Source organism: Myxine glutinosa, chromosome 5 (genome assembly GCF_964187855.1).
Source record: "Myxine glutinosa chromosome 5, kmMyxGlut1.1, whole genome shotgun sequence".
Taxonomy (NCBI): domain Eukaryota; kingdom Metazoa; phylum Chordata; class Myxini; order Myxiniformes; family Myxinidae; genus Myxine; species Myxine glutinosa.
Window position 1 is genome coordinate 166,224,952 of NC_136265.1, and position 134,994 is coordinate 166,359,945.

General features: G+C 46.0%; 2 protein-coding genes across 2 annotated transcripts in view; both read right to left on the minus strand.

Moving 5' to 3' along the window:
- Positions 1 to 20,650: 20,650 nt before the first annotated feature.
- LOC137426775 (forkhead box protein K2) lies at positions 20,651 to 81,689 on the minus strand. The gene is made up of 8 exons (XM_068115646.2): positions 81,263 to 81,689; positions 56,363 to 56,593; positions 35,202 to 35,355; positions 33,406 to 33,552; positions 31,232 to 31,425; positions 30,774 to 30,952; positions 26,136 to 26,753; positions 20,651 to 25,186 (listed from the first exon to the last, which is right to left on the minus strand). Exons 1-8 carry the CDS (start codon positions 81,628 to 81,630, stop codon positions 24,972 to 24,974), a joined length of 2,106 nt encoding a protein of 701 aa, XP_067971747.1. The 5' UTR covers positions 81,631 to 81,689; the 3' UTR covers positions 20,651 to 24,971.
- A 36,446-nt stretch (positions 81,690 to 118,135) lies between these two features.
- Positions 118,136 to 134,994, minus strand: part of GET3 (guided entry of tail-anchored proteins factor 3, ATPase) — a 54,999-nt gene continuing 38,140 nt past the window's right edge. Inside the window, exons 2-5 of the mRNA XM_078777427.1 lie at positions 131,369 to 131,571; positions 130,834 to 130,941; positions 119,114 to 119,323; positions 118,136 to 118,877 (exon numbers count right to left, since the gene is read on the minus strand). Of these exons, the coding sequence (XP_078633553.1) occupies positions 118,731 to 118,877; positions 119,114 to 119,323; positions 130,834 to 130,941; positions 131,369 to 131,571 (668 nt within the window). The 3' untranslated portion in view covers positions 118,136 to 118,730. The remainder of the gene's footprint in view (positions 118,878 to 119,113; positions 119,324 to 130,833; positions 130,942 to 131,368; positions 131,572 to 134,994) is intronic.

Consider the following 134,994-nt stretch of genomic DNA (forward strand, 5'->3'; position numbering starts at 1 on the left):
ACACACACACACACATACACACACATCCCCACATTTTACAACAACCCCACATTCACATTATTATATTTTTTCTCCATCCATTTATCACGAGATGATGCTCAAAAAATTTCATCCTGATCGGATGAAGTTTTGCACTTGTCGAATTATGACGTCATAATTGAGGCAAATATGACATCATAGTTCACAAGGCTTATTCTCCATGCATGGTTCTTTACAATGAGATGTCTCATCTTTTCGACACAGAGCTTTTGGAGATATGGAGATGTAAAAATTTTCGGTTTTCCCAAGAGGGCGGCCGTACCACGTGACCTGTGACATCATAATTATCCTCAAAAGATTCTTCATGCCCAGGCACAGCTATGGTGAAAATTTCATGTCAATCCGTGCAAAGACTGCAGAGAAAGCGATTTTTAAAAGAAAATAAACCTGAAAATCGCAGAGCCAGAATTATTTATTTGGTCTGAGAAGCCTTTGCACGGTTTCTTCTTCTTCAGCCCCTCACAACTCTGTGTGAATATGCGATCTTTTCAAAAAAACTCGGAATTTGGCCAAATCCGTTTATTCGTTTGTTAATTGGTGGTTGAATGACAAATCTGGAATTTGACAAAATCAGCCATTGACAAATCTGGAATTAGAATTTTATTTTAGGTTCAAATTACCCCGTGAGATCGTGTCAAACGATGCCTTCATGTCTGCACATGTGATAAATAAAATTAATAGTCCACACTCAAAGACTTCTTCTTCACGCAATAACAACTTCTAGCTTCCAGACCGTACATCCAATCATCTTGAAATTTTGCACACTGGTTACTCTTCATGACTTCTACTATAGTATGAAGTTTCACTTCGATCAATGAAGCGATTCAAGAGATATCCATTTTTATAAATATTTTCGTTGAATTAACGATATCTGCCAAACCACGTGACCTGTCGCAAATTCCAAAAGGGCATTTTAGTAGACTGACATGCTGAACAGATCTGTGATGTTTCCCCTCGATTGGATCACAAATGAGGGAGGAGCTAGGTTTTAAAGGTTTATGCTTAAAAACGTCACAACTCCGATACCATGTGATGCATGACGTCATGCTCGCTGACTTTTTCGTTCTTCATGGGTATGCGATTCTGCCTGCAAAGTTTGGCCTCGATCTGTTCAGGCGTTTTGGAGAAAATTGGATTTGTGTTTTTCACTCAAAACAATATGGCGGCCGAACCACTTGACCTGTGACGTCATAATTGCCATTAAAATATTCTACAGACCGAGTCCCTCCTATGGTGAAAATTTGCTCTCAATCGGTCCAATTATTGCAGAGAAAATGGTTTTTAAAGGAAATTACTCATTAAAATGGCAGTCGCACTGCCTGGTAAGAAAAATGTTGCGTTTCTTCTTCTTTCAACAATAAAGACTTCTAACTTCGAGACCGTTCAACCAATCATGTTGAAATTTTACACACATGTTCCGCTTGATGAGAGATACATTGCATTAAAAATTCAAGTCGATCAATGCAGTGGTTCAAGAGTTAGAAGCTTTTAAAGATTTTCCTTCAATTATTCATTGCGGCCAAACCATGTGACTTATCAAAACGTCTCAAGTATGATTGAAACGTCCCCCCATGGGGAACATTTGTGTAAAGTTTCCACTCGATAACTGCACAAATTATGGAGAAGAGAGCATTTTTAGTTTATGCTTAAAAACGTCATAACTCCAAAACTGTGATGCATGACATCATGATCGCTGAAGTTTTTGTTCATCATGGGAATGCAATTATGCCTGCCAAGTTTGGGCTCGATCTGTTCAGCCGTTGCAGAGAAAAAGGGGTTTTCGTGTTTTTCGCGAAAAACAATATTGCGGCCAAACCATGTGACGTATGACTTCGAATTTTTTTGCATTCTGAGTTTTTTTTAACGACGGATCTGGGGGAAAAAATATCATTTTCATGGGAGCAAAGATGTGTTTGACGAATTCTAACCTCTTAACGTTAGCATTTTAAATATACTACATAAACATGTTTTTTGTTCGCATTGCAGAGTACTTCAGAATGAGCCATTCCTCAAATTTTTCCATTGAGCTGTTTCGGAGATATACTGTAGAGGGGCAAAGTTGAAGGTGTTTTCCAAGATGGCGCCCATACCACGTGACCCATGACGTCATAATTAGCATTTTAAATTATACGAGCCTAGCCGATCATTTGATGAAAATTTCCTGTCAATCCGACCAGCGGTTGCTGAGAAACTTAATTTTAAAGTTTTCGGAGGTGCAAAATAGGGTGGAAGAATCATAAGAAAAACTTTGGGAATAATATAATAGGTTACTCTCCATTTCATGGAGAGTAAACCTAATAAATGGAGACAAACATTGGATGCGCAGGTAAGAACCTTCAACCATCAGGGGAGAATGCAGGGGGTGGACAAGATGGATACAGAAACCAAATTTTGGGAGGGGTGGTGGTTTAATGGATGTAGAAAAGATCATGGTTTTAGATGGGTGATGATGGTGAACAGCTGTGTTGAAGACCTGGAAGGAAGAATGCAATTGAAGAGAACATGGAAGTTGGTTCCACTGGCAGGAAAACAGTGGAACAATTAAGTTGAGGTGAACAGTGATACTGAATTTTGGGAATTTCACCAGAAGGTGGTTGCTGTGGATACCCTTGGCAGGGGTAGGGGGGGAGGGGCGGTGGGGTCAAAGCACGGAGAGGGCACAGGGAGCAAGACCAGAAATGAGGCAGAAGAAGACAGAGACCACTGACCTGTCGGATATGTCAAAGTGATAGGTGCATAGACTCGGCTTCATCAAAGGTGATTGCAATGATCTTGATGGCCTTGATTTCCACGGCATCAAGCTGAACAAGATGCGAGGCAAAGGAGCTGGTGCAAAGGTGAGAGCAGTATTCCATTAGGCTGTGGATGAAAGCTGTTTCGGTGGATAGGAGCTCAGGTGTGCCAAGGAAAGAAGGACATTGTATGAACTAGCGTGACTCGGCACGCTCCGCACGCCTCACCACACGTCGTTTCAGAGGGATAGGCATCTTTGACCATTTCGGTGTCTTTTGGTTCCTCTGGGTCTTTAAGGGTATGTTGGGTCTTTGGGGTGTTTTGGGTCTTCAGGGTCTTTTGGGTCTTCAAGGTGTTTTTGGTATTCAGGGTGTTTTGGGTCTTCAGAGCCATTTGGGTCTTCAGGGCCTTTTGGATCCTCTGGGCCTTTAAGGGTATGTTGGGTCTTTGGGGTGTTTTGGGTCTTCAGGGTCTTCAAGGTGTTTTGGGTCTTCTGAGTATTTAGGGTGTTTTGGGTCTTCAGGGCCATTTTGGTCTTCAGGGTCTTTTTGAGCCTCAGGGCCTTCAAGGGTATTTTGGGTCTTCAGGGATCTTGGTGGTCAGAAGGGTCTTGGGGGACTTAAAGGGAGGTCTGAGTAATCTCAGCAGTCCAAACGTAATTAAGAGGATGTTAATAATATTTGAAGAAGACGTTTTGGTCGCATAGAAACAAACAAACAAACAGACAAACATACAAACCCATTTTCGTTTGCTCTATTATAATAAGACGAGTATAAAGCCCGTCAAAAAAGAGGGGTTGGAACAGTTTTTGACGGTACAGCGGCGTGAGCATGCCGAAGTATGGGCCTAGTGTCAGGTGTGCTTTTATCATCTTTATTTATTACATATCTTGCAGACATAAATGAACATTCGTTTTACTCTGCGCACTTTGCACGTCACGTTCAGCGAATGTCACCTCCCTGTGCCATTTTCGTTTGCCATTCCATTCCAATGAACGAAACCATTTTCCTTTGCTCTATTATAATTAAATGAGTCTGCCTAGTCGGCCCCTAGCTTTGTAGGCAAACTCTTGAAATGTGGTTTACCCAAGAAAGATCATGGCCGAGAGTGAAACTCAAGAGTTTGAACGACTGAACTTTCCCAAAAGGATTGTTAACAAAGTACATGAGGCAGGGGTGGGGAGGGATGAGGGTCGCCAGACGGCCTTTTGGAGGGAGAGTGTGTGGAATTTCTCAGGATTAAAGCACCAATATTCCAAGTGTGTGAAACAGGTTAGTGATTTTGTAAAGGTCTGAAGAGAGGGAAGAGGCTGCAGCCTGCCTGTCTGAAGGATGGAGTCATCAGAAAAGTTAACTTTCGAAGTTAAGTAGCTTTTCACAATTGTGTTTTTGTCGAAACTGTATCTTTCTCTCGGTGTATGTACCTATTGGGGTGTCTTTAATAGTATTCTTGGCGTTGGTTTTTCATACCTGTGTACAGAATCGTCGGTCTTTCGTATCGCGTATTCTGAGGCCTAAGTGTAGAACTAGGCTACCGTGTTCGACCTTGGCTTGAGGCTTTGTTTTTGTCTCAGCGGTTCTCCGATCGCGCTGCAATTACTTTCCGGTCTCTGTTTTTCACGGTCTTTTCATCCCATACTTCCCTTGTTTTAAAATCTCAAAAAAAAAAAAAAAACCCCAAAAACATTTCCTTCTGATCTTATTCGTTTATTCGTTCTTATTTGTTCGTTCGTTCTTCGACCACGTTTGTGATCACGTGGTTAAAAAATGTCTCATCTGACCCCTGAAGACCTGTACTCTGTCATATTCTATAACACCTTTTTCTTCTTCTTCTATAAAAGGATGCTTTCGACTTGCTCACCAAATCTATTCATTCCAAAAAAAAATTCCATCTCTTATAGTGCATCTTTCATTCATTCCCTAAACTCTCCAGCACTCCATCCTCCCTCCAGCATCCTCAAACGTATTTTTGACTCGAATGTCTCAAGAAACTCATTTTGCAATAAATGTTCGTTTCCCATTAATCGTACACTTTTCAAAATCCCATCACCCCAAAATCCCATTTCCCATCACCCCTCCCCTCTAAATCTACCCCCTTGCCCCTCCCCTCCAAATCATCCCCATCACCCATCTCTTTCAAATCTTCCCCCTTGCCCCTCCCCTCCAAATCTTCCCAATCACCCATTCCTTTCAAATCTCCCCCCACACCACTCCCCTCCGAGACTCTCCCTCGCTCCTCCCCTCCTAGACTCCCCTCTCACCCCTCCTCCTCAAAGCGTCCTCCCCGCTTCTTCCCCCTTCCAACTTTCACCTTCATCTCCCTCAACCTTCTGCCTCGCTCTTCCCCCTCGTCAAATAACACCTCACTGCGCCTCTCCCAATCACCATCAAACCTTTTGTCTGCCCCATTCTTCCCTTTCTCCAAGCTATTCTGTAATCTCCGACACACCTTCAACAGCTCTCCCTACCTCTTCCTCCTCTTCCACATCTTACCCTACCGCTCCCCCCCCCTGTTCTGTATCCGATGCTCCCCCTTCCTCTTCCTTAACAGTATGGACCTCAAACATCCGGGGCCTTCGCTCAAACTTGTCTGATCTCTCCATACAGGTTGCTTCTGACAAACCAGACATGATCTGCTTAACAGAAACTTTCCTCCTTAATGATGTCTCTGATTCCTTGGTATCTCTCCCAGGTTACTCACTCCTCCGGTATGATAGACCTGAGCCTCGTCCTGGAGGTGGGGTTGCTATCTTTATAAAAAAAACTCTCTTCCTCACTCGCCCTGCACTGCCCTCTCTCCACCTCACCCCCAGGAATACCTTTGGCTACGGCTTCCCCTTCGCTCCCACCTTTTGTTCATATGTGTGTTGTACCGTCCACCAAACAGTGATGACTCCATCTACATCTCGCTGTCTGAGAATATGGACCAACTTCTATCTACCCATCCCAACTCTCTCTTCCTCATATGTGGTGATTTCAACTGTCACCATGCCAGCTGGCTGGGTGTGGGTACCTCTCTCACCAGCCATGGCTCTTCAGCAAAGGACTTCTGTGACTCACTGGGACTGACACAATCTGTCAATTTCCCGACCCGGATTTCAGTCAACGGAACATCTTCTCTTCTGGACTTGGTTATGACTAACTTCCCTGAAAATGTCTGCTGCTCTTCTTCTGCTCCAATCGGCTCTTCTGATCATGTGCTTGTTAAAGTGGACATCTCTCTGACCATTCTCAGAGAGCCTCCTCAGCGTCGACGAGTCTGGCATTTCACTCAGGCCAACTGGCATGGTCTTCAAGCAGCCATCAATCATCTGGACTGGTCTCCCATCTCTACTGCCTCTGACATAAATTCTTCCTGGGAATTCTTCCAAAGCAAACTGCTCTCTCTCATGCACAGATTTATCCAATCTCGTCTTCTGTTGTCATACCCTTCCTCCCGTCCATGGTACACGGAATCTTGTGGTGAGGCTATTGCCCAGAAACAACTTGCTTTCGTCTCCTGGAAAGCAAATCCAACGGAAGGAAATCTCATTTCCTTTCACAAAGCCCGAAACAAGTGTGTGTCCACCCTCAGGAGAGCCAGGAAACAATATCTCTCCGTTCTCAGGACCGAACTCTCTTATCTGTCTCCCTCTTCCAAATCCTGGTGGCGTCTGGTCAAATCTGTTTCTGGTGTTTGTTCCCCCTCCATCCCCTCCCTCACCTCAAATGGCCACACGGCTGACTCCGCACGTGAAAAAGCTGAATGCCTCAACTCTGTGTTTGCCTCTAAATCTTGTGTCCCAAACCCATCCCTCTCTGTACCCACCGTACCCAGCTGCTCCTGGACTCTGTGTCCTTTCCTCCTGACAAGGTGGAAAAGTTTCTGTCAACCCTCGACTCGGATTCTGCAACTGGACCTGACGGCATCAGCCCACGGGTCCTAAAATCCTGTTCTTCCGCTCTTTCACTCCCTCTCTCTGTTCTCTTCACCCTCTCTTTTGCTCAAGGTCATCTTCCATCTGCTTGGAAATCTGCCAACATCACCACTTTGCACAAAAAAGGTGCAAAAACAGATCCCAGCAACTACAGACCAATCAGCCTTCTCCCAATTATCAGCAAAGTCATGGAATCCATCATTGCTTCAGATATGAAATCTTTCCTCTTCTCCAATGGCTTGATCTCTGATCATCAATTTGGATTCAGACCTGGACACTCTACTCTGGACATGCTGCTTCTGCTTTCTCAACAATGGATGGAGGTCCTCAATGCCAAACAGGAAATTAGAGCAGTCTCCCTTGACATATCATGTGCCTTCGATACGGTCTGGCACCCCGCTCTGCTCACCAAACTCTCTTTTGGTATCCATGGAAATCTCCACGCATGGCTGGCGGACTTCCTCTCTAGTCGTAGTCAACGTGTGGCCCTGAATGGGTTTCTCTCATCTCCTCTTCCTGTTCAGGCTGGAGTTCCACAAGGCAGTGTTCTGGGCCCTGTGCTTTTTCTGGTCTTCATCAATGATCTCTCTGACTCTCTTGAAAATCCTCTGTATCTCTTTGCTGATGACTCTACTCTCTGTCACTCCATTCTTCATCCCTCAGATCGGCAGTCTGCAGCCTCCTCACTCTCTGCAGACCTGGACAAAATCACAGACTGGGCAAACAAGTGGAACATGTCTTTCAATCCTGACAAATCTCACACTCTTACGATGTCTCTCCGAAAAGACCGACTGGACAACCCTCCCATCCACTTTCTGAATAATCCTCTCCAAGAAGTTCTGTCACTCAAGCTTTTGGGTCTCACTATCTGCCATGATCTTTCCTGGGAAAACCACATTTCAAATCTGGCCTCCAAAGCCAGTCGCCGACTGGGCATCCTCCGTCGTGCGAAGTCCTTCCTTGGCACACCTGAGCTCCTCACCACATACAAGGGTTTCATCCGCAGCTCAATGGAATACTGCTCTCCCCTCTGAGCTGGTGCTCCAGCCTCACACCTAGCTCGTCTTCACACTGTTGAAACCAAAGCATTCAGAATCATTGGAATCTCCCGCGATGAAGCTAACTCCAAGGGCCTCTCACTCACTCCCCGCAGGCAGGTTGGTGGTCTTTCCCTCTTCTACCGACTCCTCTCTGGCCTTGCCCCCCCAGCTCTCTCTGGGCTCTGTCCCGCAAATATTTCTACAGGTCGCACAAGATCTGCCTGCAACCCTCTTATGGTCAAACTGCCAAAATCAAGACTCTCTGCTCACCTTCACTCCTCTTTTCTCCCACCTCTGGAACAAACTCCCTCACTCTCTTCAATCCCACTCCACCCTCCAGGTCTTTAAAACAGCTGTTCACCACCATCTCTTATCTTCCCCCATCCAAAACCTTGATCTTTTCTACCCCCGCTAATTTCACCCCAATTCCACTTTTTTGAAATACCAATTTCTGTCCTCGAAGTCCTTGTGTTTTATACTTCTCCCTCCCCCCCCCCCCCCGCCTCCCACGCCTCCTCCCCCCAAGCCCTCTCCCTTCCACACAACTCCCTGCTCTCAAATGTTGTGTTTGTGTGCTTCCCCTTCTCTCCCATCTTGTTTTCCGCTCCCTCTTTTTATATATTTTGTTTGTCTGGTTGATTTGTTTGTGAAGTAAATGTTAGCTCTTTCACGAGCCTCGATTCAGTATACAAAAAAAAAAAAAAAAAAAAGATAGAGAGGATTTTCCAGTCAGAGAGATTATTGATGAAGATTAGGAATAGGATGGGGCCGAGAGCACTGCATTGGGGCACTTCAGCCTTGACAGGTAGAGAAGAAAGAATTCCGTTGAAAGTCACGTTGGCCATGAGAGTAGAGGAAGTCAGCAATACACTGTCTCTCCGAAAAGACCGACGGGACAACCCTCCCATCTACTTTCTCAACCATCATCTCCAAGAAGTTCTGTCACTCAAGCTTTTGGGTCTCACTATCTGCCATGATCTTTCCTGGGAAAACCACATTTCAAATCTGGCCTCCAAAGCCATTCGCCGACTGGGCATCCTCCGTCGTGCGAAGTCCTTCCTTGGCACACCTGAGCTCCTCCCCACATACAAGGCTTTCATCCGCAGCTCAATGGAATACTGTTCTCCACTCTGGGCCGGTGCTCCTGCCTCACACCGAGCTCGGCTTCACGCTGTTGAAACAAAAGCTTTCAGAATCATTGGAATCTCCTGCGATGAAGCTAACCCCGAGGACCTTTCACTCACTCACCGCAGGCAGGTTGGTGGTCTTTCTGTCTTCTACCGACTCTTCTCCGGCCTTGATCCCCCAGCTCTCTCTGTGCTCTGTCCCCCAAATATTCCTAAAGGTCGCACAAGATCTGCAACCCTCTTATGGTTAAACTGCCAAAATCAAGACTCTCTGCTCACCTTCACTCCTCTTTTCTCCCACCTCTGGAACAAACTCCCTCACTCTCTTCAATCCCACTCCTCCCTCCAGGTCTTTAAAACGGCTATTCACCACCAGCATCTCAGCCCCCATCCAAAACATTGATCTTTTCTACCCCCAGAAAGACACCCCAAATCCACATCTTTCAATCCCAAACTTCATTCCTGAAATTCCTTGTAGTGTCAATTTGTTTTGTACCGTGTAACCCTTCCCTCCCCCCCCCCCCCCCCAGCCCTCTCCCTCCCACAGTTCTCCCGATGTCCCTGTTCTCCACTGTTGTGCTTGTGTGCTTCCCTCTTTCCCCATAGTGTCCCCCCCCCTCCCCTCCCTTTATTGTTTTACGTGTCTGTTTATGTTTTTTACGTGCTAATATGTGTTTGATGTGCTCTTAAACGAGCCTCGATCTTGTATACAAATAATAATAACAATACACGTGTGGAGTTGGCCGTGGATTCCATAGGCAGACTGTTTGGAGAGCAAGGCACGTATCAAGAGGAGAGCAAGGCAAGGAGAGCAAGGCAAGGCTGTATCTAAAGCACGAGATATGTCCAGAGACGGCCCTGATCTCATGTCGAACATTGAGGGTCTCCATCCATTGTTGAGTGAGTAGGAGCAGCTTGTTAAGGTGGAGTGACCTGGTCTGAAACCAAACTGGTGATCTGAGATTAGGTCATTGGAGAAAAGGAAAGATTTCATATCAAATGCGATGATGGATTCCATGACCTTGCTGATGATTATAAGTAAGCGAATAGGTCTGTAGTTAAGTAGATCAGTTTTTGCATCGTCCGTCGTGCAAAATCATTCCTTGGCACACCTGAACGCCTATCCACCTGCAGTACAAGGCCTTCATCCTCAGCTTGATGGAACTCTGGGCTATCGCCCCTGCCTCACACCTTGCTTAGGTTGATGCCGTGGAAACAAACGCGTGTAAGATCAATGGAATGCCCCGCGGTGAAGCTGATTCAATGGGCCTATCACTTTCACATCATCGACAGGTCGGTGGTCCCAGTCTTATACTGCCTCCTTTTTGGTCTTGCACCCTCTGCTCTTTCCTGGCTTTGTTCCACCTTCCCCCAGGTTTCTACAGGGCACACATAGTCCACCATCAACTCCCTTCTGATGAAATCACCTAAATCCACCATCACTGCTCACCTCCACTCATTCGTTCCTCTTTTTTTTTGTAATACCTGTGGAACCAACCGCCATGTTCTCTTCAATCTCATTATTTCGTCCAGGTCGACAAGACAGCTGCTCACCACAATCTCAGATCACCTCCACCCAAAACCATGATCTTGAAAGCCACACAAACCCTCCCCAAACCCTTATTTTTCCAAATTTCCTTCCTGAGTTTCCTTCTATAGCCATGTTGTCCACCCTTTGTGTCCTCCCCTAACCCTCATTCCTCCAAGTCTCCATTTGGACCCTAAGCCCTGCTGTTGGTGTTCCCCCCCCCCCCCCACCCCCTGCTCTCTTTCAATTGTTACATCTTGATTCGGCCTATGTTCTTGCTTCTCCACGACCATGACATCGTGTACAAAAAGAGGATAAGACAAAGGGGGACTGATGGACATGAAGAGACACTGTTGTGGGGGAGATAAAGAGACAGCGAGGAAAAGGAAGGTGGGGTAGGGAGGAGTGGTGGGGTCGCAGTGGTAAAGTAGCGTTGGGGTGGTGACCACGAGGTTTAGAAAAGCTTGGGTGTGGCTCAGGAAGAAAGTACCAGCAATCTTGAAGGACTATAGCGAAAAGCAAAAAATAACAGACAAAAGGACAAAGGTTCCACAGACTAGAGAAAAGTGGGATGAAGGAATGGAAGAGAGCATGGCTTGGAGATTTGATGAGAGTAACAAGGTGATTCTGGTGCAGTGTGTTACCTGTAGGGGCGAGGTAAGGGAAGAGGGCAGTTGCAAGACTTGGAAAAGGCCACCAGAGAAATAGAACCTCAACAATGACTTTGGTCTCATCCAATAACAGAACTTCATTTTCACAAACATTGCGCTTTTCTTTTTCAAGGTAAATAAAATATTTCAAAATTTAAATGAAACAAATCATTCTTCTCGACATCAAAAATGCTCCGATTTAAAAAGGAATAGTTCCTGGGAGATGATATAATCTCTGGATGAAACTTTGAGCTAAGAATTGGGACAATGTTTGTGTTGAAGTTTGAAAGGTTGCTCACTCTCCTGGATGAACAGGGAGGAAAAAAACCGGAAAGAGATGAGGCATTTGTTCATACAGCAAGTCTTTCAATCTGCAGACTTTTCTTTCATTCCCTTAGTCTACTAATCCAGATTCTTCTTTCATAATTCATTATCTTCAGACACTGACCAATCCACGGTGGTTATTGTCGATGTCTTTACAACCATTTATGCTTTTCAGTTTGTAAATACGGTTTGACCATTTCACATTCAGGAGGTTGTGGGTTACATTCTGGCCGTGGGTGCTGCATAAACGATCGAGATTCTAAGCTTCTGGAAACTGAGCCAGTCACTAGATGCCATCTTCTGGAAACTGAGCCAGTCACTAGATGTCACCTTCTGGAAACTGAGCCAGTCACTAGATGCCATCTTCTGGAAACTGAGCCAGTCACTAGATGCCACCTTCTGGAAACTGAGCAAGTCACTAGATGCCACCTTCTGGAAACTGAGCAAGTCACGAGATGCCACCTTCTGGAAACTGAGCAGGTCACTAGATGCCACCTTCTGAAAACTGAGCCAATCACTAGATGCCACCTTCTGGAAACTGAGCCAGTCACCAGATGCCATCTTCTGGAAACTGAGCCAGTTACTAGATGTCACCTTCTGGAAACTGAGCCAGTCACTAGATGCCACCTTCTGAAAGCTGAGCACGTCACGAGATGCCACCTTCTGAAAACTGAGCCAGTCACTAGATGCCACCTTCTGGAAACTGAGCCAGTCACGAGATGCCACCTTCTGAAAGCTGAGCCAGTCACTAGATGCCACCTTCTGAAAACTGAGCCAGTCAGTCACTAGATGCCACCTTCTGAAAACTGAGCCAGTCACTAGATGCCACCTTCTGGAAACTGAGGCAGTCACGAGATGCCACCTTCTGAAAACTGAGCCAGTCACTAGATGTCACCTTCTGGAAACTGAGCCAGTCACTAGATGCCATCTTCTGGAAACTGAGCCAGTCACTAGATGCCATCTTCTGGAAACTGAGCCAGTTACTAGATGTCACCTTCTGGAAACTGAGCCAGTCACTAGATGCCACCTTCTGAAAGCTGAGCCAGTCACTAGATGCCACCTTCTGGAAACTGAGCCAGTCACTAAATGCCACCTTCTGAAAGCTGAGCCAGTCACGAGATGCCACCTTCTGAAAGCTGAGCCAGTTACTAGATGTCACCTTCTGGAAACTGAGCCAGTCACCAGATGCCATCTTCTGGAAACTGAGCCAGTTACTAGATGTCACCTTCTGGAAACTGAGCCAGTCACTAGATGCCACCTTCTGAAAGCTGAGCTCGTCACGAGATGCCACCTTCTGAAAACTGAGCCAGTCACTAAATGCCACCTTCTGAAAGCTGAGCCAGTCACGAGATGCCACCTTCTGAAAGCTGAGCCAGTCACTAGATGCCACCTTCTGAAAACTGAGCCAGTCAGTCACTAGATGCCACCTTCTGAAAACTGAGCCAGTCACTAGATGCCACCTTCTGGAAACTGAGGCAGTCACGAGATGCCACCTTCTGAAAACTGAGCCAGTCACTAGATGTCACCTTCTGGAAACTGAGCCAGTCACTAGATGCCATCTTCTGGAAACTGAGCCAGTCACTAGATGCCATCTTCTGGAAACTGAGCCAGTTACTAGATGTCACCTTCTGGAAACTGAGCCAGTCACTAGATGCCACCTTCTGAAAGCTGAGCCAGTCACTAGATGCCACCTTCTGGAAACTGAGCCAGTCACTAAATGCCACCTTCTGAAAGCTGAGCCAGTCACGAGATGCCACCTTCTGAAAGCTGAGCCAGTCACTAGATGCCACCTTCTGAAAACTGAGCCAGTCAGTCACTAGATGCCACCTTCTGAAAACTGAGCCAGTCACTAGATGCCACCTTCTGGAAACTGAGGCAGACACTAGATGCCACCTTCTGAAAACTGAGGCAGTCACTGGATGCCACCTTCTGAAAACTGAACCAGTCACTAGATGCCACCTTCTGGAAACTGAGCCAGTCACTAGATGCCACCTTCTGAAAGCTGAGCCAGTCACTAGATGCCACCTTCTGAAAGCTGAGCCAGTCACTAAATGCCACCTTCTGAAAACTGAGCCAGTCACTAGATGCCACCTTCTGGAAACTGAGCCAGTCACTAGATGCCACCTTCTGAAAGCTGAGCAGGTCACTAGCTGCCACCTTCTGAAAGCTGAGCCAGTCACTAGATGCCACCTTCTGAAAACTGAGCCAGTCATGAGATGCGACCTTCTGAAAGCTGAGCAGGTCACTAGATGCCACCTTCTGAAAGCTGAGCCAGTCATGAGATGCGACCTTCTGAAAGCTGAGCAGGTCACTAGATGCCACCTTCTGAAAGCTGAGCCAGTCACTAGATGCCACCTTCTGAAAGCTGAGCCAGTCACTAGATGCCACCTTCTGAAAACTGAGCTAGTCACGAGATGCCACCTTCTGAAAACTGAGCCAGTCACTAGATGCCACCTTCTGGAAACTGAGCCAGTCATTAGATGCCACCTTCTGGAAACTGAGCGAGTCACTAGATGCCACCTTCTGGAAACGGAGCCAGTCACTAGATGCCACCTTCTGGAAACTGAGCCAGTCACGAGATGCCACCTTCTGGAAACTGAGCCAGTCACTCGATGCCACCTTCTGGAAACCGAGCCAGTCACTAGATGCCACCTTCTGAAAGCTGAGCCAGTCACTAGATGCCACCTTCTGAAAACTGAGCCAATCACTAGATACCACCTTCTGAAAGCTGAGCCAGTCACTAGATGCCACCTTCTGAAAGCTGAGCCAGTCATGAGATCCCACCTTCTGAAAGCTGAGCCAGTCACGAAATGCCACCTTCTGAAAGCTGAGCCAGTCACTCAATGCCACCTTCTGAAAGCTGAGCCAGTCACTAGATGCCACCTTCTGAAAGCTGCGCCAGTCACTAGATGCCACCTTCTGAAAACTGAGCCAATCACTAGATGCCACCTTCTGACAGCTGAACCAGTCACTAGATGCCACCTTCTGAAAGCTGAGCCAGTCACTCGATGCCACCTTCTGAAAACTGAGCCAGTCACGAGATGCCACCTTCTGCAAGCTGAGCCAGTCACTCGATGCCACCTTCTGGAAACTGAGCCAGTCACTAGATCCCACCTTCTGGAAACTGAGCCAGTCACTAGATGCCACCTTCTGGAAACTGAGCCAGTCACTAGATGCCAACTTCTGGAAACTGAGCCAGTCACTAGATGCCACCTTCTGAAAGCTGAGCCAGTCACTAGATGCCACCTTCTGAAAGCTGAGCCAGTCACTAGATGCCACCTTCTGAAAGCTGAGCCAGTCACTAGATGCCACCTTCTGAAAACTGAGCCAGTCACGAGATGCCACCTTCTGGAAACTGAGCCAGTCACTAGATGCCACCTTCTGAAAGCTGAGCCAGTCACTAGATGCCACCTTCTGAAAGCTGAGCCAGTCACTAGATGCCACCTTCTGAAAGCTGAGCCAGTCACTAGATGCCACCTGATGAAAACTGAGCCAGTCACTCAATGCCACCTTCTGAAAGCTGAGCCACTAGATGCCACCTTCTGAAAGCTGAGCCAGTCACTAGATGCCATCTTCTGAAAACTGAGCCAATCACTAGATGCCACCTTCTGAAAGCTGAGCCAGTCACTAGATGCCACCTTCTGAAAACTGAGCCAGTCACTAGATGCCACCTTCTGGAAACTGAGCCAGTCACTAGATGCCACCTTCTGGAAACTAAGCCAGTCACGAGATGCCGCCTTCTGAAAACTGAGGCAGTCACGAGATGCCACCTTCTGGAAACTGAGCCAGTCACTAGAACTAGATGCCACCTTCTGGAAACTGAGGCACTAGATGCCACCTTCTGGAAACAGCCAGTCACTAGATGCCACCTTCTGGAAACTGAGCCAGTCACTAGATGCCACCTTCTGGAAATCAAGCCTGTAACTAGATGCCACCTTCTGGAAACTGAGTCAGTCACTAGATCCCACCTTCTGGAAACTGAGCCAGTCACTAGATGCCACCTTCTGGAAACTGAGCCAGTCACTAGATGCCACCTTCTGGAAACAGAGCCAGTCACTAGATGCCACCTCCTGAAAGCTGAGCCAGTCACTAGATGCCACCTTCTGAAAGCTGAGCCAGTCACGAGATGCCACCTTCTGAAAACTGAGCCAGTCACGAGATGCCACCTTCTGAAAACTGAGCCAGTCACGAGATGCCACCTTCTGGAAACTGAGCCACTCACTAGATGCCACCTTCTGGAAACTGAGCCAGTCACTAGATGCCACCTTCTGGAAAGCTGAGCCAGTCACTAGATGCCACCTTCTGAAAATTGAGCCAGTCACTAGATGCCACCTTCTGAAAACTGAGCCAGTCACTCGATGCCACCTTCTGGAAACTGAGCCAGTCACTGGATCCCACCTTCTGAAAGCTGAGCCAGTCACTAGATGCCACCTTCTGAAAGCTGAGCCAGTCACTCAATGCCACCTTCTGAAAGCTGAGCCAGTCACTAGATGCCACCTTCTGAAAGCTGAGCCAGTCACTAGATGCCACCTTCTGAAAGCTGAGCCAGTCACTAGATGCCACCTTCTGAAAGCTGAGCCAGTCACTAGATGCCACCTTCTGAAAGCTGAGCCAGTCACTAGATGCCACCTTCTGAAAACTGAGCCAATCACTAGATGCCACCTTCTGAAAGCTGAGCCAGTCACTAGATGCCACCTTCTGAAAGCTGAGCCAGTCACTCAATGCCACCTTCTGAAAACTGAGCCAGTCACTAGATGCCACCTTCTGAAAGCTGAGCCAGTCACTCGATGCCACCTTCTGAAAACTGAGCCAGTCACTAGATCCCACCTTCTGGAAACTGAGCCAGTCACTAGATGCCACCTTCTGGAAACTGAGCCAGTCACTAGATGCCACCTTCTGGAAACAGCCAGTCACTAGATGCCACCTTCTGAAAGCTGAGCCAGTCACTAGATGCCAGCTTCTGAAAGCTGATCCAGTCACTAGATGCCACCTTCTGAAAAGTGAGCCAGTCACGAGATGCCACCTTCTGGAAACTGAGCCAGTCACTAGATGCCACCTTCTGGAAACTGAGCCAGTCACTAGATGCCACCTTCTGAAAGCTGAGCCAGTCACTATATGCCACCTTCTGAAAACTGAGCCAGTCACTAGATGCCACCTTCTGGAAACTGAGCCAGTCACTAGATCCCACCTTCTGAAAACTGAGCCAATCACGAGATGCCACCTTCTGAAAGCTGAGCCAGTCACTAGATGCCACCTTCTGAAAGCTGAGCCAGTCACTAGATGCCACCTTCTGAAAACTGAGCCAGTCACTAGATGCCACCTTCTGAAAACTGAGCCAATCACTAGATGCCACCTATTGGAAACTGAGCCAGTCACGAGATACCACCTTCTGGAAACTGAGCCAATCACGAGATGCCACCTTCTGAAAGCTGAGCCAGTCACTAGATGCCACCTTCTGAAAGCTGAGCCAGTCACTAGATGCCACCTTCTGAAAGCTGAGCCAGTCACTAGATGCCACCTTCTGAAAACTGAGCCAATCACTAGATGCCACCTATTGGAAACTGAGCCAGTCACGAGATACCACCTTCTGGAAACTGAGCCAGTCACTAGATGCCACCTTCTGGAAACTGAGCCAGTCACTAGATGCCACCTTCTGTAAACTGAGTCAGTCACGAGATGCCACCTTCTGGAAACTGAGCCAGTCACTAGATGCCACCTTCTGGAAACTGAGCCAGTCACTAGATGCCACCTTCTGGAAACTGAGCCAGTCACTAGATGCCACCTTCTGTAAACTGAGTCAGTCACGAGATGCCACCTTCTGGAAACTGAGCCAGTCACTAGATGCCACCTTCTGGAAACTGAGCCAGTCACTAGGTGCCACCTTCTGAAAACTGAGCCAATCGCTAGATGCCACCTTCTGAAAGCTGAGCCAGTCACTAGATGCCACCTTCTGGAAACTGAGCCAGTCACTAGATGCCACCTTCTGTAAACTGAGTCAGTCACGAGATGCCACCTTCTGGAAACTGAGCCAGTCACTAGATGCCACCTTCTGGAAACTGAGCCAGTCACTAGGTGCCACCTTCTGAAAACTGAGCCAATCGCTAGATGCCACCTTCTGAAAGCTGAGCCAGTCACTAGATGCCACCTTCTGAAAGCTGAGCCAGTCACTCGATGCCACCTTCTGAAAGCTGAGCCAGACACTAGATGCCACCTTCTGAAAGCTGAGCCAGTCACTCGATGCCACCTTCTGAAAGCTGAGCCAGTCACTCGATGCCACCTTCTGGAAACTGAGCCAGTAACTCGATGCCACCTTCTGGAAACTGAGCCAGTCACTAAATGCCATCTTCTGGAAACTGAGCCAGTCACAAGATGCCACCTTCTGAAAGCTGAGCCAGTCACTAGATGCCACCTTCTGAAAGCTGAGCCAGTCACTAGATGCCACCTTCTGAAAACTGAGCCAATCACTAGATGCCACCTACTGGAAACTGAGCCAGTCACTAGATGCCACCTTCTGGAAACTGAGCCAGTCACTAGATGCCACCTTCTGAAAACTGAGCCAGTCACTAGATGCCACCCTCTGGAAACTGAGCCAGTCACTCGATGCCACCTTCTGGAAACTGAGCCAGTCACTAGATGCCACCTTCTGGAAACTGAGCCAGTCACTAGATGCCACCTTCTGTAAACTGAGCCAGTCACTAGATGCCACCTTCTGTAAACTGAGCCAGTCACTAGATGCCACCTTCTGTAAACTGAGTCAGTCACGAGATGCCACCTTCTGGAAACTGAGCCAGTCACTAGATGCCGCCTTCTGGAAATTGAGTCAGTCACTAGATGCCACCTTCTGGAAACTGAGCCAGTCACTAGATGCCACCTTCTGGAAACTAAGCCAGTCACGAGATGCCGCCTTCTGAAAATTGAGGCAGTCACGAGATGCCACCTTCTGGAAACTGAGCCAGTCACTAGATGCCACCTTCTGGAAACTGAGCCAGTCACTAGATGCCACCTTCTGGAAACTGAGGCACTAGATGCCACCTTCTGGAAACTGAGCCAGTCACTAGATGCCACCTTCTGGAAACTGAGCCAGTCACTAGATGCCACCTTCTGGAAACTGAGCCAGTCACTAGATGCCACCTTCTGGAAACTAAGCCAGTCACGAGATGCCGCCTTCTGAAAACTGAGGCAGTCACGAGATGCCACCTTCTGGAAACTGAGCCAGTCACTAGATGCCACCTTCTGGAAACTGAGCCAGTCACTAGAACTAGATGCCACCTTCTGGAAACTGAGGCACTAGATGCCACCTTCTGGAAACAGCCAGTCACTAGATGCCACCTTCTGGAAACTGAGCCAGTCACTAGATGCCACCTTCTGGAAATCAAGCCTGTAACTAGATGCCACCTTCTGGAAACTGAGTCAGTCACTAGATGCCACCTTCTGGAAACTGAGTCAGTCACTAGATGCCACCTTCTGGAAACTGAGCCAGTTACTAGATGCCACCTTCTGGAAACCAAGCCTGTAACTAGATGCCACCGTCTGGAAACTGAGCCAGTCACTAGATAATTACAATGTCACTGTGGGATTGCCACAAAAATCCCAGCTGGCTCACTAATGACCTTTGGGGAAGGAGGGGTATGCTGCTTGCCCTACCTAGTCTCCACACATGCTGTGGCTGAGTTGTACTTGGTTCAGCGCAATTTTAGAAGGTGACTAAAGTACTACGCATGCAAACGGCAGCACCACCTACCCAAGGTCACCACAGCAACAATAAACACCATAATCTTTGATACGTTAGGTACAGTGCCTTCAGAATGTATTCACACGCCTTCACTTTTCACATTTTATTGTGTTACAGCCTGAATTTAAAATGAATTAAATAAAACAAATTTGTCACTGATCTACACATAATACCGCATAATGTCAAACTGGAATTGTTTTTTTCAGAAACTTTTACAAAATAATTAAAAATGAAAAGCTGAAATGTCTTGCATCAATATGTATTCAACCCCTTTGCTATGACACTCCAAATTGAGCTCAGGTGCATCCAATTTCCTTTGATCATCTTTGATATGTCTCCACAACTTGATTTGAGTCCACCTGTGGACAACTCAATTGATTGGACATGATTTCGAAAGAAACACACCTTACTCTATAAGACCCTACAGTTGACTGTGCATGTCAGAGCAGAAACTCCACCATAAAGTCTAAGAAACTGTCTGCAGAACTCCGAGATAAAATGTGAGGAGGCATTGATCTGGGGAAGGATATAAAACAATTTCTAGAGTGTCGAAAGTTCCCAAGAGCGCAGTGAGCTCCATCACTAGGAAATGGAAAGAATTTGGAACTACCCAGACTCTTCCGAGAGCTGGCCGTCCGACCAAACTGAGCAAACGGGCAAAAAGAACCTTGGAAAGGGAGGTGACCATGAACCCAATGACCACTCTGACAGAACTACAGATTTCCTCGGCTAAGATGGGAAAACGTGCTGGAAGGACAACAGTCTCTGCAGCTCTTCATAAATCTAAGCTTTATGGAAGAATGGCCAGAAGGAAGCCACACCTGAGAAAAAGGTACAAGACAGCATGCCTGGAGTTTGAAAAAAGGCACGTGAAAGACTCTGAGAGCATGAGGCAAAATATTCTGTGGTCTGATGAGATGAAAATTGAACTCTTTGGCCTGAATGCAAAGCGTTATGTCTGACGGAAACAAAGCACAGCTCGTCACCCATCTAACACCATCCCTATGGACCCCAATCATACAGCCAAAGCAACACTGGAATGGCTTCAGAACAAGAATGTGAAAATCCTTGAGTGGCCCAGCCAAAGCCCAGACTTGAATCCCATTGAGAATCTGTGGAAAGACCTGAAAATGTTGACCAACGCTCCTCATCCAATTGACAGAGCTTGAGCAAATTTGCATGGAAGAAATTCCCCACATCCAGTTGTGCAAAGCTGATGCAGGCATACCCAAGAAGACTCGGAGCTGTAATCGCTGCCATCGGCCCTTCTATGAAGTATTGATTCAGGGGGCTGAATACTTATGTAAATTACATATTTGTTTATATCATTTTTATTAGTTTGTACAAATTTCGAAGAAAACAATCCATTTTAGTATTATGGGGTATTATGTGTAGATCAGTGACAAAAAAAAAATAATCACAATTGAATCAATTTTAAATTTAGGCTCCAACAACAAAATGTGAAAAAAGTCAAGGGGTTTGAATACTTTCTGAAGGCACTGTATGCAAACTGAAGGCGCTGTATGTAGGTATGTGCAATATATACCCTTTGCTATGAGGGTTATGTCACTGAAATGAAATGGTTTATTTTCAGATACAGGGCTGTTAAAGTAACAAGTCAGTTTTGTTTCGATATTGCTTCATTTTAACAGACAAGTTTATGAAATGTAGAAACATACAAAATAAAATATCAAAGTTCAAAAAGATCATTTCATGTTTATATGCACCAAAAAGGGCTCCAAAATGCATCTTTTCAGTTAAATGAATACCCATGGATTGGTACGTAAATAACAGCGCATGTTTTGAGATAGTCTCCCAGAAGAAGGTGCACTGAGTTCTTAAAAGTCAGCTTTCTTCGAACACCACCCATAGCTTAGAGGTATGCACACTCTGAGGTGTTTAGCCTGGTTTGAATCCCGACCCAGCTATAAACTGTCATCCTGGTGTTTCGCACACAGGGTGAGGCATAGATGTGTGTGCCATCCCTTGGATGGATGTTAAGCTGGGTGTCCCATCTGCCAGCATTAGTTAGTGGATGTTAAAGATCCCACGGCATCCTACGTGAAGAGTAGGCGAGTTGTCGCCGACACAATGACCAAATTCCTGCTCTAACCTACAGGGGGCACTGCACAAGTGGCACAGCCACATTCCCCAGCAAACGATGCAAACCCACAGCCATGTGCTGCATACGGAAGAAGAAGAATGCTGGCCTCAACCCCCGTGCACAAGCCCTGAGCCTGCACACATTAACCACGAGCACAAAGGTATGCTGAAGAAACAAAGAAGTTTGTCTGTTCCAGAATCTGTCAGACTCAAGAGTATGGCTTTTTGAGTTGTGTTGTACAACTGTTCAGCATTCCATTCAGCAGTTCAATTTTCATATTACGTTCCGTTGTAATTAATCGCCGTACATGCTAAAAAGACCCGACACTGCAGCACAGCATCAACAGATAAAAGTTTACAAAAGAAAAACAACATGTCATCCCTTAAAATCCTCCCTGCTGTTTTTTTTTTGTAAAACCATATTTGACCATTTCATGGCCGAAGCAGAGGAGATACAAACTGGTAAATAAAGTGGTGGTTAATGTTCCCAAGCACTTGTATACATCGAGCTACTGCATTTGATGGGAATAAAAACAGCACTGTCGTCTAACAAAATGGATGATGGAACAAAGGAAAAAGCTAGATACGTACAAAGATAAATCAGCCATGTCAATTGTACTGAGGCAAGTGGACCATCATGCCTCACGTGCCTGTCACTTCTGAACGCAATCAACCTTCATTGGAAATGAAAAGCCTGGTGTTGGCTTAACAGTTAAGGTTGCCGGCCTAAGATCTTAGGGTTGAGTTTGAGCCCCTGTCGAGCCGTTGAAATAACTCCAGGTAGGTTGAGTGAGCCTGTTATCCTTCCGAGGTCGGCAAAATTAACATCAGCTTACTGGAAATGGTCCCTGCATCAGTGGCACAGCCACGCTTCCAGGAAATGATGCAACCAGCAGCCACAGGCTGCATACGAAGCAGCAACATTGGAAATGAAACTGCTCCATGACAAGCTTCGTCGGCCGTCACACAGCCTCGTACGCACTTCTTTGCTAGAGTGAACTCTCGAGAGATTTTGTCAGCGGTCCGATGAGAGCTTCCAAGTCCTGTGCCGGTCCAATTGCAAGATGGATGACAGCGTGCAGGTCTTTCTGTGGGTTCAATGAGGGGCGGCGCAATAATCGTCTGCCGATAAGACACGCACGCATGAGCAGAATCGCCTTTGCTTATCGTTTTGAAACTGCCTTGCCATTGTCGACCGGATAGATGCATCATCGTGAAAAACATCTCTCAAAAGGAGGGAAGAAAGAAGTCAAACCGCTTTGATGCATCACCGGCACCTTTGTGCCCTGCACAGGACTCCACAGAAGTGTCTAAGAAATCCCAACCCATTGCTTTTAAATTCACATTACACTAATAAGTCCTCAGTATGCATATATAGATACATTCCTTAAAACATCTAAAGTCTACCTCATATAATCTATTCACGTGACTGACTATATTAACACTTAATCCAGGGCAAGGTGAGTGTTCCATGAAGCGTGGAATGTTGGACGTGCATGTTTTGCAAAGATCCTAATGTCCTTTTACCAAAGCTTGCAACACATTGGCAGAAAGAAAATTTGCTTCGTGTCCCATCATGCGTTTTAACCGAAGAAATGCGGCAAAACGGCTGCATCGAAGTTTCGGATACTGAGCATTTTCTGCAACGAAAATTCAAATTCAACAATGTGTCAAACGTGTTAGGTTTAAAAGTGGATGTAGACGGTACGGATACATCTCATACATGCCATTTACTCAAAATGCAAGGACTGCTTGTCAAAAATTCAGCGCTTTGTGAACTGAGAAACTGTGAATACGACATCTTGGAATACCCTGGAGCCTCTCCCAAACGTATACTTCAGCAGATACTTCACACCCTTTGTTAACCCTGCTGATTGGATTGTAACAATCATGTCACAAGCAACAACCAAAAAAGAAAAAAAGAAAAATGTCTCCCATCGTCCATCCGGTCTGCCGGAAACAATGTTGTCCGGAAAACTGAGAATTTGTAAACAAGTGCCGACGGCGCAAACCGCTGCTAGACAAAACGAGTGTGGACACCCCTTCAGAAATACCTGCACAGCATCACGGAAAGAAATCTGCAAGTCTCTGCAGTGCGGATACAAAACAAAAACTACCAGTTCAACGACTGCGATTATAGGCCTGAACACAAGGCAAGCATATGCTTGAGCGATGGCTAGGTAATAAACCACACACGGCGATGCCCAATAATATTAAAACATGGTTTCAAATGTGTGCTAGGCTCAGCGGAAAGAAGGCAGAAGAACAAAAATAAAGTTTAAAATGAACCGATGGAAAAATAAAAACGAGGTAGCTGATCATGCTTGTGGCCAGCATGTGCATCCCCACGTCAACATTACCGTTAAACGTTAAGAAAATATTCATACGATTTGTTTCGACATTATGAAAAAAAATGAAATAAAATAAAAGTAAACCCACGCCTACTTTTATTTGGACAACCCGGAATAACTGGACTGCTGGTTCCCTGACTACGGCAAGGCTCAAAGGCCCGAGTTGAGAAATGGCCTCCGTATACCCCAATCGATAAGTTATTCTGTGAGACGCAAGGGCCGAGAAAGATTTGAATACATTTACTTCAAACTTGTCAAGTTCAATGAACAACGAATGTACAAACGTATTAACCATTTGCTAAATTTGCTCCAACGTGTACCGATTACGTCAACTTACGATGAATGAACGGTGTTTAGAAAATTTCAGAGATCAAAAGCATCCCGGAAATAACCTAACAAATGAATATGAATGATCGTTTTAAGGCCATTTTCCCCGCTAGAGCGGGGGTTAGCCTTGCGGGCCCCATGACAATCATGGTTCCCTGTTTGAGGCAATGTTTTTATGGCCGGATGCCCTTCCTGACGCCAACCCTTGGTCGCCTCTTACGATACGCAGGGATACGGTGTACCTATTCTAAATCGGGGTACACACCGTGATCATTCATATCAAATGCGATGCCACCACAAAGTCAGTCACCGGAAATAACCTAACATCACAAATAATTTGAAGGAACAACTCGAGGTTAGGTATGAGGGGTGGTGAGGTTGTAATTGAGTGCAAAAGACTTGTGATTATTCTCATCTTCAAATGCTAAACAGTTATAAAAAAACAAACAAAAAAAATGGTAAACGATACCAGAAAACGGAATTTTCTTAGTCTGCTCCATGGAGATGTCAGAGAGGGAGAGACAAAAGGACAAATCGGGGATGATGTGCAAAGGAAGTTTAAAAGTCCCTCGATGCATTATGAACGTTCCAAAAGAAAGGGTTCTTTAGGGATAAATAAGGTCGTACAAACAAAAACGAATAAATGCAAATGGTTTGGTCATGAAGATAAACGGTAAACTCAAATCGAAAGGAAAAGTGGTATCTACGGATGCCATGGAAATATTTTGAAGGATTCGGCAACAGGACGACTCAGCCATCAATGGTGCTGGTGTATGCTTATGACTTCTAAAACTGCGTCTCAGTGACATGGTAGGGGGTGTTGCTTCGGCATTCAACTGTTATCATTTCCAGTTATTGTTACGATGCAGCTTTTCTTGACATCAACAGTGAAGGATCAACTCCCACAGATCGAGAAAGACTTGGATGTAGAGGCAGCTTTCAAAGCAAAAGTAAAACATCAGAAGCACGAAATGGAAGGGGCTCACTTACCCTTGTACATGGAAAACACGGGTTTAATAATACGGAAAAACCTCGAGCCTTAAACATCCTCTGCCGCTTAACTAACGGACGATCGGTGTTGGCAACTGGTATCAAACCAGTCTATTCGGTGCCATTGTGCCTCTCGGCATGACTGACGCCCTGCCGCAACGTCGGGGCGGCCGTGCTACTGTCACTCCTCGTGCTGTCGACCATGCGTGTGCGTTTGAAGGGTGGCTCCCCTTGGCATGGATCACTCCACTTCCCCGCAGACCCTTCGCTCATGGGACGCTTAGAACTTAGCGCATGAGCGGCCAGCAGCTGCAGTGGGTTCGTTGCTGGAAAGGTGGGAAAAGTTTTGAGAATAAAAAAAACGAGGTAGGAGTGGGGGAGGGAGGGGTGGGTAGACAAAATAAATCATCATTCATTTGGATGCAATGTCAATAGGACTTCACATAATTTTATGAATCCGAACCTTGGGAGAATCAATAGAAAAAATTACGACCATCTACAGCAAAAAATCCGTTTGTAAACTTTAAGCGAATAAACCACAAGTCTTCCACTGTAGGGATTATTAAAAGGAAATATTTTGGCCAAGATTTTCTATGCTAATAGCATGGAAATGTAAACAAAGCTCCAAAGAAACCATATATTTTGATGGTACATTTACATATAACATGTGCAAGGTCAATCCAACAAGGGTGATGGCAACAATTATTTCTCAAACAGAAGACCTGATACAACCAGAACGGCACTCAGTAGAGAGTATACCTCCACCTGGTTGGCCATATCACTCAATGGTGAAGAATCACTTTTACAATTCTACTAGCCGGATCTGGCTCTGGTTCTTCAACAAAATTGAATCGATTCTTCCTTGTCACACACACAACCTGTCCACCAAGTTTCATCCAAATCCGTCCACAACTTTTTGAGATATCCTGCTATGTATCGTTTTTGGCCCCATCTCCCAATGGTGAAGAATCACTTAAAAACCTCTACTAGCCGGATCCGAATCCAGATTTTCACCAAAATCTAATCATTTCATCCTTGTGACATACGCTACATCTCTGCCAAATTTCGTCTGAATCGTCGACAACTTTTTGAGATATTTTGTTCACAAACAGACAGACAGGGGTGAAAACATAACCTCCATCCAACTTTGGTGGTGGAGGTAACAAGACAGAGGCCCTTATTCATGTGCATGGTCCCACACTTCACAATAAAGCAACTTTAAATTCAAATATCTCAAATTGGTCATCAACCATGTGCTAAACAAAGGCCACTCACCCAGGGTTGGAGCTGCTGATGATGCTGGTGTTGATGGGCGGCCCTCCGTTATTGAGCGCATAAGGTGAACCGTTTGCACAACCACACCAGGAGCTGTGGCCGTGGGCCCAGTACCAGAGATGACCACGGCACCACCATGCGACGACGAAGGGGGTGCGGATGCCGAAAAAACGACGGCACCCTGTGCTGGCCCACCAATGGACTTCCCCACATTTCCCGCAGTCGGAATTCCTGTGACCTGCGCTGCCCCTCCGCCAGGCGTCGCAAAGATTATGGCGCCAGGTGGAGCGGGAACCGTGATTGAACCCTGTGGTGTGACGGCTGGTAGAGAGACAGACGGCGGATGAAGCGATTGGTGGGTGGAGGCCGTGGGTAGGGCAATGGTGCTTGGTGGAGTGGCCGAGGAGATGGGGACAGAAAGCGCCACGGTAGAGCCTTGCGCGATGCCTGGAGCGGGCACGATCGAGACAGTTGAAGGCTGGCTAACCACAGAGCCGGAGACAGGTGTTAGGGTGTAGGTTGCTGGTGAAAGGGCAAAAGTGCCAGGTTTGCTCGAAATGAGAGCAGGAAGTTGATGTTGCAGACTTAGCAAGATGGGCTGAGCACTCACTGGAGAACCTGCCAGATATATAACAAGACTAAGCAAATCAAGAATGAGACATTGGTAAAGCCAAATCATACATTACTAAAAGTTAACATATACGTCTACCAACCTCTGAATGAAAACAGTTCATTACGCCTCGAAAACCCCCCCCCCCCCAAAAAATTGGAACCCAAGTTTTACCAACACTCAGCACATGAACACGTAAACTTTCTTTACAAAATCAAGACTCATGGAACAGCAAAATAGGAACTGGTAATGTGAACTGGCAAATGAGTATGTGGATGAACGAACAGGAAGGAGAGAGAGAGGGGAAGGTAGGAAAATTTGCAAGTAAGATGATTGGGTGAGGATGGATTAACGGGGGGTAATAAACATTATGGGTCAGGACGGGGAACGACAGATGGCGGCGCACTGCCAGGTTGAAACCTTGGATGAAATTTATTCATTAAGACACAAATAAATGTTTTATCATTAATCATTTCAACAAACACTACATCAAGTTGCTCTCCTTGTGTTGCGTCAGTCAGCAAGGAAAAAAACCACCTTTAGAGGCCATTTTTCCCCGCAAGCGGGGGTTGGCCTTTTTCAGCAAGGAAAAAAGCGGAATAATTTAAAGCAAGAAAAGTAAAGTATTCAATGTTCATAATCATGTGATTTTGAAATCGGGAAGGTCTGATGAGCTGTGAAGTGCGGGTCCGATTCCGACCCGACTCGAGGACTGCAATTTCGGTGTTGCGCAGAAGAGCGATTAATCAATGGGTGTGCAGTCCTTCGGTAAGGACGTTAAAGTCGGCTGTCAATAGCGTGTGGACTTTGAAGATTAAACAATACCTCTCCAAAAGAGTAACCAATTATGGGCCAGCACTGTGGCGGAATTCTAAATTGGAGCTTGGATGGCCAAAAATTAGGTTTTATCTTGCATTTCCCTCAAAAGTAACAGTGCAGTCACATCAAGTATGGCAGATCAACGATTTAATGGATAATGATTAAATTACCATCACAAACTGCAGTGAGTAAAACAGCACAAAAAAAAGGAATATCACAATTTTGTAATTTGACCCAACTAGGCACTTTCTGTATTGTAGCGCCTGCACCGTTGTTGCTGAAAATACTTACCAGTTTTTCGTGTTGTTTTTCCCACACAACACATGAAGAGTAAGCAAATATGAACTGTGGTGGTCCACCAAAGTTTCAAATCATACTATTAACTTGATCCAAATACATAAGGCCCTCCTCGCGAAACACTCCCGGTTAACACATTGTTGCTGATACGCAATAAATAAAGTGACGAGCGCCTTTCACTGTAGGCCACGGATTTTTGCTCATACACGTCGTTTCTGGCCACGTCTAAAGCGTATGTGCTGCTACGGTTATAACGATAATCATGCTTTAGATTTGCTATCACGATGACGATGATGGCAATTAATTATCGCGATAACTGCTGCGCATGCGCAGGAGGTAAGTCATACATTGAACCCGGACGTTGGCGGTGTATTGGCTGCGTTTAGCGGTTAGTATGTTTAGTTTCTCTTAAAAGATATACCCATTTAAGTGCAGCGCTATAAAATAAATCAGGTGATATAATATGTAATGCATATTCTCCAAGATGTAATTTAAATGGTATATCATTAAGCAACAAACATCAAAACAAACAATGACCAATCAAGGTGCAAAAAGTGCTTCCTGTGTCGAAATCGGCGATCCGTTTGACTGAGCTTTGTCTGTGCGCGAAGTTGAGCACTCAATGTAACATCATGTCAAAGATTGAGAAGGTGAGTGTCTTTGGTGTGCGAAGATTTGGCACCGAGGACAAGGACATGCAAGTCATCTCGTCCTTTCCTCTCACCTTCCTCGTGGGATCAAACGGGCGGAAAAGACGGCATTAAGGTGGCGGAGGTTATGTTTTCACCCTGTCTGTGTGCAGGATATCTCAAAAAGCTCCGGATGGATTCGGACGAAAGTTGGTGGACATGTTGGTTGTGTGACAAAGGCGAATTGATTTGATTTTGGTGAAGATCCAAATCCGGATCCGGATGAGAGTTTTAGTTTACAAAGTTATTCTTCACCATTGAGTGATGGGGACAAAAACGATATTTCAAAACAATGTGGACGAGTTATGACAAAACTAAGTGAATGAGTTCGGTATGTGCAAAGCACAAGGCGATTCGATTTTGGTGATAACTTCTCGGAAAAAGATGCAAGAACACTGTTTTGTTCTGTAAGCAAGAAAGATGCACGAACACTGTTTTGTTCTGTAAGCAAGAAAGATGCACGAACACTGTTTTGTTTTGAAAAAGATGCAAGAACACTGGGAAAGATGCAAGAACACTGTTTTGTTTTGAAAAAGATGCAAGAACACTGGGAAAGATGCAAGAACACTGTTTTGTGAACAGGATAACTGGTCTAGATCCAGATGAGGAATGGCCTAGCAGTGGACAATGAGATACAAAATGTAAACTGTTCAGCCTGGCAGGGGCATGCGTGCCCCACCGAGTGCCATTCTAGTTTATTTATTTGTTTTTCCCATTTTTGTCACAACATGGGATTGCTTGGCATTTATTATTTGCGAAGTTCCAGATCAAAGGCGTTGTTTTAAATGTTTGAAGAGAGTCATAGATCACTTTCTTCACAAATGTCCTAATTAGCAAGTCGCAGGCTCGGTGAGTTTCATTATCAAGCGGCTTTCTATCGCTTGCCAAGCCAGGCGTTCCGTATCAACCGCTTTGCAAACTGCTCTTCTAGTCGCTCGGCAAACGGAGCAAGCAATTCGCTTCAGGTAAAATGAGGTTTGATTTTAAACAAATTGCAACAGAATTACGAAATAAAGAGTACGAACACACGTAACAATGGCTATTCAGTATCTTTCTTATTACCTCCGCCACCAAAGGTGGATAGAGGTTATGTTTTCACCCCTGTCTGTATGTTTGTGAACAGGATATCTCAAAACTTGTGGATGGATTTCGATGAAATTTGGTGAACAGGTTGGGTAAATGACAAGGATGAAATTATTAGATTTTGGTGAAGATCCGGATGTGGATCTGAGAATTGTTCAACAGATTCTTCACCATTCAGAGATTGGGCAAAAATCGACATATAGAATATCCCACAAAGTTGTGGAGAGATCCAGACAAAACTTGGTGGCAGCTTCGTTATCTTATAAGGAGAAATTGGTCCGATGCTATAATATCTGCCCAAACAACCTCACATGGCACCCCTTCTCCCCCACCCCCCAGTTTAGATTTCTTGTATCAATTTGGTTTTTGTTATATCGGATCGAGAGTGTACTTCATTTATTTATTCCCCTGCACGTTTTCATGTGCATCTGTCTTTTGTCCCGGATTTGTCCGGTTTCATCAGGTGCCTTCTTATAATAAACTGTTATTCTGAAAGAACACGTTTGGTGTGGTGACCGACCACTGCAGATTTAGCACGTGAGAAACCGTGGCAAATCACTGGGGGACGTTAAAATTGGTAATGTTCTCTAAAAAGAGAACGGAATTAACAATCCTAACCACCTGCTCCAGCAGGGGTCAGTAAACACACACTATGCTGGGTATACAAGGGAAAGATGCAAGTCTTAATCAACAAATGAGGTTTAAAATATTTAATTTATTTGCATTTATAATGCTCTCGTCCTTGTGCCTGCCACACTTTTCTCATCCCCACTCCTCACCCCAGTGAAACAGAGTTGAGAGTCTAAAAGATTTATTTAATGTGGTGGTGGTGCAGCCTCAAAGCATCCTCCTGCCTCAAAGATCCTTATTAAGATTTATTGGTCTCGTATCGAAGTGGTCACATAATCACATAATTGTGGTCGTGGTGCGTTAGCATTGCACCTCATCCGGATAAAATGGATTAAGAAACAAATCAGCATATCGAAATAGCACCCCAATTCTCTATAATCACGGCATGTTTTTCTGGCGATGAAAATACGGAAACCTCCATATGGATCTTACAAAAATATGGATTCCCGTACACATACCCATGTAAGCAAAAGGAATTAATTAATAAAAATAGACGCCAGCCACACCCACCCGGTGCACTCTGGCTGTAGCGTGTGGCATCGAGGACAACGTGAGTGGCTCCACCAAGAGCAAGGCTTCCCAGAGGCTCGTGATCATGAGGTGTGGGCGAACCCTCACGGGAGAGGCAGTCGGGAGTTTCGGCACCACTCACCAGTGACGGATGGTGACTGGGAGAAGGTGGGGCACTCCTGCAAGATGGGTCACCACTCCACTTGGTAAAAGCTAATATAAATGTGCCCAACTGCTCATAAAAAAGCGAGGACATACCTAATGCTGTATTTAATAGTATTCATTCAATCTGTCAGCTCCAATCAAGTCAAAGATCCATAATGATTGTGGAGATTCCACGTGGCTAAATGCAATTGTTGAGAGGAAGACCAACTGATTTATTCACTCACAGCAGAAAATCTGACTTTAATAGTTCCTTCAGAGCTCCTCGGCACAAAAGAAAGTGAGGCAGTACCCACCTTGATGAGAGAGGTCCAAAGGGAGGGCGGAAGCACGGCACACCTCGCGCGCGGCGCTTGCGGTACGCCTGCTCTGTCAGCTTGCACTCCGAATCAGGGTCAATGCGCCAAAAGGACCCCTTTCCAGGATCTTCCTGTGCTCTTGGAACCTTCACAAAGTAGCGGTTAAGAGACAAGTTGTGCCGGATTGAATTCTGCAAGAAAAGACATGGTGGGAACGCAACATTGGGGATTCTGAGTGGTGCAAACCACAGTTGGTAAGCAGTGTAATGAAAATTGCAATAGAAGCAGGCTGGGGTCTGGAGATCAAAAGGTAAAGTAAATGAGAGAAGGGGATGAATGAAGTATATTGGTAACTACCATTTTCTTTATAAATTACTCGCTGAAGTACCGGGCATTGCTGGAGGGAGAGGGGGGGAGGCAGGAAGGGGAGTTGAGGGGAGAGGAAGGGGAAAGATATATGACATATACATCTTTGGGGGGGGGGGGGGGGTGGAGAGGGGAGGGGGTGGCTTTGACAGGCCACTCCGTTTTGGGGTAGGGGAGATAAGAAGGGCAAAAAAATTACCCGTGCAAAGAGTGCTTTAACCTCAGTGTTGCCCAGGTAAAAAAGGAAATTGTAATACCCTCTGCCACCAACACCAGGTGGCGCTACACGGTACACATTTACATAGAGAATTTACGTCCCTCTCTCGGTCCCCCACACCAAGCCTGGTGTTGGGCTAGCGGCTAGGGTGCCAGCTTAGGATCCTAGGATCCTGGGTTCGAATCCCGGTCGATCGCTGAATTAACGCCAGGGGGGTCGACTCAGCCTGTCATCTTTCCGAGGTTGGCTAATTGAGTACCAGTTCACTGGTAATTCCCTGTTTGTCGAAAAAGGCGACAAAAAGGGTTGGCGGCAGGAAGGGCATCCGTCCGGCCGTAAAACATTGCTTCAAAAAGGGGACCAACAAAAACAACAACAACCACGGTGCCCGAAAAAGGCCAACCCCCGCTTTGCGGGGGAAAATGGCCTCAAAAGGTGTTTTTTTTTTTTTTGCTCTCGGTCCCCCACACCCTCGCATGAGGCCGCAGCCACATAGCCTATGTTACCCCACACAAGGTTGTATTTGTATTTGTACCCCGAGTAAAGTATATAAGCGTTTATAGCTGGAATACCCGGCGTTGCTCAGGTGAAAAAGAAACAACATATTTGATGATGTTCAGGAAGAAGAGGAAGATTTATCACCAATTTCGACCGCTTCCGGAACCGTTTGATTCAACCAAAATCAAATTGAATTGTTTGATTTTAGCTCTTTTACACGAGCCTCGATCTTGAATACAAAAATTAAAATCAAATAAAAAATTATAAAAATAAAAAAGAATCTGAATTGCTTGATTTATTTGTGTTCAAATGTCTGGTAATTGTTTTGTATTTATTTATGTGTATGTGTACTTGTATATAACTGTCATTAATCAAAAAAGTTCAGGCACTATAGAGGGATTTTTAAAATCCCCCAAACACTTTTTTTTCCAAATATTCCGAAAAAAATAAAATAAAATAAAATTGTTTTTGTGTAAAACCCTCCGTGGCACTGACAAACCCCTGAAAATTTGACCAAGATCCATTCAGCCATCTCTGAGAAACATGGCGACACGCAGACAGACAGACAAACAAACAGCTATCTTGTAGTATAGATATGGCAACACAAATACAGGTAACCATTTACCTCCAATCAGATCAATTTGTACTGTGGGCAGGGACTTCTATCTCGTACTGCAGTGAGACTGGTGGCCTGATTGTCCTCCATCACCCTTCTACGGAGCTCGCGTCCTCCCGCCCTTAATGCAAAAGTCCCTCCAAGTCAGTCAGCAATTCGTTGTCATGCCAACCAGGTATCAGGTCCATACCCACCATCACTCCTTTAGCCTTTTCTCTCGTCTGTAGATATTGTCTGTCTCTTTGACAAACCATAGTCGATCTCCCACCCTCTATTTTTCTCTTCAATGAGCCTCAACCTTTATCATTAACCCCACTGCAGATGGTATTACACGAGTATATTTGGAACTTTACAATGTAATTAAGATCAAATCGGCTGTCACTGAATTCCCACTGTCAGAGATGAGTGCGGTCTGCACAAGAGCACTGGCAGTGAAAAGATTAAATCCATAACACAAACACCAAATGCACACACCTGCCAGCCCTTATCAGAGGCCCTGTAGTACGGATAATGCTTGCTTATGTAGTTGTAGATTCCACTGAGAGTAAGTTGCTTGCTGGGAGCTGAAGTTATGGCTTGCACAATTAGCTGAGCGTAAGAGAATGGAGGCTTTGCATCACCCTGCATTGGCGAGAGAGGAAGAAAAAAAAAATCAACAAAAAAAACAAGGATGTGAGTCACGAAACAAGAGTTTGTGAACAAAATGGAACAACGACATCAATGGCACCCATGGTATTACCACCAAATATGAAATACACAACATACCTTTGCCCCAACACAAATGTACCGAATCACCTTAATTCTCTCACATTTACAAATACAGTTCTTAGAAAGATTTTAAATCTTCACAAATGCATAATAAAACGCCATCATTGTGACTGGATGCAAAACCGAGCAGGTGAATCATACCTGCCCCACATCCGTATGGCAATCGAGCAATTTGCTTACATTCTTTACACTGCCAACTACATCCATGGAAAAATAACTTGCGTAATCCCATTCAAACTCCAGGCACAGGGAATTTGGCTAAGGTGAAGGCACACAAAGGCCTGGTCTTTTCAAGAGATAGTATCCACAACGTACAGACGAGACATCCCAAATCAACGGTGGTGTGCAGACAAATTATAGGAATAGTTACTAAATACATTAGCAGTCGTCCTTCATCCGAGCCAACTCGGAAACCCTCAATTATACGGGATTGATTGCTTCAGCCGTATGGGCAGTGCAGGACTCATTGGCAGGCAATTAGCGATGTGCACAGAATGTGCACGCTCGGGCCTCGATTCCCTCCATGAGTTCAGAATTAGATTTGCAGCATCACAACTCGCTTGAACCATGCACGAGTTGAATCCTAGCAAAGCAAAATTGTTCATCCAACACCGTGGTGGGAACGTTCTACCATGTTGGGATGCCACCTCCAACTTCAAGTTGCCCCTCACCGCCACCTTGCCACTCCCATAGGGCATTTCTAATCTATCTATAATTCCAGTAATCTCTGTACGTTTGTACGTTTGTACGTCTGTACGTCTGTACGTTTGTCTGTGACCGCTGTTTCTCGACAACTACCGGTCCGATATACTTGAAACTTGCCAGGTATATTGCTGGGGACCCGAGGATGTGCCTTTTCAAGGTTTGAAATTAATCGGACAAGTACTTACCGAGCTATGGCGATTTAGCCGTTCGCCGTTCGCTTTGCCGTTGCGAATGGACCAAACCATTCATGTAAATAGAGGGGGGGGGGGGTTCTGTGGTCGTTCGCTTTGGCTTTGCGAATGGACCAAACCATTCATGTAAATAGAGGGGGGGGGGGGTTCTGTGGTCGTTCGCTTTGGCTTTGCGAATGGACCAAACCATTCATGTAAATAGAGGGGGGGGGGGGGTTCTGTGGTCGTTGCGAATGGACCAAACCATTGTTTTTTTTTTGCAGTTTTTTTTTTTTTTGCAGTTTTTTTTTTTTTGCAAGGAACGGGCACCCACGTACGGGCACGTCCTAGCTTATATATAGTACGGGCATGCCCTAGTTAATGATAAATTGAAGCAGTTTTTGGGGTTAACAAATCCCATCGGAGGCTCTCAAAAAAATAATTGAATGGCTCTACTTACTACTTACCCTTCAAATAAAATATCCATACTCTACTTACTACTTACCCTTCAAATAAAATATCCATACTCTACTTACCCTTCTGCCACACCAATCAAGCCAATAAATACATGAAATGCTTTACTCGCTGGTTATCCCAAACAACGGTCGATTTTGCCACCACTTATACCTTCAAGAAGTCGTCTCCCGCTGGCTCCGCATCCTTTTCTTCAATGTGCTGTGCAAACTCCGCAGCCAACTGCAGATCTGCCAATGTGAGTCGTTGGGTCTTAAAGCTCGACAAACCAGCACCGCGGGGGCTCACCGGGCAGGAGTTAGCAGCGCTGCACAAAGCAGACGAGACACCCCCCTTGCACCTCACCACCACCATTGCATTTCCACAAAAGTTAATTATTCCCATTTGTATAAATGCTCCATCGACTCCGAGATCACATATGGACGATGGATGAAGATCCACCCTTCCTAATTGTGAGATTCTCTTTCCAACGTCCAGGAAATAATTCCAGGCACAATACTCCAGAAATTAGCATCAGAGAATAAAAATATCCATTTGGACAAAGGACAATAGACTGAAAAGTCACGTGCACCATTCAAATCATTTCATCAGAATCACCCATCAAGGCATGGCATGGCCTCTAAAGGTGCTTCAATAGCCTGGTGTTGGCTTAACGGTTCGGGTGCCGGCTTGGGATCCTGGGTTTGAATCCTGGTCGATCGCTGGATTAACGCCAGGGGGGCTGACTCAGCCTGTCATCCTTCCGAGGTCGGCAAATTGAGTATCAGTTCACTGTTTAGTACCTGTATGTCGCAAGAGTCGACTAACAGGGTTGGCGGCAGGAAGAGCATCCGGCCATAAAACATTGCTTCAAAAAAGGGGACCACGGTGCCCGAAAAAGGCCAACCCCTGCTCTGTGGGGAAAAATGGCCTATAAAGGTGGTTCATCCATCAAGGCACCGCTACAAGGTTGGATCACAAATAGCTTCGACCTATATAACTTACACCAGGGCTGGCAGGATGGTCTAGAGGTACGCACACTCGCCTTTAAGCTGTCTAGCCTGCTTTTGAATTCCGAACCAGCAATAAACTGTCATCCCGGTGTTTCACAGGCAGGATGATTCATCAATGTGTGTCGTCCCTCCGATGGACGTTAAATGGACGTCCCGTCTGCTGGCATTCGTTGGTGGACGTTAAAAACCCCACGTAGAGGAGGCGAGCTATCTCTGGCACCCTGGCCAAATTACAAATTCTTGCCTCAACTACCGCTGGGAAGGCAATGGCAAACCACCGATCATAACCCTCGTCAACAAACTGCTTCAGCAGCACTGTCACTCTGTAAGGAGTTATGGTACATCAGAGAGAGAGAGAGAGAGAGAGAGAGACAGAGATACTTCCACCATACAGCTACGATGATTATGTATGCAGATGGAGAGAAAGGGGGGGGGGGGGGGGGTCACAGGGTAGGAAAGTGCAGAAACAATCATTATTTAATTATATTGCAGCAGAAATATTCAAATAGTGCTGCATTCATATTCACAACTGAAAGGACAACAAACGAGCACAGCGGCCCAGCTAGGCAAGGCTCAGGTGGGATATTTCTACCACAGAGCATCCTTCATCAGGAAGGTGCTTGCACAATGCATTAAGTACTCTTGAAGGGTGGAAAGGGAGTGGGTAAGGTGGGGGAAATGTGGGAACCTCACCTTGCCTTCATGGACAGCTGGACTAATTGGTGTTGCTTTAACATTCGAGTACAGATCTTCAAAATTACAACAGGCTTGTTTTTCAAGCAAAACCAAAATACGTCTCACTACTGCCGACTGCTGGAAGTATTTTGACAGATATTCTCCTTTACACGTAAAAGTGATTTTTAAAAAACCCATAGCCAAGAAACTGTGGAACATACAAAACAAGCAATACAGCAATTGTGGGAAAAACAAATTATTGATTAAAAATCTCATAAAGCGTTTCTTTGCTTATGTCTCTAAAACGAAAGTAGAGACATACGAGGAAACGACAACGCTGCTCAAAAATGTAAGAACAAAGTTTGTCCATTTTCACGATTTTGAGACAATCTTAGTTTCAGTGCTTTGCAACCACTGCACTTTGAATGATGCTTCTCTTGGGAACTACGTTTCTCTGAGAGCTGTGACTTATATGGAGAGATAGAGGAGATACTGTAGATGTGATTTCATGTAAAAACTGAAATTCAACAAAAATGGATATACTGTGTTCTTCCATTTTTGGGCAGAACAGCACCCAGTAGAGTGCATACCTCCACCAGCCTGAGCAGTTTAAGTTTTGTGTCCCACCGATAGGCCGGATCTGCATCCTGACCTGAACCAAAATCTAATCGGCGTGTTCTTGGCAACTATCCAACTCATCCACCAAGTTTCGTCCGAATCCGTCCATAGTTTTTTGAGATATCCTGCTCACAAATAAACAGGAAAACAGGGGTGAAAACATAACCTCCGTCCTACTTCGATGGCGGAGGTAAATATCTAAGAGCGCACTCCCCCTCGTGGACTTTGAGAAAGTGGCTTAAAAAGAAATTAAGAATTAATGTCGGCAGAACACCCATTTAACGTCCATCGGAAGGACAACATGCACATTGATGAATCACCCTGCTTGTGAAAAACCAGGATGTTTATATGTCCCAACCCAGTTTATAGCTGGGTTGGGATTCAAACCCAGGCGAGACAGCTTAGAGGTGAGCGTGCGTAATCTTCTTCAGTTATGCGCTTTCCCTGCTCCTGGACCCAATCGATCCCTCACAAATTTTCAATCCTCTACAATCAAAACTCACCCCATCCATACAGCTTTATAACATTTTCACGAACCCCTCCCTCCTGCCAGAATTCCAATAAATACATCCGAAAGGTATCTTAATATTTTTACAATTGACAATCCGAATACACACAACATCCTCGACATGAATTCCCTCTAACCCTCCGTTAGTGTGGCGGGCCTTTGGACATGGTTAGTAACTTTGCCAGGTGTTTGAGATACCCCGCCGCACTAAGGGACGGTTAATGTCATTCCTTACTCTCGATACAATATTATATTATATCGAGAGTATATTTTATCGATACGATACAATATACTCTCGATACAACAATATTTTTAGAGCTGCACGACCCCTTTCCTTAAACAACTTCAGAGCATGGCCTCTAGTTGCACGATATAATCGCTGGAACAAAGTGCTGGGGATCGGTGGCTACTAAGCCTTTGAAGATCTTGTAGACTTCAATCATGTCACCTCGTTGTCACCTGTAGTGAAGGGAGAAAATGCCCAGTTGTCTGAGCCTTTCCTGATACGTGAGGTGACTGAGTTCTGGTAACAACTTTGTCGCTCTCCATTGCACCCTCTCTATCTTATCGGCATACTCTTTAAATCTTCACCATCTGTACATCATTATACATACATGTATCAAGTTTGACTTGTATCTCTTCAGCTGTTCTTAAGTTATTGCGCCAATGAAAACCTATCACGGACGGCGGATGGACAGCCGGACGGACCAACCTAAAACATAATGCCTCTGGCGACTTAGTAACTTTAAAAACGTAAATATAAAACGATTTTCCCATTGGCATAACGTTATAAATTGAAGAGGCGTTCCTGGATGGAAATATCCAGTCCTAACCTAACTCTAACCAAAAGACAGTTGCTGCAACACCTACACACAGCCAACATATAACACCCAATAGTACACTGCTGAAAACCGCTCAAGCATTTGTCCCTCGACGTGTACTTATCCAGTGACCTCTGCTTCATCTTGTCCTATTCTTCTTCATGCTATTACCCCTTAGTGCCACTATTGGTAGTGGGTTGATAATCATCACACCCAACAGATTCGACATTTGAGTAATCCATCTTTCCAATGTCATTCGTCGGAGAACTGACGTGAGATCCACTCCGTCCATGTCTGTCCTTCACCCTCAGGCCAATGCACTCACCTCTATAACTGATTAAACCACACCCTTCATGAATGCCATAATTATCTGTGTGGCTGACCCACCCCCGCCATCTACGTGCCATCTCTGGTGTATGTACGACACCATGGAGGCTGGCCACACCTGTGAGTAGAGAACACTGTGGATTCCTTCATCCATGCCTCAATCGGACATTGAAACTGGATGTACACGTTCCTCCCGTAAAACGGCACCGTGGGATCTTAAACATCCACCAATTAATGTCGGCAGAACACCCATTTAACGTCCATCGGAAGGACAACATGCACATTGATGAATCACCCTGCCTGTGAAAAACCAGGATGACAGTTTAGAGCTGGGTTGGGATTCAAACCCAGGCTAGACAGCTTAGAGGGTGAGTGTGCGTAACTCTAAGCCATTCTGTCAGCCACCAAGTGCTTCTGATAATTACGGGGGTTTTTTCCCCCATAAAGAAAGAACACGACAAATCTATTCAAAAACCACCTTAAGGAAAGTACTGTCGTGTGACTGCTCTCAGTTAACACCGGGAGAGTCACGGAAGGCCAAACGCAAGCTTTTACTCCAAAGGCGATGCCCAAATGCGGATTTTATATATGCGGGGGAAGAAAGGAGAAGAGGAAGCTGAAGCTTATCTGTCGCGATCGCCGGCAGTCCCAAAGCCTGCAAAGAAAATAACTCGCACGAACCGGATTTAAAATGTACAAAAATAAACAGGTTTATTTAATGGAATGCCGGTAACAAGAAAAACGCGACAGTAAAACTAAATTCCTAACCGGGATGTCCCCCACACCAGACTTAAAAACACAGACAAAGGGAAAGGTAAACTGGATAAAATAATAGCGTGATTATTTAGTGCACTTATCTCTGATCAGCTCGTGGGGTCTCATTAGGAATCGTCAAGGCCCCGTGTGCGCAGTCCGGACCCGGTGGTGTTCTTGGCGGGAAGAAGGCCGCAGTCCGCTCACTCGCACGCTGCCAGGCCTCACCGAGCGTCTTGCTCACCCCGGCCTCATCACGCTGTAGCGCTCGTCCACGCATCATCTCTGCCTGTCAACTGCAGCTCTCAATGTCCAGACGCCAGACGAACAGGAGAATGGTGCGACGATGCCGGCACACAACCGCTTTTGCTGGTAAAGCTGCCTGTGACGGGGAAGGCAGACAAAAAGGATCCAAAGAGCGAACAAAATGCCGGCCAGAGAGTTCTTTTATTGGCCGTCTCGTGACGTCATCGGCCCTCTCCACCAATGCCCGCAGTCCACCTGATGTCATCGGTGGTCCTTCCCAATCGGCGATCTGCTTCCTCCTCGGCCTTCCCTCCACCAATCAGCGGGTAGTTTCTTGCTCCTGCCTTCCTTTTGGTCAACTCCCGCCCAATAGTGAGTTGCTTCATGCTCAGCCCTGGCCAGTCACGGCTCCTCGGGGCGTGTCTTTGGCCTGCCTGTCTTCCGTGACAATGTAGCTGGTGCGTCCAAATGGCCGTGCTCAGAATTGGCTTCCGGGTGGTTTTTATTGTTATTTTTTCGAGTAATTCCAATGGCCACTTCCTGCGCTAGTGTCTATTGCGGTGCCATAAGGGACAAAGGATAAATCACATAGGGTAAGACATACAGGGATAATTTATCCTTATTCCCGATGCTAAATAGCCCCGCCCCCTCGTGACGGGGACAGATATAAAACTTCATCCGACATCCGGGCTAAACAAATACTTATTACATGGGGTGATTCTACCCGACATCCAGAGCATGTTAATTTATACATCCTACCTGTTCTAAAGTATCTCTACCCCACCAACATAACAGTACATACACAAAAGAGAAAGACTGAGGGGGGATGAAATAGGAAAAAAGAAGAGAAAAGCTAGGGTGTGGGAGTGGGCAATGGAGAACCAAAGGGAAAAGTGGTTGCGAGGAAATCGAGCAGTGTAGCAATCAATGGTAAGGGTATGAGAATGTGGGTATGAGAGGGTATGAGAATGCGGCAAAATGCGGTTCTTACTTGCATAATATCACAAGAGCGGGATTTATGTTTAACGGGGCCCAGGACATTAGAGTAGTAGCGGTCCCCCACCCCCGACCAACCTCAAAACGTAGTAGGAATAAATAAAAAAACAAAAAAGAGCTGAACTGCATTACTATGTATATATAGCTTATACTGATTTAGTTAGCCACCTAGCTGCATTAAAACCCGGCGACCATAACATAAATGCCCAATACTAATTTTAATTTCAGAGATATAGAGGTGTGAAGGTTTTCCAAGATGGTACCCGTACCACGTGACCTATGATGTCATAATTGCCACGAAAATTATACAGGCGGAGGCGTTCCCTATGGTGAAAATTTCGTGAAAATTGGACCAAGGATTGCAGAGAAAAAAAATTCATACTGATCGGATCAAGCGTTGTACTTGTCGAATTATGACGTCATAACAAAGGCACCGATAACATCATCATTAACATATGTTATTCCCCATGGGGAGTACGTGACAATGAGCCACGTTTCATTTTTTCCATTGAGCGGCCAACATGGCGTCCGTAACATGTGACCTATGACGTCATAATAATGAATTTTAAAATTATACAGGTGGAGGGGCTCCCATGGTAAAATTCCGTGTCAATCGACTAACATTTGCCGAGAAAATGAGTTTTTAAAAAGCAGACACGCACGTACATACATAAGCAACTGATCGTCTAACCCTGCTTTTCGCTTCGTGAGTGCAGGGTAAAACTAGAACGGCACTTCGGATCCTCCGAATCCGGATCTTCACCAAAATCTAATCATTTCGTCCTCGTCACATGCGCAACATCTCTGCCAAATTTTGTCCGAATCCGTCCACAGCTTTTTGAGATATTTTGTTCACAAACAAACAAACGGACAGCCAGGGGTGAAAACATACCTTTGGTGGCGGAGGTAACAAACAGTTTACAATGCGAAGCACTGGTAAATAGTCTCTCCCATCATGTTGCATTCCAGTATGTCTTCTCAACTGCTAATTGGACAGTGCGTTCTTCATAATCATCAAAATCATTATGAATGTTTTCAAGATATGACTTTAGAGATTCCTGTAATTTAACCATCATTCAGTGTTCGATGCCTTCTGCTTGGACTGCCTTAATAGTTGCATTAAATCTATCCAGGATTGTATTCAGTACAATTCTTTATAATAAGATTATCGAAAGCCAAGGATAAGCTACAAGTTTAGGCATACTGCATGAAACAATTCCACCTCGTTTGTGGTTGCGGCATTTTGACGTGATGATGCCGATCCTCCCATAAAAGGTCATGAGATTCGTGTGGTATGTCACTCATTGCTTGTCCCGTATTACTGTATGCGTTTTTAATGAAAGGTTGCATTAGTTACAGTGCATTCAGAAAGTATTCAGACCCCTTCACTTTTTTCACATTTTGTTATGTTGCATCCTTATGCTGAAATCGTTTAAATTCATTTTTTCCCTCATCAATCTACACTCACTACCCCACAATGACAAAGAGAAAACAGGATTTTAGAAAGTTTTGCAAATTTATTAAAAAGAAAAACCTGAAATATCACATTGACATAAGTATCCAGACCCTTAACTCAGTACTTAGTTGAAGCACCTTTGGCAGCGATTACAGCCTCGAGTCTTCTTGGGTATGACACGCACAAGCTTTGCACACCTGGATTTGGGAATTTTCTGCCATTCTTCTCTGCAGATCCTCTCAAGCTCTGTCAGGTTGGATGGGGACCGTTGGTGGACAGCCATTTTCAGGTCTCTGCAGAGATGTTCGATTGGGTTCAAGTCAGGGCTCTGGCTGGGCCACTCAAGGACCTTCACAGAGTTGTCCCTAAGCCACTCCTGCGTTGTCTTGACTGTGTGCTTAGGGTCATTGTCCTGTTGGAAGGTGAACCTTCGGCCCAGTCTGAGGTCCTGAGCGCTCTGTTTCAGGTTTTCATTAAGGATATCTCTGTACTTTGCTCCGTTCATTGTTCCCTCAACTCTGACCAGTCCCCTAGTCCCTGCTGCTGAAAAACACACCCACAGCATGATGCTGCCACCACCATGCTTCACCTTTGGGATGGTATTGGGCAGGTGATGAGCAGTGCCTGGTTTCCTCAAGACATGATGCTTAGAATTGAGGCCAAACAGTTCAATCTTGGTTTCATCAGACCACAGAATATTGTTTCCACAGTCTGAGAGTCCTTTAGGTGCTTTTTTGCAAACTCCAAGCAGGTTTTCATGTGTCTTTCACTGAGGAGAGGCTTCCGTCTGGCCAATCTGCCATAAAGCCCAGATCGGTGGAGTGTTGCAGTGATGGTTGTCCTTCTGGAAGTTTCTCCCATCTCCACACAGGATCACTGGAGCTCAGCCAGAGTGCCCATCGGGTTCTTGGTCATAGTCAGGTTCATATGTCCAGATTTAAAGTTTCGTTGGATTTTTTGGGGGATTTGGAAAACTATATATTTTTGGAAACTATATTGTATAGTCAGTCAGAAAACCAATGTTGCTATTTGCACAGACTCCTGTATGGCGGCCATCTTGGATTTTCAAAATTGCCGCCGTAGAACTAATTTTTCTCAATATCTCAGCTTCTAAATAACATAGAGCTTTGATTCTAACGGCTAAACACACATTTTCAAGGGCCCCGAATCCAATGGTAACAAGTTTGATAAGCTAGACATGACCATAGAGCTCCTATGTGGCGGCCATCTTGGATTTTTCAAACTGGCCGCCGTATAATTGATGTTTCTCAATATCTCAGCTTCTAAACAACATAAAGCTTCGATTCTAACGGCTAAACATACATTTTCAAGGGCCCCGAATCCAATGGTAACAAGTTCGATAAGCTAGACATGACCATAGAGCTCCTATGTGGCGGCCATCTTGGATTTTTCAAACTGGCCGCCGTAAAATTGATGTTTCTCAAGATCTCATCTTCTAAATAAGACGGAGCTTTGATTTTTCTAAATCCCAAAAACAATCCAACGAAATCTAAAATCTGGACATGCTGAACCTGACTGTGTTGACTGTAATGAGAAATACTATTCTACTGCGAGTGTTTTGCCCTTTGTGGGCCTTTGTGGCATACTGCCAAATAACACACAGATACTCCTAATGTTCATGAGAACTTAAAATCTGTTTACGGGTGGACAAGCTACTAAAGTAATAAGTTTGATCCCCAGGGTACAGCTGAGGAAAATAATTAGTTTACAGCGTGTGTTTTTGTATTATTTATATACTGAGCAATATACCTGATATTGTGGTGATGGTGGTAGTGTATTTGTAGCCTATTATACATCAATATGTCTGTGGTGGTGGTTGTATATATCGGTGACGGTTCCCTTTGCTTTGCTGTCTTTGCAGGTTCTACATGTCACATTATGAGTGAGATGCAACAAGATGGTGAAGGGGCGGGGCAAGCCCAGGAGTCCACGAACTGTAAGCAGTGCATTTTATGCAAGGCTGATGATGTCAAGAAAGGATCCTTGGTGTTAAACCCCAGAATAGATTCCTACCAACATTTATTGAAGACAATAGAAGAAAGGGCCAGTTTGCATGATGGCATCTACGTTCAAGTCCATAAACGACTCCAAAACAGCACAAAAGAAACACTCTCTACAGAGAAGGCAGTTTGGCATCGCACTTGTTACTCCAGTGCAACTAACAAGAGCGAGATACAACGTGCCAGAGACCGCCATGCGCATGCAGTAACAACTGGACACTATACTGCAAAAAAACGCTGACAGAAGAGAGGAAGCACAGAAATGTGTGCAACTTGAAATGTGTGAAGTTATTGTGTGCAACTTTGGTTGTTTCTCGGTGTTTATCTTTCATAAATTGATCGTCTGTTTGCCGTGTCGCGAGCAAGGCCTTGTACAGTGTGCACTGTACAACCTTGAGGCTTTGTTTTTCTCTCAGTGGTCCGTTGTTTGTGATCCAATAACTTTCGTTCTCTGTATTCCCAGTCTTTTCACCCATAGCCTACTTCCTTGTGTAAATCTCAACTCAAAAAAAAAAAAAAAAAAAAAAAAAAAAAACATTTCCTTCTCTGTTCTCATTCGTTTATTCATTCTTATTCGTTCGTTCGTTCTTCGACCACGTGTTTCTCCCCCATTTCCCCAGATAGTTTTCACTCATTAACCTTCAATGTTTACACTTTCCCCTCAAGTTATGTATTCCGTCATATTTTATAACACCTTTTTCTTCTTCTTCTTTAAAAGGCTGCTTTCGACTTGCTCACCAAATCAATTCATCCCAAAAAAAATATCCATCTCCTATAGTGCCTTTGTTCTACATTCCCTAAACTCTCCTGCACTCCATCCTCCATCCAGCGTCCTTAAACGTATTTTTAACTCGAAGGTCACAAGAAACTCATTTTGCAATAAATGTTCGTTTCCCATAAATCGTACACTTTCAAAAATCCAATCTCACCCCTCCCCTCCAAATCTTCCCCATAACCCCTCCCCTCCAAATCTTCCCCATCACCCCTCCCCTCCAAATCTTCCCCATCACCCATCCCTTTCAAATCTCCCCCCTTGCCCCCTCCCTCCTAAACTACTCCCTCACCCCTCCCCGCCAAGACGCCCCCTCGCCCCTCCCCTCCTAGACTCCTGCCTCACCCCTCCCCTCCAAATCTCCCCCATATCCCATCCCTTTCAAATCCCTCCCCTTGTCCCTTCCCTCCCAAACTCCCCCCTCACCCCTCCCCTTCAAATCTCCCCACCCTCATTGCTTCTCAATTTCCCCCCGCTCACTCCCCCTCCTCAAAGCGTCCTCCCCGCTTCTTCCCCCTTCAAACTCTCACCTCCATCTCCCCCAACCTTCTGCCTCGCTCTTCCCCCTCCTCAAATAACACCTCATTGTGGCTCACCCAATCACCATCAAACCTTTTGTCCGCCCCATCCTTCCCTTTCTCCGAGCTATTCTGAAATCTCTGACACACCTTCAACAGCTCTCCCTACCTCTTCCACCTCTTCCACATCTTACCCTACCCCTCCTCCCCCCTGTTCTGTATCTGATGCTCCCCCTTCCTCTTCATTAACGGTATGGACCTCAAACATCCGGGGCCTTCGTTCAAACTTAACTGATCTCTCCATACAGGTTGCTTCTGTCAAAGCAGACGTGATCTGCTTAACAGAAACTTTCCTCCTTTATGATGTCTCTGATTCCATAGTATCTCTCCGGGGCTACTCCCTCCTCCGGTATGATAGACCTGAGCCTCGTCCTGGAGGCGGGGTTGCTATCTTTATCAAAAACTCTCTTCCTCACTCGCCCTGCACTGCACTCTCTCCACCTCACCCCCAGGAATACCTCTGGCTACGGCCTCCCCTTCGCTCCCACCTCTTGTTCATATGTGTGTTGTACCGTCCACCAAACAGTGATGACTCCATCTACATCTCGCTGTCTGATGATATGGACCAACTTCTATCTACTCATCCCAACTCTCTCTTCCTCATATGTGGTGATTTCAACTGTCATCATGCCAGTTGGCTGGGTGTGGGTACCTCTCTCACCAGCCATGGCTCCTCAGCAAAGGACTTCTGCGACTCACTGGGACTGACACAATCTGTCAATTTCCCGACCCGGATCTCAGTCAACGGAACATCTTCTCTTCTGGACTTGGTTATGACTAACTTCCCTGAAAATGTCTGCTGCTCTTCTTCTGCTCCGATCGGATCATCTGATCATGTCCTTGTTAAAGTGGACATCTCTCTGACCATCCTCAGGGAGCCTGCTCAGCGTCGACGAGTCTGGCATTTCACTCAGGCCAACTGGCACGGTCTTCAAGCAGCCATCAATCATCTGGACTGGTCTCCCATCTCTACCACCTCTGACATCAACTCATCCTGGGAATTCTTCCAAAGTAAATTGCTCTCTCTCATGCACAGATTTATCCCATCTCGTCTTCAGTTGTCATACCCTTCCTCCCGTCCATGGTACACGGAATCTTGTGGTGAGGCTGTTGCCCAGAAACAACTTGCCTTCGTCTCCTGGAAAGCAAATCCAACGGAAGGAAATCTCATTTCCTTTCACAAAGCCCGAAACAAGTGTGTGTCCACCCTCAGGAGAGCCAGGAAACAATATCTCTCCGTTCTCAAGACCGAACTCTCTTATCTGTCCCCCTCTTCCAAATCCTGGTGGCGTCTGGTCAAATCCGTTTCTGGTGTTTGTTCCCCCTCCATCCCCTCCCTTACCTCAAACGGCTACACAGCTGACTCCGCACGTGAAAAAGCTGAATGCCTCAACTCTGTGTTTGCCTCTAAATCTTGTGTCCCAAACCCATCCCTCTCTGTACCCACCATACCCAGTCGTACCCTGCTGCTCCTGGACTCCGTGTCCTTTCCTCCTGACAAGGTGGAAAAGTTTCTGTCAACCCTCGACTCTGATTCTGCAACTGGACCCGACGGCATCAGCCCACGGGTCCTAAAATCCTGCTCTGCTGCTCTAGCTCACCCTCTCTCTGTTCTCTTCACCCTCTCTTTTGCTCAAGGTCAACTGCCATCTGCTTGGAAATCAGCCAACATCACCGCTTTGCACAAAAAAGGTGCAAAAACAGATCCTAGCAACTACAGACCAATCAGCCTTCTCCCAATTATCAGCAAAGTCATGGAATCCATCATTGCTTCTGATATGAAATCTTTCCTCTTCTCCAATGGCTTGATCTCTGATCATCAATTTGGTTTCAGACCAGGTCACTCTACTCTGGACATGCTGCTTCTGCTGTCTCAACAATGGATGGAGGTCCTCAATGCCAAACAGGAAATTAGAGCTGTCTCCCTCGACATATCACGTGCCTTCGACACGGTCTGGCACCCCGCTCTGCTCACCAAACTCTCCTCCTTTGGTATCCATGGAAATCTCCACGCATGGCTGGCGGACTTCCTCTCTAGTCGTCGTCAACGTGTGGCCCTGAATGGGTTTCTCTCATCTCCTCTTCCTGTTCAGGCTGGAGTTCCCCAAGGCAGTGTTCTGGGCCCCGTGCTTTTTCTGGTCTTCATCAATGATCTCTCTGACTCTCTCGAAAATCCTCTCTATCTCTTTGCTGATGACTCCACTCTCTGCCGCTCCATTCCTCTTCCCTCAGATCGGCAGTCTGCTGCCTCCTCACTCTCTGAAGACCTGGACAAAATCACAGACTGGTCAAACAAGTGGAACATGTCTTTCAATCCTGACAAATCTCACACTCTTACTATGTCTCTCCGAAAAGATCGACTGGACAACCCTCCCATCTACTTTCTCAACAATCCTCTCCAAGAAGTTCTGTCGCTCAAGATTTTGGGTCTCACTATCTGCCATGATCTTTCTTGGGAAAACCACATTTCCAAGCTGGCCTCCAAAGCCAGTCGCCGACTGGGCATCCTCCGTCGTGCGAAGTCCTTCCTCGGCACACCTGAGCTCCTCACCACATACAAGGCTTTCATCCGCAGCTCAATGGAATACTGTTCTCCCCTATGGGCCGGTGCTCCTGCCTCACACCTAGCTCGGCTTCACGCTGTTGAAACCAAAGCTTTCAGAATTATTGGAATCTCCCGCGATGAAGCTATCTCTGAGGGCCTTTCACTCACTCACCGCAGGCAGGTAGGTGGTCTTTCTGTCTTCTACCGACTCCTCTCCGGCCTTGCACCCCCAGCTCTCTCTGTGCTCTGTCCCCCAAATATTCCTACAGGTCGCACAAGATCTGCCAGCAACCCTCTGATGGTTAAACTGCCGAAATCTCGGCTCTCCGCTCACCTTCACTCTTTCATTCCTCTTTTCTCCCGCCTCTGGAACAAACTCCCTCACTCCCTTCAATCCCACTCCTCCCTCCAGGTCTTTAAAACAGCTGTTCACCACCATCTCTTATCTTCCCCCATCCAAAACCTTGATCTTTTCTACCCCCGCTAATTCACCCCAGATCCACCTTGTTTGAAATTCCAACTTCTTTCCTGGAAGTCCTGGCAGTGTCCATATGTTTTATACCTCTCCCACTGCCCCCTTCCCACGCCCCCCCCCCCCCCCCCAAAGCCCTCGCCCTCTCTCAGATCTCTCGATGTCTCCATGTCTCTCGGTCCCTGCTCTCAAATGTTGTGTTTGTGTCCTTCCCCCTCTCTCCCCATCTTGTCTACCGCTCCCTATGTTATATGTTTTATGTGTCGGTTTGTCTTTCTGTGTGATTAATGTTCGCTCTTTCACGAGCCTCGATATTGTATACAAAAAAAAAAAAAAAAAAAAAAAAAAAAAAAAAAAAAAAAAATGGACGAGCCAGGCTCATCAACATCTGATGCAACATCCCCGTTCACACGCTCGTGTACAGTGCCACTGGATAAAGAGCAGTGTTTCTTCTGCCAAAAAGATGATGGCCAACTACTCTACCAGGTTAGGACTGAAAATGCTGGTCAAGAGCTTAGAGAGGCTGTAGAGAAGTCCCAAGATGCATTATTGAAAACACGATTCAACACATGTATCTCACCAGGTGATGCACACGCAATTGACCTTCGGTACCACAAATCTTGTTGGAGAAGACATGTGTTCCATGTAGTATGAGACAGACCTAGCGCAAACAGAAGCAGCGCAGACAAAGAACTATTGCTGCAATGGGCAAGTCTGATTGAGATGATCAACCTGATAGATGTCAAAACACAAAACCAAGCTTATCTCTCCATGGATGACATTGAAACCACTTATGTCAATATGATTGGCGCAGAACACTTGGAAAAGCATGTACCTACATTCAATAGAAAGTGGCTGAAAGAAAGAATCATCACTGAGTTGCCAAGCGTGACATCTGTTCTCCAAAAAGACCGAAGAAAATCGGCCATCCTCTACTGTCCAGATGCATGTGAGGAAAGCATGGTTCATTCTGCAATCACAAGTGATGGCGATGACGAGAACAACATGAAGACAATCTACAAAGCAGCACAAGTGATACGGAAGAGCATCGCAGAATTCATTAAGAAGGACCAGGAAGCAAATACCATACAGGTGTCCAGCGATATCAACGATGTTCCGGCTGAACTATACACCATGATCCACTGGGTAATGGTAGGGCCTGTCGACAAGCTGGAAACTGAGAAGAGGACCAGTGTTGTTGACAGATCAACACTCACTGTGAGTCAGAACATCATGTATGGATTCAAATCCAACAGACAGGTGAAGTACAAACCAAGCAGCGAATCCGCAACATTCAGGCCACCCCATTCAAGAGAAAACCCCCAAGTCCTGGGATTGGCTCTGACTGTCCATCATGACACACGCAACAAAAAGCTGATCGGACTTCTCAATGCACATGGCTACTGTGTTTCGATTGTCCGCGCCCTCCTCATGGAAACTGCTCTTGCCAATGCTGTCGTAGAAAACACCAGGCAGTTTGAAGGTCTGTACGTGCCACCATTCCTGAAAAGGGGAGCCTTTGTGTTCTTTGCTGCAGACAACACGGACTTTGCCGAGGATACTCCTGACGGGAAAGGAACCACTCACGCAACGATTACTGCAGTGTACCAGAAGTCAGATGTCCCTGGAGAACCAGTTGCGCAACCTCTGATCATCGGTGATGCACAGAGTCTATCGGTCACTCCATACCATGTAGATGTGCTGCACTGTGACAAGCCGAAACCACAGCTTACGAAGAGAACAGAGGAGTTTGTCATCAACAAGGGGGTCTCCAGATCCTATCAACTGACACAACTGGGATGGGTTGTTGCTTCTGCTCTATCCAGGATGAAAGCGAGGGAACACTCCAGCAAGATTCCAGGTTGGGCAGGATACAACTCGCTCTTGTCTGAACGCCAGTCCATGACTCGGGTTGGTGCCTTGCCACTACTTCCAGAGGTGGCGCATGAGTGGCCAACCCTACTGACCGTGATCATGCAAGCCAGTCAGCTAAGGATGTTGGCAGTTGGTGAAGATCATCCCACTGTAATTTCATTTGACATGGCCCTCTACGAGAAGGTGGTGCAACTGCTGGATGCAAGACCTGACTTGAAACGCACAGTCGTCCCCAGACTGGGTGAGCTGCATGTTGTCATGGCGGCTCTCCGAGCCCTCGGAGCCTCCATGGAGAACTCAGGCATTGATGATGCTTGGGTAGAAGCTGATGTCTATGGTCCAGCCACGACGCGGCAAATCCTGAAATGTACACACTACAAGCGGTCTCTCCATGCCCATATATATTCATATGTAGCACTTTATGAAATGGTTCTGGAGGAGTTCTTGAAGGACAACCCACAAGTAAAGGATGTGTGTTTCGAGGCAACAGAGGGAGTAGAAGCTGCCTGTGCTGAGACGAACAAGTGCACGAAAGCTGAATCTGTAAAACAAGCAAACACCAAACTCCTTCAAGTCTTGACATCTGATGGGGTGGTGACGGCACTCGAGGAGTGGGAAGCACGGAGATCCAAGAATGCAATGTTCAAGTCAATGATGAACTATCTACATCGGGTGGAGACAATCCTGTTATTCGTGGCAGCATCACTGAGTGCTGACCTGGTGCTTCACCTCCAAGCTGGAGAAGAACTGAGCAAGTTATTCTTTGCCATGGACCGGATCAAATACAAGCGGCTCTGGCCCCGATACATCGCAGACATGTATGACCTAAGAACCAATCACCCTAGGACCTGGGAAGAACTAGGAGCTGGCAATCTATCAGTAACCAAGAATGACATCCCGTTTGTATCCATTGGACCAGATCATGCATGTGAACATCTGAACAAGCTGATGAAGATTCACTCTGGACTGATTGGCATCTCTAACAATGCCAATGCTAGACAGAGATTCTTCATGGTTACACCAGAATTATCATGCCTGTCAAAAGACTTCAAGAGTCAGTTTGGCCTGGAAGGTGACAAGATCACAGAACATCATGACCTTGGTCCAAGTGCAGTCAAGAGGGAGCATGAAGCAATCAACAAGATCAAGGCTGCGATACTGAGTCACGGGAATCCATTTGACACTGAAGGTGACAAGCTGCACAATGTGATAACGAATGCTTACATCCCAGACGAGTATGTACCACAGATCTTGAACATTGATGTCACTGGTCAGAAGTTGTATGAAGACTACGTGTCGGAGCGTATCAATGGAGATGTTAGCCTCTGGGCACCAGTCAAGAAGGAGAACAACAAGATGTTCACGTCTGGGAACAAGAGAACCACAGTGAAACTCAGAGACAGGACTGTGGATCTGAAGGAGACTAAGGAACTGTACGGAAGGCTCATGGTCCTTGCCAAGTCAAACAGAGACGTCAACCAGAAATATGCCATCGGAAATTACGAGTTCACTGTGACACCAAGAGCACTGTTCGCTCCAGATGGGACAATTCTTCCATGCACTGACAAGTCGAAGTTAATTCATCTCCTCGACAAGTTAGCAAGAGCAGAAATTCACCCGGAAGATCAGCAGCAGACACCAGCTGCAAGTGTTCTACAAGAAGATCCAATGGACACAAGAACTATGGCATCCACATCTAGTAAACCTACAAGTCGGAAGATTGCACTGGTGGATGGGATGGTACTTGTGCATAAGCTGACAAAGAAACCAGCCACTGTAGTGAAAGTCAACGATCTGGGTGAATGCTTCAAATAACAAAAGATTGTGATGAGATCATACTGGTCTTTGACACGTACAAAAACGATTCTCTGAAGAGTGCTACCAGGGCTAAAAGAAGGCAAGGAAAGGATGCAGTACAGTATCAAGTCAGAGATGACACCAACATCAAACACATCCCAATGAGCAGATTCCTTTCTCATGACAAAACAAAGGCTGATCTGACTGACTATCTGGCAGCGAAAACTCTAGAATACAACAGTCACTCATCCAAGTTGATCATCACGTCTGCTTCAGGGCGTACTAGGAGCAACAGTGACCTGCTCTTCGAGGACAACAACCATGAAGAAGCTGACACCCTGTTGATCCACCAGGCCGTGCTGGCATCCCAGCGAAACCCACATGATGCGCAGTTGGTGTTCTTCTCTCCCGACACAGATGTCCTGGTACTAGTCATAGCAAACTATGACCTACGGTTGAGGAATACATCCATTTCCATGGCCTCTGGAATACTTCAAATAGAGCCACTGTGGACAGCTCTAGGGGTCGAAAGAGCAAAGGCGTTGCCAGCCTTTCATGCTTTCACAGGGGCAGACAACACTGGGAGGTTCTCTCGAATAGGCAAAGCAACCTGGCTGCATGTCTACCTCAAAGCAAGTGAAGATGTCATAGACACCGTGCGAATGCTTTCAGATGCAACTGAAGTGACGGAGGACATGTTGTCCACACTAGCTAACTTTGTATGCGCTGCTTACTCTCCAAATGGCATCCACATCGACAGCATCCCCGAACTACGATGGTATCTCTTTTGCAAACACATGGCGGAAAGTGACAGGCTTCCTCCTACTCTTGGAGCTCTCAAGCAGCACATCCTTAGAGTCCATATCCAAGCCAGAGTGTGGGGTCAGGCAAGCATTGCTCAACAGGATCCTCAGCTGAATCCCCTGCAAAACGGCTTTTACAAAGACACGGATGGACAAGTGAAACCAACCACAACTGAGGAGCCTCCAGCCCCCATGGCCATCATTCAAATGGTTAGATGTCAGTGCAAAACAGACTGTTCTTCATCTAGATGTTCCTGCAGAACAAACAACTTGGCTTGTACAGACCTTTGTCAGTGTGACATCCAGTGCCAAAATGATGAGGACTCTCAAGATGTGATGAACGAAAGCGATGAGGATGATGATGACTTTACTCAATGATGAATCAAAGCTCTGTGCTCTTTAGGTGAGTTACATCAGTTTTACGGCGGCCAGTTTGAAAAATCCAAGATGGCCGCCACATAGGAGCTCTATGGTCATGTCTAGCTTATCGAACTTGTTACCATTGGATTCGGGGCCCTTGAAAATGTATGTTTAGCCGTTAGAATCAAAGCTTTATGTTGTTTAGAAGCTGAGATATTGAGAAACATCAAGTTTACGGTGGCCAGTTTGAAAAATCCAAGATGGCTGCCACATAGGAGCTCTATGGTCATGTCTAGCTTATCGAACTTTGTTACCATTGGATTCGGGGCCCTTGAAAATGTATGTTTAGCCGTTAGAATCAAAGCTCTATGTTATTTAGAAGCTGAGATATTGAGAAAAATTAGTTCTACGGCGGCAATTTTGAAAATCCAAGATGGCCGCCATACAGGAGTCTGTGCAAATAGCAACATTGGTTTTCTGACTGACTATACAATATAGTTTCCAAAAATATATAGTTTTCCAAATCCCCCAAAAATTCCAACGAAATTACATAGTGAACCTGACTATCACCTCTATTACTAAGGCCCTTCTCCCCCGATTGCTCAGTTTGGCCGGGCGGCCAGCTCTTGGAAGAGTCCTGGTTGTTCCAAACTTCTTCCATTTAAGAATTATGGAGGCCACTATGCTCTTGGGAACCTTCAATGCAGCAGAATTTTTTTTGTAGGCTTCCCAGATCTGTGCCTCGACACAATCCTGTCTCTGAGCTCTGCAGGCAGTTCCTTCGACCTCATGGCTTGGTTTTTGCTCTGATATGCATTGTCAGCTGTGAGACCTTATATAGACAGGTGTGTGCCTTTCCAAATCATGTCCAATCAATTGAACTTACCCCAGGTGGACTCCAATCAAGGTGCAGAAACATCTCAAAGATGATCAAGAGAAATGGGAGGCACCTGAGCTAAATTTCAAGTGTCATAGCAAAGGGTCTGAATACTTATATCAATGTGAAATTTCAGTTTTTTATTTTTAATAAATTTGCAAAACTTTCTAAAATCCTGTTTTCTCTTTGTCATTATGGGGTATTGAGTGTAGATTGATGAGGGAAAACAATGAATTTAAACGATTTCAGCATAAGGCTGCATCATAACAAAATGTGAAAAAAGTCAAAGGGTCTGAATACTTTCTGAATGCACTGTATATTAGACCTTGAATTACTGTCTCTTATCTCTGTTAACTTTGAGACAACAAGGGAAGAAATAATACCAGCTTCGTATATAAAGAAAGAAATGTATTGTATGTTTTTTGTGGCCTTCTCTGGAGCTGGGGCCCTGGACAAATGTCCCGTTGGTCCTCCCCTAAATCCGGCGATGAATACCGCTACTCACTATGATCTTAATCACTTTACAAATACAAGGATTCCTAGATTTCCGCTCGAGATGTGTTGCTAAAAATTGAATGTGAAACGGAAATTGAAAACTATTTTCCCATTGGCACAATGTTATAAATTGAAGATGTGTTCTTGGCCAGAAATTTCTAGTCCCAACCTAACTCTAACCTGAGTAAAGACAGTGAATGTTTAAATACAGTACCTGGAAATAAACACTCAAGACGTAGTAACTAAATAAACCAATAAAGAATATAAATGTGTAAATTAATAAATTTTGGACTGTTTTAAGTAAATGCGTATGGTACTTACCAAAATCCGCATCACGCAGTGAATGTCCAGTCTAGGAGGTGCAGGTGGGGGTGCAACGGTTTCTGAGACGATGAGACACTCACCTTTAGTGCACTCGACTTTATTTCGGTGGCGTTACTAGTATTTGTCCGCGCAGTCGAGGGAGGAAGGCTGAGCGTCAGGGCAATGTCCACCAAATGCTCACCACGCTCGAATCGCTTCACCACGTCCATTTTAATGTCCAACTAATAGCTTTACAAGTATTCTTCGTGGGCATCTCAGCTGGAGAACTTGAGGGTCGTTTATCACTCATTATGAAGTGGGTTGGGATAAAACAACAACAAACAACAGGCATTTTAAGGCCATTTTCCCTGCTAGAGCGGGGGTTAGCCTTGCAGGCCCCATGACGATCTTCTCCATTTTGCCCTATTTTCTGCATCTCTCCTTGTTAACCCCTTGCCCGCATTTCTTCTTCCACCATCTTTAGCCAAGTCTTTCTCGGTCTTTCCCGTCCTCTACTTCCTTCTACATTCATTTCCATCACTCTTTTCAACCAGTCACTTTCATCCTTCCTCAACACATGACCAAACCATCTCAACCTGTTTCTCTTCACAGCATCCATCACAGTTGTTGAGAGAGTTTGGTACAAAAATACTATCAATGAAGGAAGGTCAGACGATACCTCTCATGAGTACAGTACAGACCACGCGACTGAGGGCAAGAGAGGTAGTGTACTGTACATCGTACCGCCATTTCCGTTGTGCCGGCGCAAAATTACAAAAACACTTCAAGCGTGAAAAAAAACGTTAACTCGGGGAAAATTAGGAGGAATAAATAGAAAATTGTTCAGTACTTTGTTTAAGGCGTTAAGTCGAAAAAAAACGTAAATCGAGTAAATGTAAATTGAGGACTAAGTATACAGACAATGGACAGAAATAATACTAAAAAAAAAAACAGGAAACTAAGACAACTTTTCAAAAAGGTCAGCAGGAAACGAATACAACTCCCTTCCCCATACCATACACACCTGATAGTGTGCGTGGGCGATGGTATTGGGCTTAGGAATTCCATGCCGGGTTCAGGGATGCGCAGCTTCAGTGGAGACATGTCAGGGTGCAAAGGTTTCAGAGGCGGTGATGGAGAGCGGTTCTTGGGCAATGCAGGGGCCTCGGGTTCTGAAGAACTCGCTGAGGCACCCTCTTGGAAGAGCGCTGTGAATCGGAGGCGAATGGTTGTACTGGGAAAGCGTAATGTGCAGCTGCGGAATGAAGAAACAAAGATAGAGGGGAGGGAAGTCCCTTTTACACATCCACGTTTACTTGATCAAACATGACAGATCGTAATCTCTAAAATCATTACTGGCGGCGTCGAAAGTGCTAATGTGATAAAAGTCAAATAAGTGGGGATGGATACAGTTTAGGACGCCAACTGTGATCCAAATATATTCAGTTTGCAGGGAATTGAACTGCAAACGAAAATTGCAAGGCCCTCTGATCGTTTATTCGGAAGCACTAATAAATTGGGAAACAAAATTTCATAGTTCAAAGGTATTTGTGCTTCAAGCCGACATGAGGGCACAGACACATGGATAGAAGTTGTCTGAAAAAAAAAACCCGAAAAAAAAACCAGTCCACTACGATTTTAATTGCAGAACATCTCATACACATCTTGAAACTGTTTACAGCCCAGAGATTTGTTCAGGGTGCCAGATTGCCTGCTTCAAAAAAGTGCCTTTTTCATTTTCAAAAAACCTAAATTGTCTTTCAGAAAATAAATTCCATTTCATATAATCAGTGGGGGGTCGGAGGGGGGGGGGGTGGGGGGGGAGAAGGATTTATCTGTGCACTTGAATTGAATAAGAGTTTCTCAAGCCCCTCAAATCCTGTACGGCATCCCTGAGTGGTGTATTTTTCCACCAGGGTGGCACGGAAACGCGGGGTATAATTGAATGAAAATAAAATTATAAACAGCAGATGGGGGGAAAAATGTATTAAACGGATCCATGGCATGCTGTACTCTAAACTAAATTAATCTTGATTACCATATCAATGCTCAGCTTCCTGCTGACCTACAAAGGACATACACAGACGTTGCAGTACAAGCACTTCCCACACACATTTCATTGTTTCCTATTACAAGTGGATGAAAACGATTACTTTTGATTGGTCAAAAAAGTTTCAGTGACAAATTCATTTTGGATTTTCTAACCTCCAATTTGTGTTTCAGATATTTCTTTTGCCGTTTTGGAAAACTATTTTTGCCAATCTCACCTGTATTTCGATGAAAGACGTGATTGGCTGTGCTCGTGCTGTGCGTATAGATGCTATACCTTTCTGCATAAAATAGGTGTGTGTTGTTTCTATTTAAAAAAATACTTTTCCTAATTACACTGTGGGAATTAAGGCTGGGGAGAATCATGGACATAATATCAGACAATTTAGTGAATATTTAGTTATTCGTAATTCAAGCAAATCTGGACTTTTTTCAGCAATTTACACATTCCGTTATTAGTCCCCTACCGGTGTACACCGGAGGGGACTATAGGTTTGCACTCCGTCCCTCCGTCAGTCCGTCACGCAAAGAACAGTTTTCCGGACTTTTTTTCTAAACGCTTAAAGCTAAAGATTTCAAACTTGGCACATGGTTTCCTCATGATAAGTTACAGGTCAAGTTCGAACTTCACGACGTTTCGATCATTTTTGACAAAGTTATGCACTTTAAACTTTGGGAATTCTGATAATTCTGATGATCCTTAACTCAGTGCCATTTAAGTTTTAATTTCCTTTAAAAAGGATTTTCTCTGCAATAATTGGATCGATTGAGATCAAATTTTCACCGTTGGAGGGACTCGGTCTGTAGAATATTTTAATGGTAATTATGACGTCACAGGTCACGTGGTTCGGCCGCCATATTGTTTTTCGTGAAAACACAAAAAACCCTTTTTCTCTGCAACGGCTGAACAGATCGAGGCCAAACTTTGCAGGCAGGATCGCATACCCATGACGAACAAAAAAGTCAGCGAGCATGACGTCATGCGTCACATGGTTTCAGAGTTATGACGTTTTTAAGCATGAACCTTTAAAACCGAGCTCCTCCCTCATTTCTGATCCAATCGAGGGGAAACTTCACAGATCTGTTGAGCATGTCAGTCTACTAAAATGTCCTTTTGGAATTTGCGATAGGGCACGTGGTTTGGCAGATATCGTTAATGAAACGGAAATATTTTAAAAATGGATATCTCTTGTTTATTCTAGAGTTCTCCTCAGGCCGCACCGCGCGCCCTCAGCCTCGTCTCGCGAACGTCAACAGTGCGACACAGCGCGCGCTTTCGGGAGGGGCGGAGCCAAGCCGAACAACACATATATATATATATATGCACATCGATCATTGATCGTGACCGGAAAATATAATAAATTACTGATATTTAGTGACTCAAAAGGTTCTTTATCAAAAACTTATTTTCTCGTGCTTCTGCTGACCTGTCTGCAAGGTGTATAAATCGAAGTCCCGAGTGCGAATCACAGGTGAACCCGTCCTGAGGTAATTAGCGATTGGGAACGATTCGGAACCTGTGGATAAATAACCCTTGGTAATTTCCCCAAGAGTTTTCCGGACGACAGACTGCCGGTAGGGGACATGTATTGCAACGCAATACTCAGAATGCTTGTTATACTATGTCATATTCAGTTTTCCACTTTAATTCAGATTCAGTGAATTCCATCCATTTTCCACAATCACAGAAAATCACTGGCTCTAACTGTAGCAAATCAAGTGCTTATTTAATGTATTATTTGGCCACCAAAATATGATTTTTTTTTTATGTTGGCGGCTCCAGGCACGGACTATATAGCCCTCATCGAAACAAGGCCTTAAATAAAAGAGAAGAAAAGTGTGTGACGAAAATTGGAAGATGTTAGTTTGCGAGAAAGAGATTGAAGCTAGCCCGGTTGCTGTAGTTTGAGTGAGACCGTAAGTAAGACCAGCAATCCTGACACGGAGTGTGTAAGATGGTTCCGGGCTCCACTTTAATGCTCCTAAGTCAGAACGGTAGTAAAACCCTGGGCGGTTGCTGTCTACAACCTACTACCTAAAGATGAGAATAAAACAGAAATAAAGTGATATGTAAAACTTTGTTTCTGATCGATAATTTGGAAATCATCATAAACAACCAAATTATACCTTCTTACAAATGACACAGGAAAGACAGTGAAATAACTTACCTGAGCCTCAATGTTGGTACAATTTATTATAACATACATATCGAATCCATAAACACACAACCAAAGTGCGAATACGAAATAAATTGAAAGTTCGACAAAGTTTGAATTCACACAGATCAGTGTCCGTAATATGCTTGGCTGAAGAAAGTTCACTGAAAGGTCGCATTTGGCTGGACAAAAAGTCTTGCTAAAGGACAGAACTGACAAATGTTCATAAAAATGCTCTGTTGATTGAAGTCTTTCCTTGGAATATCCGAGCTACTCAGTCTACAAGACCCTTGTCCATTGCTCAATGGAGTACTGCTCTTCACTATGGACTGGTGCCTAAGCATCATATCTGTCTCCCCTAGATTCAGTTAATTGTAAAGCTCTTAACTTTATTGGAATCTTCCATGATGAGGTCAAAACACAAACTCTATTGATTTCACATCGCAGGTAGCACGGTGGTTTCTCTGATTTTTTTTTCCCCGCCTCTTCTCCACCATTGCTCCCTCCACTTTCTCAGTCATCTGCAAGGTGCACACGTTCTTTCAGTTACACCCTCCTGGTTTTAAACTTCCAAAATCCAGGCTGACTGCACACATCAACTCTATTATTCCTTGCTCCTCCCCTCTATGGAACCACCTTCCTGAGGCTGGTTTTTTTTTTTTCCAGTCTTCCACAGGGGATTCAAGCAGGCAGTGTACTACCACCTCTTCTCATCCTCCATCCTAATCCATGATCTTTATTACCCCATTAACCCAACCCTTTTACTTGCCGATTTCAGTTTGTGTTTTCTTTCTTTCTTTTTCTTTCTTTCTTTTTTCTCTTTCTTTCTTTCTTTCTTTCTTTCTCTCTCTCTCTCTCTCTCTCTCTCTCTCTCTCTCTCTTTCTTTCTTTCTTTCTTTCTTTCTCTCTCTCTCTCTCTCTCTCTCTCTCTCTCTCTCTCTCTCTCTCTCTCTCTCTCTCTCTCTCTCTCTCTCTCTCTCTCTCTCTCTCTCTCTCTCTCTCTCTCTCTCTCTCTCTCTCTCTCTCTCTCTCTCTCTCTCTCTCTCTCTCTCTCTCTCTCTCTCTCTCTCTCTCTCTCTCTCTCTCTGGTTGTATCCAATGGTTGCCCTACTACCCCTCTGTCAATTCATTCATTCATCCATGACACTCACTCTTATAGAAAACTAGCTGAATGCACCTGGCGTTGCCCAGGTTCTTTTTGAATGAATTTAATCTTCAGTACATAGGTCTTACTGGTCTTACTACTATAATTCAGCTTTTACTCGCGGGCGTAGAAGATTGACTACTATAATTCAGCTCAGCTTTTAATTGCAAAATGGGCCCAGCCAGGCCGAAGCGGCCTCGATCGGCCTCGCCACCTAGCCTATAACCTTCCCGGGGCCCGTCCCGACATTTTTTGTTTTAGAGGTTTCCTCCTATCTTTCATCGTTCAGGAGATTAGCGCGTGCAGACAAACAAACAAACAAACAAGAAGACGTCATGCGGAGCACGATACTTGCAAAATCCGCCAACCCCACACCCCCTAAGAAAAAAAAATTCCATTGATACAGCAAATTGTCCATTTCATCAAGATTAAAATTGACAATCTTGATCAAAGCTCGGATCAATAGGAAGAAAAGTGACGATATTTCAGATGAAAATTTATGATTTTGGAAGGTTGACCTTGAGTTAACCTTTGACCTTTTGACCTCAAAAATAGTTAGTTTCCCTATTCAGTGACTCAATGTGCAAATGCTGTTCAATTTTCAAGTCAATCGGATGAAAATTGAGGATTTTTGAAACTTGGCCTATGTTGACCTTTTGGCCTCTGTTGACCTTTTGGCCGATGTTGACCTTTTGGCCGATGTTGACCTTAAAAATACTTGGTGGTTGAATTCAATGACCAGATATGCAAGTCCTCTTCAAATTTCAAGTCAATTGGATGAAAAGAGGATTTTAGAATTGTGGCCTATGTTGACCTTTTGGCCTATGTTGACCTTTTGGCCTATGTTGACCTCAAAAATACTTGGTGGTTGAATTCAGTGACCAGATATGCAAGTCCTCTTCAGATTTCAAGTCAATTGGATGAAAATTGAGGATTTTAGAAATTTGGCCTATGTTGACCTTTTGGCCTATGTTGACCTCAAAAATACTTGATGGTTGAATTCAGTGACCAGATATGCAAGACCTCTTCAAATTTTCGGTCAATCGGATGAAAATTGAGAATTTTAGCAAAGTTGGTGACCTTTGGCCCATGTTGACCTTTTGACCTTTTGACCCCCAAAACAATAGGGTTCTTGCTTTTGACCAACTCTACCATTTGGTGAAGTTTCGTGAAGATCGGTTGAAAATTGTGACCTGTAGGCCGGTGACAAACAAACAAACAGACAGACAAACAGACAGAACCACAAACGCAACCGACCAATATACTTGAAAAATCTTCGATTTTGCAAGTAACAAACAAACAAAAACTTTCTTTTATATATATAGATAATAGATATAATAGAAGATAAATACTCCAATTCAAAAAATGGTGGCAAAACTAACTCTCAAATGACAAAACAGTGAGCTTGTCACAAAAAGCCAAGGTTGTTTGATCAATTAATGGGCAAATCGGGCATCGTTCAAAGTTGACTCTCGTAAAAAGATGGCACATAAGCACCAGTCGGACACAACAGCACTGCACCGTACATAACCGAGCACATGGTGACTTGGCTTTCCTCTCTCTCCAGGCTCTGCTTTGCACAGCTCACAAACAGAAACATTCCCCAATGCCCCTCCCTCCACAAACCATTCATAAATACAAAACGGCTAACAACCACATGGATTTGGAAAACGCTCCCGGAAGCAGTCAGCAACGCTCGTTATCTTTCCAGAAGAAAAACCGAACTTAAATATAAACTCTTGTAATCATACTACTATATACTAGTACCCGACTGCAAAGCCGCAATGAGCCGGCGAAGCCAAAGCCCCTTGCCACTATTTTACCCATCACCCTGGCATCAGTAGGTTAGGTAGTAGGGCAGGCCATACTTTTTTTTTTTTGTAAATCAATCGAGAGGGGTGTTCATATTACGTATTTTGGTGTGTATAACACAAATCTGAGGTTTAAAAAAAAATTCTGATAACCCTAACCTACATCAATTTGCAGTTGATTATTATTAAATTTTTGATTATTTTGCTATTCTTCTGGAAAAAAGAGACGTTTTTTATTTTGAAGTTAGGGCTTTTATTTTGGTAACTTCCTGTTGGGACGGCAGTTGTAGCCATCTTGTTGCTGAAAGCTCGATGTTGAGGAGGTTGGCAATCCTTATCCATCCGTCTTCTCTTCTCTTCTTATGGCATTGCCAGTAAGTACGTTTTTGAGCCCAGATCTCTAGAGACTCAGGTGGTCCCTCAACACCAGAGCAGTAATTGGAGTATGACTTCTGTCTGAGGAGATACAGACCCATGACAGAGACCTGGTGAGCATAGCGAGTGCGCTTTATATGATGCTCATGAAGCACAGACTGGGCACGGCCAGATGTGAGGACCTGGGCCTGAGTAAGAATGTTGCTCCACCCAGAGTCCCGCAGCAACTTACCAATCATCTGGTGCATTTTGTCCTCTATGTGTAGAGCGCCCATCATCAGGACCAGCTTATCTTCCCCCATTGTGTCAGGGAATGACCACTGCAGCTGCTTAGCGATGGCATACAGAGGCTGGTCACCACCAAGCACAGGAGTTTGACCAGGGTTGAGGGCCTCTGTGCCTTGCATTGTGAGATGCATTGCATGTTTCATCATAGAAGGTGTGGCTGCTTTGTCAGGGAACAGAGGTAGAACCCCTATCAATGCCTTAGGCTTCATAGAGTCATCACTCATGAGTCGGGAGTTGTAGCCTGACCAGGTGATTATTTCACCTTCTGGCAATGTGTCCTGTTTCAGCACTGTGGACACATGTGCCATCCAGGACTCTTCCTTGAATTTGGCTCCATGTAGCAGATTATGAGATGGCCGAGAATTGAGATCTGGAGTACATGGTACATGCAAATCATTGCTTGAGAATTCAGCTGGCTGAACCACTGTTTAGGATTCAGGAAGTTGTGGTACAGTAGTGTCTGTAGGATCCAGCTCGATAGAGGGTCGCTGTACTCCTTGGTTGTCCCAAGACAGGTGGTTTGTCACGCTGATTGCTGTCCCATGGAACTCATCATGGGAGAAGTTACCTTGGTTGCTGCTATCCAAGTTGTCTACATCAAAGGTCACGAAGACCCCACTACGGATGTTTGTGGGCAGCACAACTCCATCCTGGACAAACTGTTTGACGTGTGCTCGTGCCATGGATCGCCTGATCTCCAAGACACGACTGTAAGACACAGAAACCCCAAAGGCATTGGCATTATTGATCTCTTTCTTCCGCCTACCCTCACCATGCAGCTTGAGGCCCTGGTACAAAGGGAAAGGGGTCTCATGTTCTTTGTTGTGACGGATGTTGCTGGACTTTGTGGCATGATGTGAACCACTGCAGGTATTATAAATAATCTGCTGGGCAATGGCGCTTGTAACTCTAGCCCTGCCTTGTACCTGCGCCTGCAACTCCTCATTGCTCTGTTCACGCAAGATTGAGGGGCCCTGGAGCAGGATGTTGAGGAAGCTTCTCAGCTGTCCAGGGATGGGAGATGTCAGGGAATCAGAGGCAAAAGAACCAGTAAATGGTTCTTGCCTCTGGAGACAGCATTTCCTAAGTATTACTGCTGCTCGCATCAACAACAAAGCATCATCCTGACCTATCTGGGACTTATGGGCTTCAGCTATTAGATCTCCAACGTTCTGGTTGCTAGAGATATAGACTTCCTTGCCCTGGGAGAACTCTGTCGACTCAGGAAGCAGCTTCAGAAGATACTCCTTGAACCGTGTGGCATGTGGTTCCCTGGTATCAGAACAGGGAATTCCCTGTTGCTCCACAAGTGTTCTATATAACTGTCGCAAAGCAGACAGTTTGAAGACTGAGTCAGAGTCCTCGACTAAAGTAACAATTTGCGCAATGGCAACTGAATTGAAGTGAGGGGCAGGAGGACCTGCAGATGATCTGCGATCCTCAGCACGAGCTGAGTCTCTCAGGTGCAAGTAACACTGTACATGATAGTAAGTGTCACCAGCGTGGGCATCAGCTGCGTGGGCAATCAGTTTGCCCAGAAGATTGAAATTGTTGGTGCTCTGAGCCCAGGTCTTTAAGTTTGTGTCTACATTAAATGTTTCAACTTTACGTAGATTATTTTGGTCCTGTCCCTCACATATTATGCAACAAGGAGACTTCTGAGGAGCAGAAGACACTGCAAAACTGGACCGTAGTTTCTTAGGTGAGTTTTGGTCACTAGAATCCTCTTTTTCAGTGAACCTTCTCAGGCGAGAGTTACTGCAGTAGGTTCTGCAAACTTTGTGATATTTGGCATTGTGTGTCTGAAGCGTCTTAGCAATGCCCTGGCCCTCATCAAGCTGAGCCCAAGACACTTTCAAACAAGAAGGCATGACACCAATGGCTTTAAAACCATTCAGATCTTTCTCAATTGAAGCAAGGCCCTCTTCCGTTGGCGTCTGCAACCGTTCATCCTTTTCTTCTTGGCAGACACAGCAAAGCTCCCAGTTGATGGCATCCCTCCTTGCCATCCACCACCAGTACAGCTAGGACTTCTATTCTCTATTCTTCTATTCTATTCTTCTATTCCCACAGCAGAACGACAGGCACCTGAAATAAAAAAATAAAATAAAATGTAAATAAAAAAATTAAAATTTAAAACAATTGTCAAACATAAAAAAAAAAAAATGTAAAATTTCCTGTCAAGGCTACTGTCAAACAGACATCAGATTTAGAATCAGTGAGGTCCAAACCCCTAGAAAAGTGCTTTTAATTGTAATTATGTGACTTTGGGTTGGCTAGTAACGGAAAAGTCAGTTTTTGAGTGGCGGCCATTTTGAAGTGTCAAATATGGCGCTCCCATTGAGAATTGGCTTTGGCTCCCGGCAGATTTGAATTCAGCATGTCAAAAACTACAAGTGTGCCAAATGTCATGCTTGTAGACAAATCTGCAAAATTTTTCCCCTAACAGACCAGACTATTAGGAACCTGAGGAACAAATAGATAATAATTTTAGATGGAAATTACATTGTTTTATATTATATTTGTTAATTGATTTGTGTACTTACCTATTGCTAGCCTGAGTTACATGTGAAGGAAAATAGTGACCTGTGAAGTGAATATTTTGACGGTTTTCTGTAATACCTGTGTAATACCTTAATATCTGTCTGTAGTGGATACTTGCCTGTGTATTATTGTTTTTATTTCAGTATGAACTACTAAAAATGGCTCAAGTCAGAACAAGGATGAAATCAAGTTCTCATTTAAGTAATCTTGTTGGCAATGGGCAGGAGCTGTTGGTGTCTGAACTGCCAACTGTGAGGGATATCCTGAGGTATGGCATCTACTTGAGGGAGCAAAGTGAAGATGACAGGAGGAACTACCCAGTGGACCAGCTCGTGTCTGACATCTACCCTGGTCTGATTTGTCAGTGGAGCAAAGCTAATGCTCTTTTCAAGCCTCCTGTTATCAATGAAAAGGTGACCATCATATCCAAGCTCAAGGAGGTCTGGAATCAGGCAGTGAAGTTTTCTCTTGGGAAGGGCAAACTTGATGCCAAAGAGAGGTTCATTGTCAAGTTAGACAAGTTATTTGATATTTTAACTAGCAAGTGTCAGATTACCAGTTGTGAGGGGGGAGGCTGTGAGGCCGGTGAGGGCTGTGTGATCCAAGCCCACATTAACTGTTCCTGCAGCAGAGAGAAAATGATTCCTGTGAAAGATCTTGCCTCCATCAAGGGACAGAAAGCCTACACCACAGCGAACAGACTTCTCAGGCTCTGGGTGTCAAAGCATGGACTGAAAGGAAAGAACCGGAAGAATCTGCAATTCATTGTGGAATTCATCATTGGAGTGTATTATCCATGTTGGTTCAACGTGAAAGTCAAGCACTCCTGGATCGAAGGGCCTAAGCACATCTTGTTTCAGCTGGACTGCCTCAAGTCCCAGAGGAAGGAGGTGCTGGATCTTGTGATGCCGACTGTGAGAAGATCTGCTTGGTATGCCCACAGTGAAGCCATCCTCCAAACACTGCTGTGTTCTGAGGATCAGAAGGAGAGGACTGAGGGGGTGGAGAGAGTCCTGGCCATCAGGGGAGAGGGGGACCCAGACACTCAGCTGGGGGACTCCTCTGTCAGGACCAGAAAGACACCTGACATCAACTGTGATGCTTCCAGCATTGGTAACTTGATCAGCTGGTCAGAAGGTGTGTCAGAGCCACCTCTCACCTGCTCCCTAAGCACCTCGGAGGTGAAGAACTTCATCAACACCCCCATGGGGGTGCTCAACTGGCCTTGCCACACACAAAGCATTGAGAGGGTTGTTAAAATGGTGACTGAGGCTTCTGCTAAGTACTTCTCACAGGAAAAGAGGGATGGAGGCATCAGGGCTCAGGAGACCAGCAGGAGGCTGATTTCCAAGAATGAGTCAAAGCAGGACTTGTGCAACCTGGTAAAGTTCAAGAAGTAAGGAGATTGATCTTTGTAATTGTAACCAGTGATATACATGCAGTTCACCTGTTAATAAATATGTACATTTGATTTGGCTGTGTCAATATGAATGATTTCCCTTTTATCTTTTAATATCTTATAAAGGGGTTCGAAAGGGTAAAATTGGCAATTTATAAATACAAATTGATGTAGGTTAGAGTTATCCTATCCAAAAAATACTCATATTTGAGTTCCCCATAAAAAACACATAATGTAGACACCCCTCATGCTAGGATTTCCTTCAGATTCATTTTGGCACCTGAGTATGACCCGCCCTATTAGGTAGTTGGTAGTAGGTAGGTGTAGTAGGTACCGTACCAAGTTCAAAATGACACCATTTGCATTCTGGATGAGATTAAAATATATAAAATTTCCTTCTTGATTAATTCGGTGAATTCCGTCTCAACTTCGGACATTTCCGGCCGTGAAAAACTATCCCCTACGGCCGCGAGATTTCTAAAAAATAATTCTTCGTCAATTTTACAATATTTGACGCCGTTTTCAGCCTCCGAAACGCGGTAATAAGCTTTTTTGAAATATTTTTTCAAATGCTCGAATCTCATTGGTTCCGGTGTTTGGTGACGATTTTCATTGAAGATAACCAGGGCCCGGGGAACGAGGTTGGTCTTAAAGTATTTTAATTACAAATTAGAGGTGCATAAGATTGTGAATCAAAAAAAGACGGGTGAAACAAACTCCTATTGAACTTTTTTCAATTTGTTATGCATACTTCCGCATCCGCAAGATGGCAGCCTCCATTGAGCGATTTGGTGCGTCAAAGCTTCGAAATTCTCAAGGGATCCAGCAAAATCTGGCTTTTCAACATAATATGTACGCGTTCATTCACAACACCGGCTTCGCCGGCTATTATTACCAGTGTTAATATTGAGGTGTGTGCGTGTCGTTGGTCGTTATCTCCATATGCGAGTTTCAGACGATGGAACAGAGTGCTCCCAGGTCTGGAAGTATTCACGTACGTTTTGGTAAGGGGGATCATGATTCATGGACCAAGCTGTGAAGTTTTCTTGTTCACAAAGTTTTGTTCCGAGGGCTCTTTTCAGGGTCATCACCTCAGGGTTTCAGGGAAGCTAAAGAGCTTCCAACTGCAGGTGGTTTGTAGTATGTTCCAAGGGATGGTTTTTAAGGTATCTGTAAAGTTCTCCTTTATCTTTCCCATTGCTCCAATGATTACAGATACAATTTTGGCATTCTCCAGCTTCGAGGGTCTCTTGGCTTCATTTTTGAGATCCTGATATTTGCCAATTTTCTTGATTACTGCGTTGTTTCGGCCAAAAAACAAAAACAAAAAAACATCGCTGGGTATTGACACCTCAATTAGCGCCTTCTTTTCTTTTTTTATACCTCTACGATATCTGAAAGCAATGCTTTGCTTTATATGTTCATGCTCAATCAGTGTGTGTGTGTGTGTGTGTGTGTGTGTGTGTGTGTGTGTGTGTGTGTGTGTGTGTGTGTGTGTGTCTTGTTTGCACTCCTAAACCACTGGGCAAACGAGTTGAAGTTTTGTGGTTGTACTTTGGTGTGCCCAGGAAGATTTCAGGTGTTAAAATAAATAATAGTTAGGGGATTTGGGAAGGGGTGGGGGAGGAGTAATATTTCAATGCTCTATGATGAAGGCCTCAAATTTTGAGTTAAATTTATTTCTGTTTTGACCCCTGTGACCCCAAGTCTCATTCCCTGGAGCATGAACGAGGGCTCAGATTTAAAAAAAAATCATTGCATATTTCATGCATCCCCCAATGTTGATTGCATATACAAACTTTCATTAAAAAAAAAATGTTTAAAAACGTGCCCGTAATTTCATAGGCCCAAGGTGTGGGGTGTTTGACCGAAGGTCAAACGGGGTCAAAAGGTAAAACACATCCGCCAAACCAACGAATGCGCCAAGGCAACATCTGTGCCAAACGAACACATCCACCAAACGAACACATCCACCAAGACAACACATGCGCCAAAACACATGCGCCCAAACAACACATGCGCCAAACTAACACATCCACCAAACCAATACATCCGCCAAACCAATACATCCGCCAAACCAATACATCCGCCAAACCAATACATCCGCCAAACCAATACATCCGCCAAACCAATACATCCGCCATGACAATACATCCGCCAAACCAATACATCCGCCAAACCAATACATCCGCCAAACCAATACATCCGCCAAACCAATACATCCGCCATGACAATACATCCGCCAAACCAATACATCCGCCAAACCAATACATCCGCCAAACCAATACATCCGCCAAGGCAACACATGCGCCAAAACAACACATCTGCCAAACTAACACATCCGCCAAATTAACACATCCGCCAAACTAACACATCCGCCAAACCAATACATGCACCAAAACACATGCATCAAAACAACACATCCGCCAAGGCAACACATGTGCCAAACCAATACATCTGCGCCAAAACAACACATCTGCGCCAAACCAACACATCTGTGCCAAAACAACACATCTGCACCAAAACAACAAATCCGCCAAAACAACTATCCGCCAAACCAACACATCCGCCAAACTAACACATACACAAAACCAACACATCTGCCAAACCAAGCAAGGTGTTTGACCTTTTGACCCCAATCCAGGGCCCCAAGGCGTGGGGCCAAAATTGACATTACTCTTGCACCATCTTGCCATATGGGTATTTGTGATCACAAGTTTGGTGAATTTCTGCACAACCATTTAGGAAGAGATAGCACGATGGACGGACGTAGCCGATTACAATATACCCCTTTTCTTGAAGAGTGGTCTTCCAAACATTCCTATTTATTTTCACACATTTAAATGAACCATCATAAGAATCGCACCCATGTCCGTGAGCAATGGTGGAGCTAATACAAATACCACATGCAGGACAATGTGATTAGTCGACATCAGTGTACTTTTACACGATTTGCAATGACATTAGCGGTCGATGAATGCATGGGATACATGGGATTTGACCTTGGGTTTCTAGCACCATGAATCAGGTGAACACCAATAGCCGTGATGATTAAGAACATGATTAACCCACTAAACTCCCTTCTCTCCCCCCCCCCCCCCCCCCCATATTAAAGACAATTCAACCTAGCGTTCAACAGTGACAAATCTATGTGGTCTTTAAAGGATCCTGCTGGAATGCTTGACTGTCCCATTAATCCGATACAAAACAAAATAAGTCCCAAGTTGAGAACTATTAAATTTACTGACCTTTTTCCTCACTCACCCACACTATGTCACTGGCTTTCTCCATATAAGGCAGTGAACGTTAAGGTAGTTGGTAAGCGTTTCATCCCCAACCTTCTTTAAGAGGATGGAACATGCATGTCTGGATATTCAACGATGGAAGCACAATGGTTGTAAGATGGTGTTGCCACATGCGAGCTTCCTTTGACATCACGAGGTCCAACATTTACATCCCGCAGAAATCGACAAGAAAATGGAGAACATATTACGACTCGGCTCAAGTAACAATTGTGGGTTACATGTGTGAACTCTAACCTCGTACGCCCCTTTCATGTTGTTGCGTCAAGCTTTTGCCTCTCCATAAAAGGAATCGTTAAACATTTATACATTATTCTAAGACAAAGTTCAAAGTTGACCGGTTTAAGGTTTCCGCACAATTTGACAATTCATGATGGTGGGAACCCAGGTTCAAATCCATATGCTCTATGTATTGTCCATTATATAGTAATGGCCTCGTAATTCAGTTTGAAGTACAAGGATGTCTACTAATGTCCATCTCAAAGGTGATAGGTGTACATGCTCCTAAATTAGCCTTACATGACTGAAAAAAATTTTGAAGAAAAAATTACGCCTAGGTCCCCCGTCGGTGAAGTGATGTGAGTTGACAAAGTGGAAGATGCAAGGCGGCCATCTTGGATTTTGACGTGGCAACCAAATTTTCAATAGCGTTCTTCCTTATGCCTAGATACACCCACACACCAGATTAGAAGTTGGTACTTTGCTTATTGTTCAAGATATTCCGCTCACAAGGTTCAGACATACATGGCGGCGGCCATCTTGGATTTTGACGTGGCGACCCAATTTTCAATAGCGTTCTTCCTCATGCCTAGATACACCCACACACCAGATTAGAAGTTAGTAGTTAGTTTATTTTTCAAGATATTTCGCTCACAAGGTTCAGACATATATATGGTGGCGGCCATCTTGGCGTTTGACATGGCGACCCAATTTTCAATAGCGTTCTTCCTGATGCCTAGTTGCACCCACACACCAAATTAGAATTCGTTCCTTCACTTACGCACGCACGTCCGCACGCACGCACGCACACACACACACGGACGGAGGGGAAAACCATAGTCCCCCTTTCGCCCCGTGGTGCGACGGGGGAGAAAAAAAAAGGTTCTAAAGTGAAACATGCTCAAACAGATATGGTTGAATAATCCCAAACTTTGTGAAGATTTTAAAAGGATAAATGTAAAAACAAAAATAACAAAGACCAAAACCACCTTCTTGAACTCCTAGACAAACTAACACTACCACATAATCTTGATGACGTAAACGCAAGACGGTACTATGACCTCGCCAAACTTGATTTCAGCAAACAATGACCTTCGCTTAAGGTCACCATCGGTCTCTACAGAAGCCGCCTCGATATCTGCCTGCAAACATCCCCCTTTCCCCAAGCGCCTTAAGCAAGCTCGACTAAAAGGGCACTGTGTGCGGTAGACGCGAATTATCAATAACCGCTGTTTTTCAGCAATCATTGCAGACAATCACAGAAAAGCACACTTGTTTGACGTTGAGCCCGTGTGTCTACATTCAGTCGTCATCAATGCACCGTGTGCGATGGGACACCCGCTGACGTGTACTCAGTTGCCCTCGTGCTGCAAAAACAACGCCCCATCAAGGTTCACCCCATTAAGGCTTCCGCCAACTCAGACCCATGCCCGTAAAAGTAAACATTTATCAAAACCCTGAAGGAGTTCAGGCTACAAGTTATATCAGCACATTCCAAGTACATACGACTTCCTCTCGCTCTACTAGCCGAAGCTCCTGCTTTTGGGCAAGGTCAGCATACACTGGTTTGGCCACCAAGTCTCCCGAATCACTCCTCTCCATTTGACTTGCCGGGACTTTGTGTGTCTTGACAATGAGAGGTGCACTGCCTTTAAATATACACATCGATTAGAAATTGCCAAATGTTGTTTCTGCTTTTCTCAGGAGCCGAGGCCTTGACCGTTACGTGCCCTTCCTGCGAGCCAAGACCTTTGTCATGCCTTCCCGCAAGCAGAGGCCATCATGAGTCGAGGCCTTATTGGCCTGCCTTCATCCTGCACTTCCACAACCGAGGCTCTGATCCTGCCATTCCATGAGCCTAGAGTTTGTATACAAAAGAAAAACAACACAAAAAAGCACCACCGAATGCACAAACCAGGCAACATACAGCAATAGAGCACACAAAATGCATGCCAAACTCAAACACGTGGACACGTCTAACTCATTTTGAGGTTATAACTTTGAGAAGTTACCTTTCACCAATTCAAACTGCAATCTGATCAGCATGCATTTGAAATTAGCTCGATAGCAACAAAATTGTAAGATCTGAGCATTATGATGTAAGATGCAGAACACCAGCAGAAAATACAACAACAAATAAATGAGGTCGGGGTTGTGGGAGAGGAAGGGGCGCAGGGGGTGGGGGGGAGGGGAGGGGAAGTGGGTGAAGAGGTGGGGTAGAGGGGTTTGGGTGTTTACATTAATGGTGCATCACAGGTACCAGACAAATTCTGGTGACATCGCAGGCACCTCACAATAAGCGGATGGATTCTCCTGGCATTGCGGGTACCTTTGCCCACACAACAAACGAATAAACCTAATACGTTAGTTGTTTAGATTGCTGGACTCGTGTATCAATTTAAAATTTTAAAGCAAAACAGTCAAAAAATAACAAATCACCTATGAGGGAATGAAAGTCCAAAAAGGAAAACAAAGAGGAGTTTTAGAAACAAGTATCGTGGTGATTTACTCCAAAATTAGATTAGTTGGGAAAGAAGTCACAGATTAATAACTAATAAAACAAGCGTTACGCCTAGGTCCCCCGTCGGTGAAGTGATGTGAGTTGACAAAGTGGAAGACGCAGAAAACATGCTATGATATGATATTTCGCTCACAAGGTTCAGACAGACATGGAGGCGGCCAAACCAAACACCAAACCAAACCAAACAGGCGGCCAAACCAAACCAAGCCAATACCCAAACACCAGATTAGAAGTTGGTACTTTGCTTATTTTCCAAGATATTCATCTCACAAGGTTCAGACATACATGGCGGCGGCCATCTTGCATTTTGACGTGGCGACCCAATTTTAAACAGCCTTCTTGCTTGTGCCTAGATACACCCACACACCAGATTAGAAGTTGGTACTTCGTTTATTTTTCGAGATATTTCGCACACAAGGTTCAGACATATATATGGTGGTGGCCATCTTGGATTTTGACGTGGCGACCCAATTTTCAATAGCGTTCTTGCTTATGCCGAGATACACCCACACACAAAATTAGAAGTTGGTACTTCGCTTATTTTTCAAGATATTCATCTCACAAGGTTCAGACATACATGGCGGCGGTCATCTTGGATTTTGACGTGGCGACCCAATTTTCAATAGCGTTCTTCCTGATGCCGTGATACACCCACACACCAAATTAGACGTTGGTACTTCACTTATTTTTCAAGATATTCATCTCACAAGGTTCAGACATACATGGTATCAGACATACATGGCGGCGGCCATCTTGGATTTTGACGTGGGTTGCACCCACACACCAAATTCGAATGCGGTTCTTCGCTTACGCACGCACGCACGCCCGCACGCACACACGGACGGACGGACGGACACATGGACTGAGGGGAAAACCATAGTCCCCCTTTCGCTCCGCTGTGCGACGGGGGACAAAAACCGCATTGATTGGGAAAAACAAAAATTAAGGCATCGCCGTGGAAGCAACACATTCACTTCGTGTGCACTTCTATTCCAGTTATCCAAGTAACCAATGATGGTGAAATGGTGGACCAAAGACCATCAGCTTGGACCAATTCTGCACAGCCCACAATAAAGGATGCACGGGCACGCCGTACGGGACGTCTCGACACGTCTTCAACGAAACCGCACACGCAACAAAATACACTGCCAGCTCCGCACATTGCTTCAGGTCCATTGCCAGAGAGGGGAGGGGGGGGGGGGGGAGGGGGGAGGAGGTGGGATAGGGAAGAGGAAGCGTGCTGCAGCAGATTAATAGATGGACAGATATAAAGAGGCAAGGCAGACACAAGGAATGAAACGGCTGTGGGTGGCTTAATGTTTCAATAAAGGGAAAGCAATTTGACATACGAGGAAGGCAGCACTGATTGGAGGTGCAAACAGAACCCCTCCAACAAATGGCAACATCCTCACATGGATGAGGAGGCTGAATATAAACCCAGAAAGTGTCTGGAACACCCTAGGAAATACCAGAAAGAAGATATTTCTTGAATACAAAGGGAAAAGAAAAGCAGAGGTCGCTTGATCAAATGCAGAAGGAAATACACAAAAGTGCTTTGAATTCGCAGTGATGCTATGAACAAATTTTCAAATCTGATACTGTGTTATCAAGACACAATTCAAACAAGACCACATGAACTTTCATCTCAACAATTAACATCCAAATCAAATAAGAATTATATCCTCGTTTTATTTAACGTGTATAAACAAACAATAAAGTGTGCCTCATTTTAGTTGTACGACACCATGTTGAATTACAAAAGAAAGCATTGGTGAAAACTGCAACCGAGTTGCCGAGAGGGCCCCGCGGCTGGGTTGCCACGAGAGGGCCCCGCGACCGGGTTGCCGCGAGAGGGCCCCGCGACCGGGTTGCCGCGAGAGGGCCCCGCGACCGGGTTGCCGCGAGAGGGCCCCGCGACCGGGTTGCCGCGAGAGGGCCCCGCGACCGGGTTGCCGCGAGAGGGCCCCGCGACCGGGTTGCCGCGAGAGGGCCCCGCGACCGGGTTGCCGCGAGAGGGCCCCGCGACCGGGTTGCCGCGAGAGGGCCCCGCGACCGGGTTGCCGCGAGAGGGCCCCGCGACCGGGTTGCCGCGAGAGGGCCCCGCGACCGGGTTGCCGCGAGAGGGCCCCGCGACCGGGTTGCCGCGAGAGGGCCCCGCGACCGGGTTGCCGCGAGAGGGCCCCGCGACCGGGTTCCCGTGAGAGGGCCCCGCGACCGGGTTGCCGCGAGAGGGCCCCGCGACCGGGTTGCCGCGAGAGGGCCCCGCGACCGGGTTGCCGCGAGAGGGCCCCGCGACCGGGTTCCCGCGAGAGGGCCCCGCGACCGGGTTGCCGCGAGAGGGCCCCGCGACCGGGTTGCCGCGAGAGGGCCCCGCGACCGGGTTGCCGCGAGAGGGCCCCGCGACCGGGTTGCCGCGAGAGCGCCCCGCGACCGGGTTGCCGCGAGAGGGCCCCGCGACCGGGTTGCCGCGAGAGGGCCCCGCGACCGGGTTGCCGCGAGAGGGCCCCGCGACCGGGTTGCCGCGAGAGGGCCCCGCGACCGGGTTGCCGCGAGAGGGCCCCGCGACCGGGTTGCCGAGAGAGGGCCCCGCGACCGGGTTGCCGCGAGAGGGCCCCGCGACCGGGTTGCCGCGAGAGGGCCCCGCGACCGGGTTGCCGCGAGAGGGCCCCGCGACCGGGTTGCCGCGAGAGGGCCCCGCGACCGAGTTGCCAAGAGGGCCCCGCGACCGAGTTGCCAAGAGGGCCCCGCGACCGAGTTGCCAGGAGGGCCCCGCGACCGAGTTGCCAAGAGGGCCCCGCGACCAAGTTGCCAAGAGGGCCCGAGTTTCCGAGAGGGCCCCGCGACCGAGTTTCCGAGAGGACCCCGCGACCGAGTTTCCGAGAGGGCCCCGCGACCGAGTTTCCGAGAGGGCCCCGCGACCGAGTTTCCGAGAGGGCCCCGCGACCGAGTTTCCGAGAGGGCCCCGCGACCGAGTTTCCAAGAGGCCACCGCGGCCGAGTTGGCAAGAGGGCCCCGCGACCGAGTTGCCAGGAGGGCCCCGCGACCGAGTTGCCAGGAGGGCCCCGCGACCGAGTTGCCGAGAGGGCCCGAGTTGCCGAGAGGGCCCCGCGACCGAGTTTCCGAGAGGGCCCCGCGACCGAGTTTCCGAGAGGGCCCCGCGACCGAGTTTCCGAGAGGGCCCCGCGACCGAGTTTCCGAGAGGGCCCCGCGACCGAGTTTCCGAGAGGGCCCCGCGACCGAGTTTCCGAGAGGGCCCCGCGACCGAGTTTCCGAGAGGGCCCCGCGACCGAGTTTCTGAGAGGGCCCCGCGACCGAGTTTCCGAGAGGGCCCCGCGACCGAGTTTCCGAGAGGGCCCCGCGACCGAGTTTCCAAGAGGCCACCGCGACCGAGTTGCCAAGAGGGCCCTGTGGCCAAAATGGCCACATTGCCCGGGAGACCCCAGGACCGGGGTTGCCCAGTGGATTGAACTTACCAGGGGCGCCAGGTGGGTTGAACTTACCAGGGGCGCCAGGTGGGTTGAACTTACCAGGGGCGCCAGGTGGGTTGAACTTACCAGGGGCGCCAGGTGGGTTGAACTTACCAGGGGCGCCAGGTGGGTTGAACTTACCAGGGGCGCCAGGTGGGTTGAACTTACCAGGGGCGCCAGGTGGGTTGAACTTACCAGGGGCGCCAGGTGGGTTGAACTTACCAGGGGCGCCAGGTGGGTTGAACTTACCAGGGGCGCCAGGTGGGTTGAACTTACCAGGGGCGCCAGGTGGGTTGAACTTACCAGGGGCGCCAGGTGGGTTGTACTTACCAGGGGCGCCAGGTGGGTTGAACTCCCAGGGGCGCCAGGTGGGTTGAACTGCCAGGGGCGCCAGGTGGGTTGAACTCACCGGGGCGCCAGGTGGGTTGAACTCACCGGGGCGCCCGGTGGGTTGAACTCACCGGGGCGCCCGGTGGGTTGAACTCACCGGGGCGCCCGGTGGGTTGAACTCACCGGGGCGCCCGGTGGGTTGAACTCACCAGGGCGCCCAGTGGGTTAAACTCACCGGGGCGCCCGGTGGGTTGAACTCACCGGGGCGCCCGGTGGGTTGAACTCACCGGGGCGCCCGGTGGGTTGAACTCACCGGGGCGCCCGGTGGGTGAAGCTGACAGGGTATCTAGTGGGCAGGAATGACCGGGGCACCCAGTGGATTAAACTTACCAGGGCGCCCAGTGGGCAGAGTTGACAGTGGCGCCCGGTGGGCAGAGTTGACAGGGGCGCCCGGTGGGCAGAGTTGACAGGGGCGCCCGGTGGGCAGAGTTGACAGGGGCGCCCGGTGGGCAGAGTTGACAGGGGCGCCCGGTGGGCAGAGTTGACAGGGGCGCCCGGTGGGCAGAGTTGACAGGGGCGCCCGGTGGGCAGAGTTGACAGGGGCGCCCGGTGGGCAGAGTTGACAGGGGCGCCCGGTGGGCAGAGCTGACAGGGGCGCCCGGTGGGCAGAGTTGACAGGGGCGCCCGGTGGGCAGAGTTGACAGGGGCGCCCGGTGGGCAGAGTTGACAGGGGCGCCCGGTGGGCAGAGTTGACAGGGGCGCCCGGTGGGCAGAGTTGACAGGGGCGCCCGGTGGGCAGAGTTGACAGGGGCGCCCGGTGGGCAGAGTTGACAGGGGCGCCCGGTGGGCAGAGTTGACAGGGGCGCCCGGTGGGCAGAGTTGACAGGGGCGCCCGGTGGGCAGAGTTGACGGGGCGCCCGGTGGGCAGAGTTGACAGGGGCGCCCGGTGGGCAGAGGTGACAGGGGCGCCCGGTGGGCAGAGGTGACAGGGGCGGCGCCCGGTGGGCAGAGCTGACGGGGGCACCCTGGTGGGCAGAGCTGACAGTGGCACCCCGGTGGGCAGAGCTGACAGGGGCACCCCGGTGGGCAGAGCTGACAGGGGCACCCCGGTGGGCAGAGCTGACAGGGTCACCGTGTTGGCAGAGCTTACAGTGGTGCCCAGTGGACTGAGTTTACCAGGGCATCCAGTGACCGAAAATACCAGGCGCCCAGCGGGCCGAGCTGACCATGGCAGGACGAGCTTACCGGGCGCCAAGTGGGCCGACCTTACAGGGGCGTCAAGTTAGCTGAGCTTATAGATGCATCCGGTGGGCCGAGCTTATTGGGACGTTCAGTGGGCCGACCTTGTCGGGGCGCCAGGTGGGCGGAGCTTGCAGGGGCATCCGTGGGCCGAGTTTACAAGGGCATCCAGTGGGCCGAGCTTACAGGGGCATCCAGGGAGCCGAGTTTACAGGGGCATCCAATGGGCCGAGTTTACAGGGGCATCCAGTGGGCCAAGTTTACAAGGGCATCCAGTGGGCCAAGTTTACAAGGGCATCCAGTGGGCAGAGTTTACAAGGGCATCCAGTGGGTCGAGTTTACAAGGGCATCCAGTGGGCCGAGTTTACAAGGGCATCCAGTGGGCCGAGTTTACATGGGCATCCAGTGGGCCAAACGTATAAGTTATAGGGGCATCTGGTAGGCCGACCTTATACTTATACATTATAGGGGCGCCTGGTGGGCCGAGCTTATAGTTATAGGGGCACCCAGTGAGTCGAGCTTATAGTTATAGGGGTGTCCAGTGGGCCGAGCTTATAGTTATAGGGGCGCCCGGTGGGCTGAGCTTATAGTTATAGGGGCGCTTGGTGGGCCGAGCTTATACACTAGTTATAGGGGCGCCCAGTAGGTCAAGCTTATAGTTATAGGGGCGCCCAGTGGGCCGAGCTTATACGTTGTAGGGGCGCCTCGTAAGCCGAGCTTATATGTTATAGGGGCGCCTAGTGGGCCGAGCTTATACGTTATAGGAGTGCCTGGTGGCCCGAGCTTATACTAGTTATAGGGGCACCCATTGTGCCAAGCTTGTAGTTATCGGGCGCCCAGTGGGCCGAGCTTATACTTTGTGGGGGAGCCCATTGGGCCGAGCTTATAGTTATAGGGACGCCAAATGGGACGAGCTTATAATTATAGGGGTGCCCAGTGGGCCGAGCTTATAGTTATAGGGGTGCCCAGTGGGCCGAGCTTATAGTTATGGGGGCGCCTAGTGGGCCGAGCTTATACTTTATAAGGGAGCCCATTGGGCCGAGCTTGTAGTTATAGGGACACCCAGTGGGACGAGCTTATAATTATAGGGGTGCCCAGTGGGCCGAGCTTATAGTTATAGGGGCGCCGAGTGGGCCGAGCTTTTACGTTGTAGGAGCGCCAAGTGGGCCGAGCTTAAACGTTATCGGGGCACCCAGTGGGCCGAGCGTATACATTATAGGGGCGCCTGGTGGGCCGAGCTTATAGTTATAGGGGTGCCCAGTGGGCCGAGCTTATAGTTATGGGGGCGCCTAGTGGGCCGAGCTTATAGTTATCGGAGCGCCTAGTGGGCCGAGCTTATAGTTATGGGGGCGCCTCGTGGGCCGAGCTTATAGTTATCAGAGCGCCTAGTGGGCCGAGCTTATACGTCATAGGGGCGCATTGTGGGCCGAGCTTATAATACTTATAGGGGCGCCTCGTGGGCCGAGCTTATAATAGTTATAGGGGCGCCTAGTGGGCCGAAGTTATACTAGTTATAGGGGCGCCTAGTGGGCCGAGGTTATACTTGTTATAGGGGCGCCTAGTGGGCCGAGGTTATACGAGTTATATGGGCGCCTCGTGGGCCGAGGTTATAATAGTTCTCGGGACGCCTAGTGGGCCGAGGTTATAATAGTTCTAGGGGCGCCTAGTGGGCCGCGTTAAAATAGTTCTTGGGCCGCCTAGTGAGCCGAGGTTATACTAGTTATAGGGGCACCTAGTGAGCCGAGGTCATACTAGTTATAGGGGCGTCTAGTGGGCCGAGGTTATACTAGTTATAGGGGCGTCTAGTGGGCCGAGGATATACTCGTTATCGGGGTGCCGAGTGGGCTGAGGTTATACTAGTTATAGGGGCGCCTGAGGTTACCCGTGCGCTCAGTGGCCTCGTGACCAAGACCCTGGTGCATCACGGAGCATGATGGTAATAAATGTCACTTGAAGACAATTGATTTAATTGTGGTAAAAAGGTGTGCGGCGTAACATGGTGTGCGGCGTAACAAGGTGTGCGGCGTAACAAGGTGTGCGGCGTAACAAGGTGTGCGGCGTAACAAGGTGTGCGGCGTAACAAGGTTTGCGGCATAACAAGGTTTGCGAACAAGGTGTGTGGCGTAAAAGTTTGTGGTGTGACATTGTGTGTGGCGTGACATTGTGTTTGGCGTAACGCGGTGTGTGGCGTAACGCGGCGTGTGGCGTAACGCGGCGTGTGGCGTAACGCGGCGTTCGGCGTAACGCGGCGAGCGGCATAACGCGGCGTGCGGCGTAACGCGGCGTATCGCGGCGTGCGACGTAACGCGGCGTGCGACGTAACATGGCGTGCGGCGTAACATGGCGTGCGGCGTAACATGGCGTGCGGCGTAACAAGGTGTGCGGCGTAACAAGGTGTGCGGCGTAACAAGGTTTGCGGCGTAACAAGGTTTGCGAACAAGGTGTGTGGCGTAAAAGTTTGTGGTGTGACATTGTGTGTGGCGTGACATTGTGTTTGGCGTAACGCGGTGTGTGGCGTAACGCGGCGTGTGGCGTAACGCGGCGTGTGGCATAACGCGGCGTGTGGCGTAACGCGGCGTTCGGCGTAATGTGGTGAGCGGCGTAACGCGGCGAGCGGCGTAACAAGGTGTGCGGCGTAACAAGGTTTGCGGCGTAACAAGGTTTGCGAACAAGGTGTGTGGCGTAAAAGTTTGTGGTGTGACATTGTGTGTGGCGTGACATTGTGTTTGGCGTAACGCGGTGTGTGGCGTAACGCGGCGTGTGGCGTAACGCGGCGTGTGGCGTAACGCGGCGTATCGCGGCGTGCGACGTATCGCGGCGTGCGACGTAACGCGGCGTGCGACGTAACATGGCGTGCGGCGTAACATGGCCTGTGGCGTCACATGGCCTGTGGCGTAACATGGCGTAACATGGCGTGTGGCGTAACATGGCCTGTGGCGTAACATGGCCTGTGGCGTAACATGGCGTAACATGGCGTGTGGCGTAACATGGCCTGTGGCGTAACATGGCCTGTGGCGTAACATGGTCTGTGGCGTAACATGGTGTGTGGCGTAACATCACATGGTGTGCAGCGTGCTCACGTCCTGGGTAGTTGGAGTGCTGGGGCCCCACGATGCTGGAAAGCTCCATCCACGAAGACGCCGTTTTTCCCGAGACAGCGAAGAAAAAAGTGCGGCTCCTCGAACGAGATCTCCAGGTGCGACCGGGAAATGAAGCTCGAGCGGCCCATGTTGACATCCACGGCGCCCAGGCTGGAGTCCCGTCCGATGGTGACCCTGTCCTGGCGGATGGCGTACTCGAAATCCCGGCTCTCAAGCGTCGCCAAGACCAGTCCGGAGCCTCCCGACGGATTCCAAGATCCCCGACACGGGCTGCACGGAGCGGAGCGCAAGGCGAGCAGGGCTAGAGCGCCGCGGTCCATTGGGTCCTGCGCCTCCAGCGCCGCCATGAGGACCCGACCAGGGACCGCTGAGGTTCCCGGCGTGTTGCCGGGAATGGAATCCACGGAACTCTGGGAGGACGCAAATCCCGGAACGGATTTCCACCGACGTGGAGCCGATCTGGGTCGTCTTCCCCACGACCCCAACACGTGTCTCCGACTCATCATTATTTTCTCATAATTGTCGGAAACCGCGACCTCTGATCAGATTCCTGAAGGACGCACAATAACTTATTTTGCGATTAAAGTGTCCCATACCTAGCTAATGCGAGCACCTGTGTACTGCTACTGCAGGCAACACCTGTGCCTTATGGCCCTTCGATATGGTCGAATGCACGAATTCATGCTCGTTGGAGGGAGAATGCATCATGTGCAGAGTAAAAATGCAAACATCGATCTGGCAGCCATAAATCCGCAATATTTGGCGATCCGTAGCCAGGGTGCGGTCCGATCCAGCGGATTTTGTCCGGGTTTTGTCGGCGCCCGTCGGGAGCGGCCCGACCCACAATGGCTCGAGCACGTGTTCTGTGGCCCGGCTCAGGCTTTGGCCTCTACCGCCAAATCGGCCGCTCTAACGTCTTTCCTCCACGAGCCTGGCGGTTTCGAGGGGGTTGTGTGACTGGCGCGGCCGCGGCCCCATAAACACAGAAACGGGCCGCTACTCTGGACCTTGAGAGGACGGCGGCGCCATGGCGGCGAGGATGTGTTTGTAAACACATGGCCGCGTTCAACATTACTCTTCTTCCTCACGCCTGTGAAATTTTCTTCTTCTTCTACCATTGTTTATTCTTCTTCTTCATTCAAATATACGGCGACGCTGCGTAATCGACATTCGTTAAACTGGATAAGCCTTTCTATATTAATATCTTTGATTTACGGTTAAACAGAGAATTTTCCGCCCAAACTCTTGGAGAGGAGTAGTTTTCTTAATCTGCTTCAATCTGCGGTCAGCATATCTCAGTCGTGAGTTAAGTTCGCCCACGAATTCTCCGATTTGGCTTCAAGCCCAGATGTGTTCGGATTGAAGACAAAGTGTCGTTATGATGCGGTGCCACCAGGGGGCGCGTAACTCGGAGCACGCCGACCTTGGGAGGGTGACACAAAGTGGGCTGTCTTATCCACGTTTACCTTGAGATGCCATGGTGTCGCTCGAAAATAAAAAGCAGGTCATTGTGTGCCGGTGCTCTGGCTAAATCCTCTGCCTAGACTCGAGTAAATAAAATAGCAAAATGACAAAGTGTGAGAGATGTTAGTCAGGCATGAAATATGTTCTAAATAATTAATCAGGCCTCCAAGGAGAAGTCGTCAATATATAATTATATTTACGAGCGTGACTCGGCGCGCAGTAGTCATCTTTGACCATTTCGGTGTCTTTTGGGTTTCATGGTGTTTTGGGTCTTCAGGGCCATTTGGGTCTTCAGCGTCTTTTGGGTCTTTTGGTTCTTCTTGGTCTTTAAGGGTCTTTGGGTCTTTTTGGTCTTCAGGGTCTTTTGGTTCTTCTTGGTCTTTAAGGGTCTTTTCAGTCTTCCGGGGTGTTTTGGGTCTTCGGTGTGTTTTGGGTCTTCGGGGGTGTTTTGGGTCTTCGGTGTGTTTTGGGGCTTCGGGGTGTTTTGGGTCTTCGGGGTGTTTTGGGTCTTCGGTGTGTTTTGGGTCTTCGGTGTGTTTTGGGTCTTCGGGGTGTTTTGGGTCTTCGGGGTGTTTTGATTCTTCGGGGTGTTTTGGATCTTCGGGGTGTTTTGGGTCTTCATGGTGTTTTGGGTCTTCGGGGTGTTTTGGGTCTTCGGGATGTTTTGGGTCTTCGGGGTGTTTTCGGTCTTCGGGGTGTTTTGGGTCTTCGGGGTGTTTTGGGTCTTCGGGGTGTTTTGGGTCTTCGGGGTGTTTTGGGTCTTCGGGGTGTTTTGGGTCTTCGGTGTGTTTTGGGTCTTCGGTGTGTTTTGGGTCTTCGGGGGTGTTTTGGGTCTTCGGGGGTGTTTTGGGTCTTCGGGGTGTTTTGGGTCTTCGGTGTGTTTTGGGGCTTCGGGGTGTTTTGGGTCTTCGGGGTGTTTTGGGTCTTCGGGGTGTTTTGGGTCTTCGGGTATTCAGGGCCTTTGGGTATTCAGGGTCTTTGGGTATTCAGGGTCTTTTTGAGCCTCAGGGCCTTGAAGAGTATTTTGGGTCTTTGGGGGTCTTCAGGGTATTTTGGGTCTTCAGGGGTCTTGGTGGTCTGAAGGGTCTTGGGGGAATTAAAGGGTCATCAAAGGTCTGAGGGGTCTCAGCAGTCTTAACGCAATTAAGAGGGTTAATTAAGAGGGTGGTAATTTTATTTGAAGAAGAAGAAGAAGACGTTTTCGTCACATATAAACATACATACATACATACATACATACATACATACATGCATACATACATACATGGCGAACCATATACGTTTGCTGTATTATAATAAGAAGATATCTATGGATGTTAGAATATGGAGAAGTCAACCATTAGAAGTACTGGCTTGACTCGGTGTGCCTCACCACACGTCGTTTCAGAGGGATAGGCATCTTTGACCATTTCGGTGTCCTTTGGGTCTTCAGTGTTTTTTGGGTCTTTATGGCGTTTTTGGGATTTCAGGGCCATTTGGGTCTTCATGGTCTTTTGGATCGTCTGGGCCTTTAAGGGTATTTTGGGTCTTCGGGGTCTTCAGGGTCTTTTGGGTCTTTGGTGTCTTCAGGGGCTTTTGGGTCTTAAGGGTCTTTTGGTTACTCTGGGTCTTAAAGGTCTTTGGGGTATTTTTGTTCATCAGGGTATTTAAGGGTCTTTTGGGTCTAAAGGGTCTTTAAGGGTCTTTGGGGTCTTCAGGGTGTTTTGAGTCTTCAGGGTATTTTTGGTCTTTGGGGTATTTTGGGTCTTCTGGGTCTTTTGAGTCTTCGGGGTGTTTTGGGTCTTCGGTGTCTTTTTGGGTTTTCAGGGTGTTTTGGGTCATTGGGGTGTTTTGTGTCTTCGGGGTGTTTTGTGTCTTCGGGGCCATTTGGGGTCTTCAAGGTCTTTGTGGTCTTCAGGTTATTTTGGGTCTTCAGTGTCTTTGTGGTCTTCAGGGTCTTTGTGGTCTTCAGGGTGTTTTGGGTCTTCAGGGTCTTTGGCGTCTTTTGGGTCTTCAGGGTGTTTTGGATCTTCAGGGGTATTTTGGATCTTCATTGGTCTTGGTGGTCTTAAGGGTCTTGGGGGACTTATAGGGTCATCAAAGGTCTGAGGGGTCTCAGCAGTCTAAACGTAATTAAGAGTTCACGGACTGTGTTTTGGGTGTTAATTTTTTTTGAAGAAGAAGAAGACGTTTTGGTCGCATATAAGCATACTGTTACGGATCTCCGACATCGGCTCTCCCCTTATCATGAGGGGGTTAATCCCCTTGTCCTTTTATCTGGCCGATGTGAGTCCTGGAAGTTATAACGTTCCTTCCGGTCGGTGGTAACTAGGGTTGTTGGTCGATTTTTAGTCCTATTACCTAATTACTACCACCGACCGTAAAGCAATGGAATAACTCCCGCTCGAACCACGGATATTGATGGGATATGCCGAGCGGATAGTAATCCGCGATCCGAGCTGTTAACAGGTGACTAGACCCGATTCTAGCGGTTCCTAATCGTGCCACGCTTACCCAATTGGAGATAAGACTGATGCGATCGGATGGAGAGGAAACCAGGAAAATAGGAAGAACAGATGGGTTTATTAACAAATGTACAAGAAGAAGAGGAAACGAAAGAAATGTACATGAAAGAAAGAGGAAGGAAAAGCACACAGGGCAGTCTTAATTACAGTCTTAACTTATTCCCTGGACAAACGGGCCCGTCTCACATACAGACACTCACACGGGGATTGCAGATGGTAGGTTGATGGTCACCAGCGCGTCCAGGCTCCAGTCCGGCTCCGGTCCAGGCGATGAAAACCCGGCAGGCAGCTCTTCGTATCGCGTAATGCGAGCGGACACTTATAATGACGGGGGGAAGGTTGGTATAATGGTATATTGCATACGTACTTTGCGCACGACTCGCGCCAAACGCCGCCTCCCCAATGTCCTGTACGCAAGCGCCAATTGTGCAAATCCTGTCCTCTCCGCACCGTCCTAAGGTCGACCTTCGCACAGTCCTCCAAATCGCAGCAGTCCTGGACAGTCCTCTCCAAGGGCTTTGTGTGCCGGCTTTTATATCTCAAGCCAGGATCTCTCCGCGAGCCCCAACCACGCCCTGTCAGGCGATGTCACTCCAGCCCTGGTTGGCTGGTTATTGCTTACCGGCCCCGCCCTGACGGCTGGGTGACGTGGCCACACCTCTTCCCTGGCGCTCCGCCCCCTTTTTCCGGGCCTCACCTTGTGGCTTATGGCGGCTGGTTTGGGGCGGAAGCCCAGCGAGGTTGCAAACGCCGCTGGCCCTAAAGGATGAGGGCGAGTACACACTGGCTAGCGCTTAATGGCGTCGGTTGGAGGGGGGGGGGGGGGCTGGCAAAATGGACGAAAGGGGCCTACTCTTATTTGATTGACACAACGCAGATTCAACTATTGGAAATAGCCTTATCTAACACATATTATGAAATAACTGATGTCCTATGGTGACCTATGTGTTGCTTGTGGCCTATCTATGGGGTGCTACCTTTAACCTTTAATGATGTGATATTTACAAGAAGTGTGGGTTCTCAAAACCGCAACAATACATAACTACAGACTTGGCATTTCATATGGAATCTTTTTTTTTGTGGGGGTGAACTTACTTTTCAAGATGTCTTAGAACCAAAAGTTCATTGGAATTATGTTGAAATTATTCTAGATTTTGTTAATGTGACCTTTAAAAGAAACAAAAACCACATTTGACATTTTAAAACAAATAAATTGATCCTTGAAAGTGATGTAAACTGATATCGAACTCAATTCATGGACAGTACTGTGTTAAACTTCTGTACGTTTTCCAGAAGTATCTCTTTATTTTGCACATTAGCCAAATTTTTTTTGAAGAAAAACAAAAGTTAAATTACGACTGGGATTACGGACAGTAAAATTACAGTTCAGTACTTCGTGTAACCCCCACGAGCATTCAGGAGAGCACGTACACGTTGAGGCATGCTGCTCACGAGATTTTCCAAGGTTTGGACAGGAATCGCTTGCCATGCAGTGACAATAGCCTGCTGCAATTCACGCACAGAGGTCGGCTGCTGGTCCAAGTGGTCGATTTGATGCGTTAATTCTGCCCACAAGTTCTCTGTCGGATTCATATCCGGGGACATGGCAGGCCACTCCATATGCTCTACACCACGGTCAGCAAGAAAGTGTTGGATCATGCGAGCACGATGAGACCGTGCATTGTCATCTTGGAAGACAAAGTTTCCTCGAAAGGCTGCACGAGCAAATGGAAGCAATGTTTCTTCCAGAATGGCCCTGTACTTGAACTGGTTCAGGTTTCCATTCAGAACAACCAGGTCAGTTTTGCCCCCTGCATGAAAAGCAGCCCAAACGGTCACCCCACCACCTCCAGCTTGGACTCTTGGTACCATACAATCTTTGTTGGAGGCTTCATGCACTTGTCTGCGCACTCGGACGCGGCCATCTTGACGATAGACCAGAAATCTAGACTCGTCACTGAAGATCACGTGATTCCAGTGTCCTGGCTGACATTGACGGTGCTCTCTGGCCCACTGCAATCGGCGCTGGCGGTGTTGTCTGGTCAGGCGTGGGTTTCTCAGGGGACGCCTGGCACGATAGCCTGCTTGAACCAGTCGTTGGTTGACTATCCTTCTGGATACAGGCTAATTTGTCAGTTGCTGCCACTCAGCCCTAAGCCGATTAGCTGACTTGGTACGGCCATTGCGGACTAACCGGTGCAGCTGGCGATCATCCCTCCTTGTGGTTCTGCGGGGACGTCCTGGCCTCGGTATTGGAGTAGGGACACCCCTCTGAGCATTTCGTTTCAGGATCTTTGACACCTGACCTTGAGTGATGCCATACTGCCGAGCAATAGCACGCTGTTTCATGCCGTAATTTCGTAAAGCCACCACTCCATGACAAACAGCATTGTCGAGTTGACGGACCATCTCCAGAGGAAATGGCAATAACTTTTGGAGACGTGCAGCAGTTGTTTTCCACTAATACAGAACGCAACAACCCTTGTATACCCGACTGTGAAGCCAATCATCAAATGCACCTGTCCATACATTTTGCCACGCCACCTGTGATATAATCCTGTTGTTGACTTCTTGCTGCGACAGACAATCAGTGACATGGTTCTTTTAACAAATAAATCACCAAAGTGTAAAAGAAACTCACCAGATTAATATCCTGAGTTAAGAAAGTAAAACCAAGTCAAGAAAAAAAAATATTCCATATTAAATGCCAAGTCTGTATATACGTTTGCTCTATTATAATAACACTAGCGGGGTCACCCGTGGGAATCCCACGGGTGACCCCGCAAGTTTGCATTGACGTTCGTCGATGGACTCGTTCGCCCGTCTCATTCGTTTTCTTGCTACATCCTGTTCAAGTCTGCGTTCTTCATCGATTGTCTCATTCATTTTGGAAATAGAAGTTTCCACGCAGCGCATGAATTGTCACGATCCTCAAGAGGAATTTGTCTCGTAATCATCAAATGATAAATGGCAAGTAAATTATATTGTGGAAAATTAAAGATTTCAAATAAACCTATTTAAAGTGTATTCGCACATAACTAATTTTAAAAAACGAAGAAATATCTCTCGGTAATTTCCTGAAACATATTTTACTTCCGGCTAATAATGTTGAATTAAATAAAAACGAAGAAATATATGTCGGCATCATTGTTGACGTTTTTGTGACGACTGTCATCAAACGAAAAAGTAATATATCTTAACGGAAAAGCAAAAGCGAATTTTTAATATATATTGACACGTTGCCGTCGGTGTCATGTTGGGCGGTGTATGATACACCATGACGCGATTTTTAAAAATATATCTCTGCATTTTCCCGCGTGTGTGGAATGTTCTCAATTATTGCTGACACCGAGTCCAAAACCATCGATAAAAATGAAATCATATGGTGAGTTAGATTGGAGATAAAGGCGTGAGAGAGACTCAATGGCCTTGAAGTTGAAGTTACAGGCGTTTGAGAATTCATTTCGTTCTATAAACGGCAACTTTCATTGGATTTCCTTCCCGTTTTTTTTCAACCGAGTCGAAAACTATGTTAGCGACTGTGAAAAATGAAATGATATATCGAATTTTTAATATGTATCGACACGTTGCCGTCGGTGTCATGTTAGGCGGTGTATGATACACCATGACGCGATTTTAAAAAATATATCTGCATTTTCCCGCGTGTGTGGAATGTTCTCAATTATTGCTGACACCGACTCTAAAACCATCGATAAAAATGAAATCATATGGTGAGTTAGATTGGAGATAAAGGCGTGAGAGAGACTCAATGGCCTTGAAGTTACAGGCATTTGAGAATTCATTTCGTTCTATAAACGGCAACTTTCATCGGATTTTCTTCTCGTTTTTTTTCAACCGAGTCTAAAACTATGTTAGCGACTGTGAAAAATGAAATGATATATCGAATTTAAAATAGATATCGACACATTGCCGTCGGTGTCATGTTGGGCGGTGTATGATACACCATGACGCGATTTTAAAAAATATATCTCTGCATTTTCCCGCGTGTGTGGAATGTTTGTGGAAAATTAAAGATTTCAAATAAACCTATTTAAAGTGTATGCGCACATAACTAATAAAAAAAACGAAGAAATATCTCTCGGTAATTTCCTGAAACATATTTTACTTCCGGCTAATATGTTGAATGAAATAAAAACGAAGAAATATATGTCGGCATCATTGTTGACGTTTTTGTGACGACTATCATCAAACGAAATAGTAATATATCATAACGGAAAAGCAAAAGCGAATTTTTAATATATATCGACACATTGCCGGCGGTGTCATGTTGGGCGGTGTATGATACACCATGACGCGATTTTAAAAAATATATCTCTGCATTTTCCCGCGTGTGTGGATTGTTCTCAATTATTGCTGACTAAAAGTAAAAGTAAAAGTAAAACTTCTCAATAAAAGTCTAAAAGTAAAACCATCGATAAAAATGAAATCATATGGTGAGTTAGATTGGAGATAAAGGCGTGAGAGAGACTCAATGGCCTTGAAGTTACAGGCCTTTGAGAATTCATTTCGTTCTATAAACGGCAACTTTCATCGGATTTTCTTCCCGTTTTTTTTCAACCGAGTCTAAAACTATGTTAGCGACTGTGAAAAATGAAATGATTTATCGAATTTGATTTGAAATAAAACTAGGGGAGAGCAAGACACCACGGGCCTACAAAACAGGACTCAAAGCTATGCGAGTTAATAAAATGGTGGATATTTGTTTATAGCCACTCCCAGAATGGGTGGAGCTATGGGTGGAGCTACTCTGCAAACCGAGTAAGCCACACCCCGGACAGACACCCAACAGATAGACAGACAGACAGACAGAATCATCTACGGCTATTATAATATAGACTAGCGGGGTCACCCGTGGGATTCCCACGGGTGACCCCGCAAGTTTGCATTGACGTTCGTCGATGGACTCGTTCGCCCGTCTCATTCGTTTTCTTGCTGCATCCTGTTCAAGTCTGCGTTCTTCATCGATCGTCTCATTCATTTTGGAAATAGAAGTTTCCACGCAGCGCATGAATTGTCACGATCCTCAAGAGGAATTTGTCTCGTAATCATCAAATGATAAATGGCAAGTAAATTATATTGTGGAAAATTAAAGATTTCAAATAAACCTATTTAAAGTGTATTCGCACATAACTAATTTTAAAAAACGAAGAAATATCTCTCGGTAATTTCCTGAAACATATTTTACTTCCGGCTAATAATGTTGAATTAAATAAAAACGAAGAAATATATGTCGGCATCATTGTTGACGTTTTTGTGACGACTGTCATCAAACGAAAAAGTAATATATCTTAACGGAAAAGCAAAAGCGAATTTTTAATATATATCGACACGTTGCCGTCGGTGTCATGTTGGGCGGTGTATGATACACCATGACGCGATTTTTAAAAATATATCTCTGCATTTTCCCGCGTGTGTGGAATGTTCTCAATTATTGCTGACACCGAGTCCAAAACCATCGATAAAAATGAAATCATATGGTGAGTTAGATTGGAGATAAAGGCGTGAGAGAGACTCAATGGCCTTGAAGTTGAAGTTACAGGCGTTTGAGAATTCATTTCGTTCTATAAACGGCAACTTTCATTGGATTTCCTTCCCGTTTTTTTTCAACCGAGTCGAAAACTATGTTAGCGACTGTGAAAAATGAAATGATATATCGAATTTTTAATATGTATCGACACGTTGCCGTCGGTGTCATGTTAGGCGGTGTATGATACACCATGACGCGATTTTAAAAAATATATCTGCATTTTCCCGCGTGTGTGGAATGTTCTCAATTATTGCTGACACCGACTCTAAAACCATCGATAAAAATGAAATCATATGGTGAGTTAGATTGGAGATAAAGGCGTGAGAGAGACTCAATGGCCTTGAAGTTACAGGCATTTGAGAATTCATTTCGTTCTATAAACGGCAACTTTCATCGGATTTTCTTCTCGTTTTTTTTCAACCGAGTCTAAAACTATGTTAGCGACTGTGAAAAATGAAATGATATATCGAATTTAAAATAGATATCGACACATTGCCGTCGGTGTCATGTTGGGCGGTGTATGATACACCATGACGCGATTTTAAAAAATATATCTCTGCATTTTCCCGCGTGTGTGGAATGTTTGTGGAAAATTAAAGATTTCAAATAAACCTATTTAAAGTGTATGCGCACATAACTAATAAAAAAAACGAAGAAATATCTCTCGGTAATTTCCTGAAACATATTTTACTTCCGGCTAATATGTTGAATGAAATAAAAACGAAGAAATATATGTCGGCATCATTGTTGACGTTTTTGTGACGACTATCATCAAACGAAATAGTAATATATCATAACGGAAAAGCAAAAGCGAATTTTTAATATATATCGACACATTGCCGGCGGTGTCATGTTGGGCGGTGTATGATACACCATGACGCGATTTTAAAAAATATATCTCTGCATTTTCCCGCGTGTGTGGATTGTTCTCAATTATTGCTGACACCGAGTCTAAAAGTAAAACCATCGATAAAAATGAAATCATATGGTGAGTTAGATTGGAGATAAAGGCGTGAGAGAGACTCAATGGCCTTGAAGTTACAGGCCTTTGAGAATTCATTTCGTTCTATAAACGGCAACTTTCATCGGATTTTCTTCCCGTTTTTTTTCAACCGAGTCTAAAACTATGTTAGCGACTGTGAAAAATGAAATGATTTATCGAATTTGATTTGAAATAAAACTGGGGGAGAGCAAGACACCACGGGCCTACAAAACAGGACTCAAAGCTATGCGAGTTAATAAAATGGTGGATATTTGTTTATAGCCACTCCCAGAATGGGTGGAGCTATGGGTGGAGCTACTCTGCAAACCGAGTAAGCCACACCCCGGACAGACACCCAACAGATAGACAGACAGACAGAATCATCTACGGCTATTATAATATAGATGGTGTTAAAGGGCAGAAGAAGAGGCAGTCCGTGTATGTAATGGATGGATGTGGTAAGGGCTGTAAACATGCTGGGTATAGTGCTTGAGGGAAGAAGAAGAGGCAGTCCGTGTATGTGCTGGATGGATGGGGTAAGGGCACGGAGGTATATAATATGGAGAGCCAATTGGCCACCTCGCAGCATTAGCCGCCGTGAAGCCACCGGAAATAGTCTGGCGGCCATATTGGGAAGCCGATCGTAAGCCTGTCAAAGCAAAGGCGTGGCGCACTGATGATGCAGCTGGAGCGAATTTTAGGACCGCCGACTATTTAATTAATATAGAATACTAATATTTGAACTGATATTCGGGCTCAGAATCCCGTTCTTTAAGGAAATGGTGTTCATTAAGTTTGAAGTTGGTTCTAGACGCATTTTTCCTGGGGAATCCAATGGTTTAGAGCTTGTTTGAAAAAAAAGTGCCCAAAATTACCGCTCGGTGTTCTTTATCGTTCTTCTCATGACCCAATCACCCACTAGTAGGAATAAGAATCCTGACATGTTACACCCCTGTTTAACTCCTGTCTTCACCTTGAACCATTCTGTTGTTTCACCTTGGTCGACGACCGCACATTGAAAGTCTTGGTAAAGGGCTTTTACAAGGTTCACTAATTTTCCAGGTATGCTGTATTTCTTCATTATGACCCAGACTTTCTCTGGGCAAGGAGTCGAAAGCTTTCTAGAAATCTATAAAATTGAGGTACATCGTCGTTTGCCATTCTTTGGCTTGTTCTATAATATTCCTCAATATAAAGATCTGATTTGTTGTCATGTTATATGATGTTACTTAATTCAGTCATTATATTGTAACTAAGATGTGTATGTTTCTATTACCGAGATGTTAGAAACCACGCAGATATAATGATAACCAGAGTTTATTCTACACTGACATGGGTCAGCAACACATCAACAGTGAGTCAGTCACATAAATGACATGAAACGCTGTCATGTAGTTAACCCACACAATTCACAGTTAACCCACAAAACACACCCACACCATGTAGAGATGAGGTCGCTCTTATATTTCAGCTTGCTCTGGTGTTGCCTCACTGGTGAGCAAACAGGACCAGTTTGCAATATTTTTTCCTGATGCGCTCTTCCTTCATGTCATCATCGAGTGTTCTCACAACATGATGGAAACGTATCTTGCTGTATGATTGTGATACAGAATGTATTAAAGCAAACACATGGTTGCTGTCTGCCTCACAGTCAAACATGTGCCGATCCAAGGAAGCAAATGTAGACCGACCGACCTCAGAAAGGACAGAAGTGGAAATTGCCACTCTTATCCCACTTTCACGAGGCATTTTGCCATTGCTTACAGCCAGGAGCCTCTTGACACAGCGTTCAGTCGCCTCACAGACACGAACAACACTGTGCGAGGGAACTATGAGGCCACCCCTGTTCTTGGTAACAATCAGGCTGTACATTGGTGTGGTTTGCCATTCTTCGTTGTTACTGGTCAATGCAGAAAGACATTGGCTACACTTCAGAGTCTTCCTCACCATCCTCACCACATAGCCGGCAATATAGCCAACACATGACTCTGTAAAGATGGAAAGTTGCTCAAAATTTGGAATATCCGCATAGTCGTGGTCCTCTTTTGCCGGCGATCTCAACTCCAGGTCGTATCGTCTGGCCACCAACATGTCGTGACTCTCGTCAGGCACAGCCTGCTTTGCAACGCACTTGAAGGAAGCCGCATTCAGGATTCTGGTTGAGTCCTGTGCAGAACAGTTCCCACTTGCAGACTTGATGTCATGTCGCATCAAGAGGCGCTTATATGCGGCAACAAACTGCCGGGCCGTTGGGTTATTCCCACTTCCACATGCAATGCGGACCGCTCCAAAGAAAAGTTCAATGTGGTCTTGGCTCATTTTGTACGTGAGCAGGTATCGCAGGGGAGATGAGGCAGGTTTGACATATGTGAAATACAAAATTTTGACACTCTCTATGCAGATCATGAAACCAATGAAGGGGGTTTTCAAACGCGTATTGGTCATAACTTGACCATTCATGTTTTTGATGTTGGACAAGTAACTGTAGGCAGTATCCAGGAATGGCAGGAAAAGTCCTTCTCGTGATGTCATGAGTGGTGCCTTGTAGTTTCGTGCCAATGGATTGCGAGAATTTAGAATGTCAAACAGTTTGTCCAATGTTTCAATGTATTGGCAGGTAGCCTCACTGCCCTGAAATTCTGATAGTTGCAAAGTGTCCCTGCAAAACCGAATTGCATCTGCCACACTAGTGCTCAATGTCTGAGCAGCTGTGTCCACCTTCATGACATTGCTCTTCCACTCGATGTGTTTCCGGGAGAGCTTATTTCCCAGACGCAAGCCTTCCCTCTTCTGCAGATCAAAGAGTGCCTGGATGTATTTCCACGCGATGACTTTTTTGTTGCCATCCTCCATCATTTTCATGGATCCAAGACAGTTTCTTGCAAGTTTAAGCATGTGACATGCATCGAGTACAACACAAATTTTCTTTTCGGGATTTGCTGGGTGGGGAAATGTTGGTTTCACATTCTGCGGCGTGATGTCGGCACCTAGCTCACGTAACATTGTCAAATGAGCGGACGGTCCATCGCAAGTTAAGGAAACCACCTCTGCACCGATATCATGCAATTTTAGTAGACATTGTGTCACCAAATTCGCCTGTTCCTTCCCCGACAATCCATTTATCATAAAGTATGCTACAGGCACTTTCCAACTGTCATTCAGTGCAACCAGCATGAAAACCAGTGCGTTGCTGGCCTGGGGAGCACTGTCATCTTGGACTCCGTTTCCGATGTCGACGTACCCCAATACCTTGTCCCCTAAAAAGTCAATTGCCTTCATGATGGCCATCTCGTCTAACATCAGGCTACACAGTGTTCTCTTGCCAGTCTCCTTCTCTGCTTTAAACCGGCTCTCTAGTGCTTGGAATACAACTGCACTAAAACCAGGTGAACCATCAATTGCACTGTACCATTTCCGGATTGTGGATGGACTTGGCAGTGCCAAGTCGAATGTCTCTCGAACATAGTCGTATCCTTTAGCAGAATAAAATTGAAGAGTGAGTGCGAAAGCTTTGATGACTGGATCGTATTCATCTCTCGAGCGTTTGCTGCTGCCTTTGTTCTTCAGCATGCTGCTCACAATAGCTTTTGACACACCAGAGAATGTTGTGTTGAGCATTTCAATACAATTGTCGGTGACCATCCCATTCTCCCTCAGGTCTTCCACGATGGTATTCAGGGACTCCACTTTTCTGGCTAACCTTCTGTTGTGTTGCTGACTCACTTTTAATTTTTTTCGAAAGTTGTCCAGCTTGTGGACTGCTTCATCGAGCTTGTGCTTCAATACCAGTGGACTTGTGACGGAGTAGGAGTGATCTGTGGTCTGAAATGAGGGTCCCACCTCAGGTTCAGGATCTTGAGTAGTGGCTTGAGGTTCTGGTGTATCTTCTTGGATGACAGACCTGGCCACTGGCGCTTTCCTCAAAGCTGTAACCTATTTGGAAAGAAAAGAAAAGGTGAACCATTAATACTCATTAAGTTGTTTTTAGGGCTGAGCCGAATGCTTAGAAGCTTCGTTCATTAGATTGGGGTTCTAATTAGAAATAGATGTGACTGCGTTGGACGTATTGTAACATTGTTTCAAAGACTAAACATTTTGTTAAATATTATTACAACAAAGCTTCGGGGGGGAAATGCCAAGAAAGTGTACAAAATGGGATTCGGCTCAGCTCTAAATCTTTTAAAAAGCAACTGAGTTGTTCTCCATAAAACTATGTCTTCGGAGCTGCATATGAAGCAGCAGACATGGCATGTGATGGGTTACTATCATAACATAGGTGGAATACCAACATAGCATAGTTTACCTTCTTTAAATGTGCTGGGAAGTTGAAACAGCTGGGGACGGACTTCGGCTTCAGTCGGACGGTTTGACCAGTCCTGTCGAAGTCACTCTCATTGAAGTGATCACTGCACAGAACTGTGGTGCCTGGGGTGGGGTAGAAGGACTCCCTTCTCAGGGCAGATGTCCATCGAGAGCACAAGTCCTTATCCTTTGGAAACCTTGAAACAAAATACATTGTGGTCACAAAATGTGGTTGCGGGTCAAAACCTCAGAGGGCAGTCAAAACATCCGAGTCAAAACGACTCCATATCAAAATAATATTTTGAGTTTCATATGTATAGTTAAATACAACTTCATCTGCTAATGTTTGCCATGTGTCGGACTTTCGTACCTTCCACAAGTAACCCCCATTTGCTCTTTCTGCTCACGAGTGACACAGGAGGGCATGGAAACCCTGACAGTAGTAGACTGGACAATTAAGTGAAGCTCATCACAAATTAAATCACTTGACAATGATCACGAGCTGACGAGTCAATCTCGATACTTCAATCTGAATCAATGAATGAGTCAATCAGACATCAGTCTGACATACTCACATAGCCCTAGTGAATACACAATACAGTTATATTTGAGATCTGTGTCGTATTGCACACCCTGCGCGTGGTCTAACATCATCAAATTCAAACACAGTGTTCAAACTTCATTGAAACTACATTGAAACTTAATTACCTACCCCCACCACCGTGACCACGCCAAAAACTGAAAAAGCAGAACACCCGCGATCGCGGTTTGTCACTTACTTGTGAAATGTGCATGTGGAGGCCTTCCCTGAGGTATTTGTGCAGTCAAATGCAACACACTGTGGCATTTTGAAACAGCGCGTTCACAAATAAGACTCCTTACAGTCGGTAAGCATCCAAAATGAATCAGAAATTGTGAGATCAGCTGATTGTGAGCACGGACGCAGACACAATCGGCTTCCCAATATGGCCGCCAAGCAACTTCCGCTAGCTTCAGCCGACAGCCGTCATTGGCTCTCCAGTTTATTATATACCTCCGTGGGTAAGGGCTGTAAACATGCTGTGTTTGGTGTTTAAGGGAAGAAGAAGAGGTAGTCCATGTATGTGCTGGATGGATGGGGTAAGGGCTGTAAACATGCTGGGTATGGTGTTTAAGGGAAGAAGAAGAGGCAGTCCGTGTATGTGCTGGATGGATGTGGTCAGGGCTGAAAACATGCTGGGTATGGTGTCTGAGGGAAGAAGAAGAGGCAGTCCGTGTATGTGCTGGATGGATGGGGTAAGGGCTGTAAACATGGTGTCTGTGACCAGTGCTTCAGAAAGCAGTGCAGGATCGGGATCTTTGGAGAAATGTGATCGTGTGTGTGTGTGTGTGTGTGTGTGTGTGTGTGTGTGTGTGTGTGTGTGTGTGTGTGTGTGTGTGTGTGTGTATATAAGCATTCAATTTCCTTTGATCATCCTTGATATGTCTCCACAACTTCATTGGTATACCTCTAACAACATCCCTACCGTGAAGCAGGGTGATGGCAGCATCATGGCAGCATCATGCTATGGGGATGCTTTTTATTGGCAGGGAATGGGAGACTTGTAAAGATAGAGGGAACAATTAATGGAGCCAAATACAGGCAAATACTTGAGGCGAATCTGCTTCAGAGTGTAAAAGACCTTAGATGCAGCGAAGATTTACGTTCCAACAGGACAATGACCTCAAGCACACCGCCAAAGCAATACTGGAATGGCTTCAGAACAAGAACATGAAAGTCCTTGAGTGGCCCAGCCAAAGCCCAGACTTGAATCCCATTGAGAATCTGTGCAAAGACTTAAAGATTTCTGTTCACCGACACTCCCCGTCCAACTTGACAGAGCTTAAGCAAATCTGCAAGAAAGAATGGGAGAAATTCCCCAAATCCAGATGTACAAAGCTGATACAGACACAACCAAGAATACTCAAAGCTGTAATCGCTGCAAAAGGCGTTTCTACGAAGTATTGGCTCAGGGGGTTGAATACTTATGTAAATTAGATATTTCTGTATTTCATTTTTAATTTTTTTGTAAAAAATTTATTTAAAAAAATTCCACTTTGACATTATGGGGTATTGTATTGTAGATCAGTGACAAAAAAAATCTCAATTTAATCCATTTTTACCTCCACCACCGAAGGTGGATGGAGGTTATATTTTCACCCCTGCTGTCTGTCCGTTTGTCTGTCTGTCCGTTTGTGAACACAATATCTCAAAAAGTTGTGGATGGACTTGGACGAAACTTGGTGGACAGGTTGTGTGTCTAACAAGGACAAATAGATTCGAGTTTGGTGAAGATCTGAATATGGATTCGGATATGAGAATTATTTAATTTTTAAGTGATTCTTCACCATTGAGAGGTCGGGTGAAAAGTGATAAATACAACATGATGTTTGAAAAAATTATGGACGAGTTATGACAAAACTAGGTGAATGAGTTGTTTCGGTGACAAGAACAAGCCGATTAGATTTTGGCTCAGGACTGAATCCAGATCCGGCCTATCAGTGGGATACAAAAGTAAAATGTTCAGCCTGGCGGAGGTGTGCTCTCCACCGAGTGCTATTCTTGTAAATTCAGGCTGTAACATAAGAAAATGTGAAAAAAAGTCAAGAGGTGTGAATATTTTCTAAACGCACCGTTTGTGTTAAGAAGCCAGACAGTTTGTGCGAAGGAGCATTAACAATGGATGCAATGGGTCTCACGGGGACATTCTCTTTGTGGATCTTGGGAAGACCAAACAGTTGCTGTAGTCGAGCCAAGTGATGAATTGTAATCCTGAAGTGCAACCTGTCTGCCCGTTTTATCATGGGCAATTTTGCGTTCAAAGACCGCATGGGGTAGTTATTGGTACGTTTTAACGTCACGTGGGGCTGACAGGTGCCCTCGAAGTACGCACACCCACCTCTAAGCTGTCTTGCCTGCGTTTGAATCCCGACCCAGGTACAAACTGTCATCTCGGTGTTGCACGGGCGTCGGGCAATGTGATTCGTCAATGTGTGTGACGCCCTTGATGGACTGCCAGCATTCGTTGGTGGACGTTAAAGATCTCACGGTGTTCTTCGCAAAGAGGAGGCAGCCTACCTGCCGCCACCATGGCCAAATTCCTGTCCTAAACTGCAGGGGGCACTGCATCAGTGGCTTGGCTGCACCTTCAGCCAATGGTGCTACCCCGCAGCTTTATGCTGCCCTACAGACCCGTATACAATTGCTACTTCAGAGAATTCGAATGTTGATTTGAGTAAGAGACACAAATAGCTTTAAAACTTCACCAGGTGGAATTTTTAAAAACCAGACATAACCGCGGGACGCCATGTTTCAAAATGGCTGCCACATGGCCATCAACTACCAAGAAATGCACATAAGTTTCGATGGAAACATTGTAAAGTAATGCTTTGATGTCTAATATGACCCTACTGCAAAGCCGCAATGAGCCGGCGAAGCCAAAGCCTCTATTGAACTTTTTCGCAATTGTTTATGCATACTTCCGCATCCGCAAGATGGCGGCCTCCATGGAGCGATTTGGTGCGTCAAAGCTTCGAAATTCTCAAAGGATCCAGCAAAATCTGGCTTTTCAACATAATACGCGTTCATTCACAACACCGGCTTCGCCGGCTATAATGGGGTTTTTAGGTATGCTGAATACAATTGTATTGTTGAAAATGGTTTTTGACGATGCCTGGTTACTGAAATCCAAGATGACCGCCGAACAGCCATGTTTCAAAATGGCTGCCAGATGGCCATCAACCACCAATAAATGCATATAGGTTACGATGGAAACATTGTAAAGTAATGCTTTGATGTCTATAATGGGGTTTTTAGGTATGCTGAATACAATGGCGTTGTTGAAAATGATTTTTGACGATGCCTAGTTACTGAAATCCAAGATGGCCGCCCATAGCATCCAGGTGAAATTTCCCCAGGGTAATAACTCAGAAACGATTTAACCTAGAGGGATGAATGAGGTGTCTTTCCCCACAAAAGCAAGGTTATCTGGTGGATTGAAGCAGGTTTCATTGAAGATACGGATAGAAGAATTTTTAAAGTGATTTTTCACCACTGAGTGATGGGGGTTATAAATCTCAAAAACGACACGATATCTCAAAAAAAAAAAGTTATGGACGACTGATAAGAAAACGAGGTGGATATGTTGGATGTGTGACAAGGACAAATCGATTCGATTTTGGTTCAGGTCCGGATCCAGATTTGGCCAAGAGTGGGATACAAAATGCAAGCTGTTGTTTGGCGGAGGTATGCGTTCTACTGAGTGTCGTTTTAGTTAGGTTATTTCAGAGTATTTGTCCTATTTTATCGGAGTATTTCTCCGAAATAACCGCATGTAATGAATGTGTCCCGGTGTCCGTCCGTATTTACATACATCCGTTAACATTTGACGAAAACATCTCACAAACTACCCGACCGATATGGAGCAAATTTGGTACGATGCATCAACACAGCAAGGTCTCATGGGATTGTGTTCCTCTTCCAGATGCGCCCCTATAAATGGAGTTTAAAAGGGCTTTTGCCCCATATATTGGTATTTCATTCAAAAATCTTCTTAGAAACCACCAGACAGATCCAGACCAAACTGGCCATGCCCTAACCTTAAGTTGTGCTCCCCATGGCCGTATCTTCCCTGGAAAGGGGGGGGGGGGGGTCATGGGCTTCCTCCCTTGTCCCTCATATTCACCAAAACATATTTTCCTCACAAAATACATGACGCATATGGACCAAATTTGGTACAATACATCAGAATGGTAAGGTTGCATAGATCCACCCATTGTGCTCTACATCCAGATCCACTCCCTAAAGAGGTTGAAAGGGGGGTTTCACCTCAAATTCAACCAATTTATTTTTTAAATCTTCTCAGAAACCGTGGGGAAATAGATGTGACTCCCCCACGGGGCTATTTATTTTACCATGGTATGTCTCCTTGTCCATTACTGCTGCTGCTCTGCCATTGTCTGCTGGTACAAAGATCAAATAATTCCTATTTCTCAGGCTTTTCATAGCTTCAGTTGTAGCACCTAGAAGTTAGGTTTGGGTTTGCTCATGCGGAAGATAGCCCCAATGGTCTGAGACTCGTTTGATGATACTGTCCTCTCCTCCTCGAGGTTGGTGTACTGTTGATATACTGCAATACAATATCTCTTTCATAGAGCAATGTTCCACTCGCACGCTGAGTGCTTTGCACTTCCATGACTCTCCTGTAATCTGTCAATTGCCTAACAACCCACTAGTCAGGCTTGGCAAAGTCAAAATAAGTAAGTAATACAACTTCCTTGTTCCCAAAAGCATTTTCTCATTCTGGAAATATTTTGTCCTTACAATTCTCTCGCTTGGCCTGCAATTGTTTTTATCCTCCATCCCGTAGTTTGGTATCGTACCAAAAGGCAGTATAGGTGGTGTGGTCTTGTGCAAGGACTCCATTTGGCCTGTGATAGCATTGATGTCCACACCGTAGTATTACTCAATCGATGCAGGAAGCTGCACTCCTCAACCTTGTCATTATTGGTGTAAGGGTACAGAGCTATCTTTAGAGAATCAAACAAACGAGCAGGAGACCTTTGACGCCCAACTTACTACCAAATGAGCGATGGTGCACTGGGGTAAATAAAGTTTGCTAGAAGTCACATGTCTAGTAAACATAAGCTGCCTGAATGTGTTTTGCAGATTACCACATTCCAGGAGGCCTATCGAACATGCAGTTCCCCGATAAACTGGAGCGACTGAGCAGGGCAGATGGGGAGGCTGGAACTGCGATGATTTGATACATGGTGATGTTATCTGGGTGATCCCCCAGATATTATTACCCAAAATGTATTCATTAGAAAACAAGAAGCAAAAGTAATAGCTGCAATCAAATCAAACATTTACAATATACATACAGTGGTGGCCAAAAATATTGGCACCCTTGCACTTTTGTCAAATAACTCACAATTTTCTCTAAAAATAAGTTGAAATTGACAAAAGTATTTGGTCTCCACAATTCTTTATTTCACTGTTGATATTACAGAACCTTTGTTTTTGATTCAGAACTCAATATATCCTTTTAAATCAGAAAATAAAAAGAAATGGCATTGACAAAATTATTGACACCCGAGACTTAATATTTGGTAGCACAGCCCTTGGACAAAATAACTGCAGTCAAGCGCTTCCTATAGCCATGAATGAGCTTCCTCCATCTCTCTCTAATGGAAGTTTGGCCCACTCTTCTTGTTCAAACTGCTCCAGTTCTCCCAGATTTGAAGGGTGACTTCTCCCAATTGCTGTTTTCAGATCTCCCCACAGGTGTCCAATGGGATTTAGATCTGGAATCATTGCTGGCCACTTCAGAACAGTCCAGCGTTTTGTATTGAACCATTCCTGGGTGCTTTTTGAAGTGTGTTTGGGGTCATTGTCCTGCTGTAAGACCCATGACCTTCGACAAAGACCCAGCTTTCTGACACTAGGTTGCACATTGCACTCCAAAATGCCTTGGTAATCTCCTGATTTCATGATGCCATGCACACATTCTAGGGTCCCAGTGCAAGAGGCAGCACAGCAACCCCAAAACATCACTCAACATCCTCCATGTTTGACTCTAGGGATGGTGTTCTTTTCTTTGAAGGCTTCATTTTGTTTTCTGTAAACATAGAGATGATGTGCTTTACCAAAAAGCTCTAATTTGGTCTCATCTGTCATTCTCCCAGACATTCTCCCAGAAGGATTTTAACTTGTTCAGGTGTGTTTGGGAAAACTCCAGTCGGGCATACTTGTTTCTCTCTCTCTCTCTCAGCCTGTGTCTCCGGCCATAGAACCCCCTTTAATTGAGTTGGCGATGGATGGTGTGAGTTGAAACTGTCGTACCTTATGTCTCAAGATCAGCTTGAATCTGTTTGGCAGGTGATCAAGGTGCTTTCTCCACCATTCAAGCAATCCTTTGCTGCAATCTTCGATCAAGTTTTCTCTTGCGGCCCCATCCAGGGAGGTTGGCTACAGTGGCATGGGCCTTAAACTTCCTGATAACATTGCGTACGGTGGACACAGGAACATCAAGGTCTCTGGAGATGGACTTGTAGCCTTGAGATTGTCCATGTTTGGCTACAATCTTGTGTCTGACCTCCTCAGACAATTCTCTGGTTTTCTTTATTTTCTCCATGCTCATTGCAGTACACACAGGGACACAAAACATCAGAATGACTCCTTTCAAACTGGTTGAATGAGTGATTTTTATATTGCAGGCACCTGCAACTCACTATAGGTGAGTTCAATTCCAAAGTAAAGGAGAATCACCTGCTTGAAATATAATTATTTCGAAAAATTTATAAAAGGTGCCCATAATATTGTCCGGGCCATTTTAGGATTTCTGTGTGGAATAAGCTAATATTTAGTAATTTTTTCAGCTTTTTTTGTTTTGTTCCACTGCAAACCAAAGAAATACATACTGTATGTGGATACCAAAATATTATTTAATTTCAACAATTTTCTGGAAGAAATGGTGCATTATTTGAAAAAAGTGCAAGGGTACCAATATTTTTGGCCAAGACTGTACACACTGTTACGGATTCGTCACTTCCGTTGTTGTGGTTTTCATCCACTGTAAACATTTTTGATTCCATGTACTATTATTGTTGTCGTTTAAGGGAAATAGAGCTTACTATTTTCAAAAGGTAAAAAAGTTAATGTTTTAAATGAAACCGGAACCGGACGACGACGAAGAGGAAGAGGAAGAGAAGGCGGAGCGAGTGAGTCGGACAAGAAGCCTAGCTGCTTCGAGGTCTGGAGCGAACAATTGGCGAACGAGAGTCACGAGTGAACTTCGGGTTTCCCGGGAAAGGGATTCCTGCGACAGAGTTGTCATCGCTGTGACAGATAAACCTGCGTGACAGGTTTTGTGGTCGATTCCGGAGAGAATCATCAGAGTGCCGTTACGCCACGAGAACGGGCCGTCGGCCATTTTGACTCGCGCGCTTTGCGCATCGCTCAAGGTTTTTCACTTCGTTTCAACCATTTTCACCGCATTCAGACGTTAATCTGGTGTGCGTGTGTCACGTGGCTTTTGAGTGGGAGATCTGCGGTTCGCCGATTTGGAGCCGTGGAACGTCCATACCCGAGGGTGTGATTTCCCAGTCGCCTTTACGCAGCTTTGGCAGCGGGACTGTGACTGTCATCCGAACGGGATTCTGGTCTCGATTAAACATCGTTCTGACGATCGCTGGAGCGGATCGACTTTGGCTTGATGCCGGAATACGACTTTGGCTTGATGCCGGAATACGACTTTGGCTTGATGCCGGAATACGACTTTGGCTTGATGCCGGAATAGAGACATTGGGGAATGTTCTTCTTTTCGCTCACTTGGAGCACAGTGAGTTATATTGTACGAACCTGATGGTACCATCATAGGAAATATATATTGGTTGTACAATTGATTACTATTGTTTTTGTGTTGTTATTCTTGTGTGACCTTAATACAATATTTGTTTGTTGGTAACAATTGGTGTGGTTTCACCATTGATCTTTGACACAGAATAACACATCTTTCTGCCGTGACTCCTCTCAGGGCTCGGAGGTACACCGTGACCAGGGGGTTTGGGGAGGAGCACGTAACAATACATACACCCATTGTAAATAAATAGCCCTTGAGCTCAATCTTTTGAGATCAGACATAAGATCTTGCCCTACGATTGGTGCAGTTTATACTTATTTAGGAGAGCACTGATGATTGGTGGACATTAAAAACGTGGTCCAAGCAAATATGGCTCTTCAAATGATGCCTTTTGGTGCATGACAAGATGGCAGGGGTGGAGCATCAACTTTATTGAGTACATCATGATGCTCAGCTCATTCCTATCAGTGTTTTGGCTCGGCAATCAAGGAGATTGGCAAATGCGATATCGTAAGACGCCCAAGTTTACTCTCGAGGGTCCGACTCAAGCTTCAGTGGCAGAGGCTACTCGGACGACTCCATGAATTACTTGCGAAATCAGATTCCAAGTACAGTATATTCGTTTCCCGAGTATGTTTGTCTGTCAGTCACCTCCAGGTCGCAATCCTGAACTGATCTTCACGAAACCTAACCAACTGACAAAGCTCGTCAAAAACTAAAAATTTATTGCTTTTTATGGCAATACGTTAAAAAGGTCGAGGTCACAAATCAATTTTTATCCTATTAGGATACATGCATATATGATTAAATATAACCTAAAACACTGCTGTAAAGCCTCCATCGACCCGCGTGAATATGTCTATTAATTACGTACCTTTTTAAGCATTTTAGAGCCCGAAATAAACTTTAGACCCCTTTTTGTATAGAAAGTCAAGGCTCCTGGAAGAGAAAGAGTACTGAACGGATCAGGACGCAGCAGAACAAAAATAACTGTGGAGGGTTTGGGGGGGACCATTTACACCTGATAGATCCCTTTAGTGACACACCACACAAACATCTATAGTCTTCTTACAATATCGACTACAGTATACTGTACTTTTCAGCAAGTAAGGCACCCGGAGATTGGGTACTGTGTTAGTTGGAACATCATTTCCATATTTGGTCACTGAATTGGTTCACCAATCTAAACCTAAAGCCTATAGTACGAGGTTAAAGGTCAAGATCACAAAATCGTCAATTTTCATCCTATTGACTTGATTTGAACAGAATTTGCATATTGGTTCAATGAATTGGTTCACCAAAAATCATAACGATCGATTTAGTCATATCAACGGTTTCTATGAAAAACTATTTTATGCAAAGCATTCAATCATGTAAAACACCTGAAAGGTTAAATTTTCGAAATTGCTGTTGCCATGGCAACTATTCTTTATTAACAATTCACAAATATTGTGCTAAGGACGACATCGTTCTTGTTTTCTCATTCTCCAACCGATGAGGGCAGGAAATATAAAAGACCAGCTAAGACAAAAGATAGATGTAATTTATTGAGTGATTTATATTACCATCCTCCAAAATGGCAATATGGTCGAGTTACCACCGTTTGTCTTTAATTGTCACAGCATGAAGATATTCAAACAATGTAGATAAGGGTACAACAATGTGTAAAGAGAGGATGCACTGGCAATAAGCAGTGTTGAGAGTCACGGCTGTGTGGGACCATGAAGAATAAGTCTTGCTCGTGTCGATTTGCGTCGGCAGGCGGTTGAACGATGGATGCAATAAACCTAACGTTGAATGAGGTGTTAACCAGCAAGGTGCTGACATTTTGGCTGTTAATCCTTCCAAAAACGTCGCACCTTGCATTCCAAGCTCAGGCTCAATTTACAAAAAGAAAAAGAAAAATCATATCTTACTTCAATAAGCAACCGCTTGAATCTTCACATGAAAACTAGAAGCCTCAATGAGGTTAGACGAACAGAATTAGAGAAAGTACGCATCAGGACAGATGAGGCGCTAAAAAGCGGTGAGCCAGGCGGAGGTGCAACAAAGGCCATCCCAGCTTCCCATTAACAGCCGGCTGAGTCCAGAGAGAGCGACAGATACCCCTTCGTGAAGACAGCTACTGAAGGCTGGATTGACACCATCACTTCACGATTCCTCGACGTGCGGCTAAACAGACCATCCTGTGACTGCAAATTATTTTAATGAAAAGACATACTGGAATTCACCTGCATTTCACATCCCAGATTTCACAGAAATTCTGGAATCCTGGAGCCGAATAAAATAAATAACTATATCCAAGGGGCTGCACATCTTGAAAACAGGAAGTGTATCGTGGCATCCACCAAGAAGAACGAGATCACCGGGAAATGCAGTCCTGTGATCAAATAGGAGAATTCCGATCCATCATTGCTTCAGATATCAAATCCTTCCTCTTCTCCAATGGCTTGATCTCTGATCATCAATTTGGATTCAGACCAGGTCATTCTACTCTGGACATGTTGCTTCTGCTGTCAACAATGGATGGAGGTCCTCAACACCAAACAGGAAATCAGAGCTGTCTCCCTTGACATATCACGTGCCTTCGATACGGTCTGGCACCCCGCTCTGCTCACCAAACTCTCCTCCTATGGTATCCATGGAAATCTCCACGCATGGCTGGCGGACTTCCTCTGGTCGTAGTCAACGTGTGGCCCTGAATGGATTTCTCTCATCTCCCCTTCCTGTTCAGGCTGGAGTTCCCCAAGGCAGTGTTCTGGGCCCTGTGCTATTTCTGGTCTTCATTAATGATCTCTCCGACTCTCTGGAAAATCCTCTCTATCTCTTTGCTGATGACTTCACTCTCTGCCGCTCCATTCCTCTTCCCTTAGATCGGCAGTCTGCAGCCTCCTCACTCTCTGCAGACCTGGACAAAATCACAAGCTGGTCAAACAAGTGGAACATGTCTTTCAATCCTGACAAAACACATTCTTACGATATCTTTCCGAAAAGACAGACTGGAAAACCCTCCCATCTACTTTCTCATCATCATCATCCTCAACAATCCTCTCCAAGAAGTTCTGTCGCTCAAGCTTTTGGGTCTCACTATCTGCCATGACCTTTCCTGGGAAAACCACATTTCCAAGCTGGCCTCCAAAGCCAGTCGCCGACTGGGCATCCTCCGTCGTGCGAAGTCCTTCCTTGGCACACCTGAGCTCCTCACCACATACAAGGCTTTCATCCGCAGCTCAATGGAATACTGTTCCCCCCTCTGGGCCGGTGCTCCTGCCTCACACCTAGCTCGGCTTCACGCTGTTGAAACAAAAGCTTTCAGAATCATTGGAATGTCCTGCGATGCAGATAACTCCGAGGGCGTTTCACTCACTCACCGCAGGCAGGTTGGTGGTCTTTGTCTTCTGCAGACTCCTCTTCGGCCTTGCTCCCCCAGCTCTCTCTGGGCTGTCCCCCAAATAGTCCTACAGGTTGCACAAGATCTGCCAGCAACCCTCTTATGGTTAAACTGCCAAAATCAAGACTCTCTGCTCACCTTCACTCTTTCATTCCCCTTTTCTCCCACCTCTAGAACAAACTCCCCCACCCTCTCCAATCCCACTCCTCCCTTCAGGTCTTTAAAACAGCTGTTCACCACCATCTATCTTCCCCCATCCAAAACCTTGATCTTTTCTACCCCCGCTAATTCACCCGATACACTTTTTTGAAATTCCAACTTCTTTCCTGGAAGTCCTTGCAGTGTCCATGTGTTTTATACCTCTCCCACCTCCCCCCCAAGCCCTCTCCCTCCCAGTTCTCTCGATGTCCGTGCTCTCAAATGTTGTGTTTGTGTCCTTCCCCCTCTCTCCCCATCTTGTCTACCGCTCCTTATTTTGTGTTTTGTGTCGGTTTGACTTTTTGTGTGATTAATGTTAGCTCTTTCACGAGCCTCGAACTTGTATAGAGAACGAGAACAAAAAAAACAAAAAACAAGAACGGTATGGAGTGAATGTCTTGCAAACGCAGCTTCGTGCGCATGGACAGACTAACTGTAGCTTCTTCCGAGGTACAGGGCAAAGATCATAAAACCAGCTGAGAATACGAATTCACACCTGAAGGGGCCAAATACGTTAATCAACAGACTAAACACCCCACCCCACCTCCGTGTCCATACAAGCGACCTTGGAAAATCATTGCACACCGATGCAGTTTGGAACAAAGCAAAAAGCTTTACATACAACATTCTCATGGCTGGACAACGAGAGGCACTTTTAACACATTAAAATGACTGCACAAAGCATCAGTGCATGTACCTACCTCATATTTTCCGAACTAGGATTGGAAGGATAGTTTTGAGGTTATGTGTATTCACAATTGAGCTGTCCACCCTGGGTTCGGCACTCAAAAACTACAAACTGTCACCCTGGTGTTGTGCATGAAGGGCATGTGCGCAGTCCATTGGAAGGGCACATCTGCTAGTACTGGTCATTCGTGGAAGTTCAAGATCCCACTTTTGCACAGAATAGGTGAGCTATCGCCAGCACTCTGAACAAATTATAAAAAATCTGCCTTAAACTGTGGGTAGCACGTGGCCTGTTCTTCTTGGATACCCTTCGACATCAGGTTACATTGCTTGCTATTCTCAAATCCCACATTATAACCGACTTCACGTTCCCAGGTTGTTAAATTCTCCAAGCCAGTGTTAAAAATTTGAACTTAGGTTCCCTCAAGGCCAATAAGTAAACCAAGTGTGAAATGGCGTTTACAAAACACATTGTTCAGTTTTACGTACCGCTAACTAAGGAACTTGCATTTTGCAATAGGTCACGAATGATTTGCTTTTCTCGAGATGGCAATAATAATATTAACTGCATGCTATTCATAGAATACTATTACATTTGTAGGGGGTAGACAATGATTACCTTAGAGCCAGGTAGAGTGTTGACTACCATGCTCTGTTTGTTGCAATGAAGAAGAAAAAACCCCATGCATCATAAGTAGGAAATTCGTTTAGACCGGATGTCGTGCAAGTGTATCTTCATCCCCATGAGAGGGGGGGGGGGGGGGGGGGGGTTTGTTAATTAGCTAGGGATTATGGGTAATTAATCCCATGTATGTAATGGCCTCTGCTATTTTTTTTCCCCTCTGTTCCTTATGACATGCAGCACACACAAATAGTAAGAAATCGCCCATTAACCACACTAAATAAAAAACCAACCGGAAACAGGACATAGAGGACTACCGTGGATAACATCGACCTGGTGAGCAAAGACAAAGAGGCACAAAAGGTCCGTCAAGCCACACCCCGAAGAGCAGTGATTGATCCGGGATTTGATTGGCATAGACTGCTAAGATGGGACTCACTGATAGGAGCGGACACGGAGACGTCGTGAGATGACGTCAGAGCCTTGACTATAAAGGAATGCTCGGCCGACATTTTCTCCTCTTGCGCAAGGGAGATTCATCACGAACAGTCGTGTCTCGACATTTTGTCTCTTTCTTCTTCTCTCGCTTTCCTGGTGGCTTTCTCTCTTGTGTTGGGGTGCTCCGGTGCGACGGACATTCTTATAGAACGGGGACATATACGGTGCGTTCTTGAGCGAGGGAGATTCATTGGGAGCAGCCACGATTTTGTATCTCTCGGTTGCTGGATCCGGTGGTGAACGGTCGTGTTCCGACATCTTAATCGTGATCGTGAGGAGGAACTGTGGACCGAGAACTGCGGTTTCCTATGCAAGGACAACGAAGACGAGCGGGGCTGGGCGAACAAGGGTACGCGAGGCCTAGTTCACGCCCATGGCAGTGCAGCCTGCGGTTTTGCCGCCAAGGACGCGAGGGGGTTTTGACGGTTCCTGACGAGATTCAAGAGCAGCTTCGAGCTAAGTGCCACAAATCACACATTTATTTTCCAGTTATTTTATCCCTTGTGTTGTAATTGAATCTGTGTGGTCGCGCTCCGATTAGAAATTATAGTTTTTATTTGGCCGTTTTATTTTGTTACTGGCATTTTCTTCAATAAAACCAGTATTTTTGTACAATTGAATTCCGTGTCGGTTTGAGTAGATTTATTGCAGGGTCGAGGACGTCGGGTGGACTCGTGCAGGCTCACGCTCACGGGTTCTCCCCGACATGCTCCCCGCGCGTATAATGAAGGTCCACCATTGAATTAAACGCCTCAGTTAAAGCTCGTTTGGTCATCTGTGTCGCCCTGCGGTGTTCACCAGAGGGCAGGCACACGACAATACTTACCCTGCGCAGTCAACTTGGTGCGAGCCAAATCTTCTGTTTTTGAAGGATTTTTTTTTCTTTGATCTAATATGGCTGCCAGACCACGTGAGCGATGACATAATAAATTAATATTCTCTCATATAATTGTTGCATATATTACGCTCAATAAATTTCAAATTGATCAGACAAAGCGTCCCTGTCGAATTATGACATCAATTACGGCACCACCGACATCGTGTAAATAGCCATGTTTCAATTTTTTCCATGGAGCAGCTTCAGGGATAGAGGTGCAACTTTTTTCGATTTTTCCAAGATGGCACCTGTACCACACAATCTATGACGTCATAAGTATCATTTAAAAAAATTCTAGAGGAGGAGCCACTCATATTCTGAACATTTTGTGTCCATCAGACGAACAGTTGCAGAGGAAATTGTTTTTCATACTGATCAGATCAAGCTTTGTACTTGTTGAATTATGACATCATAATGAAGGCACCGATGACATCATCATCATCATCAACATATCTTATTCCCCATGGGGAGTACTCGACAATGAGCCATGTTTCAATTTTTTCCATTTGTGGTTTGGGAGATATCGAGGTGTACCGTTTTTCCAAGATGGCGTCCGTACCACCTGACATATGACGTCATAATTATGAATAAAAAACATTATACAGGCAGAGGCACTCCTATGGTAAAATTCTGTGTCAATCGGACCAACGGTTGCCAAGAAAATGGACATAAAAAATGCAGATATGTATGCCACACATACGCACATACAACAACAACAGGCATTTTAAGGCCATTTTCCCTGCAAGAGCGGGAGTTAGCCTTGCAGTCCCCATGACAATCTTCTCCATTTTGCCCTATTTTATGCATCTCCCCTTGTTAACCCCCTTGCCTGCATTTCTTCTTCGAGCATATTTAGCCAAGTCTTTCTCGGTCTTCCCCGTCCTCTACTCCCTTCTACATTCATTTCCATCACTCTTCTCAACCAGTCACTTTCATCCTTCCTCAACACATGACCAAACCATCTCAAACTATTTCTCTTCACAGCATCCATCACAGGCTCTATTCCCATCACCTTTCGCAATTCATCATTTGTCTTCCTCTCTCTCTCAACGATACTCCACACATCCACCGAACCATTCGCATTTCCACCCTTTCCAGCCTTCGTTGCTGCTCTACGTTCATTGCCCATGTCTCGCTCCCATAAATCATAACACTTCTCAGACATGCAGCATACACCTTTCGCTTCAGCTTCAACGACACCCCTCCTCGTCAGCATGCCACTCAGTTCCTGAAACTTCTTCCATGTACATCTCACTCTAGCAACCGTTGCCGGGTCTGATCCACCTTGTCCATTCAGCATGTCTCCGAGGTAACAAAATGTTTTCACACCTTCCAGCTTCATGCCATCTCCAAGATCCAACTCAACATTTCCTCCATCTGCAGCTTCCTCTGTGCACACCTTACACTTGAATGTAGCTGCCACACTGGTTAATGACCCTCTCAAACCACTACATTTTTGATGAACCCACTCAGCGCACATTGTACATTGAATGGAATTCACTCCGACACCCTTCCTGCACACGGCCACTTCCCAGTTCTTTCCACCTCACCACATGCTTTACCACTTGCCATCACCTTCGTTTTTCCGATATTCACCTTCAGATCTTTTGTCTCCATACATTCCTTCCACTTGTTCATCTTCTCCTTCAGTCCATCCATACTTTCTGCAATCAACACCAGATCATCTGCATACAACTCCCACGGTAAACCCTCCTTTACGTTCTGAGCCAGCACCTCCATCACAGCTACAAATAGTAGTGTACTTAGTACCGCCATATATACACACATACGCAACCGAATTCCTAACCCTGCTTTTCGCTTCGTGAGCGCAGGTTCATAAGAATAACTGGAGAAGTGGATGGCACACCATCACCAATTCCAATGCTTCCAATCTGAAGTAAAGTTAAAAGATGGCAAAAAGTTCCAGCAGGATTGACAAAAAGTTCCACCAGGAACAAATTTAAAGTTACAATTTTTCCCCACCATTTTGACTCGTATGACACTAAGTGCCCACTCGTATGATACTGGGGCATGAAGCCGGGGGTCAAATCCCCAGAAATAGTTACATTTCCTCAGGGGGAACGGCCAAATATGACACCTAAATATAACAGAGGCATTCTTGCCATGTGGTCATCATAACTACCACGTTTTGTGAATTTCTGCCTAACCGTGAAAGAGATAGCATGACGGATGGACAGACAGACTGCGCCGATTACAGCTGGCAGTTATTTCCAGGTACCGAACAATGCCCGTTTGAATGCCCGTACCATCCGACAATGATGCCATCCCACGCCGCCCGTTCCAATGATGATGCCATTCTATGCCGCCTGTTCCAATTACGATGTCACCTCACACCGCCCGTTTCAATGATGATGCCATCTCACGCTGCCCATTCCAATGACGATGCCATCCCATGTCACCCATTTCAATGACGATGCAATTTTTATCAAACTATATTTCTCATGGCTCGTCAATCTCAAGAACTGCCACTGAGAACAATGAGCAATGATTTATACATGGGCACTTACAAAACTGCAAGCCACGATGAAAAGTTTGATAAGCATAACATCATGGTTTACACTGTTTGGCAGCCATATTGAATTTAAAAAAACAATTAAAAATATTTTTCTCTGGAACCACTTCACAGATTGATGCGGAACGTCTAATATAAATCACCCACGACCCATGTGGAAAAGGTTTCATAATGATGATGGCATAGGTCACATGGTTTTGCAGCCATATTGAATCAAAGGAAAACCTTAAAAAAATATTCTGCTCTGAAACCACTAAACCGATGAAGCTTAAGTTCTCATACTTTTATCCCTATGGCTACTTAAGGTTTTGTATCGATTGGTTTAGTGGTTTCACAACAACAACAACATGCATTTTAAAGGCCATTTTCCCTGCTAGAGCGGGGGTTAGCCTTGCGGTCCCCATGACAATCTTCTCCATTTTGCCCTATTTTCTGCATCTCTCCTTGTTAACCCCCTGGCCCGCATTTCTTCTTCCACCATCTTTAGCCAAGTCTTTCTCGGTCTTCCCCATCCTCTACTTCCTTCTACATTCATTTCCATCACTCTTCTCAACCAGTCACTTTCATCCTTCCTCAACACATGACCAAACCATCTCAACCTGTTCCTCTTCATAGCACCAATCACAGGCTCTATTCCCATCATCTTTCGCAATTCGTCATTTGTCTTCCTCTCTCTCAACGATACTCCGCACATCCGTCGAACCATTCGCATTTCCACACTTTCCAACCTTCGTTGCTGCTCTACATTCATGACCCATGTCTCGCTCCCATAAATCATAACACTTCTCATACATGCAGCATACACCTTTCCCTTCAGCTTCAATGACACTCCCCTCCTCATCAGCACGCCACTCAGCTCCCGAAACTTCTTCCATGCACATCTCACCCGAGCAACCGTTGCCGAGTCTGATCCACCTTCTCCATTCAGCATGTCTCCGAGGTAGCAAAATGTTTTCACACCTTCCAGCTTCACACCGTCTCCAAGATCCAACTCAACATTTCCTCCATCTGCAGCTCCCTCTGTGCACACCTTACATTTGAATGTAGCTGCCACACTGGTTAATGACCCTCTCAGACAACTACATTTTTGATGAACCCACTCAGCGCACATTGTACATTGAATGGAGTTCACTCCGACACCCTTCCTACACACAGCACAGGGCCACTTCCCAGTTCTTTCCATCTCACCACATGCTTTACCACTTGCCATGACCTTCGTCTTTCCGATATTCACCCTCAGACCTTTTGTCTCCATACATTCCTTCCACTTGTTCATCTTTTCCTTCAGTCCATCCATACTTTCCGCAATCAACACCAGATCATCTGCATACAACAACTCCCACGGTAAACCCTCCTTTACGTTCTGAGGCAGCACTCCCACCTTCACCTCAAACTCACCACTGTTCCCGTCCTTCGTCCTTACAGCTGTGCGCGTTCTTTTGTACATTGCCATCACTACTCTGATCAACCATTCCTCCACTCCTAACTTCCTCAATGCCCATGTCAATACTTTGCGTGGAACCCTATCGAATGCTTTCTCCAGATCAACAAACCCAAGAAACAACTTCTTCCTCTTCTCCATGTACTTCTCCTGCAACTGCCTCACAATGAAAAGCACGTCTGTCGTTCCTCTTCCAGGCATAAATCCAAACTGCATTTCGTCGATCTTCACTTTTTTCCTTATCCTCCTCTCCAACACCCTTTCCAATACCTTCATTCCACGCTCCAATAACTTTATCGCTCGGTACGAGCCACACTCCAGAGGGTCACCTTTCCCCTTGTATAGAGGGACGAGGGTACTCAGTTCCCAATCCACTGGAATGCGGCCTTCTTTCACCACCAGATTACAGATATCTGTCATTCTCTTCACACCCCAACTTCCTGCTGCCTTCAACATATCTCCCACAACTCCCGTTGGCCCTCCCGCTTTTCTACCCTTCATTGCTTTTATCGCTTCCTCAACTTCCTTCTCAGTTGTCTTCGCTGCCAGTCCTAAAACTGGGTTACTCTCTGTGTTGCCATCCCATTCATTCTCTGTATTCAACAGCATTTCCATATATCTTTTCCATCTTCCTTTAATTCCATCTGGGTTGACAACGATTTGTCCCACTTCAACCTTCAAGCAACTCACTCCCATCACATCACACCTCTCTTTCGCTATCTGCTTTGCAATCCTGAATACTGCTTTCTGACCCTCTTCCGAATCCAAGCGTTCTCCGAACATTTTCCTACATGCCTCCTGCGCCTTTGCTGCCTCTTTCTTTGCAGCCTTCCTGGCTGCCTTATAACTTTTATGCTCTGCTGTTTCTGCTCCCTTACCCTTCGCCTTCTGCCACTCCTTGAACTTCTTCCTCTTCTCGTCAATCCTATTTCAACTTCATCATCCCACCACCATGTTTCCGAGTGCCTCGGTGGTCCTTTTGTCCATCCACATACCTCACCAACGGCTCCCAACAGACTAGCTTTCATTGACATCCAACCACTTTCAAGCTCAACCACATCATCCTCGACCCTACTCTCCCTCTCTTTTAATGCCTCCCTTACCGTCACCTCTTTCAACCTCCACACCTTTATTCTCGGTTGGTACTTCACCCGCCGAGCACTCCTCGCACCTTTCACCCTTATGTCGCAGACAACCAAGTGGTGCTGTGAAACAGCATCCTCCCCCGGGATCACCTTTGTGTCCCGGAGGTGCCCCCTATCTCGCCTACGCACCATCAGGTAGTCAACGGTTGTCGTCGACCCACCTGACGTGTATGTAACAAGCTTATTATCCTCTTTCTGGAACTGAGTATTATAAATCAACAAATCAGCTCCATCAGCAAACTCCAAAATCCTTTCACCTTCTCCATTTCTCACACCATATCCGTAACCCCCATGAACTCCCTCAAAACCGTCCATACTCCTTCCCACATGTCCATTTAGGTCTCCTCCTACCACAACTTCCTCATCTTTCACGTTTTCCATCAGCTTCGCTATCGCACACTAGAACTTGTCCTTCTCTTCATCGCTTCGACCAACCTGCGGAGCATATCCCGAGATGACGTTCACCAAGAGCTTTCCAATCATCATTTTCACCATCAGCAACCTATCACTCACTCTCGTCACACTCACCACACTGTCTACAAACTCCTCAGAAAACAGGACACCAACACCATTCACGCCCTCCAGGCACCCTTGCCACATAAACTTGTATTTCTGTCCCTGCCTACCCTTCACCATTCTCACACCACTTCCCTTCCATCTCGTCTCTTGCACACAACATATGTCCACTCTTCTTCTGACCAATACTTCCACCACTTCTCCTGATCTCCCTGTCATTGTCCCTACATTCCATGTCCCAAACCTCAGAAACTGATCTCCACTTTGGGCTGTACCCTGCCCATATGTAGTTGTAATTGTCATGGTTCTCTTTTTTGAGGCAATGTTTTTATGGCCGGATGCCCTTCCTGACGCCAACCCTCTTAGTCGTCTCTTACGACACGCAGGGATACGGTGTACCTATTCTAATCCAGGGTAAACACTGGGAAACGTTTAAAACATGGAAATTCTGGGGGGGGGCGGCGGCCTCAGCATTGCGGCTGCGGTTTAAACATATTTAAATAATATTTAAACAAAACCATGAAAAACAATCTGGGAAAAGTCTCTAAGTGAGACCGTGGATTTGAGAAAGAAGGAGCAGAGGTGGAAGAAAAACGAGATATAGGGGGCGGGGCACAAGCCGAGACAAGGAGGAGAGCGAACAAGCACGTGTCCGGGAGAAGAGAAAGAATTAATATCGAATTTTTTTGTTTGTTTGTTTATTTGTTTGTTCTGTTTTCAAAACGCTGGACAAAGGGTAAGATGTTCGTGAGAGGTAGGGGGGGAGAAGGGAAAATCAAAGAAACAAGCAAATACTATGAAGGAAAGAATCCATATTCACAAAACACTGATTTGGGGGGGGGGGGGGGGGGGGAGGGAGCCTGGAGAGACCAAGTCGCACGAGGCGCGAACAAAAAAATAACGACCATTTACACACAAATTTGCAACAACTACAAAACCAAAACCAAATAGAAACACACAATAACACATACACAACAAAATACGCAGCGGAAATTTGACAAAGAAACGAACGGGAAAACACTCAAACTTTGATGCCGTGGAGAGATCGAAGCAAGCCTCGTCGCTCGAGGGACCGGAAGTCCGGTCATCACAATGATTAGTGGTTTCACAGAAGAATATTTTTAAAGGGTTAAGCTTAAATCCAATGTGACTGCCAGACCACGTGACCGGTGTCGTTTTAGTTATCAAACTTTATTTAGCATGGCTGTTTGATCATATACCTAAAGTTTTGCATCAATCTGTTAAGCGGTTTCGGAGAATATTTTTTCAATCTGATATGGCTGCCTGACCATGCCTATAACGTCAAATTTAAAACCCAACTCAAGCTGGTTAGTCGATCCCATATATATATTTTGCATTGATCAGATAAGATTCATTTTTCTATCCAATATGGCTGCCACACCAGTTCACTGATATCATCGTTATTACATTATATGCCACAAGTGTAATCAATCGTGTCTGTAAAGTTTTGCATGGATCGGTTTTGCAGTTGCAGAGGATTTATAATATATTTTCCTTCAATCCAATATGGCTGCCAGACAACATCACAGGTGACATCAATTTAATTGTCTTGACAATTTCTTCATAGATCACCTTCAATTTTTCATATTGAATCGATATGGAATTCAATCATTTATATTATGGCGTCATAATTAGGACACTGATGACATCCGCATTGTTATCAAATGTTGTTCCCCATGTGAAGTTCTCGACCTGTGCCAAGTTGGAAATTTTTTTTTTACGTTCAGCAGTTTCAAAGACGATAAGAGCAAATGCTTTCCTTTAATCCAAAATGGGTGCCATACCACATCATCTACGACAGACATCACAGCTGTCAAAGAAAAAAAAATTATCCATAGGTAGGCTAGACTCTTCAATGTTCAAAGTTTCGTGTCAATCGCTCAAGTGGTTGCAGAGAAACCAAATTTAAGAGTGATGACAGGTGGAAAGTGGAGGGGGTGGGTTGTGAGGGGGGGAGGGGGGGGGGGGGGGTTAGTACATTAAAATCCTCAAGTTTTAGAGCAGTGTATTTGAAGAAGAAACATGGAGACAACCTCACAGAAACGCAACAAAAAACAGACAAGGGAAGGAAAATGTTATCTGGCATTACAGCACCCGATTCTGGAGGGAAACCATTATCATAGTGTTGGAATCAATTTGGTAACATCCAAAAAGGTGGACTGTAACCGTTACCAATCATCATATTTTTCCTTTTAAAAAGGACCTTCCCAGTTACATGTAAATTCAAACAGCAACAAAATATTGCAAGTTCTTCCAGATTTGTTCAATTGCTCACCACGTGGCAAACGTGAACATGTGAAAGTCAAGGAAAGGTGTCGGGAGTGTTCCAAACAATCTTCATAGTTGCTCGTTCTTGCCTGACGAGCCAGGCATGTAGGGATTTAGCAGGTAATGAGAAAAGGCTTCGACCTTGTCAGTACCCCGGACTTCGTGTGGCAGGAGAGGCAGTTTGACGATGTGAAAATCCTCGTACAGATCCTCCATCTGAATCAGGAGCACATGTGCATGTGCACATCCAATTACGGAATAATATTCTAAAACAGCTCTATGTTAAGCACCAAAGCAATGACATTTAATGGCTTCACGCACCACCTTCTCTTCTTACGACATCAAAGTAAAAAAAAATTAACAAGTGAACTGCTGAAATTAAACACTCAAAGACCTGCCACTTGAAAGCTGTCCATCGTGACAAGATCTGACACTTGCAAAAGATGACCCACCTGATCCAGGTACTTGCTCTGGATGCGATGTCGGGCCCGACAAAGACTGCATGTGGGACAGTCCGTGGAACCGACCTCCGGGAACACCAACTGGTTGACCACGATGTTGTGTGTGTCGATGCCGCACTTCGTGAGCTCCTGGACCAACCGTTCGGTTTCGTACAATGACAGGAACTCGGCGATGCAAACACAAATGAACGTGGTCTGCTCCTACACAAACGTCATGGGCATGAATTTCAAACTCCAGATGAGATACAAAAAAAAATCATCTTTTAGCCAAATTGGGGGAATAATTAGTGCATTCTAATTTGCATGTACTGTATTTCATACCCAATACAAAGCAAACACTGAACAGGAAGCATGACCTACATTAGAAAAAGAAATCAAATTCTGAAGGTTCAGCACTTGCATTACACATGTAAGCCATTTCATAGGATTATTAATATACGAATCACCTACTCACTTTAATTATGCCTTCCCTTGACCTTCATATTGTTCCTACGGTTCCGGGGGGTGGGGTGGGGGGGTAGGTAGTGAAATACCTTAGTCCAGGTAGAATTGTATAGGGTGGCGTGCCCTGAATGTCGAAGAAGAAGAAGTAACCTTCCTGTAATTAAGTCAGGCCTGGATGTCGTGCAAGTGTATATTTGTCTCCATGCGAGGGGTGGAACTATGCTAATTAGTTAGGGTATAAGAGTAGATTCCCTGTGTGTAGTTGCCTCTGTAGTTTCCCCTTTGTTCTAATAACACTCAACACAGCCATGCGATCAGCACCTAAAATAAACCACACAATCGCCGACCGGATCCGAACATTATTAAGACAGCACCCAGCTCAAATCTTCTCAATGGGCAGCAAGAAAGGCCGTGAGGCCACGCCCCGAAGAGTGATTGGTTGGAGCGATGCGATGGCACGGCACGATTGGAGCGCGTGCGACATCATCATCGAACATTCCAGCCCCAGGGACAAAAAGGACACGTCCCGCCATTTTCTCTCTCTCGGTTCCTGGTGTTCGTGGAAAGGGGACGCATTTGCATTATCTCTCTTGGTCCTGACTTTCATCCTGTCACGGCCGCAGTTATACTTTCGCTCTCGGTTCCTGGTGTTCGTGAAAGGCGGAGCATTTGTGTACTCTCTCTCTCTTTCTGTCCAGAGCTGGTCACAGGCGGTCGTAGTTTGTGCTCTCTCCGTGCTGGCCTTCACTGCGAGCAGTCGCATTTTCTCTCCCTCTGTTCTGGGCTGCGGAAAGGGCGGACACATCCTTCTCTTCTTCTATCTCTCCTTGGTGCTGGCTTTGTGATGGCTGCGCTTGGTGCCGTGTACACCTGAAAGGAGCATTGGGGCTCAGTGCAGCCGAGCAGGAAGGACAAGGAAGGAGCTCGGGCCTGTTCGCTTCGCGTTCGCTACCGAGAGCCGCTGGCAGGGAACTTGGTTTGGGAGACATAGAGGCGTGCCAAGGCGTGCTTTGCCACGCAGGGACGCAGGACCTGGACAGCCCCGGACGGTCAAGAACGCCAGGCGGAGTACCCGGCAAACGCACCACACTACATTTTAACTTTCGTTATTTTATCATCCCCTTGTGTTGGTTGTATATCAGTCCACATGAGGGCGCCTCAATTTATGAATTTAGTGTTACCTTTTTTATTGTATTGCATTATTTGCATTAAACCTTTATTTGTTGACTTTCAATTCCTGTATCTTGTACGTTTATTTGTTTGTGGTTCGGAAAACCCTCGTCGCGTCCACCCATTCAGGTAAGCCTCGTCACCCTCCACGACCCCCCCGCGCGTGTCACTACCGCCATAGTTGGGTAAACGCCTCGGAGTTAAAGCTTGGTCAGCCTTCCATCACCCTGCAGTGTTCACTACAGGGTAGACACGCGACAATATTATAATACTGTAGCGGCTGCCGCTGAGTTTTCACAATCGCCTTGCACCTATCAAGGACGCGGAGCGATCACCATGCCGGGCTCGTCCAGGACGCCCAGGCCCGCGCTCAACTTGCCAGGCCGCAGCCAGGACGCTGGGCCACGCCCCCTGGCGCCGGGCCTGGGCAAACCCCCTGGCGGAGTAGATATATATTGCTGACTGATAAACGGTTTTTCAGAGTGCCTGAGTGTTTGATTTCATTAAAGCAACTCAGATGAATTCTAGCTTTTTGTCGCGTCCATTCTTCCGATCGACGTGGGAGCCCCGGCTCCTTCAATACCGTAATTTACCTATTATCATGATGCACAGGCTTTTTCCAAAATCGGCATATTATGTCTTGGAGCAGAAAGCATTCAATCATTAATTAATCTACATTCAAATTAAAAACAAAACATGGGTATTGAGGAAGTTAGGAGTGGAGGAATGGTTGATCAGAGTAGTGGTGGCAAAGTACAAAAGAGCGCGCACAGTTGTAAGGATGAAGGACGGGAACAGTGGTGAGTTTGAGGTGAATGTGGGAGTGCATCAGGGGTCGGTACTAAGTCCACTACTATTTGTAGCTGTGATGGAGGTGCTGGCTCGGAATGTAAAGGAGGGTTTACCGTGGGAGTTGTTGTATGCAGATGATCTGGTGTTGATTGCGGAAAGTATGGATGGACTGAAAGAGAAGATGAACAAGTGGAAGGAATATATGGAGACAAAAGGTCTGAACGTGAATATTAGAAAAACGAAGGTGATGGCAACTGGTAAAGCATGTGGTGAGGTGGAAAGAACTGGGAAGTGGCCGTGTGCTGTCTGCAGGAAGAGTGTCGGAGTGAACTCCATTCAACGTACAATGTGCGCTGAGTGGGTTCATCAAAAATGTAGTGGTCTGACAACAACAAACAACATGCATTTTAAAGGCCATTTTCCCGACTTGAGCGGGGGTTAGCCTTGCGGTCCCCATGACGATCTTCTCCATTTTGCCCGATTTTCTGCATCTCTCCTCGTTAACCCCCTTGCCCACATTTCTTCTTCCACCATCTTGAGCCAGGTCTTTCTCGGTCTTCCCCGTCCTCCACTTCCTTCTACATTCATTTCCATCACTCTTCTCAACCAGTCACTTTCATCCTTCCTCAACACATGACCAAACCATCTCAACCTGTTCCTCTTCACAGCATCAATCACAGGCTCTATTCCCATCATCTTTCGCAATTCATCATTTGTCTTCCTCTCTCTCAACGATACTCCGCACATCCGTCGAACCATTCGCATTTCCACCCTTTCCAGCCTCCGTTGCTGCTCTACGTTCATTACCCATGTCTCGCTCCCATAAATCACAACACTTCGCACACATGCAGCATACACCTTTCCCTTCAGCTTCAACGACACTCCCCTCATCATCAGCACGCCATTCAGTTCCCGAAACTTCTTCCATGCACATCTCACTCGAGCAACCGTTGCCGAGTCTGATCCACCTTCTCCATTCAGCATGTCTCCGAGGTAGCAAAATGTTTTCACACCTTCCAGTGGTCTGAGAGTCATTAACCAGTGTGGAAGCTACATTCAAGTGTAAGGTGTGCACAGAGGGAGCTGCAGATGGAGGAAATGTTGAGTTGGATCTTGGAGACAGCGTGAAGCTGGAAGGTGTGAAAACATTTTGCTACCTAGGAGACATGCTGAATGGAGAAGGTGGATCAGACTCGGCAACGGTTGCTCGAGTGAGATGTGCATGGAAGAAGTTTCGGGAACTGAATGGCGTGCTGATGATGAGGGGAGTGTCGTTGAAGCTGAAGGGAAAGGTGTATGCTGCATGTGTGCGAAGTGTTACGATTTATGGGAGCGAGACATGGGTAATGAACGTGGAGCAGTAACGAAGGCTGGAAAGGGTGGAAATGCGAATGGTTCGACGGATGTGCGGAGTATCGTTGAGAGAGAGGAAGACAAATGATGAATTGCGAAAGATGATGGGAATAGAGCCTGTGATTGATGCTGTGAAGAGGAACAGGTTGAGATGGTTTGGTCATGTGTTGAGGAAGGATGAAAGTGACTGGTTGAGAAGAGTGATGGAAATGAATGTAGAAGGAAGTAGAGGACGGGGAAGACCGAGAAAGACTTGGCTCAAGGTGGTGGAAGAAGAAATGTGGGCAAGGGGGTTAAACAAGGGGAGATGCAGAAAATAGGGCAAAATTGAGAAGATTGTCATGGGGACCGCAAGGCTAACCTCCGCTCTAGCAGGGAAAATGGCCTTAAAATGCCTGTTGTTTTGTTGTTGTATTCAAATTAAAAACAAAGTATTTGAACCTATTCATAAAAAGTATTTCTAATGACCAAGAAGCTGTCCGCAGTTCATCAAACAAACTCAAAATGTCAAGGTATCTGGTTAGGTGGGTTATGTTCTCCAACAACACATCTGTCTTCAAACAATTCTTCTTCTTCGTTTGTATGCAACACCAGGCTGAGGGTAGAATCATTGGCAGAGGGCATGCAGCTGTGCTGCTGAAGCAATGCCCTCCACTGGTTATGGTAGGAATTTGTAATTTTGCCATGGTGACGCCAATAGCTCACCTACTTTTTCCGAAGGACACAATGGGATCTTTAATATCCACTCACCGGGATGACAGTTTATAGCTGGGTCGGGATTCGAGGAAGCAATCAAATCAAAGAAACAATTGATAGCCCTCCTGCTGCCTTGTCTAAGACAAACCACAAGAACTCCTCGTCACAAAATCACAAAAAAGATCACAAAATTCCACCACTTTTCCCCACTTCGTTTGTGCAAAGCGAGCTCTCTGTGCTCTACATTAGCCACCTAAGAGCTTCGACATCCACCAAATAAAGTTATTTTGATACTGCCAAATTACTCCGTGGTGATGCATCGTCTTGCTTGAAATTATTTTAGTTCCCTTATGGTTGGATAAAATGGTTTCTCAAACGGAATCGATCAAGCATTCACAATGACATCACCAACGGACGAGCACAGAGCATCAGCAGCCACATTAAACGACGAGCATAAATGATTGTCCTTGTACATTGTCCTTGTACAATGATTGTACATTGTAAATGACCCCGTCCTCTACTTCCTTCCACATTAATTTCCATCACTCTTCTCAACCAGTCACTTTCATCCTTCCTCAACACATGACCAAACCATCTCAACCTGTTCCTCTTCACAGCATCGATCACAGGCTCTATTCCCATCATCTTTCGCAATTCATCATTTGTCTTCCTCTCTCTCTCTCAACGATACTCCGCACATCCACCGACCCATTCGCATTTCCACCCTTTCCAGCCTTCGTTGTTGCTCTACGTTCATTACCCATGTCTCGCTCCCATAAATCATAACACTTCTCACACATGCAGCATACACCTTTCCCTTCAGCTTCAACGGCACTCCCCTCCTCATCAGCACGCCACTCAGTTCCCGAAACTTCTTCCATGCACATCTCACTCAAGCAACCGTTGCCGAGTCTGATCCACCTTCTCCATTCAGCATGTCTCCGAGGTAGCAAAATGTTTTCACACCTTCCAGCTTCACGCCGTCTCCAAGATCCAACTCAACATTTCCTCCATCTGCAGCTCCCTCTGTGCACACGTTACATTTGAATGTAGCTTCCACTGGTTAATGACCCTCTCAGACCACTACATTTTTGATGAACCCACTCAGCGCACATTGTACATTGAATGGAGTTCACTCCGACACCCTTCCTGCACACAGCACACGGCCACTTCCCAGTTCTTTCCACCTCACCACATGCTTTACCACTTGCCATCACCTTCGTCTTTCCGATATTCACCTTCAGACCTTTTGTCTCCATACATTCCTTCCACTTGTTCATCTTTTCCTTCAGTCTATCCATACTTTCCGCAATCAACACCAGATCATCTGCATACAACAACTCCCACGGTAAACCCTCCTTTACGTTCTGAGCCAGCACCTCCATCACAGCAACAAATAGTAGTGGACTTCGTACCGACCCCTGTTGCACTCCCACCTTCACCTCAAACTCACCACTGTTCCCGTCCTTCGTCCTTAGAGGTGTGCACGCTCTTTTGTACATTGCCATCACTACTCTGATCAACCATTCCTCCACTCCGAACCTCCTCAATGCCCATGTCAATACTTCGCGTGGAGCCCGATCGAATGCTTTCTCCAGATCAACAAACCCAAGAAACAACTTCTTCCTCTTCTCCATGTACTTCTCCTGCAACTGCCTCACAATAAAGAGCACGTCTGTCATTCCTCTTTCTGGCATAAATCCAAACTGCATTTCGTCGATCTTCAGCTTCTTCCTTATCCTCCTCTCCAACACCCTTTCTAATACCTTCATTCCATGCTCCAATAACTTTATCGCTCGGTACGAGCCACACTCCAGAGGGTCACCTTTCCCCTTGTATAGAGGGACGAGGGTACTGAGTTCCCAATCCACTAGAATGCGGCCTTCTTTCACCACCAGATTACAGATCTCTGTCATTCTCTTCACAGCCCAACTTCCTGCTGCCTTCAACATATCTCCCACAACTCCCGTCGGCCCTCCCGCTTTTCTACTCTTTATTGCTTTCATCGCTTCCTAAACTTCCTTCTCAGTTATCTTCTCTGCCAGTCCTAAAACTGGGTTACTCTCAATGTTGCCATCCCATTCATTCTCTGTATTCAACAGCATTTCCATATATCTTTTCCATCTTCCTTTAATTCCATCTGGGTCCACAACGATTTGTCCCACTTCATCCTTCAAGCAACTCACCCCCATCACATCACACCTCTTTCGCTATCTGCTTTGCAATCCTGAATACCGCTCTCTGACCCTCTTCCGAATCCAAGCGTTCTCCGAACATTTTCCTACATGCCTCCTGCGCCTTTGCTACCTCTTTCTTTGCAGCCTTCTTGGCTGCCTTATAACTTTCATGCTCTGCTTTTTCTGCTCCCGTACCCTTCGCCTTCTGCCACTCCTTGAACTTCTTCCTCTTCTCGTCAATCCTCTTTCCAACTTCATCATCCCACCACCATGTTTCTGAGTGCCTCGGTGGTCCTTTTGTCCACCCACATGCCTCACCAACAGCTCCCAACAGACTATCTTTCGTTGACATCTAACCACTTTCAAGCTCAACCACATCATCCTCTACCCTACTCAGCCTCTCTTTTAATGCCTCCCTCACTGTCACCTCTTTCAACCTCCACACCTTCATTCTTGGTTGGTACTTCACCCGCCGAGCTCTCCTCGCACGTTTCACCCTTATGTCGCAGACAACCAAGTGGTGCTGTGAAACAGCCTCCTCCCCCGGGATCACCTTTGAGTTCCGGAGGTGCCCCCTATCTCGCCTACGCACCATCAGGTAGTCAACGGTTGTCGTCGACCCACCTGACGTGTATGTAACAAGCTTATTATCCTCTTTCTGGAACTGAGTATTACAAATCAACAAATCAGCTCCATCAGCAAACTCCAAAATCCTTTCACCTTCTCCATTTCTCACACCATATCCGTAACCCCCATGAACTCCCTCAAAACCGCCCATACTCCTTCCCACATGTCCATTTCGGTCTCCTCCTACCACAACAACTTCCTCATCTTTCACGTTTTCCATCAGCTTCTCTATCGCACACCAGAACTTGTCCTTCTCTTCATCGCTCCGACCAACCTGCGGAGCATATCCCGAGATGACGTTCACCAAGAGCTTTCCAATCATCATTTTCACCATCATCAACCTATCACTCACTCTAGTCACACTCACCACACCGTCTACAAACTCCTCAGAAAACAGGACACCAACACCATTCACGCCCTCCGGGCACCCTTGCCACACAAACTTGTATTGCTGTCCCTGCCTACCCTTCACCATTCTCACACCACTTCCCTTCCATCTAGTCTCTTGCACAAAACATATGTCCACTCTTCTTCTGACCAATACTTCCACCACTTCTCCTGATCTCCCTGTCATTGTCCCTACATTCCATGTCCCAAACCTCAGAAACCGATCACTTCGGGCTGTACCCTGCCCATATGTAGTTGTAATTGTCATGGTTCTCTTTTTGAGGCAATGTTTTTATGGCCGGATGCCCTTCCTGACGCCAACCCTCTTAGTCGCCTCGTACGACACGCAGGGATACGGTGTACCTATTCTAAACCAGGGTACACACCCTTTACCCAATGGTAAAGAATCACTTAAAAAATTAAATAATTCTCATATCCGAATCCATATTCAGATCTTCACCAAAATCGAATCTATTTGTCCTTGTCAGACACCCAACCGGTCCACCAAGTTTGGTCCAAATCCGTCCACAACTTTTTGAGATATCCTGCTTTGTGTCGTTTTTCGCCCCATCTCCCAATGGTGAAGAATCACTTAAAACATTATCGTAGCTGAATCCGGATCTTCACCAAAATCGAATAAATTCGTGATTGTCACATACGCTACATCTCTGCCAAATTTCGTCCGAATCCGTCCACAACTTTTTGAGATATCTTGTTCACAAACGGACAGACAGACAGACAGACAAACAGACACAGACGTGAAAACATAACCTCCATCCACCTTTGATGGTGGAGGTAAAAACCAATCCAATGTCAATTCAAACCTCATGTTCAGAACTCCGCCATGTTGGTTCTAGCTGTGAAGGCTAAGCCTGAGCTCTGTGTCATGAATTTCACCAATTTTTAATTTGAACTCCACTTTCAAAAAATTCCATTTGAAGGTAATGCGGTTTCCTTGCTCACAAGCACTCATACGGAAAGTTACCTGATACAACACTATTTACGTCATATCTGTGTGTGTGTGTGTGTGTGTGTGTGTGTGTGTGTGTGTGTGTGTGTGTGTATACACATACATATATATATATATATATATATATATATATATATATATATATATATATATATATATATGTATGTATGTATGTATGTATGTATGTATGTATGTGGTCATAAAGCAAAACAAAACATTCCCTTTGCCAACTCTTCCCTACCCCCTCCCCTTCTCCTCACCTTCTTTCTCTCCTCACACCCCTTTCCTCCAAAAGCAGCATGTGGTGAAGCGTCTCTCTCCCGTCTCTCTTCCTTGCTCGCCCCACTTCCACCCCCACCTATCATCTCTCTCCCCTTTATTCCCTCCCGTCCCCTCTCAGTATTCCTATTAATGAAGCAAGTGCTGGTATTTGTTAGTTTTTAGTCATCCTCACCAAATATCATCAGCAAAGCAACCTTGAGGGAAGTTAAACAAGCGTTACGCCTAGGTCCCCCGTCGGTGAAGTGATGCGAGTCGACAAAGTGGAAGACGCAGGGCGGCCATCTTGGATTTTGACGTGGCGACCCAATTTTCAATAGCGTTCTCCCTTATGCGTCGATACACCCACACACCAGATTAGAAGTTAGTAGTTCGTTTATTTTTCAAGATATTTCACTCACAAGGTTCAGACATATATATGGTGGCGGCCATCTTGGATTTTGACGTGGGTTGCACCCACACAACAAATTTGAATGCGGTCCTTCGCTTATGCACGCAGGTACGCACGCACGCATGCCCGCCCGATGTCCAAGCGTTACACCTAGGTCACCCGTCGGGGAAGTGATGCGAGTTGACAAAGTGGAAGACGCAGAAAACATGCTATGATATGATATTTCGCTCACAAGGCTCAGACATACATGGAGGCGGCCATCTTGGATTTTGACGTGGCGACCCAATTTTCAATCGCGTTCTTCCTTATGCCTAGATACACCCACACACCAGATTAGAAGTTGGTACTTCGCTTATTTTTCAGGATATTCCACTCACAAGGTTCAGACATATACAGACTTGGCATTTAATATGGAATAACTTTTTTTTCTTGACTTGGGTTTACTTTCTTAACCCAGTATATCAATATGGTGAGTTTCTTTTACACTTTGGCGATTTATTTGTTAAAAGAACCATGTCACTGATTGTCTGTCGCAGCAAGAAGTCAACAACAGGATTATATCACAGGTGGCGTGGCAAAATGTACGGACAGGTGCATTTGATGATTGGCTTCACAGTCGGGTATACAAGGGTTGTTGCGTTCTGTATCAGTGGAAAACAACTGCTGCACGTCTCCAAAAGTTATTGCCGCTTCCTCTGGAGATGGTCCGTCAACTCGACAATGCTGTTTGTCATGGAGTGGTGGCTTTACGAAATTACAGCATGAAACAGCGTGCTATTGCTCGGCAGAATGGCATCACTGAAGGTCAGGTGTCAAAGATCCTGAAACGAAATGCTCAGAGGGGTGTCCCTACTCCAATACCAAGGCCAGGACATCCCCGCAGAACCACAAGGAGGGATGATCGCCAGCTGCACCGGTTAGTCCGCAATGGCCGTACCAAGTCAGCTAATCGGCTTAGGGCTGAGTGGCAGCAACTGACAAATGTGCCTGTATCCAGAAGGCTAGTCAACCAACGACTGGTTCAAGCAGGCTATCGTGCCAGGCGTCCCCTGAGAAAGCCACGCCTGAGCAGACAACACCGCCAGTGCCGATTGCAGTGGGCCAGAGAGCACCGTCAATGGCAGCCAGGACACTGGAATCACGTGATCTTCAGTGACGAGTCTAGATTTCTGGTCTATCGTCAAGATGGCCACGTCCGAGTGCGCAGACAAGTGCATGAAGCCTACAACAAAGATTGTATAGTGCCAAGAGTCCAAGCTGGAGGTGGTGGGGTGACCGTTTGGGCTGCTTTTCATGCAGGGGGCAAAACTGACCTGGTTGTTCTGAATGGAAACCTGAACCAGTTCAAGTACAGGGCCATTCTGGAAGAAACATTGCTTCCATTTGCTCGTGCAGCCTTTCGAGGAAACTTTGTCTTCCAAGATGACAATGCTCGGCCTCATCGTGCTCGCATGATCCAACACTTTCTTGCTGACCGTGGTGTAGAGCATATGGAGTGGCCTGCCATGTCCCTGGATATGAATCCGATAGAGAACTTGTGGGCAGAATTAACGCGTCAAATCGACCACTTGGACCAGCAGCCGACCTCTGTGCGTGAATTGCAGCAGGCTATTGTCACTGCATGGCAAGCGATTCCTGTCCAAACCTTGGCAAATCTCGTGAACAGCATGCCTCAACGTGTACGTGCTCTCCTGAATGCTCGTGGGGGTTACATGAAGTACTGAACTGTAATTTTACTGTCTGTAATCCCAGTTATAATTTAACTTTTGTTTTTGTTAAAAACAAATTTGGCTAATGTGCAAAATAAAGAGATACTTCTGGAAAACGTACAGAAGTTTAACACAGTACTGTCCATGAATTGAGTTCGATATCAGTTTCCATCACTTTCAAGGATCAATTTATTTGTTTCGAAATATCAAATGTGGTTTTTGTTTCTTTTAAAGGTCACATTAACAAAATCTGGAATAATTTCAACATAATTCCAATGAACTTTTGGTTCTAAGACATCTTGAAAAGTAAGTTCACTCCCACAAAAAAAATATTCCATATTAAATGCCAAGTCTATATATGGTGGCGGCCATCTTGGATTTTGACGTGGCGACCCAATTTTCAATAGGGTTCTTTCTTATGCCTAGATACACCCACACACCAAATTAGAAGTTGGTACTTCGCTTATTTTTCAAGATATTCCACTCACAAGGTTCAGACGTACATGGCATCAGCATGGCGGCGGCCATATTGGATTTTGACGTGGGTTGCACCCACACACCAAATTCGAATGCGGTCCTTTGCTTACGCACGCACGCACGTACGCACGGGAAAACCATAGTCCCCCTTTCGCTCCGCGGTGCGACGGGGGACAACGAAACGGCACACCAAAAAACACCTCCAATCAATGATGTTTCACAAATGGTGTAGAGCTTACCGGGTCCTTGAACTGGTCGCTTACAGAACGTATTATGGGTAATGTCTCCTCAAGCTTAGAGGCCAGCTGCTCAGCATTCATGTCACCCATACCCAGCATGGAGCACATCTGTACACGCAGCAATTCAAAGCAAAAAAAAAAAAAGGCTCAGTTTCCATGGCAAATGAATCGAGGTAGAAAAAAAATACACTTGAATACATCTTCAAGAATTAAAGACAGCTGTGGGTAGCACAATGGAAGAGCTAAGTCAAAGGGTTGGTTGAACATATTTTCTTTTTTTCACAAAGCAAGCTCGAAACCAAATGGCAACTATTTGGATGTGAAAGATGGCAGTTTCACCAGTAATACAGCAGTGTGAAAAATCTGGAATCATGATATGGTGTGTGGCATCAACTCATTTAAAATGGAAACCGACAGGATGCTTGATGAATGACCCACAACTCCCTTCCACCCCACATTTTGTCTTGACGCCACTGTAGCCTTACAGAAGGCTTGAAGCAGCACCTCAACACAACGTGACGCAATGTATCCATGCCTGTGAGATGAAGGGGCTGATCTGACTCTTGATACGCATGAGCCGGCCAAGTCCTCTCTCCACCACCGTGGGGAAGTTCAAGAGGCGTAGTGTGTGGCCCGTCGGTGCGGTGTCAAACACCACCACAGAAAAGTTCATCCCCTTCACCAGCCTGCAAGCATTAAAATGCAAACGGTAAGCTAAGCCTCTGTCTTCCAAAGATTCTGCGAGATATTTGTGCACATTTAGATTTAAAGAGAACGCCTTGCCCAAACAAATGCACGGGCAACTGTACTCGGGTCGGCAAAAAACGTCCCCCATGAGTAAGGAAGCAAATTTACGTAGAACAAGCAATTCATATTTTAGAGCACAATTTCTGTACAGGTGATGTCATTGCAAGGGTATTCACTCCATTGTTACATCCACCACCTAAGGTGGATGGAGGTTACTTTTGTTTTCACCACTATCTGTTTGTCTGTCTGTGAGCAGGATATCTCACAAACGTCATGGACTGATTCGGACAAAATTTTGTGGACAGGTTGGGTGTATGACAAGGATATATTGAATCGATTGTAGTGAAGATCCGGATCTGATAATTTTTTCATCGATTCTTCACCATTAAGAGAAAGGGCCAAAAACGATATATCGTTCGATATTTCAAAGAGTTATGGACCGATCATGACAAAATTTGGTGGACGAGTTGGGTAGTTGACAAGAACAAGACGATTCGATTTTGGGTAAGATCTGACGTATCAGTGTAATACAAAACGTAAACTGTTCAGCCTGGTGGGGGTATGCTTTCTACCGAGTGCAGTTACAGCTTTCAGTGTTGAAGACTCGCTGGCGTAATGGTTAAAGCATCTGCTCTGAATCTGGGAGGCCTGCAGTTTGATTTCTTTCAAAATGGTACGGTGCTGCTATCTTGCTTGACACTCAGCATTTATAGAATACAGCATGGACAAACCCCATAGGCTGGCATCCACGGGAAGGACATTTATCCTCAATTGCCCCGCTGAGTGCAAAGAAAGAAGCGACATCACTAAGAAAGCGTCTCTCATCGTTATGTCACTTTCTGCAAGCTCAGCGAATGCGTTTGTCAGACGTCAAATTCGGTGTTGTCTCGTCGTCCATCTGTGCGAGTGTGCGTGCGTGGGGTGCGATAAAAGCAGCAAAGCACAAATAATGGAAGAGCATCTAACAATGCTGAATCTGGCTTTTTTTTTTTTTTTTTGTATACAGAGTCGAGGCTCATGAAAGAGCTAACATTTATCAAACAAACAAATCAAACAAACAAGTAAACAAAATATATAAAAGTGGGAGCGGTCGACAAGATGGGGAGAGAAGGGGAGGAAGCACACAAACACAACATTTGAGGGCAGGGACATCGGGAGATGTGTGGGAGGCAGAGGGCCTGGGGGGAGGCAGGATAGGTATAAAACACAAGGACACCAAGGACTTCCAGGAAAGAAGACAAAAGTCACCTCAAAAAAGTGGATTTGGGGTGAAATTAGCGGGGGTAGAAAAGATCAAGGTTTTGGATGGGGGAAGATAAGAGATGGTGGTGAACAGCCGTTTTAAAGACCTGGAGGGAAGAGTGGGATTGAAGAGAGTGAGGGAGTTTGTTCCAGAGGCGGGAGAAAAGAGGAATGAAGGAGTGAAGGTGAGCAGAGAGTCTTGATTTTGGCAGTTTAACCATAAGAGGGTTGCAGGCAGATCTTGTGCGACCTGCAGGAATATTTGGGGGACAGAGCCCAGAGAGAGCTGGGGGAGCAAGGCCGGAGAGGAGTCGGTAGAAGACGGAAAGACCACCAACCTGCCTGCGGAAGTAAGTGAAAGCTGGGGTATTTGTCATCATGAACCCTATCACTACTTGCACTATTAAAGTTGATTGGAGGGGATGGACACGCACACACATGCATGCATGTCTCTCCAGTCCCTTCAGGAACGTGCGAGCTTAATAATCCGTCAAAACTTTACGACTGTTACATTTCACAGCACAAAACATGTCAAGTTAAAAAGAATGTCAAGGAAATGTCATGTTATTGATGTCATAAAATCAAGTCATTTTCAGAATCAGAATCATTTCAGAACCCCTCCAATCAACTACCGACTCCTTTCCGGCCTTGCTCCCCCAGATCTCTCTGTGCTCTGTCCCCCAAATATTCCTACAGGTCGCACAAGATCTGCCAGCAAGCCTCTGATGGTTAAACTGCCGAAATCTCGGCTCTCTGCTCACCTTCACTCCTTCATTCCTCTTTTCTCCCGCCTCTGGAACAAACTCCCACACTCCCTTCAATCCCACTCCTCCCTCCAGGTCTTTAAAACAGCTGTTCACCACCATCTCTTATCTTCCCCCATCCAAAACCTTGATCTTTTCTACCCCCACTAATTCACCCCAGATCCACCTTGTTTGTAATTCCAACTTCTTTCCTGGTAGTCCTGGCAGTGTCCATATGTTTTATGCCTCTCCCACCCCCTTTCCCATGCCTCCCCCCCAAAGCCCTCTCCCTCCCACAGATCTCTCGATGTCTCCATGTCTCTCGGTTCCTGCTCTCAAATGTTGTGTTTGTGTCCTTCCCCCTCTCTACCCATCTTGTCTACCGCTCCCGATGTTATTTGTTTTATGTGTCGGTTTGTCGGTTATGTGTCGGTTTGTCTTTGTGTGATTAATGTTCGCTCTTTCACGAGCCTCGATCTTGTATAAAAAAATAAAAAATATATAAAAAATTGGAATCTCCAACGATGAAGCCGATTTTGAGGGCCTTTCACTCACTCACCGCAGGCAGGTGGTCTTTCTGTCCTCTACCGACTCTTATCCGGCCTTGCTCCCCCAGCTCTATCTGTGCTCTGCCCCTCAAATATTCCTGCAGGTCGCACAAGATCTGCCAGCAACCCTCTTCTGGTGAAATTGCCAAAATCAAGACTCTCTGCTCACCTTCACTCTTTCATTCCTCTTTACTCCCACCTCTGGAACAAAGTCCTTCAATCCCACTCCTCCCTCCAGGTCTTTAAAACAGCTGTTCACCACCATCTCTTATCTTATCTTATCTTCCCCCATCCAAAACCTTGATCTTTTCTACCCCCATTATTACACCCCAGATCCACTTTTCTGAAATGCCGACTTCTTTCCTGGAAGTCCTAGCAGTGTCCATGTGTTTTATACCTCTCAACCCCCCTCCCCCACCTCCACCCCTTCCCATGCCTCCTCCCCCCAAGCCCTCTCCCTCGCACAGATCTCCCGATGTCCCTGTTCTCTGCTATTGTACTTGTGTGCTTCCCTCTCTCTCCCCATCTTGTCTCCCGCTCCCTTTATTGTACGTTTTGTGTGTCCGTTTTTTCGTGATTAATGTTATCTCTTACACGAGCCTCAATCTTGTATACAAAAACATAAATAAATAAATAAATAAATAAAAACACTTCGTTATAATAAAAATTCGAGAAAAGCGTTTAATGCACTGCAAAATGCATGCAAATCAAACATGCATGATAACACGGCTCTGGCTATTTATTTCTTTTCATTACAGGAGCAAGGACATGGATGAGCAATGTAGATCTGATAGTGGGACAAACAGGTGGGGAATGTATGAACAAGAGGAAGGGAGGATAGTGAAATGAGCAAGTAAAATGGTTGGGTTTGGAAAGGTTAG

What these genes read in the sequence shown, in the direction of transcription:
- LOC137426775 (XM_068115646.2), bottom strand. Translation starts at nt 81,630, where the DNA reads ATGGCGGCGCTGGAGGCGCAGGACCCAATGGACCGCGGCGCTCTAGCC. An exon ending in CCTCTGATAAGGGCTGGCAG is followed by an intron (nt 31,426 to 33,405) that starts GTGTGTGCATTT and finishes CTTTTCTTGCAG; the next exon opens with AATTCAATCCGGCACAACTT. An exon ending in TTTGGACCTCTCTCATCAAG is followed by an intron (nt 30,953 to 31,231) that starts GTGGGTACTGCC and finishes CCCATCTTGCAG; the next exon opens with GAGTGCCCCACCTTCTCCCA.